Below are 144,179 nucleotides of genomic sequence, written 5' to 3'. Positions count from 1 at the left end.
TAATAAAAGTTTTGTTGGTGTTGTTTAGTCACTAAGTTGTGTTCAAATCTTTGTGGTCCTGCGGACTATAGTACACCAGGCTCCTCTGTCCTTTACTATCTCCTGGGGTTGCTTAAATTCGTGTTCATTGAGTCAGTGATGCTATCTAACCACTTCATCTTCTGCCATCCCCTTCCCCTCCTGCCCTCAATCTTTCCCAACATCAGGGTCTTTTCCAATGAGTCGGCTCTTCTCAAAAGAGGTGGCCAAAGTATTGGAGCTTCAACGTCAGCATCAGTCCTTCCAATGAATATTCAGCATTGATTTCCTTAATGCAATATATATTATTGGCTTTGCATGCTGTCATAACCTTATAAATATCTCATCTCTGCTGCTGCTGCTGCTAAGTCTCTTCAGTCGTGTCCAACTCTGTGCAACCCCACAGATGGCTGCCCACCAGGCTCCTCTGTCCACAGAATTCTCTAGGCAAGAATACTGGAGTGGGTTGCCATTTCCTTCTCCTATTTCATCCCTATGTGCTCCCAATTGAGTAACTATTTAAATCTAGATTATGAAATGACATGTCTGATGCTTTGCAACCCCACGGACAGTAGTCCACCAGGCTCCTCTGTCCATGGGATTCTCCAGGCAAGAATATTAGAATGGGTAACCATTCCCTGCTCCAAGGAATCTTCCCAACCCAGGGATCAAACCCAGATCTTCTGCATTGCAGGCAGATTCTTTACTGTCTCAGCCACCAGGGGAACCTCAGATTAAGAAATGAATTAGGGGTGCAAATTGAGTGATTCAGATCAATAGTAACACAGAGGAATCAGTTATATATGAAACACACATCCAGGAGACAGAAAAGTATAATCCCCCAATTTTTTAGTTACAGATGTAAATGGCAACAATTTGTTGCCTCTTGAAATTACTCACAATGCTTTGCTTAGTTGTCTTGTACACATCCTCATTTTTAATGGGCAAAGTTTGCAGCAATTACACACTGTGATAATGTAGGGTTTGAGCCGTGAATAGCCTTTTAAGGGGTTGTATGACTGCACAGCTAATGACTTCAGTATTTTGATTGCAGTGTACTTCACATGCACATGTTCAGTTTTTCTCTGGAATTTAAAAGAACTCTGAGTTTAAGCAATTACATCCCTCATAAAGGAATTTTAAATGCTTTTTGGGGGGTAAATCTGTGAATGCAAATTGGCTTGCTACTCAGCAACAAAGATTTAATACTTAATGAAATAACAGATGGAGGGCAATCATTTCAAAGGAGAAGGTCATGACTAACAGCATAAAGATACTTGATGCATGGATCTGAGCCTTTGATACTGCCATGATGAGCACCAATCACCCTGGAATCTTCATAAAATATATTTCCTGTTCAGGTTCTGTGTTGTGTTATAAAGCTAATGGGAACTGCACAAGTAAACAGAACTTATACAGGAGTAAAACACTTTTAAAATCATGCCTCAGAGACACAGTAAAATATAGAGCAAGGATGTATGTAACATTAGAGGAGTAAGATTTTCTTATATGAATAAAGGTCAAAGTTTGAGTTCTTCTCTGGTGGCTCGGACGGTAAAGACTCTGCCTGCAACTCAGGAGACCAGGGTTCGATCCCTGGGAAAATCCCCTGGAGAAGGGCATGGCAACCCCCTCCAGTATTCTTGCCTGGAGAATCCCATGGACAAAGGAGCCTGGTGGGCTACAGTCCATGGGGTCACAGAGTTGGACACGACTGAGCAACTGGCACTTCACTTTGCGTGCTAGAGTCACTGTTCTCAGGTAAGGACTTCCTGGCCCCAACATGAGATGGTAGTCCTTGTTATAAGACAGAGAGGAATATGTGCGAAGGACAACAGTTTTGCTCACTGCCTCTGAGAATCAATACTGTATGCTCACTGAGCTGCCTCTTGGAGAGCTAAGCAGAAGCAGGAGGGTTGGGAATTGCGCTGTCATTTCTCAGCATCCTGAGTGCAGTGCTACAGGAGCTCTGCTGTGGTTCCAGCCAGGGCTCTTGAATGCATGTAAGTGCAGCAAGTGTATAACTTCACTAGATGTCCTTTCTGTATCCAAGTAACTGCAAAAGGGATGGATCAGACAATCATGTATCCTGCTGAACTGCAGAAGCTAAGTCTCACCCTAAAGGCAGTAAACTAATTTAAAAGATGTAGGACCTTAAAAGTTAGAATCAGATATTAAAATTACAGAACACCAGGGGCTCAAGAGAAATCTGGGAATCCTTACCCAAGCTCCAAAGCAACACATTTATTGTCATGAAAGGTCTGTGTTCTATTGGAGATGGAAGAGAAATTATTCTTTAAGCACCCTGGCTGATTTTATCAATTATTTTCTTGAAGTCATAGAATGAAAAGTTGGTACCATTTTGATTTAAGAGCAAAGCTGGATATAATTTCTTGCATTCAATATGTCAAAAAAGTTACTCAAAATTAAACTGGTAGCCAGTCGACTCAGTTTGAAGAGGAATGTATTGTCAAGGAAGCTCAGGACCAGGGACATAGAAAACAAGATATTTTAACCATTATGGCCCTGTTTGAGCCCAAGTGTTTGACCTAACACAAAGTACAATACAAAGAAGATAATTGACAAAAGTCTAAATATTGCCATTCAAGTCTCTGTCAAAGGCAACTAATTAGAAATATTTTATTGAAAGGGACCTTTCAGGTTACTCAGCTCCTGAAATTCTTAGGACTTATTCTTCATCTTAGTATGTACAGACACTAGTGAACTTCCTTTCGATATTCTGCTTTTCCCATCTATTGCTCTGTACCCAGTATTATGTTCCAGAGTGGATCTTTTGTTCCTTTCATTGAGCAGCTTGATGTTAAAAATTTCTTGAGCTTCCCTGGTGGCTTAGATGGTAAAGATCTGCCTGCCAAGCAGGAGACCCAGGTTCGATCCCTGGGTTGGGAAGATCCCCTGGAGAAGGCAATGACAACCCACTCCTGCATTCTTGCCTGGAGAATTCCATGGACAGAGAAGCCTGGGCAGGCTATACTCCATGGGGTGGCAAAGAGGTTGGACATGACTAAGCGACTAACACACATACATATAAAGACTTAGGCTAAAAAGTTAATTATCCTTTGAAGATTTAAAATAGTTTAGAATCTTATAGAAGACCTTTCATTTCAGTAACAGTGACTAAAGCTGAGGAAAGTCTTGCCTACCAAGTGTTGTTCAAATGTTTTCCATTTTGTCAATTCATAATGTCGGCCTGTGTTTATTCATAGGGCTATTTGCTCTATTCATAGGGCTACTTCAATGAGCAAATATCAAAATGATTCTTTACAAGTAATTGAGGAAGTAAATATCTATTTTTCCTTTTTTTAAAATATTTAATGAATGAGCATACATATAGTGACAATAATTCCCAAAAGCATTCAGGCAAGTCTCTTTGCAGCTGGATTCTGTCTATGTATTCCAGTGTTAATAACCCTGGGTCAGCTTGGATCTTTCCCAGGGTTCACTGTTTTTAGAATTCCATGAGTTCCTTTTCTAAATCTCATGCTGAGTGATCAATGGTTGAGTGTTCTGTGTATTCTTTCAGCATCTTGCTGGCTCTTTTTTATGCAGGATACGATATTTAATGAGAGATCAATATTCTCAAGGTACATTTTCTTTCACTTCCATCATTTTGGAGTCTGGGTGTCTACCAAATCACTAATATCATCATTACTACCACCTTCATCATACTCAACCAACAAGAATCTCCTGGGAACCCATTTCACGCTCAGCACTGTGAAAATTGCTTTCAAACACATACACAAATAAAAACGGAAAAATGCTATTATATTCTTGGGAGGAGAGTGATTGACAAGACAAAGAACATTAGAGTGTAAAGCAAATTGGGTGTTGTAGAGTCAGGGAATTTTTGAATTTTTAATCTGCCTCCAATAGGCTGGTTACTCAAACTCTCCAATTATTACTTATTGCTCAGCACTAAAGAATTAAATTGTGTAATGTATTTAGCACGCAGAATGGTTCTTAAGATATTTCATACACATACTATGGTCAGACAATAATTAATACTGATGCAAATATATAATGTAAAGATCACTGGATGGGGGAGAGGAAAACATGGCTCCTATATCTGAATCTAGCACTTATAAGCGTTCTGACTGTGATCATGGGCCAGTCACCCAGCTTCTCACATTCCCAATATTACATCTATAAAATTAGAAGGGTGAACGGTTTGTTGACTACTGGTGTTCCTTCCAGTTCTATTCGTTCATGACTCTATGCATATTCCATGCAGCTAAATGATAATCTCATGGGCATTAAAGACTTTCAGGTGGCTGTGTGTGTGTGTGATAATCTCTTTTGAGTTTCTATTCTAAGCTGTGAATTTAACTTCAAAATAATGCACATATGGGGCTTTTCAGGGGACTCAGTGATAAAGAATCTACCTGCCAATGCAGGAGACTCAGGAGATGGGACCCAATCCCTTTCCTGGGTCAGGAAGATCCCCTGAAGGAGGAAATGGGAACCCACTCACTCCAGTATTCTTGCCTGGAAAATTCCATGGACAGAGGAGGCTGGCAGGCTATAGTCCATGGGTCACAAAGAGTCAGACGCACTGAGTGACTGAGCGCGCGTGCACACACACACACACACACACTGCACATATGAACACCCGCACAGGTGTGGCATTCAATTTCTTACAGTCTGCCTCTCTGGTAAAGATTTCTTGGTCCATCTACAACCATGGATCCCCAGGGAGACATCCTGTTTCTGTGTGTTAAGCGTCCAGAGGTGATGGCTCTTTGGGAATCTGCAAGTTGTTGTGTTGTTGTTTAGTCACTACGTCATGTCCAACTCTTTGTGACCCCATAGTTGCAGAACACCAGACCTCCCTGTCTTTCACTATCTCCTGGAGTTTGCCCAAATTCATGTCCATTGAATCGGTGACGCCCTCCAACCATCCTCTGTGGCCGAAAGGAGAAGCGAGAACCTGCATATGTCTTTTCAAAATCGGTGCTGAGGCAGCTGCTCCGTCCCGGGGCAGTCCTGGCTCCCCTCGCTCTGCTTGCTTTGTTTCAGAACAGAGACACAAAGCGCTTTATCTTTTTTCTCCTTCATATGGCTCCGACGCACTCCAACGCATACCTGTCCACCACTGCATTCCACAGCTGAAATAGGACAAGTAACTCCTTCACTTCTCCCTTCCTGATGTCCCGGAAGGCCTAATCTCTTTCCTGTATTTTGATGTGATTAATAACAGTTGAAAAAGCAGGAGATGCAAACGACTGCAGAGTGAAACTGTAAAGCCTCAGTTGTTAATTTCTTGACAGTGATTTATGTTGCGCCCAACAAGAGGGTCACTGAAAGTCTGGATTCACTGTGTTTCTACTGAGGATGGGGCTCACCAGACCTTCAATATTCATTTCCTTCCCTGACTTTCTCTGGATTATGCTAACTTTTCCATCACTTAGTTACAAAGGACAGACAAGAAAGTCTTTGATTAAAAAGATTTAGTGTGTGAAAGATGTGTGTGTGTGTGTGTGTGTGTGTTTTAATTAATAGTTATTTTGGAGGGGCAATGAAAAAAATGTTTTTTAGTTTTCATTTTTGAAAATGTTTCTAGGATATATATTCTGGACTGATAGAACATTAATTTCCTTTTTATTATCTGTTTAATTAGTTGTTTATTTACTACTACTACGATAATGAGCATATATTAATACTTACGGAGCTCTAGGGTAAGCATTTTATTCATATTGTCTCATTTAATTTTCATAACATTCCTGTAGGTCACTACTATTATCTCACTTTGTAGTCTTGTTAAAGGAGATGCAGAAAACTTAGATAATGGGAAAGGATCATAAAGTAGCAAGAGATGAATTTGATATGGAATCCATCCCTGTCTCCTCAAATGCCCTGCTCTTAATCAGCAGAGACAGTCAGGAGCAGCCAAGAGAGCAGGACAGAGCACAGCAGGGCAGTTGTTTGCATAAACTTGAACTCCATGTGCCCTTTTCTTTCTTTCTTTATTTTTTGAGCTGCAAATTAACTTCATTCAGAAAATAAAATGTTGAAAATGACATTTTAACTGCCTCCTCCATTTAGGATTTTTCTAATAAGTAATCTTTCCCCTCTAAATCAAGCAAAAATTAAATACCTTTTGGCACAAACAAAACATAGATCATCATAAAGTGAGCATTAAAATAACCTAAATTCAATGAAAAGAAATGACCATTAGTGTATCCAGTCTTCATTTGTGTTTATTTTTACAACACCCCTTTTGGCTTATGTTTGAGGTTGGGTTTTTTCTTGTTGTTTTCATGATCAAATTTGACAAGAACATTTTGCTTAGACTGACCGATTATTGAGTGTAGGGATGTTTGCTGATCAAACAATTCGCATTAGACTATAGTCTATATGACAGGAAATCAAAAATGCTCTGTAGAGATTCGTCTGATGCGATGTTACTGGTGATCTTCTCCACCAGCTTATCTAAGAATCAGTGTGTCCTTTAGATAGAAACAATTTCTTATAAACAAATATGTAAACTGAATAGCTTCAAAAAAGAAAATATAATGCATCTATATGAAATAAATAGATTCAGTGGACTAATAAGCTTCTCATCAGAGATGCTTCTAGGAATCGTTAACATTCTTCTTTTCCTTAGAATGCTAGCCTCATTAGACATTAATATGAAAATATGAGGCAGATACTGATGCCAGCAATAATCAAGCTGGTATGGCTTTCAGTTAAACATCCATGACCAGCTTCATTAAACATATTTCATTGTACTCTCAGGTTTTTAAATATGTCTCCGAGCACATCTCATAATTTTTAAAGCTATTGCAAGCTAATTTGCTTCATAGAAAGCATAATTTCCATGCATATTAAGAGTGATGCTGCATTTTCAGTAACTTAATGTGTATTGATCAAGGGCTTCCTTACAATGAGAATCTCGCAGTTTCCAGCTCAGTTTCCCATATTCTACAAGGATGATAATTTGAAGTCAACTTTTCAAACATTCACTTTACATGAAAGTCTCTTAATGGCATAAATAGATTAGAAATCTTTATAAGAGATTTATAAGAAGAGTTGTTGAAATTAGTGGGGGAAACTAAAAAAAAAAAACAAACAACCCTTTCTCCCTCAATGTACCCATTAAGAAAAGAGTGATTATATGAAATACGATAATAAAATGTAAGATGTTCAAAAAGCCCTTAAGAAAAATCCCATGTGTTCTAGAAAGATGAGAGAGAGAAAACATTCTTACTGAAGTTATATTTGGATCCAATCACACCATTCAGATTCGACTGAGTGAATTTGCATATTTATGGAGAGTCTACAGAAAAATCAGAACATGTATTTTGAATTAGACATTTTACCTTCTGATCCATTTCATTCACAGTCCTTAAAAGTGCATACCTTTAGAGAAGGCAGGAGCAGAAAGGTGAGAGTCCTGTTCAGCAAAAGGATGGTGATCCTATCAGAACCATTGCTAACCTACCCCTTCTTGGTTACTGTGAGCTAGGCGCTTTGAGCAATTGTGTTGTTTATCTTCTCTTCCTAAATCCACAGGAGGTTCTAGAAAACAAAACAACTAAAGTCTTTAGAGTCACAAAGGCTTTATGGAAGATCAGATATAGTCAATTTCAATTGTGACTTAAGCAATTTCAAATGAATCCTCTTCTCCCACAACCAGTATTGTTTGTTTGCTCAATGAATATGATTATCATCTGTCTCATAGTCAGTAACACTGAATTCACTGCCTGAGCCTTGGAGCCATAACCCGGCAAGTGTGTGGAAAAGTAATCTGAGGAAAGAATAAGATTATATGACTCTAGCTTCAGGATCGTGGTAGGTAAACAGAATTAGATGCTTTCATTTATCTAGCACCTACATTTTATACCAAAATAGCTCTCTGAGTTTTGTAATAAAATATAAACATGTGAGCCACCCTTGTATCATTCCACGGCAAAACAGACATGCAAAGAAAGAAACAAAAGCCGAAGTTACTTTGAAATATAAAAAAGCATTTTTATGCCTTGTTTAGGACAAGATGGAGACTACTTTATCAGTTTAGGCTATGGAATGAGAGCTGCTTAGAAAATTATTCCTCCATTTCAATGGACCATTTCAATGGTTTCCATTTCAATGGTTTCTAAATCAATGATTTCTCTTTTTTTTTCTGCATTTTGACAAAGGCAATTTCTATAAAACAAACTCTTTTAAAAACAACATACAGCAGCATTTTAATTATAATTAGCTATTTCACTTTACTAAAAAATTAAGTCAATTTAACTGTTTACCAAAAAGTTTGTATGTTTAATTTCAGTCATTTAAATATAATTTAAAAAGGAGGTAAGCAAGAACATTGAAATAGCCCTACATGGGAAGAAATTAATGGGAATTTTAACTCCAACAAGTCCCCAAGAAATCAGTTTTCACCGTGTTATTTTTTGACCTATATAGTAGTTATTAGATCTTTGTTTTTCTATTGTAATATGTACAGGTTTCCAAAGTAGTCTTCCACACTGAATAGTAGAATTACCCATATCTGGGTAAATGTGATTCATTATTTACCATGGATTTTTACAGAGTAACAGATTTTATTCCTAGATATCGCTGAGGACTCTGCTGATAAGTTCTGAGCTCATTTATTAAAAATATGGCAGAAAACTGGCAGGTAAATTCTTAAAATTGTTATGGCAATGCCTGTCCTCGGTCTCTCCGGGTTCATATTTTGCAAATAAAGCCAACACCAAGAGTGAGAGGCATGTGGCTTTCCAATTGCTGGGCTTAGCCTTTGTGAAGAAGAAGGCTGATTTACATTATCTGGGCAGTCCTTTCTTATTTTCTCCACAATAAACTCCTGAAAAGTGGGACAGGTATTTTGTAACACCATCCAACCAAGTCTGAATGACTGACTGACTTCCTTCCGTGTATTTACTGCCGGAGCGGTGCTTTCAGAGTCCTCTCTGCCCCGCTCTGTATGAGGATAGGAAGCCCGGTTCTAGTCACTGTCCTGGGTGACTATGAGCAGAACAGTTTCCATGTGCTTTAGTTTTTCATTAGTAGAAGCGGTAAGGAAGCTATCTCTAAGTCACTAGCTCATTTTGAGATTTTTAACTAGACAGTTTTGAAAATCAGAAACTTCTCTTTTATCTTGGGCTTTCCAGGAGGCTCAGTGGTAAAGAATCTGCTTGCCAATGCAGGATACCCAGGTTCAATCCCTGGGTCAGGAAGGTTCCCCTGGAGTAGGAAATGGCAATCCCCTCCAGTATTCTTGCCTGGGAAATCCCATGGACAGAGGAGCCTGGCGGGCTACAGTCCATGGGGTCGCAAGAGTTGGGTACAAATTAGCAACTAAACAACAACAGCAACTATTTTATCTTCTTCACAACTTTGTGTTGACTTGAATAGGATAAAGAAAACCATGAAGGACTGATGTTAAAGAGGGCTTCAGTGGCCATCTCCTTTGCTTTGATTTGTTGGTTGTTATTAAGGGAAGCAATAGCATTCAGGGTTTGTAGTCACCAATGGATTAAAATCAGTTCCTTGATTCCTCCTTCACTATCTCCAAGAGTCACTGCCCAGATTAGAGTCTGATGTAAAAATTAGTCACTGTATAGCATTCAAAGGCTAATATGGATGTTAGAAGCCATAAATATACAAAGCACTGATAGAGGAATACATATACACACACACACACACACACACACACAACATTCTGTATTTCCATTATACATTTAAGTTAATCAATTGATAGCAGTTGAAAGACATGCAAAAAGAAGGATATAGGCCTGGGGTAAAAATGTATATCCTTTTACAATAACCTTCCAAATTCAAGATGAACCTCTTATGTAATTATTTACATATTTCAGCAATCAAACTGAACAAAAGTCTTGGTAATTTCTAAACTTCATTTTGCCAGTCTAAACTCTCCCTATGAATATTGGGTCTAAATTCTAAAGGTGAAGTACAGGAAGAGAGAAGCAGAAAGACATTGTCTGTACTAGCAGACCAAGCGGAGGATATAAAATGGAGGTGACTCTAAAGGCAGGAGTGAGAGCAAGACGGATGTGTTTGGATCCTTTCACTGTTAAGAGAGCAAAAGCAATGAGAAAGAGGAAAAGGCAGTAGAGACAAGAGGGCGAGAAGTAATGAATCTTAGTAAATTATCAAAAGTGCTAAAGGCAAAGTAAAGCTATGACTCATAAGAACCTATTATTTAAGTATTTTCTTCTACTTGAAAGTGAATTTTCCCACAGGGTCAATTTATTAGATATTTTGTCTTAGTTTTGAATCCAGTCATTTAGTTATTCTAATTATGTTAGTCATCTAATTATGATGACTAATAATGATCATCTAATTATGATGCTCGTAATGCAGTTATTCTAATCATGATTCTGCTTATGTCTTTCCCTACTTCTCCAAAGAGAGGTGGACCATAAAGAAAGCTGAGTGCCAAAGAATTGATGTTTTCAAATTGTGGTGCTGGAAAAGACTCTTGAGAGTCCCTTGGACTGCAAGGAGATCCAACCAGTCAATCCTAAAGGAAATCAATCTTGAATATTTATTGGAAGGACTGATGCTAAAGCTGAAGTTCCAATACTTTGGTCACCTGATTCGAAGAGCTGACTCACTGGAAAAGTCCCCGATGGTGGGAAAGATTGAGGGCAGGAGAGGAGGGTGGCAAAGGATGAGATGTTTAGATAGTGTCACTGCCCCAGTGGCCATGAATTTGAGCAAACTCTACGAGCTAGTGAAGGACAGGGAAGCCTGGCATGCTGCAGTCCATAGGATCACAAAGAGTCAGACACAACTGAACAACAACAACTTTTCCAATAAATATTCAGAGATTAAGATATTACATTCTTAACCAAATGTTGTTAGTTATTTCCTCAATTAATCTAAGTACAAATTTAGAACATATATAATGGTGTCAATTTGACATTATATAAAAACAAAGATGTAGCAGACTCAGTAGGTACAAGAATAAATGTTTGAGCAAGTGATTTGATAAATAAAGAACATTTACATGATGTCAGTAAATACAGCAAAAACAAACAGTAAGAATCTTTAGATTAACTGTTCACCATTTACTGTGACTTTGTATAAACATCTTATTAAAGAATTATGGAATAAAATACCAGCATTTATCACCTGTCTGTGATTTGCTAGTCTCACTCAGGGTTTGGCAAATAGCCGCTGGCTAAATCTATCCTACTGTCTGTTTTTATAAATAAAGTTTTATTGGTATATAGCCATGCTTATTTGCTTACTCATTGTTTGTGGATCCTTGTATGCTAATGCAGCAGAATTCAGTGGTTGAGACTACTTTCACAGCCTGCAGAGCCTAAAGGATTTAGAGATAAGATGTTCTGTGTTTGGTTCCAGAGCACCGCAATAAAGCAAATACAGCAATAAAGCGAGTTGCACAAATTTTGTGGTTTCCAAGAGCATGTAAAAGTTATGTTTATACTGTACTGTAGTCTATAAAGTGTGCAATAGCGTTATGTCTAAAAAACCAATATTCATGTCTTATGTCTAAAAAATACATTTTTTTGCTAAAAAAATGTTAACATCATCGGAGCCTTCAGTGAGTCACAGCAGTAACACCAAAAGATCACTAATCACAGATCACCAGAACCACTATAACAATGACAAAAGTTTGACATATTGTGAGAATTACCAAAATGTGCCCCAGGGGTATGATGCGAGCAAATACAGTTGGAGAAATAAGAGCCGACAGACCTGCTTGATCATAGCGTTGCCACAAGCTGCAAATTGAAAACATGGGAAGTCTGAGAAGTACAGTAAAGTGAATATAATAAAACGAGGTATGCCTGCACTCCCTGTCCCTTTACAGAAAAGGTTTGTTGACCTCTGACAGCTTCTGACATGGGAGTGGCCTCTTTGTCTTGGTTGCTGCTCTGACTAATCCAGGCCAAAAAATATCCCAAGGGGTTTGGTGGTGGCATTTTAACCACATAACAACAACATTTATTGACAACTTTCGTGCATGCCTGCTAAGCCTCTTTAGTTGTGTCCAACTCTTTGGAGACACTGTGGACTGTAGCCTGCCAAGCTCCTCCATCCATGGGATTTTTCAGGCAAGAATACTGGACCGAGTTGCCATGCCCTCCTCCAGGGGATCTTCCTGACCCAGAAATCAAACCCTCATCTCTTGTGGCTCCTGCATTGCAGGTGATTCTCTACCACTGAGCCACCGAGGAAGCACTTGTTGACAGCTTAGTGTGAGCCAATGTGGTCTAACATAAATAATAACACCTAAATCTTGTAATAATGAGACTATTATTACTACAATAACTATTGTAGAGATGAGGCAACTGGAAAGAATTTGTGGCTGAACTCTGATTTCATCAGTGTGTTGAAGCCAGGAATGAACCCTAAGCAATTTAATGCTTACCTGCCTCCTGAGAAATCTGTATGCAGGTCAGGAAGCAACAGTTAGAACTGGACATGGAACAACAGACTGGTTCCAAATCAGGAAAGGAGTACATCAAGGCTGTATATTGTCACCCTGCTTATTTAATTTGTATGCAGAGTACATCATGAGAAATGCTGGGCTGGATGAAGCACAAGCTGGAATCAAGATTGCCAGGACAAATATCAATAACCTCAGATATGCAGATGACACCACCTTTATGGCAAAGAAGAACTAAAGGGTCTCTGGACAAAAGTGAAAGAGCAGAGTGAAAAAGTTGGCTTAAAACTCGACATTCAGAACACTAAGATCATGGCATCTGGTCCCATCACTTAATGGCAAACATGGGAAACAATGAAAACTGTGAGAGGTTTTATTTTGGGGGGCTCCAAAATCACTGCAGATGGTGAGTGCAGCCATGAAATTAAAAGATACTTGCTCCTGGGAAGAAAAGCTATGACCAACCTAGACAGCATGTTAAAAAGCAGAGATATTACCTTACCAACAAAGGTCCATCTAGTCAAAGCTATGGTTTTTTCCAGTGGTCATGTATGGATGTGAGAGTTGGACTATAAAGAAAGCTGAGTGCCAAAGAATTGATGCTTTTGACCTGTGGTGTTGGAGAAGACTCTTGAGAGTCCCTTGGACTGCAAGGAGATCCAACCAGTCAATCCTAAAGGAAATCAGTCCTGAATACTCATTGGAAGGACTGATGCTGAAGCTGAAACTCCAATAGTTTGGCCACCTGATGCAAAGAACTGACTCACTGGAAAAGACCCTGATACTGGGAAAGATTGATGGCGGGAGGAGAAGGGGACGACAGAGGATGAGATGGTTCGATGGCATCACTGATGCAATGGACATGAGTTTGGGTAAACTCTGGGAGTTGGTGATGGACAGGGAGCCTGGCGTGCTGCAGTCTACGAGGAGGCAAAGAGTCGGACATGACTGAGCAACTAGTACAGCCACTATGGAGAACAGTGTGGAGATTCCTTAAAAAACTGGAACTAGAACTGCCATATGACCCAGCAATCCCACTCCTGTGCGTACACACCAAGGAAGCCAGAATTGAAAGAGACATGTGTACCCCAATGTTCATGGCAGCACTGTTTATAATAGCCAGGACATGGAAGCAACCTAGATGTCCATCAGCAGACGAATGGATAAGAAAGCTGTGGTACATATACACAATGAACTGAACTGAATTTAATGCTGAACTTTTAGAAAGATAATAGAGATGTTTGAGTAAAAAATCTATTTTGTATCCTCATGTTTTTCTTACTTTGCATCTCATGACCCTTGGAGCTGGGACTAGGCAGCAGAGACGACATAGGCAAGAGTGTTTGTGTGAAAGGATTACATGGGGTGGACTTTAGGCTGCTGTGACAGATGACTTAGAGCAGTGTGAAGCTCATCCCTTCACTTCTAACAGCTCAAGAGGAGTCGTGTAGACTGTTGGATGGCTCTTTTGCACACTGCCCTTCAGAGAATCGGAATTACTTTCATCCGTGGCTTTGCCATGTCCTGGGGACCGATGTGTCTGCATGGCAGAAGCTGAGTGACAGGTAAGCCTCTGATTCAGTGCACAGGCTGTGAAGGGTGTGCGGGAGCATGCAGCTGCTGTCCCAGAGCTCAAACCTACAAGTGGGGACTTCCACTCACAGTCACTCTCTGTCTACCTGCCTGCAAAGAAGATCGGAATACTTAAGTTCCAGGTGTGCAGTCAGGTGACCAGCCACTCTCCTATTTCTGTGGGAGAGAGATGGATTTGGAGTTGTCTAATGGCAATTTTCATAAGAGCAAAAGAGTAGAAATGTTATCCTTTTAAGGTGTTTCAGCAGCATAACTGGTCCATCTAACTGTTGGTTCAGTTGTTCTTGAGTGAGGGGCACAAAAAGCAAATGGACTCTTGAGTTTTCATTGAAAGAGGATCAGAGTGTGGAGATCTTTCCCAGAGCCGTCTCCCTAAGAACATTCTTGAATTAGTCATCATCTGTTCTATTATGATTTTCAAAGCTCTATCATTCTAATCTTTTTTCCATCTATGATATCATTTTTTTCAAAATACTTAATAGTGTTAGACCATAGTGATGTGAAGTATACAATATGCATTTTAGCAAGTTCGAATCAATATATTTATAGTCCTCATATCTGTTTACTAAAATTATATTAAGTGCTATTTATAGTTTATATTTTTGAGTGTGTGTGTTCTCAATCGTATCCGTCTCTTTGAGACCCCCTGGACTGTAGCCCACCAGGCTCCTCTGTCTCTGGGATTTGCCTGAGAAGAATACTGGAATGGGTTGTCATTTCCTTCTCCAGGGGATCTTCCTGACTCAGGGATCAAACCTGCATCTTGAGTCTCTTGCATTGGCAGGTGGATTCTTAACCACTACTAGCTTCACCTGATGTGTCAGGAATTTTTAAGATAGTGAATGGTGACTTTTCTTCATATATTTGATCTAATTTTTATTGTACTATATTTTAATTCTTACTGTGCATTTGTGAAATGGATTATTAGAACTCTTAAGCAGTTGGGAGCTGGAGAAGTGTGAAAAAGTTTCTCAGAGATCAAAACAGAAATGAGGTGAGTCATGAAGGCAAAATAAAACTAGCAACTAAATATATTTGCAATATAAACAAACACACATACATTTTCTAAGGGAAGTTAAAAAGCTCTATAGTAATGAATATCACAGAGTACAAGTGACTTTGCATCTGAATTTCATTTTCCTCTGATTAAAGTATCATTTTCCTTTGCCTAAATAAGCTTAAGCTGAAACTGTCTATGTGAAGTCATCTAACTATAGATCTCTCCTCCAAAGCAGTTGAAGTTGCTTATCTTGGTTTTCCCGTCATTTTGTGTGTGAGCACGCTCAGTCGCATCTGACTTTTTGTGACCCCATGGACTGTAGCCCACCAGGCTCCTCTGTCCATGGGATTTTCCAGGCAAGAGTACTGGAGTGGGTTGCCATCTCCTTCTCCAGGGGATCTTCCCGATATTGCATGTCTCCAATTAACCTCTGCAGACTCTTGGAGAAGTCAGTGAAAATTAATGTGTGTGAGCTGGTACTCTTTCTTTTCCTCCTTTGATGTATTAATATATAGATACTCACAATGTAGCATCTCTTAGACATTTTTTTTTTTAATTGGGGTAACTCTGATGGTAAAAATCTGCCTGGAATGCAGAAGACCCAGGTTCAGTCCCTGGGTCAGGAAGATGCCCTGAAGAAGGAAATGGCAACCGCTCCAGTATTCTTGCCTGGAGAATCCCACGGACAGAGGAGCCTGGTGGGCTATAGTCCACAGGGTCCCAAGAGTCAGACACAACTTAGCAACTAAACCACAACTACTATAGCAGCTTTACAATGTTGTACAACAAAGTAAACTAGCTATATATGTATGTATACACACACACACATTTCCTCTTTTTCATCCCTCCTCCCACCCCGTGTCATCCCTCTACTGAGCTGAGCTCTCTGTGCTGTACAGCAGGTTTCCACCTGCCATCCATTTTACTCATAGTAGTACGTATACATCAATCCCAATCTCCAAACATATGCTGCCCCCTTGCACCCCATCCGCATGCCCACACCTCCGTTCTCTAAGTCTGATCCCTTTGACTTTGGAAAGCAAGACTTCTGTTGGGAAAGCCCTGAGGCATGCCTCCCTGCAAAGCAACCTCTGCTTTTGTTTGTTTCCTTGTTTTCTGACAGTGGAAACCGCGTGCAGTGTTTCAGGTTTCTGTGATGTCTGGAAACTATTCCTGGGCCAGGATCAGACACGACAAAGTTCTGCAACAGAGAAAGAGGCTCACAGGTACACATGAAAGGACCAGCTTGCCCAGGATGTGAGGAGCACTGGGGTGGAGACGAGAGAGAGTTAAACTCCCCCGCCCAGGATTCCTCACTGCTCAAGTGGGAAAGAGCAGGGTACAGAAGTCATGGAACTGTCTTAAGGATTCAGTGAAATGATCCATGAGAAGGGCTTTGTGTTTGGCTCAGAATAAGCAATGTATCCATTCATCATTGCTTTATAGAATTAGGTTGCTTCTTCCTGCTCCAGGTCTTAGCCCTTGAAGTCAGTCCTAACTTGTATTTGTGTAAAGCAGCAACAATCATGCTTGGTCTTCCCTGGTGGCTCAAACGGTAAAAGAATCCCTCTGCAATGCAGGAGACCTGGGTTCGATTCCTGAGTCAGGAAGATCCCCTGGAGAAGGGAATGGCAACCTGCTCCAGTATGCTTGCCTGGAGAATTCCAAGGACAGAGGAGCCTGGCAGGCTATGGACCATGGGATCACAAAGAGTTGGACACAACAGAGCTACTAACACTTTCACTTCTTCCCACAATCGTGCTTACTTTATAGGTTACTTCTAAGACTTAAATATTATTGCTATAACGTATTTCACCCTTGATAGGTTACAGATATTTTTATTCCCACCAGTCTCCACTGTTTTAATATTTTATTTCTAGATTTTTGTTTTAAGTGTGTTTGATTTCTGAAAAAAGAAAGCATAATTTTCTGGTTTTGCATTTCTGACTTCTGGTTATTATTATTGTTAGTATGCTTTCTCATCACCTGCTAGAATTTCTTCAGGCCATTGGAATCTTCCGAAAGCACCTCCTAAAGGTCTCACTTCCTAAATACCATCATGTGGGGCATTAGGATTTCGATATAGGAATCTGGGGCATTCAGACATTCAGACCATAGCAAAATCCTTACTCTGCTGTTGGAAATATAAAGTCTTAGTTGCACTAATATACTAAAAAAACACCTGAATCGATGCTTTTCTAAATGTTTACATGTTATATAAGTTTTGACACCTGCTTCCTTCACATTTGTAGTTTTGTCATTTTAAAAATATTTTATTTATTTATTTATTTTTGGCTGTGCTGGGTCCTAGCTACTTTGCGCAGGCTTTCTCTAGCTGCAGGGAGCAGGGACCACTCTCAAATAGTGGTGTGCAGGCGTCTCGCTGTGGTGACCTTTCTAGTGGGCAATGGGCTCCAGGCATGGGCTTCAGTAACTGTGGCCTTGGTTGCTCCACAGCATGTGGAATCTTCCTAGACCAGGGCCGTGTCCCCTGCATTGGCAGGTGGATTCCTACCCACTGTGTCACCAGGGAAGTCCATTTCATCACTTTTAAAGTGTACACTTAATATCTGAACCTCTTTTTATATTGCTTTGTTTTTTTTTAAGGAAAATAGCAAAGAACCATCTGAATAAAACTAATAATAAACTGTTCCTGAAAGTCAAGTGGAGAAAAATGTGAGCTGTGTAGGTCTCAAGAAGAGTTGGAACTTTTAAAAGTATCTATTTATTTATTTTATTTTGGGCCAAGGGAAGCAATAATGGTAACAGAGAATCCACATGGTTGATGATAAAACACATAAATAGGAAGTGGAGCCATCCTATTGGATCAAACCCTTGCTATATCCACCACATATGCTTTTTTGGGTTTTTGTTTATTCAGCCATTAAATAATGGTTGCATTATTATTGCTCTCAAAAATTCTTGTGCAAATTAAATAAATTAATATAAACAAGGTACTTAGAGTAGTGCATAGTAAGCACTCAGCAATGTTAACATATTATCCATCATACTGAAAATAAAATACAAAATTAGATAATGATATTTGGAAAATTAGAAAACTGAAAACTATGATCTGAAATGAATACTTGAAGTGACAGAAATAAGCCAGTGATATTGTTGGAATCATTTTGCTTTTTTAACACTTAACAGTGATTTTATGTCTTTCATTCCTTGCTTGGACAAGAAAATCAGTCTTCAGCTTAGTAGTTTCCTTCTCTCCTTAAATAAATATATTTGATGAAATTAAGTGATAAAAAAACAAGTGAAATTCCACCTGAGTCTGGTGTTAAACTTATTTCTCTAAACAAAAAAAAAATCCCAGAGAAATTCATCAGCGTAATAACTTTCTCGCTACATAAATATTGAAACTTTCTGCTCTGTTTAAGATATAATTATTTTCAGGAAGTAAAAACTCTACTTTGTTTTAACACACAGCATTTTGGTAGTGTTATTTTATCTCCGGAACACATAAGTGCGCTGTCCAATTCTCCAGAATGAAAAAGAGAAATACATACTGTGAGTATAAATATTGGTATAAAAGGTCACACTGATAGACCATGTATTTAGTAATGAAAACAAGTGAGTTGTAACAACCTCTAGTCTTGGAAGTGTGAGCACTAATGGAAAATGCAGTGGAATTGGAGAAAAGGAGGTCACTCACTAGAGCAAAGGACAAAGGTCAGCAGGAGACAACAGGAGGGATTTTCAAAGACGCATACAATTCTGTCAACTGGTTTTCTTTCATTATGTACTCATTTTGGATAAACAAAATATTTATTCTGAGAGGACATGAAAAACAAAAGAATGTGAATGAATATATCATGTCCATTGGGCTTCCGTGGTGGCTCAGCGGTTAAGAGTCCGCCTGCCAGTGCAGGAAACAAGGGCTCAATCCCTGTGTGAAGAAGATGCTCCCTGGAGGAAGAAATGACAAGCCACTCCAGCATTCTTGGCTGGAAAATTCCATGGACAGAGGAGTCAAGCGGGCTGCAGTCCATGCGGTCACAGAGTCAGACATGACTTAGCGACTAAAACAACAACAACAAATTGTGCCCATTATATAAAACATTTTATAATTCACCAAAGCAACAGTTGTTCATTCTTTCTGGAAGTATTGAAAACATATTAAACTATTCAAAAAAATCATTTTTCTTTAGTTTAAGTTCTGTTTTTTATTTAGAAAATACTGACTTGAGAGTGAAAGACTTAACATGATAAACCACATCATTTGAATGCAACTCCAGTTTATTACTACAGAGTGTGAAAAAATGACAAAGCTTAATGCTAAAATATAGCTACTCCAGTGAAATAAAAGAAAAATGTATTTTATATATATGAAAAAAATATTTACTTAATAAAATCCTGGAGTGGAGTAAGTGTGAAAACAGTAAGATAGGCCATTGAAGAGAATAAGTTTTGAATACAGAAAGTATACTCAGTATAGAAACATTCAGCATATATATATAGATTTTCTTGAAAGTAATGACTAGACAAAAAATGTTTCTCCACATTTCTTAAGTTCTTTTCATGTCCTTTCTATTCCATCGTTTTCATGTTTTAGATATACAAGTCACTTTGCATTGCTTTAAATGAGAGAAATAGAAAGGAAATAATAAAAACATAATCTCAGTAAGTATCACTGAAACATATTTTAGCACTTTTGTTACAATCCTAAAAGAATCTCTGTCTCATTCGAAGCATTCACAACAATTACTCACTAATTTAATGTTAAATGAATTTAGTAGCTATGCTTTCAGACCAGTGCAACTTTACACATATTATGTCCAGATTATATTTTCTTTTTAAACTGCACAAAAGAGTTCTTTAAAATAAATAATGAAATATTATTTTAAAGATAGATGGTACAAATAACAACTTTCAAATTCAAATTCACTTTCAAATTTACTATTTGTAAATTCAAATAGTAAAGAATATTGAGCATTCTTTGGCATTGCCTTTCTTTGGGATTGGAATGAAAACTGACCTTTTCCAGTCCTGTGGCCACAGCTGAGTTTTCCAAATTTGCTGGCATATTGAGTGCAGCACTTTCACAGCATCATCTTTTAGGATGTGAAATAGCTCAATTGGAATCTCATCACCTCAAAGAATATATTATCTCATTAATATCAACTAAAATTTCATTTCTTTAAGCATTTAACACTTTATTAGATTTTAAAATTGTCAAGAATATATTTGCTGCATGATAAAGTACTTCACAACCTAGCAGTTTAAAAACTCATTTTACTTTACTCATGCTTTTGTGTACTAGTATTTGTGTACAAGCTATTTGTGTACTAGGTATCTGGGCAGTTCTATCTGGCTGACTCATACAGCTGTGGTCGGAGGTCATCCTGGACAGCAGCGATCTGAAGGTTTGGCTTGTCTAGATGTTCCAGAATGGCTCATTCCAGTGCAGGCAGTTGGTGTTGGGTGGGCTATTGACCAGATTACCTGCATATAGCTTGTCCGACATGGCAGTGGGGGGACATACTGTCCTTCAATTGTCTTTGAAAGTCTAATCTGCCATCTTAAGTTCCTATTGTGTGTATATGTGTTTAGTCACCCAGTCGTGTCTGACTCTGCAACTCCACAGATAAAGTCTACGAGGCTCCTCTCTCCATGGGACTTTTCAGGCAAGAACAATGAAGTGGGTTGCCATTTCCTCCTCCAGAAGTTCCTATTGGTATGTATTTAATATTATCACATTAAAATTTCGAAGGTATTAACAATGAAAGATAAAGACATGATCTTCACCTTTCTTAGATTTGAGGACTCCAAGTACCCTGCTTTGTTTCAGTCTCTTGACTGCTACAGTGATTAGCCAGTTCACTTTTAACATGACCGTGATTCTGTCCCACATATCTAATAACGTGGACTACTATTGTATCTTTCTGTCCCTGCCTGAAGCTTGAACTTAACAGGAAAACACATGCAAATGTCAACATAAATGTAGACGATTAGTTTTCCTGTAAAACAATGGCTTAGTTATTAATATTGCAAAGGACAGAAAGGATTTATATTTAATTCAGATAAATGAGTTCTTCTAGAGGAGTTTTGGGATAAGAGTGAATGGGGCAAATGTTATTTAGTCTCTTCTGTAATCTATATTGTTCTTATTTAAAAAGACTACAAAGTATATATGACAAAATGTCAACCATCGGAAATTCTAGGCTGTGAGAACACATTTTAGTTCAGTTACTCTGTTTGCTTGCATGTATTTTCAAAACTTCTCAATATAATATGGGAGTACTTGCATTATAATAGTAATAACTGTGTGCAATATTTTTTCTTTAACACATATAATTTCACTTTTTAAATACCAGGCATAATTTAAAATCTATCTTATTTTCATTTTGTTTTATAAATAAATATGTAGTTTGTTTTAAAGTAATATCTCCACATATTAGAAATATAACTGCCAAAATTAAAATAATAGGTACTATATTTAAAATTTAATTCTGTAAAACTATGATGCATATATTTCATAGGCCATTTCTATCAAAATCACTGCAAGTAGGATGATATTATTTTTCCACTTTTATCATTTCAACCTTAGCAGTCATGGCTCCTTGAGTCTGAGTACATTCCTTCCCTCTAATCTGCAAGACTTCCAGAATCAGAAGAGAGTCAGACTAATGACAGTGATGAGACTCGTGCCTGGAAAGCACTGATAATGCTCTATGTGCATTAATGACATCCGTGTAACTGAACACCATGCGACTTAAATGAATCTTGGAACCATACAACTGTAGCAAGCAATTTCCCATTTTTCTGCCCTGTGGAATGGTACTTCTTAGTGGTGTTTACCTCCTAGGAGCTTCTGAAATCAATATGCATGGAAAAGCAGATTATTTTTAATAGGGTCACTTTATTTAGTTTAAGAGCTAAAGTGTTATCCTAACTGAATACTGATTTGTTCTCAAATGTATAAATACAAATAACTTCCTCTAGAGGGGTCATTTTGATCAATATGGAGTCTGCCATGGGCTCTTCTTGTAGAGGTAATAGAATAATGCTGAAAAGTGCTGTGAGCCAAGAATTTTAACTGAGTTAATGCTGGCTAGTTCTCCAGAACCTGGAGGAAAACAGAAAATGACCTAGAAAGACACAGAAAGTGGAGCTTAATTCCACAAATGGTTGTAGTTTATTAAATAGTTTGTAGCTCTACTTAGGATATGTCCAAAAATATTTTAGCTTTTAAACATGAATGTGCTCAGTCATGTCTGACTCTTTGTGACCCCCTGGACTGTAACCCACCAGGCTCCTCTCTCCATGAAATTTTCCAGTCAAGAATATGGGAATGGTTGTCATCTCAGGGGATCTTCCCAACCCCGGGATAAAAGCTGCGTCACTTGCATCTCCTGCATTGGCAGGCAGATTCCTTACCATTGAGTCGCTAATTCAGATCAGTTCAGTCACTCAGTCATGTCCGACTCTTTGCAAACTCAAGGACTGCAGCACCCATGGCTTCACTGTCCATCACCAACTCCCAGAGCTTGCTCAAATTCATGTTCATCAAGTCGATGATGCCATCCAACCATCTCATCCTCTGTTGTCCCCTTCTCCTACTGCCTTCAATCTTTCCCAGTATCAGGGTCTTTTCCAATGAGTCAGTTCTTCGCATCAGGTGGCCAAATGATTGCAGCTTCAGCTTCAGCATCAGTCCTTCCAATGAATATTCAGGACTGATTTCCTTTAGGATGGACTGGTTGGATCTCCTTGCAGTCCAAGGGACTCTCAAGAGTCTTCTCCAACACCACAGTTCAAAAGCATCAATTCTTCCACACTCAGCTTTCTTTATAGTCCAACTCTCACATCTATACATGACTACTGGAAAAACCATAGCTTTGACTAGATGGACCTTTGTTGGCAATGTAACGTCTCTACTTTTTAATATGCTGTCTAGGTTGGTCATAGCTTTTCTTCCAAGGAGCAAGTATCTTTTAATTTCATGGCTGCAGTCACCATCTGCAGTGATTTTGGAGCCACTAGGAGAAGGCAATGGCATCCCACTCCAGTACTCTTGCCTGGAAAATCCCAGGGACGGCGGAGCCTGGTGGGCTGCCGTCTATGGGGTCGCACAGATCCGGACACGACTGAAGCGACGCAGCAGCAGCAGCAGCAGCAGCAGCAGCATAAGGGAAGCCTTTAAATATGAATGCTAAACCATTTTTTGATGTAAAAGAGACATCTATCACTTCTTATAGTCCATTGTCCCATACAAAGTTATCTGCTGCAAAGGTGGCCCAGTTAAGTCTGAGATTTTACTGTTTAGGGAAGAAGAGAAAACTAATGCTGGTAGGAAACTACCTAGGGTGAGCCAAGTAAAAGAAATGGCATGAAAAAAGGCACTAAGATAGAAAGAAGTTTGTTGGAACACGTTCATGAGTGAAAAGAATCGTGATTAACAGCGTCTGTAAATAAGCACACACATAATCCTCTACCAAAATTTATGCACCCTATCCTATATGGGTGCAATAATTTTCCCAAAGTGCCTTGTTTTGACGAGTCAATTTTGCTACATGGCTAATAAAATGTGTGCACTAAACATATACATTGAGTTTACTGCTGCCATCAAATAAAACCCAGAGCAAATTTAATTGGATATATTTCTAATGACATGCATAATTGTCTTTCTGCTACACTCTAATTAACATCAATATAAATGAAATGCCATTTCCAAATAATACTAATTACAGTCATTTAGGTGAAAGAGCCAATCACACATTTAATCCTCTGATGTCTCCAACAGCCATTTTCACTGAGAACCTCTCCTTCTCCTCCATATCCCTGTGAGGTAAAGCAGACATTGGCACCAACAACGGGGTTTTACTTTTGAGAGGCAGATTAATGTAACGTTTTACTCTGAGCTTCTGTATGCTCATTTCATATAACCGTTGTCTCCAGAAGCTGTTATATCTCTAAAGGTTCATTATATCTTCCTGTCCTCTTATCAGAGTGAAGAGTGAAGTCGTAGTGGAGAAAGGGGGCAGATTTACAAAGAGGGAATAAATGGGTTCTCGGGTGGCGCTAGTGGTAAAGAATCCCCTGCCAATGCAGGAGACACAAGAGACATGGGTTCAATCTCTGGGTCGGGAAGAGCTTCTGGAGGAAGCATGGCAACCCACTCCAGTATTCTTGCCTGGAGAATCCCATGGACAGAGGAGCCTCGCGGGCTGTGGTCCATAGGGTTGCAAGGAGTCACACGCGACTGAAGTGACTCAGCACAGCACCCATGCAATAAATGGACAGAACTCAGTCCTCACATCCTGCTCTCTTACTTTTCACCCTCCTTCATTCTTGGTCCTTAGAGGATGTCTGCTTCAGGCACAGGACGATAACCGGACCCTTTCTTAAAGCTGTCTGCACCACTTGTACCTGGATTGAAATGTCAAATAATTGACTATGTGTGTGGGATCTTCCCAACCCAGGGATCGAACCCAGGTCTCCCACATTGCAGGCAGATTCTTTACCAGCTGAGCCACAAGGGAAGCCCAAGAATACTGAAGTGGGTAGCCAATCCCTTCTCCAGAGGATCTTTCTGACCCAGGAATTGAACTGGGGTCTCCTGCATCATAGGTGGATTCCTTACCAACAGAGCTATCAGGGAAGCCCATATCACTCCCTAATTAGAGATAAAATCCATAATCTGCAAATTTCTCAGAAAGTTAATAAATTATAAAATAAGCTTAATTTACTATGTAATTTGACAAAATCAGATGCCTTCTTGCCAAGGGGAGAGCATTAGGAAGCCATAAATCACTGTAATTGAAGGTTGGGAGATTTTGCCTTTGAGGAATAAAGGGAGCAAAAAGAGACCTAAATTAAATTACTTATCTTACAGTGGTTACTAAACTCATTAAAAAGTTTCTGTTTGTCATTATATGGATACAGGTGCCTGGTTGTGCAGACACAAAATCTTTTTTTAAATTAATTTATTTTTTATTGAAGGATTATTGCTTTACAGAATTTTGCTGTTTTGTGTCAAACCTCAACATGAATCAGCCATAGGTATACTTGTATCCCCTCCCTTTTGAGCCTCCCTCCCATCTCCCTCCCCATCCCACCCCTCTAGGTTGATACAGAGCCCCTGTTAAAATCATTTTTAAATTATTTCTTGGCCATATAAAATTTTAAATACTGTGTTTGAAATATTCTGTATTGGCTCCAAATCTTTGAAATTCTGATTGTATTGTATCAAGTTGATTTAATTAACAACCAATACATACCAGGCACTATGTGTTTCTGTGTTTTTTCACGTATCTCTTTTATGGTTTTACTCATGACTACAATGGCTATATTTCAGTTGTCTAGGTAGTCATAACTGGTGATTCCATGTTATTACTGTGTTTGCACTTGCCATCTTGAACAACTTTCTATTGTCCCTGGAAATAATAATTACTTTGTTTTTGTGTGTTGCTTCCTGTGTCCTTTTAGCATTTCTTTCATCCAAACACCTGACAGTGTTGAAAGACTCTAACTTGAGAAAACCAAATTCTCCATCACTTTGGTTGCGGAATTCCCCTCTTCCTCTTGCTCTAGACGTGGGGCACTATTGTCATCCTGGAGTCTCCTTTCTCTTTCAGCTAGAGAGGCCCTTGCTAGGTGGGATCCCTTTGGTCCTGAATCTCACATCTTTCTTTTTCTTAGATAATGAGCTTTTGAATAAAAACATCCTTCTCTGTTAGGATGAAAATGGCTACATGTGAAATAATTTTACTGGAAAAATTTATGTTTGAAATTGCCATTATTCTATCCTTCCTCCAACACATGAAAACATACTTCATTTCATAAATGGGGTGGAGATTTTACAGTGCTAAGGATAATTTCCCAATGTGCCCACTTGCTCCCCAAGGTTCCAGAAAACATGTCAATATGTTCTATGTGATGTATAGTCCCTCAGTCACATCCAACCCTTTGTGACACAATGGACTATAGCTTGCCAGGCTCTTCTGGCTCTGGAATTCTCCAGGCAAGAATACTGGAGTGGGTAGCCATTCCCTTCTTCAGGGGATCTTCCTGACCCAGGGATCAAACCTGGGTCTCCCGCATTGCAGGTGAGTTCTTTACCATCTAAGCCACCAGGGTTCTATGTGATGGAAACACCTATATAAATTAAGACTAGAAGTTCCAAACACCTTATGTTTTATGTGTAGTTAGGTTATATTATGATATAAGTTGATAAATCATGGTAGAAAATTCTTTGGAATCTCAATGATATGTCCCAACTCCTTATTTTTTTTTTTAAAAAAGGGAGCATTAAAATGTAATATTTAGGGTAAAAACAATATATATCAATGTAGAACATAGTTACAAAATCCAATATTTAATGTACAACTCAGGATAAGGACTTATTTATGAGTTTAACAGGTAAGACATACATTCTAAGCTAACTTGGACTGAATTGCACTCAGCTTTTGAAGAATATTTACCATTGAAGTTAGAAATTGTTTGAAAAATGAAAGTACTAAATATATGTAGAATTTTAAACTTGCTGGAACTGACATCCCCAAAGTCTGCCAAGATCTTCAGATTTCTAAATCCTAAAGAAGCTAAATATATGCAGTTGCATCTTATGAATACAAATGTAAAATGCCTCTTGCTAATAAATCACTATTCATTAATGTGGTGGATATAGCACCTATTCATAACTCTGATGTGAGAGATCCAACCTCAGGCATCTTTCTCTTTTCAATATTTTTACTTTTTATGTCTATCCTCATTTTTAGAATATCTCATACAGTTTATTTACATATTTATTGTTGTTTAGTAGCTAAATCATGTCCAATTTTTTAATGACCCCATGGACTGTAGCCTGCCAGTCTCCTCTGTCTACGGGATTTCCCAGGCAAGAATACTAGAATGGGTTGCCATTTCCTTCTCCAGGCGATCTTCCCGACCCAAGGATCAAACCTACGCCTCCTGCATTGGCAGGGGGATTCTTTACCACTCAGCCACCAGGGAAGTCCTTATGTATCTATACATACCCTATATATTCATGTAACAAAGAGGAAAATCATTCTATTCCAGTATGAGGCACTGGTGTCTGGCATGATATCTAGGCCAGAGTAGTTACTTAGGAAAATGTAGCTGACAGACTCTGTCCATGAGATTCTATGCTTCAGGAACACAAATAAGTAGAATCATCAGCTCTCTGAAATTTCTTAGTTATTGTGTAAGAGGAGCTGTTTGATGTTTCCTGCTAGGATGTGTACGTCATCAGCATTTCTTCATGTTTTCCAAGACACTGTCTGCTTCTCCAAGAGCAAGATTTATTAAATTTCTGGTCACATTGGGGAACTCAGGGAACACAGTCAGCTCCCATGTAAACCTTCAGCCTCTGAAGGGTATAAGAGGCTCTCAGATGGGACTGGAGTTTTCCTGAGACGTATATTTCATGCATATATCAAAGGTTAACAAACAGAGGTGAATCGTGTTCTTTGTGAGTACAAGAGAAATTCAAAATTCGCTTGAATTTTTCTGACTGTCCTGTTTGCCAGAGCTTTCATTCTTCTGCTATGTTGAACCTTTCACCTTTATTGGAGCCTGTGTGAGTGCACAGGAATAATTGTTGCAGCTAGAGTAGTTGGCAGGATTATTGAAACAACTCCAGATTTAATTTAAAGATGGCCAAGGCTTTGTTTGAGAGGAAGTGAAAAAAGAAAAAGGAGAATGAATCATCTCTAATGCCAGGTTGGCCCCTGAGTCATCCCTGATTTGAAGTTGCCCAACCATTATGGTCAATTAGGGAAATGGAAAGTAGAAATAATAAATTCAGTATTGGGAAAAATAGCAAAATGCATAAACAAGCTACAAACCAAGGGCAAATCACTGATTAGACGGGCTCCTTGGCTGCTTTTAACTGTATTAGTGAAAGTCAGAATGGAGCCAGTTATCCAAACTAGAATATGTCTAGTTGAGGCTAAATTATGATTCTGGTTCTGAATTAAAATATTGTGATGGGAGACTGCAAAAGTATGAGGGTGTGATAAATGTGACTGATTCCACCCCTCATTATACTGAATCCTACAGAGATTAGAGATTCTGAACAGGTGACTCCTGAGACGAGGGTTATTTTGTCAAGAATTGACTCATTTTGTGGACAGATACAAACAGCTCCCAGAAGACTCCTCTTACAAGGGATTGTTCACATTATTAAGTGGGGCAAATCTCACGAGCTCTGCTCACAGCCTCAAGGAGGGGGAAGTTCCAGTTAACACAGGATTCTCAGTAGGAAACTACATTCATCACTGTGTGTGATGGATGAATCCTTCAATCTTATCCCTAATTTTTTAATCTGTATTCAAGAAGGAGTTAGAATAAAGCATAGGAAGAAGGAAAACTCCTTTACTCTTCCAAAATACATAAATATGCTCAGAACATAAGCAATATTAGCCAGTTTGGATTGGTTATATTAGTTCAGTTCAGTTTAGTCGCTCAGTCGTGTCCGACTCTTTGTGACCCCATGAACCGCAGCACGCCAGGCCTTCCTGTCCATCACCAACTCCCAGAGTCCACCCAAACCCATGTCCATCAAGTTGATGATGCCATCCAGCCATCTCATCCTCTGTCGTCCCCTTCTCCTCCTGCCCTCATTCTTTCCCAGCATCAGGGTCTTTTCCAGTGGGTCAGCTCTTCGCATCAGGTGGCCAAAGTATTGGAGTTTCAGCTTCAGCATCAGTCCTTCCAATGATTCTCAAATGGGGCTGACTTTTCTCCCCAGAGATATATGGCAAGATCCGCAGAGTGATATTAAACATTTTTTGAGTTGTTAAAAAAAAGTGACATTCCATGCAAAATTTCCATTCAAAACAGATCTTAATGACCCAGATAACCATGACGATGTGGTCACTTACTTAAAGCCAGCCATCCTGGGGTGTGAAGTCAAGTGGGTCTTAGGAAGCATCACTATGAACAAAGCTAGTGGAGGTGACCGAATTCCAGCTGAGCTATTTCAAATCCTAAAAGATGATGATGTTAAAGTGCTGCACTGAATATGGCAGCAAATTTGGAAAACTCACCAGTGGCCACAGGACTGGAAAAGGTCAGGTTTCATTCCAATTCCAAGGGAAGGCAATTCCAAGCAATGTTCAAACTATGGTACAATTGTGTTAATTTCACATGCTAGTAAGGTAATGCTCAAAATCCTTTAATCTAGGTTTCAATATGAACCGAGAATTTCCAAATGTACCAGCTGGATTTAGAAAAGTCAGAGGAACCAGAGATCAAACTGCCAAAATCTGTTGGATCATAGAAAAAGCAGAGGAATTCCAAAAAACAATTTATTTACTTCTGCTTCATTGACTATGCTAAAGCCTTTGACTTTGCAGATCACAACAAATTGCAGAAAATTCTAAAAGAGATGGGAATAACAGAACCCCTTACCTGTCCCCTGAGAAACCTGTATGCAGGACAAAAAGCAACAGTTAGAATCTGACAAGGAAGAATGACTGGTTCCAAATTGAGAAAGGAGTACATACGTCAAAGCTGTATATTTTCACCGTGCTAATTTAATTGATATGCAGTGTGTTAGTCACTCAGTTGTTTCCGACTCTTAGAGACCCCATGGACTGTAGCCCAGCAGACTCCTCTATCCATGGAATTTTCCAAGCAAGAATACTGGAATGGGTTGCCATACATGCAGAGTACATCATGCAAAATGCCGGCTGGAAGACCCATGAGCTGCAATCGAGGTTGTCAGGAGAAATATCAACAATATCATCAGAAATGCAGATGATACCACTCTAATGGCAGAAAGTGAAGAACTAAAGAGCCTCTTGATGAGGATGAAAGAGGAGAGTGAAAAAACTGGTTTAAAGCATTCAAAAAACTAAGATCATGGCATCCGGTCCCATCACTTCATGGCAAGTAGATGGGGGGAAAAGTGGAAAGCCTGAACACTTTATTTTCTTGGGCTCCAAAATTACTGCAGGTGGTGACTGTAACCATGTCATTAAAAGATGCTTGCTCCTTGGGAGAAAAGCTATGACAAATCTAGACACTGCATTAAAAAGCAAAGACATCACTTTGCTGACAAAGTGATAGTCAAAGCTATGGTTTTTCCAATAGTCATGTACAGATGTGAGAGTTGGACCATAAAGAAGGCTGAGCATGGAAGAAGTGATGCCTTTAAATTGTGGTGTTGGAGAAGACTCTTGAGCGTCCCTTGGACAGCAAGGAGATCAAACCAGTCAATCCTAAAGGAGAGCAACCCTGAACGTTCATTGGAAAGACTGATGTTGAAGCTGAAACTCCAATTCTTTGGCTATCTGATGTGAAGAGCAAACTCATAGGAAAGAAGTTATGCTGAGAAAGATTGAAGGCAGGAGAAGAAGGGGACGACAGAGGATGAGAGAGTTAGATAACATCACTGATTCAGTGGACATGAGTTAGGGCAAACTCTGCCAGAGAGTGAAGGACAGATAAGCCTGAAGTACTACCGTTCACAGAGTTGCAAAGAATCCGACCTGACTTAGCGACTGAACAACGACAACCATTTTGAGTAATGGGGTGGCTAAGATTTCTCTTAGTATGAGAAATACTAGCAGCATTTCCACCAGTATTACTACCAATACTACCCAGTATGACACCCGGGTAAGGACCCCAGGCCATTTACTTTCTTGTGAAATATGGCATAGGTGTGTAGAGAATCTTCATTGACATTACTGGACATCAGAGCACAATCTCATTCCCTAAATCTATGATGGAGTTTGAAGAGAAATGTGATGAAATTTGAGGGTTATGATGATTTGACTTTAGAAGTCTTGAAAGAGAAAATATGCCCCAAAGTCAGACTTGTTAAAAGAAAAATATGCATGATTTTTTGAATACGTTACCCCAAGTTCTCATTGAAAGCATGTGATATCTGATTGGGTGTCTTTTCCCTCATACTGGGCTTCCTGTGAAGCTCAGTCGGTAAAGCATCGGCCTGCAATGTGGGAAACCTGGGTTTAATTCTTGGGTCGGGAAGATCCCCTGGAGAAGGAAATGGCAACCCACTCCAGTATTCCTGCCTGGAGAATCCCATGGACAGAGGAGCCTGGCGGGCTATAGTTCGTGGGATCACAAGAGTCGGACATGACTTAGCACTATCTTTCTTTCTTTCCCTCATACTAGTCATTGGAAAAAGCATTGTCCTCCAATTCTGCTGCTCATATTCCTTTTAAAATAGTCTTTATTGAATTTGTTACAACATTGCTTCTGCTTTATCTTTGGTGTTTTAGCCACCTGGCCTGTGGGATATTAGCTCTCTGATCAGGAATAGAACCCCCACCTTCTGCATTTGAAGGCGAAGTCCTAACCAAGGAACCACCAGGGAAGCCCCTGCTCACATGCTTTTACTTGAATATTTCTGATGGACTCCTTTACAATGACCAAGAAGCATTCGGTTAGGCAATTTGAAGCAATACCGGTTACCTAGGATGGGATGGCGAGGTTAAGGGCTTTTCTGCTCTTATTCAAGGTGCATTACCGCAGGTATGTGCATGCGAAATCACTTCAGTTGTGTCCGACTCTTTGTGACCCCATGGACTGTAGCCCGCCAGGCTCCTCTGTCCATGGGATTCTCTAGCAAGAATACTCGAGTGAGTTGCCATTCCCTCCTCCAGGGGATTTTCTCCACCCAGGGATTGAACCCACTTCTCCTGCGGTTCCTGCATTGAAGGTGAATTCATTACCGCTGAGCCACAGAGGAAGCCCCTACAGCAGGTATACTTGATTGTTTTACTTACCAGTCCAATATAGCCTATGAAAACAGCCGACAGATCTTGGAGCGTAACAACAGACTATAGATGACTAAACAACAGTGATGTTTCCAAAGAGGTCAACTATATCAGAAATGGTATAACAATCAAGATTTGTCACAAATTGAAGAATGTTGGCATGCTGTGGAGATCCATTTGGCTAATACTGTCTTTTGACTCCTACTTCTGAAGAAAGTCAAAGAAAATCTGCATTTGTGTGATATGGCCAAGAATATTCGTTTTACTGTGCCCCCCGCAGAGATATTTGTCTTCTTTGGCTTACTGTCATAACTTGGTAAAATGGAAGTACCAGGATTATTTTCATGATATAATAACAATGTGGGTGTTAAGTCACTCAATCATGTCCAACTCTTTGCAACCCCGTGGACTGTAGGCCACCAGGTTCCTCTGTCCATGGGATTTCCCAGGCAGGAATATTGGAGTAGCTTGACATTTCCTTCCCCGGGGGATCTTCCTGGCTCAGGGATCGAACTCCAGTCTCCCACATTGCAGGCAGATTCTTTACCATTTTGAGCTACCAGGGCAGACATAATAATGGTATCTCAACATAAAATCAAGTTGATTTACAAACGTGGAAAAGCGTATGACTACCTGGGGATGGTTGATTCACTTTGCTAAAATACAAGGTATGACACAGATGGTGAAATTCACAGGAAGAACCCAGGCATGAACCACTATTGGGAATATTTCTCAAACAAAAATAAATTGTTTCTGCCAGCAAGAAAATGTTAAAACGAGGTACAGACATGATTGGGTTGCAATATTTTTTTTTAATTCTTTATTGAATTTGTTATAATATTGCTTCTGTTTATGTTTTTCATTTTTTGGGCATGGGGCATGTGGGATCTCAGCTACCCAACGAGGGATAGAACTTGTACCCCCTGCATTGGGAGGCGAAGTCCTAACCACTGGACCGCCAGGGAAGACCCAGGTTCCTTTATTTCTGAAGAATGTTATCCCAAATTAGGGCTTCTACTACCTCTATTCAAGCAATTACATAAAGAATGTTGAATCTGAATGGAGTTAATGGGCCTCTATTATAGGTTGAATTGTGCCCCTTCATTCCTCAAAAAAAGGTCTATTGTAATGAAGTGCTAACCCGCAGGGACCTCACCCGGAAATGGAATCATTGCAGATGTTATTAATTAAGATGTGGTCATACTGAAGTTAGCCAAGCCCCAATCTAATATGACTGGTGTCCTTATAAGACGGTCATGTGAAAACAGAGACAAAGAAGAGAAAAAAACTGGTGACAACAGAGGCAGAGAAAGGATTTTGCATCTGCAAGTCAAGGAGTGCCGGTCATTGCTGGGAAACCAGCAGAAGCCAGGAAGAGGAGAGCAAGGTTTCAGAGAAGGGGTGGTCCTGAGGGCACCTTGGTTTTAGCATTCTAGCTTCCAGAACTATGTGACGATCCATTTATGCCATTTTAAGCCATCCACTCTGGCATTTTGTTGCAGAAACTATGGCAGTAGTACAAGTTCTGAATGGCAGCAGCTCCATACCGGAGCTCCATTGCTCAGCTGACCTCGTTGGTTTCTCACAACGACAAGTGTAGATGGTGTTATTAGAAGTGTCAATGATCTTCACCTCACCTTTTCAATTGGAAAAACAAAAATAAATTTCCTTGATGGGTAGAATTAATAATAGTGTTCTTGAAGTATCTGAGGACATAAAATATAGAAACAATATATTTTTTTTTATATATAGGAATGGGGTTTCCCAGTGATGCAGTGGTAAGCCATCCACCTGCCAATGCAGGAGATGCAAGAGACAAAGTTTGGATCCCTGGGTCAGGAAGCTCACATGGAGGAGGAAATGGCAACCCACTCCAGTATTCTCGCCTGAAGAATTCCATAGACAGAGGAGCCTGGCAGGCTACAGTCCACGGGGTCGCAAAGAGTCATGACTTAGCCTGTGCGTGCGCACGCGCGCACACACACACACACACACAGACACACACACACAGGAATACTAAAGCATTGACCTATAACAATTATGTTTTAGTAGGCATTGGATTGGCCATATGGTCTGAAAAATGAACTCTGAATGGTTAAAGGATAAAAGACATGTTTGTAGAAAATGCTATGGTGTGGAAATTGTTATGAACATAGAGGAAAAATTTAAGTGGGGCATGGCACCCCACTCCAGTACTCTTGCCTGGAAAATCCCATGGATGGAGGAGCCTGGTAAGCTGCAGTCCATGGGGTCGCTGAGAGTCGGACACGACTGAGCAACTCCACTTTCACTTTTCACTTTAATGCTTTGGAGAAGGAAATGGCAACCCACTCCAGTATTCTTGCCTGGAGAATCCCAGGGACGGCGGAGCCTGGTGGGCTGCTGTCTGTGGGGTCGCACAGAGTCGGACGTGACTGAAGCGACTTAGCAGCAACAGCGGCATAGGGAGGAAATTCTCCTTCTGAATATGGAAAGGTCTGGTTGCAACAAGTAGTATCCTCATCAGCTCTTTGAGATCAGCATTCCGGGGACGTAAAATGAGCACTAACAGAAAAAGGGAAGCAACATACACTGACAGAAAAAGATCCTTTCTTACTGTGTCCCTCAAAAACTAGAAAATTGACTAAAACTGTTATGCTTCTCGACAGGAATGTCAGACACTAAAATCCATCATGAGTCATTCCATAAAAATCTGGACTCGTCCATAGTGTGGACAAGTGGATGACATAGGTCTGTTACCCACAGCTCTGAGTGCATACCCATGAGTTTTCACTGGAATCAAGACTCATTCTGGACCCAATTTGCATCCCCAGAGACAGAAGCAGATGTCTCTAAATCTACTACATGATTAACTCAGAAAATATTTTATTTTGGAATCCCTGTTTAACTATCATCAGCTAAGAAATCTATTTTCCTGCAGGTGCAGGATAACATTGGCGAAAAAACATCATATATAAGGAATCACATATCTTATTGTGTACCAAGTAGTGGACTGTTTAAAAGTTGGAAAGAGTTACTAAAATATGTACTTACAATAAGTGTCTAAAGGGCTGACTGAATGACTGCAGGGATGCATGTTGAAACAGTAAGCGTAGAGGTAAAGGGATGTTGTGGTTGCATCTACTATTGAAGTATTGTGGGGGAAGTAGTGAAGCAAGGGTACGGGTTATTGTGGAACTTACATAAATTTCTCTACTTCTACAAATATTTCATTTTCTCTGACTGATTTTATAGTTGTTCAGGGACCTGGTTGCATTAATAAGTTCCAGAGAAGGGACTGGTGTTTAATATTATACAATGGCAATACCTTTAAAAATAACTGCCCAAATTCTTCATACAAGTCTGAAGCAGTTGTTTTTATTCCTCAACTCTCTATTGATGGTAACAGTTACAGCTTCTTTCCTACCTCTTGGAGGAGGTCATGATCTAAACATTTAATAATCTAAACCTGCTCCTTATGACTGGGAAGGGACCGGGAAGGAAGCATTGGCAAGGACCACACTGATGACAGTTACACCAGTTGCACCCCTTGGTTGAAACAGAGGCTTTAGGTAAATCTCTGTGATAGGTGGAAAAATGGGAAGTGACCACAAAAAAGAAGGAGAAGACATAGTTGATGCTAAAGAAAAAAAAAATTAGTTTGGTATCCCCTGAAAAGTCAAGAGCTATGTCATCAGGTGCCTAGGGAATAAACTTGTTTATCGACTAAAATCTCCTATATTTGAAGCAGAAGGCTCAGGACATGGGTTCCAGTGAAATTAAGAGTCAAATCTGCATTTATCTATGTGATGCACTTTGATGGAGCTAACGATGCCTGTGAATGAAAGTGTAGAGAAATCCTTTACAGAGGAAACACAGAAACTGTTGCCTCCAGAATGATTAAAAAACACTCTACTAAACAACAAAACCACTAACAAATATGCACCAACTAATTCAATAGATAATTTGTACGGAATATGTCAGGAGGACAAGATGAAGTAGCTTCAGATATAAAATATTGACTCGAGTTACTGAATCGACAGGTAATGACCAAGAATATGGACCAGTTTTCCTTGAAAATGTTTACTGGGTGAACAGTAACATTACCTAAATGTGTTGTATGTATTCCTCCCAACAATCTGGAAAAATAGGTATGTTTAATCCTATTTTAGAAGGAAGAGGATTGATAAGTCCATAGATCTAATAGCTTGTCAAAAATCACATAGCTAGCCAGTGAAAGAAGCATAATCAGAAGTCACATTTACCAAAATGAAAAGTGTGTGTCGGCACATGTGTGTGTGAGCACATGTGTGTGTGAGCTCTGTGTTATTCAAATGTTTAAATAGATAAGATAACTCTGAAACAAATGATATTTTTCCTTAATTTACTGACTCTAGTTATTATTTTCATCCATTTTAAACATTTATTTATCAGGATTAATGCAGTTTCTTAACCTCTAGATATACTGGATATGAATAGTCACTTGTTAGCAAACAAAATTTAGCACTAAAGCTGATTTTCTTATTTTTTCCTTCCCTGATGGTTGTAGTTTTACTATTTCTTCAGAATCTCCTAGAGATGTAGAAGCATCTGCTGTGCTTTTGGACTAACTTCAGTATCCTTGTAAAGAGCACTTAATTAATTAAAGTGTTTATAGGCAAATATTGACATGAACCTGGGAGAGCAAGATATGGAATGAATGAATAGAAATTCTGTCCCTCAAAACAGTGGTAGCGTGGCTTGAAAAACTAAAGCTTTCATATGAACTGGAAGACAATATTTATCATCTCCTATTAGGAGCTAGGAAATATTTTGGGTTCTTAGGGCACAACAAAAGCAGACAACAGTAACAACAAACAAAAACAACAGCAAAGCAGACAGCAAAAGATCTCCAACCGCCACCAACCTTCCATTCTGCTGAGTACAACAATGAAGTGGCATTTTGTGGATCTGACTGAGGATCGTAAGAATCCCAGAGAAGAGGACTGAACCCCGTCCATAAATGGATAAGTTGAATCGTTGTTAAAGTCTTCAAAGAGATAGGAGACATATCTTGATCTTAAATGTGAAAGTAGTAGGTACAAAAGTGTGAAAGGAAAAGAAGAGGGAAAGGAACTTTGCATTTATCTTACACCCTTGGCCAAGCACACATATTTTGGAAGAGTAGCCTCATCTGTTGCTTTATGAACCTTGGATATTTTTCTATTTCCTGTGAGATTAAATGCATTTCCTAATATCACACAACTTTTAAACCAATGTCTCGGTGTGGGGAGAATGTGGGCAGTGACTGCTTGCATATTCTGAGAGGAAAAATACATACATTCACACACACACACACACACACATACACACAGTTTTTACAGTTTCAGAGGACTCATGAATTGCCCAAATATCGCTGTGAATAATCAGATTAGGAATTTGTGTTTTGTGTAGAAGGGCTAATAGATCACACTTTTAAAGAGTCCTACAAGGATGTGGAGAACAATGTTTCTCTGAAAATGTGTAATCTCTGATCAGTTCAGTTCAGTTGCTCAGTCGTGTCTGATTCTTTGTGACCCCATGGACTGCAGCACGCCAGGTTTCCCTGTCCATCACAAACTCCCGGAGCTTGCTCAAACTCATGTCCATCGAGTCAGTGATGCCATCCAACAATCTCATCCTCTGTCGTCCCCTTCTCCTCCCACCTTCAATCTTTCCCAGCATCAGGGAATGAGTCAGTTCTTCACATCAGGTGGCCATAGCATTGGAGTTTCAACTTCAACGTCAGTGCTTCCAATGAATATTCAGGACTGATTTACTTTAGGATGGACTGGTTTGATCTCCTTGCAGGCCAAAGGACTCTCACAAGTCTTCTCCAACACCACAGTTCAAAAGCAATATTCTCCAGTGCTCAGCTTTCTTCAGAGTCCAACTTTCACATCCATACATGACTACAGGAAAAACCATAGCTTTGACTAGATGGACCTTTGTTGGCAAAGTAATGTCTCTGCTTTTTAACACGCTGTCTAGGTTGGTCATAGCTTTTCTTCCGAGGAGCAAGCATCTTTTAATTTCGTGACTACACCATCTGCAGTGATTTTGGAACCCAAATCTCTGATACCACCTGTTTAATTAATTAAGATGAATTTGCTAACTGGCCATCTGGTAAGTAAAATTAGTTGCCTATCTGTGTCTACCTCACCCACGAAGAATAATGTGACCTGTTGTTTGTATATGTGACTGTTTACAACCTATATACAGTATACAGCTTTAGACAATTTTATGAATGAGAATTTGTTTTCAAAATCTTGATCTTTTAAAAAATTAATAGCCCATATAGTTTTGAGTGGTTTCCTGTTATTCATATTCAATTCATAAAAGGTCACTTTTTTAGATCATGAATCAACTGAAATTCATCTTTTAGCCTATGGTAAATGCAGGCTATTGGGAAATGCATCTGTTCCTTGCCATGTTTTTTTGTAACTAAACAGTTACAGCTGTGTAGTGGCTCATGCTTCAGCAATTTTTTAGAATGATACAGTTGTCTGGGACCAAATCACTGTGCTATAAATAACTAGGCAGGAAGGCAATATGCTATAGAGTTCTGAGTGCAAAAACAGGATACAATTTAGTCCATCAGTAAGAAAAAGAATCCCATTCCACCTCTACTAGGAAACTGAGTAGAAATACTGGTGAAGTGTCCCAAGGGGAAAAAGACGGGCACCTGTCCGTGGTGGACACTGCTGCTTGCCAGATAATATCTGCTCTCTTCTGCGTTGCTAGTAATAGGACTCCAGTTTTATTGGGGAATCAATGAACCAGATAAACACAGAATCACTGTATGATTCAGCAATTCCACTCCTGGGTATATACCCAGAAGAACTGAAAACATATTCAAACAGATACTTGTACATGAAATGCTAATAGCCACACTATTTGCAGTAGCCAAATGGTAGAAACACTCCACGTATACATCACCAGATGAGTGGATAAACTAAAGGCAGTACACACATACAATTTAGTATTATTTATCCATGAAAGAGTGAAATCCTGATATATAGATGAACTTCCGAAACATTATGCTGAGTGAGAGAAGCCATAAAGAAAGCCTATTTACTGTATGATTTTACTTATATGAAATATCCAGGAGAGGTAAGTCTGTAGATACAGAAAGCAGATTAGTAGTTTACGGGTACTAGTTGGGGAAGGAGGGTCAGGAGGAAACTAGGTAATAGATAAGATGATGAAAATATTCTGGAACTCCATGGAGATCCATAGTTTTAGCACCTCATTGAGAATGCACTAAATGCCATTGACTTGTACAATTTGAAATGTTTATCTTATGCTGTGTGAACTTAATCTCAATTAAAAAAAAAAACACTCTGGAAAATAAAGTTTGTCCCAAGGGTTAGGGTGAAAAAAAACAAAAAAAGAATGATTCAACCAAAATACCGCATTTTCAGTTTTCTTGTGACTATGTACGACCACATGATTAAGTTCTAGACATTAAAATGTCAGTAGAAATGTTATGAGGGATTTCCCAGAAATACTTGGTTACACAGGCATTTTTCAAGTATCATAGTTTATATAATTATATAACACTTTAGAAATATGTGGGTTTTTTCTCTCTTATATCTTACATTTAAACCTACCGAAGGCATCTTCAAGATCAGATCAAGTTGTCTTTGCCAGAGGCATTTTTTTATACCAGCTATCTCAGTTTCTCAAAATCCTATGCCCCTTCTTTCTAAATTGTTTAAAATAGTGAACTCGTTAAATCCATTTGTGATGTTGTCATCAGATAATTTGTCAAACTTCCAGCCCCACTCACAAAATAACTTACTTTGTGGTATATGTTTGGGATCTCTCTACCACTGTCTTTTACTACATTGTGTGCAAGTATGATCTACAAAAGACTGATACAGTGATTTACCTGGGAATAAACTCTAACTGTAAATTTTGATCCTGTCTTTTTATCTTTTCTACCATGTAACTTCCATATGCATCCTAACTGTTTTTTTAATTTCTTCTTTTGTCTGTACTTGTGTGTTCTGTTGTAAATCGTAGCAATCTACACATAACATATTTAACATTTTAACGATTTGTAAATGTACAATTCTATGGCTTTAAACACATTCAAAGTCTTATGCAACTATTCCCACTATCCGTCTCCAGAACCTTTTCATATTTCCCAGCTGAGACTCTGCAGCCATTAAATACTAACTTCCTATTCCCTGCTCCTTCCAGTCTGCAGTAATCACCATTTTCTTTTCTTCTCTATGACTTTGGCTGATCCAAGAACCACACAGAAGAAGAATAGTACAGGATTTATCCTTTTGTGAATGGCTTATTTCAGTAACAGTATCAAGGTTCATCCACATTGTAGCATTTGTCACAATTTCCTTCTTTTTAAGGCTGAGTAATTCCATTATGTGTATATATCACATTTTGGGTATCTATTTATCAGTTGATGTACAGTTGGGCTGCTTCCACCATTTGGCTATTGTGAATAATGCAGCTGTGAATGTGGATTTACAAATATCTCTTTTAGTTTCTGCATGCTTGCTTAGTCACTCAGTTGTGTTTGACTCTGCAACCCCATGGACTATAGCCTGTCAGGCTTCTCTGTCCATGGGATTCTCCAGGGAAGAATACTGGAGTGGGTTGCCATGCCCTTCTCCACTCTTGGCCTACTTTCAGTTATTTCGGGTATAAACCAGGGAGTGAAATTGCTGGATCCTATGGAAATTCTATGTTTTAGGTTTTTGAGTAGTTGCATACCATTCTAAATTGGTTTCGATTGTGGTCTAATGAATGACTTCATGTTACATATTAAATCTGCTTTATTATTAAAAATAATGCAAGTGAAAGAATAATATAAAACTTGTAATGGTTGGTAAAATTAGACTTGTAGGTGGATATTTTTGAGGAAAATGAAAAAATATATTTTACATACATTCTACACAGTATTAAACTTTGTTTGAAGTTGGGGACACAGGAACCTGCACTTGCAATCGATTTGTGTTTGGTATTTTTTAATGTATATCATCCTATGTTACATACTTTCTTCTCTTTTGTTGTTCTTTGTTATATACAGCTTTTACTAAAGCTAGTTTTAACAGTGCTTTCAGGAACTGGCAGATAACTAGCCAGCAGAAACATAAACACTGTTTGTGCCCTTGAATATGTGGATCTCATTAAATAAGTATGAAATATATTTTATTTCAAGAACACTGAATTGCTTTGCTTATTGAGATATATCAACACAAATTGGCTTTGCCATTTGATTGCTTTGAAAAAGTACCTATTTAGCATCATAGAACTTTGTAATAAACATTGCTTGAGGTACTGTGCAAGTCTTCTATTTCATTATAAAGGACAAAATTGCTTCTTTATAGCAGCCTCGGATTAACTTTATTTTTCTATGCAAAGTTTTTTTCATTGAAAGTTAAATTAGTTTTATTCTAGAAAAGTCACAGGCTGAGCTGTGCAAGGAGTGTAAGAGGGAAAACAATCACTCTTTGATGACTTTCAATTGCTTCTATGATTATTGAATTTGCATTTCAAATTCTTCACATTTTGAATTCTCCATAAATTTGTCAATTCTGCCTTTCAACAAATTTCAATTCTACTGGGATTTTCTAATTTATTTGTTTAGAAAGTTTCAAGCTATCGTCTCTTTAAGTCTTTACACTTGCTGGTGTATCTATTCAATACTTGTTTCTTTTAATTATTGGTGTATTTTTCTTCTTTCTTAATATATGTGTTGCAGATTTGTTGGGTATTTTTCCTTTAGTCTAAGTTGATTTATTATAATTTTTATTACTTTTTTCTCATTTGAAATTATTTTTGATTTTATACTAATTATGTCTTTCATACTCTCCATAAAGTTCCTTTTATTATATTTTATAGAATTATGTATCTGTCATCTTAAATTATAAAAATAAAACACCCATGTGTTAGTTTTTATTACGGTTCACAATACCCCATTTTTCTTCCTACTGATGATTGTATCACTCTGCCACCTATAGTCAGGGCTGGTCATGTGGTTTCTGTTGACCAATGAAATTGAGATGTGATACATGTCACTTCTAGGGAGTAGATTTAGGAGACTTCCCCTGCACTCTTTTTCCTCTGCCTTCAGTACCAGAACTATGCCACATGGTGTAACCCCAAGGTAGAGACATAGGTTATGTGGGGAAAAGGCCGAGCCAAACAATGACACACATTGTACACTGAGAGGGGAATTGTTGCTGCTTCACTTACTAAGAGATCAAAGTGCCAACATCTGCGGGATCATCGAAAAAGCAAGAGAGTTCCAGAAAAACATCTATTTCTGCTTTATTGACTATGCCAAAGCCTTTGACTGTGTTGATCACAATAAACTGTGGAAAATCTTGAAAGAGATGGGAATACCAGACCACCTGATCTGCCTCTCGAGATACCTGTATGCAGGTCAGAGAGCAACAGTTAGAGCTGGACATGGAACAACAGACTGGTTCCAAATAGGAAAAGGAGTACGTCAGGCTGTATATTGTCACCCTGCTTATTTAATTTATATGCAGAGTACATCATGAGAAATGCTGGGCTGGAAGAAGCACAAGCTGGAATCAAGATTGCCGGGAGAAATATCAATAACCTCAGATATGCAGATGACACCACCCTTATGGCAGAAAGTGAAGAAGAACTAAAGAGCCTCTTGATGAAAGTGAAAGAGGAGAGTGGAAAAGTTGGCTTAAAGCTCAACATTCAGAAAACTAAGATCATGGCATCTGGTCCCATCACTTCATGGGAAGTAGATGGGGAAACAGTGGAAACAGTGTCAGACTTTATTTTTGGGGGCTCCAAAATCACTGCTGATGGTGATTGCAGCCATCAATTTAAAAGACGCTTATTCTTTGGAAGGAAGGTTATGACCAAGCTAGACAGCATATTGAAAAGCAGAGACATTACTTTGCCAACAAAGGTCCGTCTAGTCAAGGCTATGGTTTTTCCAGTAGTCATGGATGGATATGAGAGTTGGACGGTGAAGAAAGCTGAGCCCCAAAGAATTGATGCTTTTGTACTGTGGTGTTGGAGAAGACTCTTGAGAGTCCCTTGGACTGCAAGGAGATCCAACCAGTCCATCCTAAAGGAGATCAGTCCTGGTTGTTCATTGGAAGAACTGATGCTGAAGCTGAAACTCCAATACTTTGGCCACCTCATGCAAAGAGCTGACTCATTGGAAAAGAACCTAATGCTGGGAGGGATTGGGGGCAGCAGGAGAAGGCGACGACAGAGGATGAGATGGTTGGATGGCATCACTGACACGATGGACATGGGTTTGGGTAAACCCCGGGAGTTGGTGATAGACAGGGAGGCCTGGCGAGCTGTGATTCATGGGGTCGCAAAGAGTCAGACATGACTGAGCTACTGAACTGAACTGAACTTACTAAGGTGCGATGTTGTTTGATACAGCAAAATCAGCTAGTCTCTTGACTGAAGTATCTTACATCATTAAGGGGCTAAGGAAAAAAGTCATTCATGTTATTTGAAAAATACATCAATAGAAATAAGAATATTCCACTTTAAAACTCCAGGATCTCAGTCTGTAACCCCAGGCTATCCCCTCAGTTTCAGAAAAACATCAGACAAATTCAAATACATTGACATCTCACAGAACAGCTAACTGCTGCTGCTGCTGCTAAGTCGCTTCAGTCGTGTCCGACTCTGTGCGACCCCATAGACGGCAGCCTACCAGGCTCCCCCATCCCTGGGATTCTCCAGGCAAGAACACTGGAGTGGGTTGCCATTTCCTTCTCCAATGCATGAAAGTGAAAAGTGAAAGTGAAATCGCTCAGTCATGTCCGACTCTTAGCGACCCCGTGGACTGCAGCCTACCCGGCTCCTCTGACCATGGGATTTTCCAGGCAAGAGTACTGGAGTGGGGTGCCATTGCCTTCTCGGTACAGCTAACTAATACTCCTCAAAACTGTCAGTCATCAAAAACAAAAACAGTCTGAGGTAATGTCACAGGCAACAGGAACATCAGGTGTCATAAAAACTAAATGTAGTCTGGTAACTTGGATGGCATCCTAGGCAGAAAAAAAAAGCAGTAAATAAAAACTAAGGAACTATAAATAAATTGCTAACAATAACCAATAATATACTTTTTAAATAACAAAAGTAAGTCTGGGGTAAAATCAAAGAAATATTCAAATGCTGATCCAATAACTGCTTTATCTTTCTGCCAACTGGGTACCTTCAATAACATTTTCTAAGAAAGGAAATTTACCCCTGTCTTGAATAGCACCTGGCATATAAGCCAAGTACTAAGTCATTTCAATCGTGTCCAACTCTTTGCAACCCCATGGACTGTAGCCCACCAGGCTCTTTTGTCCATGAGATTCTCCAGACAAGAATACTGGAATGGGTTTCCATGCCCTCCTCCAGGGGATCTTCCTGACCCAGGGATCGAACCCACATCTTTTGTGTCTCCTGCACTGGCAGGCAGGTTCTTTACCACCGAGCCACCTGGCACATAGTAATCTCTTGATAGATTCATGTGAAATTTTAAGGATGAAATACACCAGACATTATAGAAGGCTGACATAAAGCCCTCCTGAAACTGGACTTTCCCTTTAAAAATAACAAGATTCAACAACAGAGTCAGAGTAAGAATGGGAAGGATTACTGCAAGTTATTTGTTCATGATCAATCCAACTTAAGGCTTATTTCATAGTGATACCTCAATAGATAAACTAGAGCTACTTCTTATATACTCGTGCTTACTGGATACAATGACCACATTGCTTGTCCTTGACAAGAATTTCTCTATTTTCTATTTTATTTTCACTCCATATATTTTCAAAGCAATGTCTATGCTTCATATCACTCTTAACAACCTACCCATTGAGGATAATGCTTATGACATTTATCTGGAGTATAGTATATAATTATAGGGTGAGCTATTCTTGAGATATTTGTAAACAATTGGATTATTGATATTTATTTGTTTTTCTATGCCATGCTGTATATAAAAATGAGTAAATGAAATATGCTATCTACACTAAATGGAATTCTCAAAAGAATTGACATTGAAAATATTGTGCTATTAATATGAGATAAACATGAGATAAAATGCAAAATAGTCTAATGTTTAATTCATTGTGACTCTAATTTTCTGTAAACAGAAGATCAAGTATAGAATGACCTTTATCTGTTTTCTAGTCAGGAGATATAATACTAGTACCTCCGGATTTACAGTATTCATTTTAGCATGTTGAGGGGTACCTTCAGTTCAGTTCAGTTCACTCACTCAGTTGTGTCCGACTCTTTGCGACCCCATGGGTTGCAGCATGCCAGGCTTCCCTGTCCATCACCAGCTCCCGGAGCTTGGGCAAATTCATGTTCATTGAGGCAGTGATGCCATCCAACTATCTCATCCTCTGTTGTCCCCTTCTCCTCCTGCCTTCACTCTTTCCCATCAACAAGGTCTTTTCCAATGAGTCAGTTCTTTGCATCAGGTGGCCAAAATGTTGGAGTTTCAGCTTCAGCATCAGTCCTTCCAATGAATATTCAGGACTGATTTCCTTTAGGGTGGACTGGTTGGATCTCCTTGCAGTCCAAGGGACTCTCAAGAGTCTTCTCCAACACCACAGTTTAAAAGCATCAGTCCTTTGGCACTCAGCTTTCTTTATAGTCCAACTTTCACATCCATACATGAATACTGGAAAAACCATAGCTTTGACTAGATGGACCTTTGTTGGCAAAGTAATGTCTCTGCGTTTTAACATGCTGTCTAGATTGGTCATAGTCTTTCTTCCAAGGAGCAAGTGTCTTTTAATTTCATGGCTACAGTCAGCATCTGCAATGATTTTGTAGCCCCCCAAAATAAAGTCTGCCACTGTTTTCCCATCTATTTGCCATGAAGTGATGGGACCAGGTGCCATGATCTTAGTTTTGTGAATGTTGAGTTGTAAGCCAGCTTTTTCACTCTCTTCTTTCGCTTTCATCAAGAGGCTCTTTAGTTGCTTCTTCGCTTTAGGAATACATTATTGAATCTTTTAGGAAGCGAGTTTCATATTCCAATATGTTTTCACTGCATATTTTTAAGCTGTACTTGGGAGTGATAGAATTCATAATTGTCACATATAGAAACTTTATTCTCTCTTTATTCTTTTCCCTAATTTCGGGTGGCCGATGCTGGTAATCATGTGATATGTATTATACAAAATGACATTCAGTAAGGACTTCCCTAGTGATACAATGGATAAGAATTGGCCTGGCAATGTAGGAACATGGGTTCGACTCCTGGTCAGGACAGATTCCACATACCGTGGAGCGACTAGTGAGCCCATGTACCACAGCTACTGAGCCCAGGCTCGCAACTACTCAGCCACATGCCCTAGAGCCTGTGCTCCGTGCAAGACAATGAAAAGCCTTCGCGCGGTGAAGAAGAGTAGCCTCCCGCTCACCACAACTAGAGAAGGCCTGCCTGCAGCAAGAAAGACCCAGCACAGCCCCAAATAAATAAACACATGCATAAAATTATTTATAAAAATATATTCAGTAATTTTTTAAAGATTACTTTTACTGTAAGCAATTGCCACTAAGTATTTGAAATATACATTGATATGTAGATTTGCAGCTCAACACACCTACAGTTGGAGCTACTGTTCATGTCTGGCTTTCTACACAATTGTTAGTATCACATAAAGAATCACGTAAACATCCAGAGCAGCAGAGTTTGCTACCCTCAAGTAAGTCTATTAAACTTTCCTTCCAGGCAAAGATCACTTTTCTTAGGATCCAAGACAGCTAAAGAGTTTACATTTTGGAGTAAGACAGGTCTGGTTCCAAATTCTCTCCCTGGTATTTTACCTTATACTTGTTACTTAATCTCTATAGATACTGCCCATCCTAGGGCCTCCAAATAATGATGGTAAGACTTTTACTCCAAAGTGTCCTTTCCATGGAGTAGTGATAAAGATAGTAACATAGGCAAAGCATTTAGCAGAGTCATTGCCTCTTCCAAACCCTCACAAGTCATAGCTTCATGATCATTAGTATCAACGTCTTCGAAAAAAGGGCTTCCCTGGTGGCTCAGACAGTAAAGAATCTGCCTACAATGCAGGAGACTGGGGTTTGATTCCTAGGTCAGGAAGATCCCCTGAAGAAGGGATGGCAACCACTCCAGTATTCTTGCCTGGAAAATCCCCATGGACAGAGGAGCCTGGTGGGCTATAGCCCATGGGGTCACAAAGAGTCAGACACGACTGAGTGACTCACACATACATACACATCCTTCGAATAAAAACACCCAAGTGATTCAAGAACTGGCATGTGAAAGTGCCCACGAGCACACCTTCTTTTACAAAAGAGGCTTCTGAATTCATTTTGCAGACAGCTAGACTGGCTGTAGGTGCATTCCAAGGAAGGAATGTCCTAGAAAGCCTGATCCAAACACTAGGGGCTCCCCATGGGCTAATAGTTGTCCTGAGAAAGGGGGTCTTGAAGGCCCTGCCGGCTCAACCAAGTTCCACAGCTGGCTGTGAGCAGCATGCATTGTGCTCAAGATATAATCACCTTTTATGAGAGCTGAAGCTAGTAGAAATACTGAAGCCAGTACAAACATGCATGTTGTTTTTTAATTAAATTTTTCATTATGGATTAATAACAACAGCAAAAATAAAATCTCACTTTTACTCACAAAATACAAAAGACTGACAAAATAGTGTGTATATACCAAAATATTAAAAATGATATTATCTTTGTTGTTTTTATACAAAGGGTGGATAATGCTCCAACTTCAAATTATTCCTTTGGTCAACTTCAGATTAAACACTAGCAAAATGAAAAAAAAGATAAATAGAAAATTGGACTTTTCTAAAAACCCGTTGGAAAGTTGCTCTGTTTGCAGCTGGACCAAAGTGTCTAATTATACAGCATTCATTAAGCATGTTTTTCTTAAGCTCTCAAGCTACATTGATTCTTTCTGTGGTTGTCTTTTTTGTTTTTTTCAGATTCAAAGGGAATCTTTTTTTTCATTTTTTGAAAAAGACTTTATTTCTCAGAGCAGTTTTAGATTGACAGAAAAATTAAGTCCACAGTGCAAAGACGCTAAAAACATCCCCTCTCCCTTCATAGTTATTATTTAGCAACTTGCAGTGGTGTGGGGCATGTGTAACAATCGATGAACAAGCCCTCATACAATATTTTTAATTAAAGTCCATAGTTTACATTAAGATTCACTCTTCATGTTGTATACTCCATGGGTTTTGACAACTTTGTGTCTTATAGTATCATACAGAATGGTTTCACTGCCTTAAAATCTCCTACACTTATCTCTGCCCCCACCAAACACGTGACAATCACTGATCTTTTTACTGTCTATAATTTTGCCTTTTCCAAAATGCTTTATAATTGGAATTACACAGTAATTTTTACACAGCCTTTTTACATTGGCTTCTTTCATAAGAATATATATTCCAGGTTCCTCCTTGTCTTTGTGTGGTTTAATGTGTCATTTGCAAATACTGTATTTGCCAATCCAATTGACAAATTTTTAGTAAGGCTAACACAAAAAAGATGCAAATAACTAAAATCAGAAATAAAAGTGGGAACATTACTTCCAACTTTCAGAAATAAAAAAAAAGTATTAGAGTATTATGAACAATTATGCTCTAACAACCAGACAGAGTAAATCACACGGACAAATTCTTGAAAATAGCCTAATCTGACTCAAGAAGATAAAAAAAAAAAAATCTAAATAGACTTGTACAAGTTAAAGACATTGAATCAATAATACAAAAACTTTCAAGGAAGAAAAGTCCCTAACAAAATGGCTTCAGTGGTGACTTCTACCAAATATTTAAAGAATTAACATCAATCCTTCTCAAACTCATCCAAAAATACTTCCTAACTCTTTCTGTGAGGCCAGCACTATCCTGAAACCAAAACCCAATAGAGATATCACAAGGAAAGAGAATTAAAGACCAATATCTTTTATGAACATTAATGTAAAAATCTTCAATAAAACACAGCAAAACTGAATCCAACAAAATTTTGGTAGAATTACAGACCATAATCGAAAGAGATTTATCTCAGGAATGCAAGTGATTAAATGCAAGAAAAATCAATCAATATAATACACTATATTAACAGAGCAAAGGGGAAAAAAAAATATTATCTCAATTGACACAGAAAAAGCATTTGACAAAATCCAACACCATTTCATGATACCAAAAAAAGTCAGAAAACTAGTAATAAAAGAATTTCTTCAACATGATAAGGCCATTGACGAAAAGTCTCAGCTATCATCACACTGGCTGGTGAAAGACTGAAGGCTTTCCCTCTAAGACCAGTAAAAAGACAAGGGTGCTTGCTTTCATCTCTGCTATTTAACATTGTACTGTAATTTCTAGTCAGCATTTAAATGAGAAAAATAAACAAACAAGCAAAGGACATTTAGGTTTGAAAGGAAGAAATAAAACTACCTATTAGTAAATAACATAATTCTACACTTTAGAATGCCACAAAATCCACAAGAAAGTTACTCCAAAGTTCCTCAGAAAGCTAAACATAGAATTACCATATGGTCCAGAAATTCTATTCCTAGGTGTATATATCCAAAAGAATTGGAAATGGAAACTCAAACAATGTTTGTCACAATATTATTCACAATAGCCAAAAAGTGGGAACATCCCAAATGTCTATCAACAGATGAATGGATAAAATACAATGTGGTTGCTTTGGGGTTTAATTTTTTTTTCGCTCCATAGCTCCAGTGTGAATTCCTAACCTCCAGTATCAGAAAATGTGTTCTTATTTAAAAATAGGATTGTTGCAGAAGTAATTAGTTAAGATGAGATCTTATTGGAGTAGGTCAGGCCCTTAATCCAGTATGAATGGTGTCCTTATACAAATGAGAAATTTGGAGATAGACATGCAGAGAGGAAAAGACCCTGATGCTGGGAAAGATTGAAGGCAAAAGGAGAAGAGGGCAGCAGAGGATGAGATGGTTGGATGGCATCACCGACTCAACGGACATGAATTTGAGCAAACTCCGGGAGATAGTGAAGGACAGGGAAGCCTGGTGTGCTGCAGTCCATGCGGTCACAAAGAGTCAGACACAACTTAGCGACTGAACAACAGCAATACAGAGTGGGGGGGGCACTATAAAAAAAGGCAAAAGGAGACGATGACCATCTGTGAGTCAAGGAGAGAAGGCTGGAGTGGATCTTTCCTCATAGTCTTTAGAAGGAACCAACCTGCTGACTGTTTATTAGGACTCCCAGACCCCAGACATTTTATACAACAAATTTCTATTGTTTAAGCCACCCAGTTTGTTGCCTTGTGTTGTAGCAGCCTGGAAAACTAACACAATGGTATATACATGCAGTGAAATATTATCCAACCATAAAAAAGTGATGAAATTCTCATGCAGGCTACAATGCATGGACCACAAAAGGATCAGGCTAGGTGAAATAAGCTAGACACAAAAGGACAAACATTGTATGATTCCACTTACATTAAAATATTAATATTTAGAATGTGGAGGCACACACAGAGAGAACATAGACTAAATGTTACCAGGGGCTAGGGTGCAGGGAAATGAACAAAACGGCCTTAGAGTCTCTGTCTGGGGAGATGAAACAGTTTGGAAATAATTATGGTGCTTGCGCTCAATGTCACTGAATTATATATTTAATAATGGCTCAAATTCAAGTTTTATATTATATGTATTTTACTGCAAATATGTGATTATAAGAAAAAAGAAGTATCATGGATTAGAAAGCTTTAGAGTCTATATTCCAAATGGAAGAGTTTAAGAAAATTTTGGAATATTTGGATTTATGTACAAAAGGACCCTTTCTTGTTGCATAAAAGTGCAGCTTTGGATTGTTTTGACTGAAGTGCTGGGCACAGACTGATGAAAGCAGAGGGTGGGGGTGACGAGTTAGTAGAGGGAACCAGGTCACCAAGGACCAATATTCAATTGTAAGTAGCCATAAAACTTTGCTAAACCTTAATGTAGCAGTTTGTGTGAATGGGATAGTCACTCAATATCTGTGTATAATCACTCGAGTTTCCTTTTGCAGTTCCCTTCATTATCCCCATATATTTTGCCCTACATAAAAAAAAAAAGAGCTAAATTTTAAAAAATATGTAGTTGGGAAAGATTGACATAATCATAATACATTATAACCAAATGATAGATGTCAAGCACTGTTCTTTTTTAATGCAATGTCAACTCAAGTTCATATTAGCAATTTAATTTTTCTGTCAATCTCGAGAAAAGGCAATGTTCTGTTAATTATGAGAGAGAAATCTGAGGCTGTGAGTAGGTTGTGTATGCAGACCAAGATGAGGTAGAAGTAGGATTAAGACCAAGTCTATCAGACTCTGACATTCATGGTTATTTCATGGTATTCTGCTGTGGCTTCCTGTTTAAGTAACGGGGGAGGGATAGATCTGTGTTCAAAGTGTGTGATAGGATGGAAGAACAGGTATCCTCCTTAATCTTTGGGGAATCGCTCAACTACTAACATTTACTGTTGTTGCTTTAGGAAAAAAGTCAATCACCTTATGTGTGTTAAGTCGCTTCAGTAGTGTCTGACTCTTTGTGACTCTATGGACTGTACCCCACCAGGCTTCTCTGTCCATGGGATTCTCCAGGCAAGAATACTGGAGTGGGATGTCGTGCCCTCCTCCAGGGCATCTTCCCAACCCAGGAATCCAACCCGCATTGCTTATGTCTCCTGCATTGGTGGGTGGGTTCTTTACCACTGGAGCCACCTAGGAAGCCCAGATCACCTTTTTATTTATTTTTTTACTTTACAATATTGTACTGGTTTTGCCATACATTGACATGAATCCGCCATGGGTGTACATGTGTTCCCCTTCCAGAAACCCCCTCCCACCTCCCTCCCCATCCCATCCCTGTGGATCATCTCAGTGCACCAGCCCCGAGTACCCTGTATCATGCATCGAAACTGGACTGGCGATTTGTTTCACATATGATAATTTACATGCTTCAGTGCCATTCTCCCATATCATCCCGCCTTCACCCTCTCCCATAGAGTCCAAAAGACTGTTCTATACATCTGTGTCTCTTTTGCTGTCTCGCATACAGGGTTATCTTTACCAACTTACTAAATTCCATATATATGTGTTAGTATACTGTATTGTTGTTTTTCTTTCTGGCTTACATCACTCTGTATAATAAGATCCAGTTTCACCCACCTCATTAGAACTGATTCGAATGTATTCTTTTTAATGGCTGAGTAATATTCCATTGTGTATATGTACCATGCTCCCTTATCCATTCATCTGCTGATGGACATCTAGATTGCTTCCATGTCCTGGCTATTATAAGCAGTGCTGCGATGAACACTGGGGTACACGTGTCTCTTTCAATTATGGTTTCCTTGGTGTGTATGCCCAGCAATGGGATTGCTGGCTCATATGGCAGTTCTATTTCCAGTTTTTTAAGGAATCTCCACATTGTTCTCCATAGTGGCTGTACTAGTTTTCATTCCCACCAACAGTGTAATAGGGTTCCCTTTTCTCCACACCCTCTCCAGCATTTATTGCTTGTAGTCTTTTGGATAGCAGCCATTCTGACTGGCATGAAATGGTACCTCACTGTGGTTTTGATTAGCATTTCTCTGATAATGAGTGATGTTGAGCATCTTTTCATGTGTTTGTTAGCCATCTGTATGTCTTCTTTGGAGAAATGTCTGTTTAGTTCTTTGGCCCACTTTTTGACTGGGTCATTTATTTTTCTGGAATTGAGCTGCAGGAGTTGCTTGTATATTTTTGAGATTAATTCTTTTTCCATTCCTTCATTTGCTATTATTTTCTCCCATTCTGAAGGCTGTCTTTTCACCTTGCTTATAGTTTCCTTTGTTGTGCAGAAGCTTTTAATTTTAATTAGGTCCCATTTTTTATTTTTGCTTTTATTTCCAATATTTTGGGAGGTGAGTCATAGAGGATCCTGCTGTTTATGTTGGAGAGTGTTTTGCCTATGCTTTCCTTTAGGAGTTTTATAGTTTCTGGTCTTACATTTAGATCTTTAATCCATTTTGAGTTTATTTTTGTGTATGGTGTTAGAAATTGTCCTAGTTTCATTCTTTTACAAGTGGTTGACTAGTTTTCCCAGCACCACTTGCTAAAGAGATTGTCTTTTCTCCATTGGATATTCTTGCCTCCTTCGTCAAAGGTAAGGTGTCCATAGGTGCGTGGATTTATCTCTGGGCTTTCTATTTTGTTTTGTTCCACTGATCTATAGTGCCAGTTGATCTTTGTGCCAGTACCATACTGTCTTGATGACTGTGGCTTTGTAGTAGAGACTGAAGTCAGGTAGGCTGATTCCTCCAGTTCCATTCTTCTTTCTCAAGATTGCTTTGGCTATTTGAGGTTTTTTGTATTTCCATACAAATTGTGAAATTATTTGTTCTAGTTCTCTGAAAAATACCATTGGTAGCTTGATAGGGATTGAATCTATAGATTGCTTTGGGGAGTATACTCATTTTCACTATATTGATTCTTCTGATCCATGAAAATAGTATATTTCTCCATCTATTTGTGTCCTCTTTGATTTCTTTCTCCAGTGTTTTATAGTTTTCTATATATAGTTCTTTTTTTTTTCTTTAGGTAGATACATTCCTAAGTATTTTATTCTTTTCATTGAGATGGTGAATGGAATTGTTTCCTTAATTTCTCTTTCTGTTTTCTCATTGTTAGTGTATAGGAATGCAAGGGATTTCTGTGTGTTGATTTTATATCCTGCAACTTTACTATATTCATTGATTAGCTCTAGTAATTTTCTGGTGGAGTCTTTAAGGTTTTCTATGTAGAGGATCATGTTATCTGCAAACAGTGAGAGTTTTACTTCTTTTCTAATCTGGATTCTTTTATTTCTTTTTCTGCTCTGATTGCTGTGGCTCAAACTTCCAAACCTATGTTGAATAGTAGTGGTGAGAGTAGGCACCCTTGTCTTCTTCCTGAGTTGAGGGGAAATGCTTTCAATTTTTCACCATTGAGGATAATGTTTGCTGTGGGTTTGTCATATATAGCTTTTATTATGTTGAGGTATGTTTCTTCTATTCCTGCTTTTTGGAGGGTTTTTTTTTTTTTATCATAAATGGATGTTGAATTTTGTCAAAGGCTTTCCTGCATCTATTGAAATAATCATATGGTTTTTATTTTTCAGTTTGTTAATGTGGTGTATTACATTGATTGATTTGCGAATATTGAAGAATCCTTGCTTCCCTGGGATAAAGCCCACTTCGTCCTGATGTATGATCTTTTTAATATGTTGTTGGATTCTGTTTGCTAGGATTTTGTTAAGGATTTTTGCATCTATGTTCATCAGTGATATTGGCCTGTAGTTTTCTTTTTTGTGGCATCTTTGTCAGGTTTTGGTATTAGGGTGATGGTGGCCTCATAGAATGAGTTTGGAAGTTTACCTTCCTCTGCAATTTTCTGGAAGAGTTTGAGTAGGATAGGTGTTAGCTCTTCTCTACATTTTTGGTAGAATTCAGCTGTGAAGCCGTCTGGTCCTGGGCTTTTTTTTGCTGGAAGATTTCTGATTACAGTTTCAATTTCCGTGCTTGTGATGGGTCTGTTGAGATTTTCTATTTCTTCCTGGTTCAGTTTTGCAAAGTTGTACTTTTCTAAGAATTTATCCATTTCTTCCAAGTTGTCCATTTTATTTGCATATAGTTGCTGATAATAGTCTTATAATGATTGTCAAGAATATCCTAAGGCCCAAGGGGTGTAAACCATTTCCTTCTGAGTAAAGCAAAAACAATACCAGTTTTTTTTTTTTTTAAGACTGAAGCCAAGTTACTTAATCAACACTCAAGTTAAGTAAAATAAGGAAAGATAAACATACTTAAATTCTAGCAACTTAATTTCAATCTATAGTGTCATGGAAAGACTGGAAAATCAGAAAATTCCACCTTGAAAAGTCAGGTGGGGCCAAAAAAAAGAGACAAATTCAGGCAGTAAGAGCAAAGGTGAAATGAAGAGGCATGAATATCTGTGTTCATGTAACAGTTTTGAGGGGAAGAAGGTAACAATGTCTGACATATGATTGACTCTTGACATCTGAGTGACTTCCTACTCTTCCCTCCTTCCTTCTTTCCCTCTCTATAATGCCAGGAAAATACAAAACTAAGTCAATCTTTCATAAATCACAAAATAAAACAAGGAACATCCTGTAAGGAGCATCTGGTATTCTGGTGTAGAGCTGTCAAGTGCCTTTTGAATATTCACCCAGCAGCATATCTGCAATTTAAATATCTTGTTACAGTTAATAAGAGTTGTCAAAGAAGCCCATTAACATGCCTCAGGGATTAATTTTGGGCTTTACCGACTTCATGTGTGTGAATAAGACAAACCTGTAACATGAGTCACACAATCTCAAAAGGCTATCCTTATCACTTTCTCACAGTTAGCGTCTGAACAATCAAACATTATGTCTCAGGCTGTATTTTAATAAAATTGTTTGTGCGCAATATTAATATACAACTTTTGGTCTAAAATTGTTTCTTAAAAAATCAGTGGCTTGAATTTTAAAAAAGAAAAATCACCAGCATGAAACTGCCAAAAAATTTATTCAAGTCCACACTATTGAAGATGTTATGAAAAAGTTAGTTCTACATTTACATATTTGAATATTAATGTGTTCATATGTCCATAATAGACTTTTCTCTTTAAAGGTAAAGATAGTATATAGATAACAATGAGTTAGAATAAGTCACTAATAGGTTAACTTAGAAAAAAAATGAGAATTGCATGATTTACACAAGTTCTGCCTCTGATTCCTACTCTAGAGAAAATCTTTAGTTCAAATTCTACGTCTTATAAAACTCTGTCCATACTAACCAAACTAAAAAAAAAATAGTGATTTCTAAATATGAGCATCTGAAATCCACCCCCCGCACAAACAGAGAAGAGTAGGTGGAAGAGAGGTAACATACACAGAGAGTATGGAGACTATATTTTTCCTCACCATTTTCAGTAAGCCTCAAAATAAGACTCAAACTGCCTTCTACATTATCACTTTTGCTATTTCCTTTCCTACATTGTTGTCATTGAACATGGGATTGTTTCTTTGACAGTTTGAACTTTGACTGCATGTATGCCTGTCCAAATTCTCTGCCTTGAGGAAAAATTGACATGTCTTAAAAATAAAAACTAATGATATTCTTGTAAGTTTCTTTCAGCTCTTATTGTCATGTTTTCTGTTTCGTATTCCATAGTCGCACCATTATTGCATATAAGATATGTTCCATGAGGGTAAATGATTTTGATAATTAAGCATAATTTTCACAGAATACATCATTCTAATTGCTTGAAAACTTATTAGCACCCCAATATGATTTTTTACACCTTTATATAGTTTGTCATTGATTTTAAATTATCTAAATTGTACAAATTAAAAAGAATATTGTCTTGCTCTACATGTAATAATTTCCCCTGTGAATTTTTTACATTTGAGAAGGAATTAATATAAATGATTAGGTACTCTATTAGAGGTAGTTTTTAAACTGTTTGCTTAAAATAAGACATAAATCACAGCAGGATCCTCCATGACCCACCTCCTAGAATATTGGAAATAAAAGCAAAAATAAACAAATGGGACCTAATTAAAATTAAAAGCTTTTGCACAACAAAGGAAACTATAAGCAAGGTGAAAAGACAGCCTTCAGAATGGGAGAAAATAATAGCAAATGAAGCAACAGACAAACAATTAATATCAAAAATATACAAGCAACTCCTGCGGCTGAATTCCAGAAAAATAAATGACCCAATCAAAAAATGGGCCAAAGAACTAAACAGACATTTCTCCAAAGAAGACATACAGATGGCTAACAAACACATGAAAAGATGCTCAACATCACTCATTATTAGAGAAATGCAAATCAAAACCACAATGAGGTACCATTTCACACCAGTCAGAATGGCTGCTATCCAAAATAACTGTTAATTTAATTGAATCAATGTATCTCATCAAAATGCAAGTCTATATTCTTTGAAAATGACAAAAAGATACACAGAATTATATGCAGCATTCTTAGCACACAATTTATCAATAAGTGTTAGTTTAGTGATCTGGTTTTAAATCTCTAATATATTTTATCCAAGTGCATTCTTACTACAATATTTTTGACATGAAATAAGAGAGCATATCCATTTAACTTTGGGATTCACCTGTATCTGCCTATGATGGCTGAGGGCTGCTCCCCGACACTCTAACTTACGAACTTTGACTTAGAGGCAGTCATGAATAGACTGTTGTTGACAGAGGTCAGGGGTCAGTCTATGGCCACTGGTGAGTTGTCTCACTGAGCACAGACAGCAGCTTCTGTGCACTGCAATTATAAAGCACAAAAGGGATATAATTTTTAAAATAGCTACTGTAGTTCACTGAGTATGACAAAGAGTTGCTTAAACACATGCGACCACTTTATGGTGTTCTAATGGTTTTGAAGGTAAAATGTCCTCTCTTACCTGAAGAATAAAAATGCTAAATATTATATACCTTTATGTCCTCTGCCTATGTGTAAATATGTGGGTATACATATAATTGTTTTTGAATATCATTTTATGTAATAACTGAAGGATATATACATAAGATTGAAGTACATCTGTTGCTTTGCATTCTTGAACCTCTTTTTCTGATGACAAAAGTACTTTTTTTCATTTGGTAATGACCCCTTCCCCCTTCTCAGTCTATGTAATTTGATTTCCAATCCTACTAATTCATGTGTTTATGAATAATAATAATTGCGTATATATATATTATAATATATATGGGCTTCCCAAGTGGTTCAGTGGTAAAGAATCTGCCTGCCAATGCAGAAGACACAGGAGATTTGGGTTCAATCCCTGGGTCGGAAGATCCTCTGGAGAAGGAAATGGTAATCCACTCCAGTATTCTTGCCTGGAGAATCCCATGGACAGAGGAGCCTGGCAGGCTACAGTCTACGGGGTCATAAAGAGTCAGACACTACTTAGCGACTAAACAACAACAATATATACTATACACATATATGTGTGTGTTTGTGTATTTAAATGTATGCATTGTGAAAAGATCCCCCCACATCGAGTTAACACATTCACCCCTCAATTTTTTTTCTTTTTTTTTTGGTGAGAACCTTTAAGTTCTGTTCTCTTAACAAATTTCAAATACAGTACCCAATACAGTGTTACCAACTACAGTCACCGTGTTTTACATTAGATTCGCAGACCTTATTCACCTTACAGGGAAGTTCAATACCTTTAATCAACTATGTCCTATTTCCCAATTCCCAGCCAGCCCTTGGGAACCGTTTTTCTGTTTGGTTTCTATGGTTCTATGATGTTGATTTTTTTCTTTGTTTTTGTTTAGATTCCACATATAAGTGACGTCATGCAGTATTTGTCCTCCTCTGTCTTACTTCTCTCGCTTGGCATAATACCCTCAAGTTCCATCCATGTTGTCACAAATGGCAGGATTCCCTTCTTTCTCAAGGCTGAATATATGTACAGTTGACCCTTGAACAACATGGGTTTGAACTGCAGAAGTCCACTTACTTACAGATTTTTCAATATTCAGTTGGCTCCCCTTCTCTGCAAGTCACATATCTGAATGTTAATGATATTCAATTGGTTGGCTCCACAGATGAAGAACCTGTGGATCCAGAGGACCAACAATAGGATTTGAGCATGTGTAGATTTTTGTATCAAAGATGGGGCCTGGACCAACCCTTCTTGGATTCTGAGGGATGACTGCATGGATATATATCACATCTTTTTTATTAATTCATCACTTGATAGACACAAGTTGTTCACATATTTTCTGACCATAAATAGTGCTTTAATGAACATGGATATGCACATATCTCTTTGATAGCCTATCTCTTCCTTTGGCTGTATACTAAAGAGTAGGATTACTGGGTCAAATGGTAGTTTTAGTTTTATTTTCTTTTTGAAGAAAATAATCTATTTTTACTATCATTTTGGCAAGAACCTCCATATGGTTGGGCTTCCCTGGTGGCTCAGCTGGTAAAGAATCCCCCTGCAATGCTGGAGACCTGGGTTCAATCCCTGCATTGGGACGATCCCCTGGAGAAGGGAAAGGCTACCACTCCAGTATTCTGGCCTGCAGAATTCCAGGGACTGCACAATCCATAGGGTTGCAAAGAGGTGGACAGGACTGAGCGACTTTCACTTTCACTTTCCATACTGCTGCCCATAGCACTGCACCAATTTAACAACAATGTTTAAGACTAAAATGTCATGTGCTAGGCACATGCTAAGCCATTTATTCCATTCTATTTCAATGGCCATATGATCTATGCCAGTCCACTTAGAATCAACTCCAGAAAGGTAGCTGGAGTTATATAGAAAGAGGCTTGCTTTGTGTTCTAGGATTCTTAACCATAAAATTATATAAAACTGCAGTTTCTGGTAACAACTCTGAGGGAGAATTGTCAAAAAGCAAAGCTGATCCAGGAAAATCAGACACAAATAGTGAAAGAGACTGTCTTTAGGCTAAGCCTTAATTCTCTGACCTGATCCCAACGTTACATGAACCAAAATTACATTTCTTAAAATTAATTTGAATTAATTTTGTATCAGTTAATACCTGAGAAGACTCTTGATTGAGTTTGTTTTGTATTTTTTTCAATTAATCTGATTTAAAAATTCAAAAGAAAGTTTTGCATAATAGCCAAATCATTCACAGATTGACTGATGTTTAGTTTATACCAGTTGTCTTAGTTCTGTATGAAAACTGTGGAGAAAACACAATATGTATTTGGAATTAACTGCCATGAAGAAATAATAATTCAAATCTTCCTCTTCTTGTGTTTTTACTATTTTTTCAGAATCAAACTCACTATTTCTCTACATAGTCATTTTAGGTAGTCTATCTAAATAGGCATCAAGAAGCTGTTAAAGTAAAATTTTATCCTAAAATAGAAAAAGAAAACATATTTTTAATAATTACTATGAATTAAAATGCAACTGTTAATCACTTGAAAACATCATGGAATTAGCACATCATGGAATTATAGCAATGACTATGCTATGCTAAGTCGCTTCAGTCGTGTCTGACTGTGCGACCCCATAGACGGCAGCTCACCAGGCTCTGCCGTCCCTAGGATTCTCCAGGCAAGAATACTGAAGTGGGTTGCCATTTCTTTCTCCAGTGCATGAAAGGGAAAAGTGAAAGTGAAGTCGCTCAGTCGTGTCCGACTCTTAGCGACCCCATGGACTGTAGCCTACCAGGCTCCTCTGTCCATGGGATTTTCCAGGCAAGAGTACTGGAGTGGGGTGCCATTGCCTTCCATTGAAATGCAAATATTTTGTTTTATTAAAATTTTCCATCAGAATCAGATTCAAAAAATAAATTAAACCAGAGAGTTTCGTAAAATCAAACAATCTCCTTGGGAATGAAGATTTGAAATAATGGGGAAAAAATGCCAACCAATATATCCTGGAATAATATGATATAGGATTCATGTAAAAAAATCATTGATTAAATAGCCCTTCGTTTCTATGAGCAGGAAGCAGAGGAAAACCAAAAAGAAACTTGATAAATATAAAAAACTTAGGAAATAATGTGTTAGAATTTCTCATGTGAGGTCATAAACTGAAATGCAATTTTCACTGTTCAGATTAATGTATTTAATTTACAGGAGAATTAGGAAGAACCCATTTCCTTTCAGCTGAAATAAGATTGTAGAACTACAGTGTTCTACAATCAGTGTTAGAATCAAACATTATGTATTTTAACTGTGCATTGCTACATACTTGTTCCTTACAGTGTTTGAGGGAACTTTACAAAAATAATCATATGCTTAAAATCGGAAATATCTGTCAGAGTGATATTAAAACACGTTCTACCTAAAAACCTTCGTTTCTAGCTCCACTTCACTACAACAGTCCCCAGAGCGCACACGGCATCAGCCATTGAGCTGTATCTCTGCACTGTGGTTACTCGGCCATTCGCGTGCATGTTTTTCTTTTTGATACAGTTAATTCATGTATATGGGGTCCTATGAAATGGAAGCTGCCCCAATGGTCCAGTCCATGTCACAAATCTGCACCTAAGTCATCCTGTCAAAGAGACATACACCAGTCACAACTCAATAGCCTTATTCACTCACTTTACCCTGGAAATAGGACCTGCTACCTTACCAGAGGGGCTTCCAAGTGGCTCAGAGGTAAAGAATCCTCCTGCCAATACAGGAGACAGAGGTTCAGTTACAGGATGGGGAAGATTCCCTGGAGGAGGAAATGGCAAGCCACTCCAGTATTCTTGCCTAGAGAATCCCATGGACAGAGAAGCCTGGCCGGCTACAGGCCACGGGGTCTCAAACAGTTTGAAACGACTTAGGGACTGAGCATGGGTTCCCCCTACGAAAAAATCCCAGACTGTCCAGCCAATCATGCCCGGTTTCCCCTGAATCATCTTCTTGTTGTTTAGTCACCCAGTCATGTCTAACCCCAGGAACTGCAGCCTGCCAGGCTCCTCTGTCCACCGGATTGCCCAGACAAGAATACTGGAGCGGATTGCCATTCTTCCCTTCTGAATTCATTTCACAATTAATGCAGTTATAAATATTCCTTATAAGTCTTCAGGTGAGCATATCCTAAAGGAAATCACTCCTGAATTTTCATTGGAAGGACTGATGCTGAAGCTGAAACTCCAATACTTTGGCCACCTGATGCAAAAAACTGACTCATTGGAAAAGACCCTGATGCTGGGAAAGATTGAAGGCAGGAGGAGAAGGGGACAATAGAGGATTGAAATGTTGTTGCTGAACCACAAAAAGACTCTGGGATTCTTGGCCTCTGGAGGAGAATTCAATCCGGGGCCAGAGACGAGGCTTGATCGCTCAGAGCTTTGGTGTAATAAAGTTTTATTAAAGTATAAAGGAGATAGAGAAAGCTTCTGACATAGGCATCAGAAGGGGGCAGAAAGAGTACCCCCTTGCTAGTGTTAGCAATGGAGTTATACACTCTCCAATTAGTTATTACAGTGAATCAAAAGAATGTCTGGAGGTTGTAAAGACCTCACTAGACCTACTCCCATAATTTACATTTTAAGATAACAGGATTAGCCAGAAGGTTTTTTCCAGAGACTGTCCTCAAGCAGGCTACATTATTGTTATATAATCCTAAGGAATGTAGAGGGGAAAAAATGTTTGTCCTTTCTTCCTCCTTGAGAATTTCAGACCCCTCTCTCCTTGGGGATCCCTAGACTTCTTATCCACATGCCTAGGAAATGGCTCTCTCAGGATGAGATGGTTGGATGGCATCACCGACTCAAAGGACATGAGTTTGAGTAAACTCTGGGAGTTGGTGATGGACAGGGAGGCCTGGAGTGCTGCAGTCCACGGGGTCCACGGGGTTGCAAAGAGTTGGACACCACCGAGTGACTGAACTGAATTGATTCATTCATTTATTTGGGGTATATACAACAGTAGTAGAATTGCAGGGTCATACAGCTGAATTCCTTTTTGCTTTTGCTAAAAACATGTTTACAAGCTTTTCTTGAGATTTGAGCACACTTCGTGCACAGCTAAGATCCTCCCCCATCTGTCTTGAGAATTTATGCAATTTTAATATTTATTGTTATTTAGTCACTAAGTTGGGTCTTACTCCTTTGCGACCCCATAGACTGTAGCCTGTCAAGCTTCTCTGTCCCTGGGATTTTCCAAAGAAGAATACTTGAGTGGGTTGCCTTTTTCTTCTCCAGGGGATCTTCCTGACCCAGGGATCAAACCCAAGCCTCTTGTATGGCAGGCAGATTTTTTACCACTAGGCCACCAGAGAAGCCCAATTTTAACATTTACCTTAGTACTATATGAAGCTCTGGCCAATGGTGGGTTTGATGAATACCATGGGATTTTTCAGGCAAGAATACTGGAGCGGGTTGCCACTTCCTCCTCCAAAGTTTGATGTGTGTTGAAATAGAGGTGTATCCTTGGAGTCAACTGTCTGGCATAGAGAGTTTCGTCTGACAAATTTTCATGCCAAGTAGAAGGTATTTCTTGATCATAAAATGGCAACAGCCCAGAAGAGAATAAAATCACTGGATTTTATCTATCTTGCCCCAACTAAAAATAAACCATAATCTCTCCGTGCCTGCTACTTTAAAAAAAAAAAATTTTTTTTAATTTACAACAGTTTTATAAAAGATATCACAAATATTTCCCATATGTTTCACACTCATTTCTATTATTAACATCTTTACATTATATGGTCATTTTTTACAATTAAAGAACTGACTTAGACACATTATCATCTGAGAAAATATTATAGCATTTAATTAAATTGTGTGTGTGTGTGTGTGTGTGTGTATGTGATGTTATCTCCATATAGTTGTGGGCAGTGTAGAAATGTAGACGCTCATTAATAAGTAAGTAGAGGGTTTGAATCTAATTAGAAAACAAAAACTAAACATTAATATAAATGAATGAAGATAGTGAATGAATACATAGACCACAGAAAAAACTAAAGAATCACAGAAATGTAGAAATGGTACTATAGTATTTACAAGAATGTCCAAGATGTTTTGGACATTTGGATGGAATATTTAATTTGTTTCATAGGTTTTGAAGTTTCAGGTGCATGTTTGAATAGACTGTCTAGATCACAGCCAGTCACACAATAAAACATTTTGAGATGCTTGTCTGAACACTTGACATGTGTCTGACACAGTTGAGGAACTGAATGTCTAACTAATTTTAATTGTTCAAATTTTGAATTTAAATAACTGCATGTAGTTGATCACTGCAATATTGAATAGCACAGCAAGAAATATCCCAAGTGATATTTGTTTTCACTTCTTTTTTTTGCTGTATGGCATAAGAATATTGCTATTTATATGTATGAGAAATAGACCTATCATTGGTTTCTTAAAGAATATTTTTATATTATATTTTATTTTTTTGGCTGTACTGTGCAGCATGCTGGATCTTAATTCCCTGATTAGGGATTGAACCCATATCCCCTCCAGCGGAAGTGTGGAGTCTTAACCACTGGACTGCCAGGGAAGTCCCTCTAACATTGTTTTCATTGAGCACAATTTTTAGCATCACTTCTGCCTCCTTATGAATGTTAGTCATGTTTGGAATAATAATATTGATATATTTTTGCTTTTCAGAAATTTCCAAATTGATAATTGATTATTCAGCTACTTCTTGATGTATATGAAACACGTATTATCTAGTAAATGTGTAGAATTCATATTATTCATTTGAAGATTTTATGTTTACTCAAACTCATCCAAGTTAACTGATTTTACCTTTTCTTATCTTTCATAGTGTGTTTTATTTTGTTTTGCTCTATTGTTTATATAACTCACTGTCATCAAAGGCATATGTGTTTTGTTTACCATTCTATTCTCAGCATAGGCATGGTGCCTCACATGCAATTTAATGGCAAATATTTATTGGCTGAAAGAATTAATTATTGAATAATTAAGCTGCTTTAAAATTTTCTTTAGAGTAGAATATAATTAAACCAATAAATTTTTGAATAAGAGTCTGAGGAATATGTAAACACTTTGCAAATATTGAAATGCAACAATGGGTAATATTTTAGTGGAGATTTGTTTCTCTCTTAATAAATCTTCCAAATACTATGGCTTATCTTTTAGTAGATTGTTTAAAATAAAAGTATGATTACCTCAAGACTTAAAAGGCAATCAAATTTATGTATCATGTTTGCTCATTTTCTAAGGAGTAGTTTCTGCATATGCTAATTGAATGGATACAATTTGAATCACCTGCTGTAAAATGAATCCATTTAGCGACATTCTTCAAGTAATAGGACTAATCTCACTTGCAATTTCTCTTCTGTTAGAGCAGTAATGAATGCATGTGGTGTTCTAAACAGTTTGTTTTCATATGGTTGGTGAAGCTTAGCTGGCTGCAGAGTATGTGGGGAGGGAATGGTTAGGGCGTCATTATTGCCATGCTGTTGCTTCCTAACTAAACAGAGATCAGGATCATAACAAAGTTGATTTTTGGAGGTGGCCTAAGAAATACTCTTGTAATGCCCTGTATGATTTCGTGGATTGTATCATGGAAAACGAAACAAAACCCTGCTTGAGTTAAAAGGCAAACTAAGCTAACAATAAACAGCACATTGGATTTTGTTTGAGCTTCCTATGTGGTAACTGCAAGCTTGTAAAGTAACTTTATATCTTACTGCCTTAAAATATGCAGAAACTCAAAACAACATATCAAATAATTGAAAAAAGATCTAATTTGACTTTCAGATTGTGGGAAGATTAATGCTTCATGCTTCAAATATGTGCTTAGTTGCTTCAGTCATGTCCAACTCTTTGCAACCCCATGGATGGTAGCCCACCAGGCTCCTCGGTCCATGGAATTTCTTAGGCAAGAATACTGGAATGGGTTGCCATGCCTTCCTCCAGGGGATCTTCCTATCCCAGGGATCCAACCCACCCACATCTCCTGCATTGCAGGCAGGTTTTTTACTGCTGAGCCACCAGGGAAGCCCATACACCATTTATCACTAGATAATTTACTGAACTGAACATAACGTATCATTTTCTAAATTTCCTGTAAATTGTTCTGTTCTTGAATCAATCTCTCTCTCCCCAATCATATTTGTATACATACCAAATATTACATAATATTTGTATGTAATATACACATATGCATGCATCAAATATTGTATAATATTTAATATATTTGATATATCTTCCCTTTTAATACCATAAAAACAATTCTGTAGTTAAATCTCTTTGTCTGCTTTGTACTGCATCTATTCTTGCACAGCTGAACATGGTAAACAAACAAAACAAAAAAAACATGCAGCCATGCTGACCTACCAGAGTTTGGGGGAGGGAGTTAATAAGGAGAGTACAGTCTCTTTGAGTGAGGAGCAGAGCTTACATATACATAATTCATGAAAACTTGTCCTAGTAAATTGGGTTTCCCTATCACCAGATAGATAAATTGGAATGCCCTAGTTAGGGAAACTAAAAAAAATAACAGCTTTCAGACTTTGTGAATGTCATGACATTCTGATTACTGAATGCTTCAAACTGAGCAAAAATAAACATACCATTGCTAGTACATAATCAAAACCCATCGTGGGAAGTAATTGCTCAAAATCCATTTGGAGGTGCTCAGTGGTTCTCAGTTCCTCACCTTTATAGAGTAGTCAGAATTATATTGCTTAAAAAGAAGGTATGTGAAGGCAACATCCATTACTAGATCAGAAAAGCTTCTCTACCAGTGTTTCCTCAATATTACAGCCAGCTTGTCCCAGTATAATGTCACACACAGGATTTTTTAAATCACCCATCTAAAGTTATCTGGTGCTACAAAGGAGACCATATGACTTTCCTAGGTTTTATAAAACTTCAAGATTCTTAAACTGTTTAGAACAAAATAACGTAGTGCTATCTTATGATGACAAAGTATGTACATCTAATACATACATAGATTATCATATAAATAATGTGGGATGGATAATCCCCTGTGGTTGTTAATGTTTCTATATTTTCCATTAAGCGACGCAACTCTGACTCTAAGTAGATTATATCAAGTCAAGAATGTAAGCTTTTATCTGTAGAGAAACCACCATGATATCATGCAGAGATGGAGTCAAAATTCTTAACAGATAAATGAAATAGTAGAAGACACAAAAAGAGAAGCAGAAAACTGATGAAACAAAAGGAAAAGAAATTGTAAAATTGTGACTCTAGCTATATTGATAATTACCTTGAATATCAAATTAAACACTCCAATTAAGTCATGTCATAATGAATTTAAAAAGTAAGATCGAGTATGTGCTGGCATAAGAGACGCGCTTTAAACATAAACACACAATAAAAAAGTAAATAGCCAGCATGAAAGAGTGGTATTTTCAAGATAATGAAAGAGAACATTATAAACAAATTTATGCTATCAGTTGTCAGATAAAATGGACGTCCTAGATTGAATGGGCATTCACTGATATTGAATAATATCTCTTTTGAAAGCGATATCTTTTTTTCTTACTCTTTTGTGTATATACCCTGCACTGGAATTGCTGGGTAATATGGTAATACTATGTCTAACACTGAATAACTGTCAAACTCTTTTCTACACAGACTGCGTCATTTTACATCTCTACCACCAATATATGACAATTACAATTGCTCTACAACTTCACCAATATTTTTTTCCATTGAAAAATAATTTGGACAATAATAGATTTGTAGTGACTTCTCTGTATGTTTGATTTTTATTTCTCTAACCAACTAGTGAGAAGTTGGACTCAGTGTCCTAAGAAGCAGTGCCTGGAACAAAACTAATAACATCCAAAAAGATGACTTAGCCATCCAGAGCTCTAGCCAGTATTAATAGGACTGCCCAATTCTAACGCATTTTTGCATTCCTTGAATATCCACTTTTAATTATATATTTTTTCCCAAAACTATAAATCCTCAAATTTGCAATTGTAAATCTGAAACATCAGCATAGAAGGGCTTCCCTGGTGGCCCAGACAGTAAAACATCTCCTTGCAATGCAGGAGACCTGGGTTCGATCCCTGGGTCAGGAAGATCCCCTGGAGAAGGGAATGGCTATCCACTCGAGCATTCCTGCCTAGAGAATTCCATGGACAGAGAAGCCTGGCGGGTACAGTCCATGGGGTTGCAAAGAGTAGGACATGACTGAGCGACTAACACTTTCAGGCATAAGAAAAGGAATTACCTTATGGCACAAAGAAGAGAACTGCAGTAATCACACTATAATCAGTTGACAAACGTCCGCCCCAAATTCCTATCCACTAGGACCCTCTGAATGTGACCTTATTAAGAAATAGGGTCTTTGCCAATACAATTAAGATAAGACTTTCTAGTTTAAATCAGCCGGGATTGAAATGCTAGTCACTCAGTTGTGTCTGACTCTTTGTGACCCCATGGACTGTAGCTCACCAGACTCCTCTATCCATGGATTTCTCCAGGCAAGAATACCGGAGTGGAGTGCCATTCCCTTCTCAAGATAAGGCTCTCTAGTTTAAATCAGCCTGGATTAGGATGGATCTTAAATTTCATGACTGGTGTCCTTGTAAGAGAAGACACAGAGATACAGAGAGAAGGCTGTGTGAAGAAGGAGGCAGAGCCTGGAGCTACGCTGCTCTAAGCCTAGAAATGCCGGGAGCCACCATCAGCTGAAAGAGGCAAGAAAAACCTCTCCCCTAGAGATTCGGAGAGACTGTCACCCTGCTTGACACCTTTGAACATCCAGCCTCCAGAATTGTGAGAGAATACATCTCTGTTGCGTTAGGCCACCCAGTTTGTGGTAATTTGTTGCAGCTAATCTAGAAAACAAATACATCCACTATCCCAAGATAGCTAGGCCAACTCTCTGAAGTACTTCCGCACATTTTTTTTGTATAAATACATTTATGCATTCATATGTATTATGATAAATATATATACTGTTATATTTATATAGTTATATATATATATGGCCTGGAGAAGGAAATGGCAGCCCACTCCAGTACTCTTGCCTGGAAAATCCCATGGACGGAGGAGCCTGGTAGGCTACAGTCCATGGGGTCGCAAAGAGTCGGACACGACTGAGAGACTTTACTTCACAAAAATATGACAGAGAAAAAGAGAGAGTAACAGATAAAAAGAGACAGGGTCAGTAAAGGCACATCTAACTTTTAAAAATAATTTCACTCTGATATGGTTTACTGAAACAGTGAAATACTGTGCTCAGTCGCTTCAGTCATGTCCGACTCTTTGCAATCCCATGTGCTATAGACCATCTGTCGCCTCTGTCCATGGGAGTTTTCAAGCAAGAATACACGAGTGGGTTGCCATTTCCTTCTCCATGCAGTGAAATATTACTCAGCCATAAGAAATGAAATCTTGTCATTTGCAACAACATGGATGAATCTAGAGGGTATTTATTAATTGTTGTTTATTCACTCAGTCATGTCTGATTCTTTACAACCCCATGGATTATAGCCTATCAGGCTCCTCTTTCCATGAGATTCTCCAGGCAAGAATACTGGGGTGGGTTGCCATGTCCTTCTCCAGGGAATCTTCCTGATCCAGGGATCAAACCCACATCTCCTATATTGCAGGTAGATTCTTTTACACTGAGCTACTGGGGAATGCTCCCTCGAGGGTATTATGTTAAGTGAAATAAGTCAGACAGAAAAAGACAAATTACTTCAGGATCTCACTTTTATGCAGAATCTAAACACCAAAAAAAAAAAAAAAAAAAAAAAAACCCACAAAGCAAAACATAACAAAAGAAGACTCATGGATATGGGAACAAATGGGCAGTTGCCAGAAAGGAGGAAGGTGCAAAGTGGGCAAAATAAGTGAAGAAGATTAAAGATACAACCCTCCAGTTACAAAATAAATAAGCTACAGGGATGTAAAATACAGTATAAGGAATTTGGTCAATAATATTTTAATAACTTTATATGGGGACAGATGGTTACCAGACCTACCTGTGTGATCATTTTATAATGTATGCATGTGTCAAATCACTAGGCAGTACACCTGAAACTAATATAATACTGTGTATCAACTATATTTCAATTTTCAAATAAATTCATAGTATTTTCAATAATTTAATTAAGCTGACAGAAAAGATGTGTGAAACTAAGGTGCAACTTTGATGCAAACACATGCTACACAGAATAGGTATCACAGAATAGAAAGAAATGAACAGAGAAAACATAATAGCACAAAGGAGTACTAGCAAGAAATAAAACAAAACAATGGGTTTAAGTCCTTCCAAGGAGTGAAATGGAAAGATGATGTGGATATTTAGTATACTCAGTATAATGTTGACATACTTGCAAATTGACCCCTGCTACTTCCAAAATGTTTAGACATTTCAAAAGCCATGGTGGATAGTGGAAAAGTTCCACTTTTTATTTCTATGTAAACTATTGTCTTATTTTTGAATTGTTTGGGTTTATCTGATATTTCCTTTCAAAAGCATTCAGAGTGGAACTGTTGTTACCTTTGAAAATAAGGAAAACACTTTTGTATAAGTGTGGCGTGGTGAGGCTGTGAATTACCACAAAATGCTTTCTCAAGTCTTGAAATTGACACTCTGCAAATCCCCTGGGCACAGAATCACCCCTATTGCTCAGGTATATGGGGAAGAGTGGCTAGCTGGAGTGGGTAGAGAATCTGCATTTGTTAATATGACAGAGAAATGAGAATGGGGAAGGAACAACTAGCATTCATTTAATTTTACTACAAGTTTGAGAGCATTTACTCTGAATTAAATTGCACTTCCACAGAATTCACCTTACACATTCCAACCTGGTTAAGAGTGAATATACTAGTAATAAATCTCTCTAAAATACACACTGTGCAACTCTGTTGCTGATTTATTCTAGAATGTGAAATATCTCCCCTCTGCATCCCTCTCTCTAAATGTGTGTGTATTTTATATATATATATATATATTAGTTTATATATAAATATATGTATATATAACATATATATATGTTAGTTTCTCAAATAGGTATATAAGTATCTAAATAGCCCTATAATATTAGAAGCCACCTTGTAAATATACCTCTTTTTTTTTAATTAGTTTATTTTCTATTTTTTTTAACTTTACAACAAAACAATATACCTCTTTTTGATTCCTATAGAAAGTCAGTAGGAATTTTTCAATTTGATAAAAAATAAAGCATATTTCTTTAAATGAAATAATTTTAGCAACTTCTAACATTATTTAAGAACATATTTTCAACTTTATTCACTTGAAATAATTTTTGACAAAGACTTTACAAAAACACAGTGACTAATATTTTGTAAGTAGATGTGTTTAGCTTTATTGGTGAGATTTAAAAAAAATAGAAGAACGAAAAAATCCAGTGGAGGCTCTGAGAGATGATAAAATAACGCCAGAGAACTACAAGTCACCTAAAATCCCACCAGCCCGTGACTGGGAAATGCGTGTATTACAAGGCTGAAAGGAAAGGATTTAAACTCTGTCACGTGGCATCAATCAGGGGCAGCAGTCATTGCTCAGTTTAATAACCTCTTCTATCCATGCTGATGAGAACACAAAGAAATTCATGACCTGTGTGGTTTCAAGAGTCATTTCTCTTCTCTGATAGCAATTACATGGACTTGAGTTCTTTGACTCTAGGAGGTTACAAAGAAGTTCAATATTTGTGAACAATAAGTGGTCTCTTTCCAATCTATACAAGAAAAGGAGATACCAACCGTCACATACAATTTTGGAAAATCACCAGGTTTGTTGAATTCTTTAAAAATATAAACAGGAAAAACGTATTCATGTAGCTTGTGTGTGTGTGTGTGTGCTCAGCCGTGTCTGACTCTTTGTGACCACATGGACTGTAGCCCACCAGGTTCCTCTGTCCGTGGAATTTTCCAGGCAAGAATACTGGACTGGATTTGCCACTCCAGTGTATCTTCCCGACCCAGGGATTGAACTCACATCTCTTGCATTTCCAGGAAGATTCTTTACCACTGGTGCCATCTAGGAAGCCCTCATGTAGCTAGGTTATGTAATGTATTCTTATATATAATTAAAGTCATTAATATTTGAACAGAACATTTTCGTTTGCACTATATTCACAGTTTAGTGTCTTATTATTGTAACATCACAGTGACATAAATCTGAATACCTTATTATAAAGTTAGTAAAACATTTTGAAGTATAGTAAAACTTTTTTTGACACTCAAACACATCTTTTTGCTATATACTAAACTTGAAAATACAAATCTTTTTAAACATGCTCATGAAACATTGCAAGCATAAGTATTGTCAAATACTATCTGATTATGACATTATCTACATTTGCTAAGGTTAATTAGAAACAGAACAACATACATAACTTTGATAATAATGAATTTCAGAAGTCAAATATTTTAACATTTGGCAACTGTGAAGTAGAGATCTGCACAGGAAGATGTTTGCAGAGGTAAAACAGTGAGAAAACAAATGGTGGAAAAATGCACATATTCCTGCCCTAAGTGTTGATAAGTAGATCTCTTCCTCATCCTCTTAAGTGTCAACATAATAGACATTAAAGTACATGACACCACGAGGAATACCTGATTTGATTGTACCCTGATACATATCAATACTACACCCAATCGTGCTGCCATATTGAGTTTGTTTTTTTCTTTTTTCTTTTCCTTCACTTTTTAAAATGTACCAAGCTTTTACAATGGTGTTAGATTAAGGCTAAAATTCTTGGTGGGTAATTTTGATCTCTGAATGAGATCTGACGAGCACCACTGAAGATGGTGTCTTAGTCTCCACGGGATACAATAGTAAAACGTAACAGACCATGGGGCTTATAAACAGCAGAAATATATTGCTCACAGATCTGGAATCTGGAAAGTCCAAGATCAAGGTGTCAGCATGGCTAGATTCTGGCGAAGCCCCTTTTCTAGGTTGCAGACTTTGGACTTCAGCTCCTTGCAGTGTCCTCACAAGGTGGAAAGCAGGGTCTTTTACAAAAGCAGTAATCCCACCATGAGGGCTTCTCAGGTATTCAGTGGTCAAGAATCTACCTGCCAACGCAGGAGACGGGGGTTCAATCGCTGGGTGGGGAAGATACCGTGGAGAAGGAAATGGCAACCCACTCGTGTCTGGGAAATCCATGGACAGAGGAGCCTGGCAGGCTACAGTCCACGGGGTCACAAAGAGTCAGAAACGACTTAGCAACTGAACATCAAATCCCGCCATGAGGGCTGTGCCCTCAATGCCTAATCTCTTCCCAAAGGCCCTGCCCACTAATGTCATCACCTTGCACATTATGTTTTCAACACATGAGGGACACAAACATTCAGACCATAACAGATGGTGTCTGTATCCAGCACTTTTGAACATACTTTATTTGAGCTGAGAGGAAATCACCATCAGCGATTTTGTGTTTTGTAGTTAAATTAAACCTGTGGCTTATGTGAACTTTGATAATCAGTTATTAAATCATTAAGTTCATGGGCCAATTAAATAATGAAGAACCTCACCCCATACTCATCCTCATCCAGTGAAATGTTCTCTTTTAAAAATCGTTTAGCATCTTCGGAAATTTTTCATATTTATAACAACTTTTCAACAGTGACATATAATGTCTTTTTCTGTACGAAAGGGCTTCCCTGGTGGCACAGTGGCAAAGAATCTGTCTGTACTGCAGGGGATGCTGGGGATGTGACTTCAATCCCTGTGTCAGAAAGATCCCCTGGAAGAGGAAATGGCAACCCACTCTGGTGTTTTTGCCCAAGAAATCCCATGGACAGAGGAGTCTGGTGGGCTACAATCCATGGGGTCACAAAGACCCAGACCACAACTGAGCAGGCACACTATACTACTCTGTAAGAAAAGCAAATGTTCATTCAGCTTGGTCTCATTTGCCAGTATTCCACATCATATCACAAATGTCTTAGAAGCCATCTAAAGAGGGAATAGTTGCTTTATATTCCATTTATAAACCTTCAAACAGTTGCTTATGCTGATATGAAGCACATAAATGTTGACAAATGCAGGTTTATAAGATATCTCGATTTCAAAAGGAAATTTTTAAAAATTATTTTCATTCAATTAACAAAAGCAATTTAAATTTTCTTTGTGGATTTAAATTTTCTTTGTGGGATAAAACATTAGTTTTATACTGAATGCTGACATATTTTTTCCCTGGAACCCAAGAGACAATTGTGAATTACAAATAAGCAATAAGACTATTAGCTATGAAAATAAGTTTAGATTGCATTGATTAAATGTATTATTTTCAGTGAACATTGGTGCATACATTACAAGGAAAAAGCAAACAACCAAATAAAAACTTTAATGAAGTTCCATTACATGCGTGTAGTATGTGTAGTAGTTAAAAAATACATTGATATGCTATGTTTGGTATTACTGGTAAATGAAAAGTAAGCTATAATATGAAATATAGTTGAATCAGTAGCATGGAGATAATATATATATATTGGTAAAATATGTGTAAAGATGTGAACATTGATGGATTCCATCATTATAATTTTGAAATTAATATTATTAGTGGGATACTTTGTGTTGCTGGATTCAAATGTTAGGTAGAAATATCATAGTGCTGGCATCCCAGGTGGTTCAAGCGGTAAAGAATCTGCCATCAATATAGGAGATGCAGGAGACTCGGGTTCGATCCCTGGGTTGGGAAGATCCCCTGGAGGAGGACATGGCAACCCCCTCCAGTACTCTTGCCTGGGAAATCCCATGGACCGAGGAGCCTGGTGGGCTATAGTCCATGGGGTTGCAGAGCCAGATACGACTTAGCAACTGAACACACACACACACATCATGGTACTAGTTCACCAACAGTAAATATATATTTATTCTATTAAAATTGTTGCTATATTCATTAAAATTTGGTATGATTATTTAAGAAAATTTGTTTTTTTTCTTAACTAATACCCTAACTTTTCTTTGTGTTGGCATAATCTAAGAAATAAATTGGGGCTTATATACTTCTGATGTAGATGTAGATAGAGACACTTTTCCTTCTGGTCTTAAACAATGTCTATTTAACATGTTAAATCATTTTCATTAAGGTTATGAGGTAGTGATTTTTTCAGTCTTTCCTTATTTTCCGTAATACTAAAAATATATATATATATATATTTTTCAGTTTAAGAAACACTAGACTCCAGAGCTCACCACAGAACTATCTGCAAATTAATTTGATTTCCCCAGCTTGCTACAAAAGGAATGAATGCAGCCCCAGGGAGGAAAATGTGGGAATATATTTAGTTTTGTATAAACAAATAATCTTATCTAGAGAAAACATGGGAACTGTGGTCAGTGGTGGAAAACTGGAATGGTCAAGAATGCAATGGCTATTTTAATACTAAAAGAGTGTTCAGTTCAGTTCAGCTGCTCAGTCGTGTCTGACTCTTTGCGACCCCATGGACTGCAGCACGCCAGGCATCCCTGTCCATCACCAACTCCTGGAGCTTACTCAACCTCATGTCCATAGAGTCGGTGATGCCACCCAACCATCTCATCCCCTGTCATCCCCTTCTCCTCCCACCTTCAATCTTTCCCAGCATCAGGGTCTTTTCCAATGAGTCAGTTCTTCACATCAGGTGGCCAAAATATTGGAGTTTCAGCTTCAGGATTAGTCCTTCCAATGAATATTCAGGACTGATTTCCTTTAGGACTGACTGCTTTGATCTCCTTGCAGTCCAAGGGACTCTCAAGAGTCTTCTCCAACACCACAGTTCAAAAGCATCAATTCTTTGGCACTCAGCTTTCTTTATAGTCCAACTTTCACATCCATACATGACTACTGGGAAAACCATAGCTTTGACTAGATGGACTTTTGTTGGCAAAGTAATGTCTCTCCTTTTTAATATGCTGTCTAGGTTGGTCATAACTTTTCTTCCAAAGAGCACGTGTGTTTTAATTTCATGGCTGCAGTCACCTTCTGCGTGATTTTGGAGGGCCCAAAAATAAAGTCTCTCACTGTTTCCCCATCTACTTGCCATGAAGTGATGGGACCAGATGCCATGATCTTAGTTTTCTGAATGTTAAGTTTTAAGCCAACTTTTTCACTCTCCTCTTTCACTTTCCTCAAGAGGCTCTTTAGTTCTTCTTCACTTTCTGCCATAAGGGTGGTGTCATCTGCATATCTGAGGTTATTGATATTTCTCCCGGCAATCTTGATTCCAGCTTGTGCTTCATCCAGCCCAGCATTTCGCACAATGCACTCTGCATACAAGTTAAATAAGCAGGGTGACAATATATAGCCTTGACGTACTCCTTTCCCAATTTGGAACCAGTCTGTTGTTCCATGTCCAGTTCTGTTATTTCTTGACCTGCTCACAGATTTCTAACAGAGTGTAGACAAGTACTAATTTGCAATTCAATTTCAATTAATTGTTGCCTCAAATATTTCCAGAAAATGAATATGGAAGTTTTTCCCTCAACCTAATTCCCTTCCTTATTTGTATACCCAGAAACTAATTGATTATTTTTAGTAAATATGATTAGATTTTAAATCCAAGTACCTCTGTCTTAGTGAAACTTGTTTCACAAATATGTCTCCTATGTGGACTCATTTATTATAATTTAGTCTGCTTTTTATAATGTTGACATAATTATAAAGGTGATTTACTCTTTACTCTTATTAAAATTTTTATTTTCACAACAGCTGAGAATAATCAAAGAATTAATGTTATTGAGCAAGCTAGAATGTCCAAGTATGAAAAAACAAAGTATCAAAATATTGATGATTCAGTAGAAACCAATTCATCTGCATCAAAATAAAGCACCAGCTTTATCAAGACCATATAGTTTTCCTAAATAACAAAGTATTTTTAAATTTTATTTACATATTGCAGAAAATTCTCTCTTACATATCGTGGGAAGCATTATAAAGAGAAAATGTTTTCATATAGATCTGTAGGTAATATCATAAAAGAGCTCACAAATAGCAAATATACCTTCAAAATAAATGAACGTCATAAACAAGTCTAAGATTCCCTTATTTGTATAACAATATGCTGGATTGTTTCTTTCTAACTTCCTGCTACTCTCTTCAAAAACAAAAAAGAAAAAATCTCACTGTATTCCAATTCCACACCTCTTCTGCACCTGTATCTATAGTTGGCTGGAGAAAAATAAAATCCAGAAACATGAATATCATGTTGGTCCTATTTGCCAAACTGGCAGGGATACCGTATTACAATTCCTAATTACATTTGCTTTCCAGTTTTCCTAAATGGCTGTTTCCCATAGTCTTCTTTCTCCTCGGTTTTCCCACAGCTTTCACACACTCAAGTAAGTGATAGCCTTGCTTCTCACTTGACTAAGAAAATTTCAGTTATCATATGAAAACTCTTACAACCTTCCAAATCCACAGTTCTTCTGCATCCCTGTTCATATAATGTCTTCCCTCGTGTTAGAGTGAGAAGGAACGTTCTTCTTTAAAAAAAATAATACACAAGAATGAAGAATAACAAATTATCAATATTATTTCATGTAAAAGGCTTCAGCTATTGAGAACACCAAAACACGTTTCTAAATTCCACACAGCTAAGCAGTTCTTTTCAATCCATTTGTGTATTCAGGACCTTCCTCTACAAGAAACGCGTGCTACTTAAGCACTAAATATTGCCCCATATTGTCCTCTTAAAGGCATGACTCCATCTATTTTCCCCTGTCACTTGAATCCTCATTTATCTCCCTTCTGGGTCATCCTCATTATCATTTAAATACAGTCTTGTTTCTTTCATGTAAAAAGGAGATTTCTCTTAACAGCAACATTCACTCCAGATTCATTATTTTTTTACCTAGACTTCCCTTGACTCTATGTAATATGTCTCCCAGTCTCTAATAAACCACACATGCAGCCTACAAACTGAAAGGTCCTTGATGACCGAGCAATGGCGAACTCTGAAAACAAGCTCGTTATTCCTCTTCCATAACCCTCAGCATTACTGAGCAGTCAACCACTCCCTTCTCCTAACAATGCCTTTGCTCGACCATGTTTTCTAGGCTCCCTCTTATTTCACCACTGCCCATCCTCTTTCTCCTTTGCTGTTCCTCTACTTTATCTTAATTTACTAATTTTAGAGATTTCCAGGCTTAGCCTTTGGTCTCTTCTCTTCTCTGTCACCATGTACGCCCTTGAGGATCTCATCTAGAAATTAAGCTTCACAGATTTTCTGAAGCTTGTAGGTCGATGCTGCTAACTCCGGTCTCCTAGTCAGCTGATAGGTGACCTCTCCACCAGTCCATCTAATGAGCACCCTAGTCTTGTGAGTGCACGCACACTCAGTTGTTTCAGACTCTTTGTGACCCCAAGGGCTGTAGCCTGCCGAGCTCCTCTGTCCACGGAATTTCTCAGGCAAAAATATTGGAGCAGGTTGCCACTTCCTCTTCCAGGGGGATCTTTCTGACCCAGGGGGTTGAACTCACCTCTCCTATATTTGCAGGTAGATTCTTTACCACTGCGCCACCTGAGAAGTGAGGCAAATTTCTGGTCTTTCTGCTCTGACCATATATAGTTGTATACTTTCCATTGCTCCTAAGGCAAAGCAAAATGAAGTCATTTTTAGCTTTTCTAACTTGCAGCCAAAAGCAGAATGAAGTCGTGCTTAGCTTCTCTCTTTTGATCAATAAATCCTCTTGGCTCAACTTTCAGCATATTTAGAATCTGACCACTTTGAAACCACTGGACCGGCAGGTCCACGCCTGCAGCATCTTCTTAGCCCAGCTGCCAGCACGATCTTATTAAAATGAAAGACAGATGATGTCAGTCCTTGCCTCTAAGCCATCTGTGGCTTCCTTTCCCACTCAGGGGCTTCAGTAGTGTCCGACCCTCTGCGGCCCCATGGACCATGGCCCACCAGGCTCCTCTGTCCATGGGATTCTCCAGGCAAGAATACTGGAGTAGGTTGCCATGCCCTTCTACAGGGGAACTTCCCGACTCCAGAGATCAAAACTGCGTCTCTGGTGTCTCCTGGATTTCAGGCCAGAAATCCAGGCTTTACCCCCGAGCCACCAGAGAAGCCCTATACCTTTCAGAGTAAAAGCAAAATCACCTCCTCGGCTTGCTCTCCTATCACTCCCCAGTCCACTGTCTAGGGCATAACAGGCACGTTCTTTCCTCCAAGCTTTTGCACACGTCAGGCTGTCTGTCTGGAAAAGTCAATCACCAGATCTCCAAATGGTTTGCTCACTCATCTCACTCCAGTCCTTGTTCAAACGCTACCTGCCCACTAAAATCAACAACAATTACTCTCTTTAAAAATGAATACCACCACCATCCCAAGAGTCCCTATCCCTTTTCCCCCTCCTTAGATCTAGAATACTACAGGGCTTCCCAGGTGATGTTAGTGGTAAACAACCTGCCTACCAATTGCAGGAGACACAAGATACTCTGGTTCAATCCCTGGATCAGGAAGATCCCCTGGAGGAGGGCATGGCAACTAAGACACATTTCTTGCCTGAGACTCCTATGGACAGAGGAGCCTGACCATAGGGTTGAAAAGAGTTGGACACTACTGAAGAGACTTAGACCGCATGCACAGGGTATCACAAGATTGCCTTGTTATGTTTACTTTCTTTCTGCCGTAGAATGCAAACTTCATAAAAGGAAGATTTTTGACTGTTCTGGTCCCTGTTATAGTCCCAGAATTTATCAAAAGAATAATTGTTGGTATAGGATAGGTGATTAACAAATGCTTCTTGATATAAATGATTTATAAGCAAATGACAGTTAGCCAAATATGATATTTTCCCCACTATACGAAGAAATGATATTAAATTCTTTGGGGGGCAGTAAAAATAGTCACCATAAGAATTTGGTGAGTAAATTAGAATTTTATAACTTCATCAAGGAAAAATAAATTTTCAATTTTTGCAAAATATAACAAAAGTATGTATATATGCCTAAAGATGTTTAATTATCTTTACATAAATATGCAATTCTACTAGCTATAACTCTGAAGCATAGAAATTCATGAAACACATTTATAACACTATGAACAGAAAATGATTAATCCCCTTTTCATTGATTTCTATGACATTTTCAAATTTTTGCATTGCATCATTTGTATTTAGAGAAATATTAAAAAATATTATATTTGGAAGTCAAGTGCTTATAATGGCTATTTTATCAGTCCAAATGGTTCTTCCCTGGTGGTTCAGTAGTAAAGAATCCCCTTTAAGAACCAATGCAGGAGATATGGGTTCGACTCTTAGGTCGGGAAGATCCCCTGGAGAAGGAAACGGCAACCCACTCCAGTATTCTTGCCTGGAGAATCCCATGGATGGAGGAGTCTGGAAACCACAGTCCATGGAGTCGCCAAGAGTCGGATACGGCTTAGGGACCGAACAACAAAAGTTAGTGTACATATTAAACCAAGTACAAAAGCTGTCCCAAGAAGTGCGTTTATTTATTTTTCAAAAAAAGCATGTGAGTTCATTACTTTCTATTCTGTATGCTTGGGCAGAGAGGGGAGGAAAGGAGAGACAAGAGGAGGAGAAGGAGTAGGGAGGAGAGGGGGAGATGACAGGCAGAAACTCAGTGGATACATCTCTAAATAACACACCCTCCTATCTCATTTTTCTTTTTCTTGGTTTCTGGCTTGGCCTTAAGACAGCCCATAATTTTAATTCTAATTTTTGGTAGGTTGAATATATTTATAGCTAAATTAATGTAATGTGGAAATATGGGTACTGAGAGCTCCCAAAGGAATACTAATTAATTTTGCTATAAAGTAATGTTTTAGATTTATTTTTCTATTTGCATGGAATTTAAATCACATTCTCCCTTGTGAGTACAAAATAGCCTACCTGCAATTCTAGCTCACGTGAATCAGTGATTACAACTGATAACACTGTATTTCATGTTTCAGAGCAAATCTGATGATAAGTTTATAAAATTAAAGCCAATGACACCTCTGACTTCACAAGAGATATTATGTCCCTGTTAGACCCTTTCTATAATCAATGGATTTAAAATTTTAGTTTATCTTAAGTTGAGCTACTAGTAAAGAAACTGATTATAATTATGCTGGTATACTAAGAGATCACTGGATTGCATATGAGATAAGAGGTATTCTCTTCTTTACATGGCTTGGATATTATCTATAAAGACACAGAAATTACATGGACTAAGACACATTTTATTCTCCAAAAAAATGTGCTTAACTGCCACAGAAGACTGATCTACAGAAAATAAAATACAGGTATAAGAGAAAAATCATTGAATGTGTATTTCTGATCATATTTTGATGTAAAAATGTTTGGAAAGTAATAATATCATTTTATTGTTGATGTTTAAAGAAAATGATCATACCCAGAATATAAAGCAGTAAAAAAGCAGAAATTGTAGGGTCATATAGAAAAATAAATGCTATTATAAAAACATAATTTTCTTTTAAGTTTTAATGGAAAATATTGTGTTAAACTCTATGATGCGCATACTATCTAATTTGTTTCAGAAGGCAAAGTTTCCATATTAACATGGCAGTGAATTTTGTATCTTCAGTGAACTTTGCTAAAATATTTGCTGGACTTTTGGGATGGATAGCTGAGAGAAATTACAATGTCTGCTTCTGTATTTGCTAGAACTGAGTATCTATTAGCAAAGCAAGTTGCCAACATGCGTTCCGTATTCTTATGGAAATCAACAGTTTAAAGTGATTGTCTATGTCTTTATGTGTGCAAGTGTGCTACTGTTTTCAAAAATATTCATGCTCACATTCTCTATTTTCCTAAAAACAAAAAAAAGGAAGCAATGTATGAACAACCAGTTAACACTGTGGTATATTTTAAAGATAGCTGTGCCAGCACAAAAGCTTAATTTACGTGTAATGATAAATATCTCACATTTCTATTTCTAAAATAAGGAAATTACTAATTCAATATTGATAACATTGGAAGTTGCCTAGACTGAAACATATTGTGTGTTACAAAATATTCTGACAATCAGGAGATATAACACACACAACTATACTGTGTCTACACCTATAGATAATTCACTCTCTCTTCTCCCCCTCTTCCCTACCTCCTCTTTTTCCTCATTTTCTCTTTCTCATCCATCTATCATGCATTCCTACGTCTGTCTATCTATCAGTTTATATCCATTCATCTATGCATCTTTTGATAAGTCAAAGTAACTTCTTCTCATGTTGGCAATTGTTATTAAAGAACATGTCATTAAACATGTTAGCAGGTTATCAAACATATTAACATGTTAAAATGTTATTAAATAAACAAGAAAGCCTCCTGTACCAGGACAGGTACTTATTGAAGAGAGAAAAACATTACTAAGCTTTCAACCCAAGGACATAGATGAAATTTTGTCATTTCATAGAAATAAGGGACATTTTTCCACTTTTAAGAAATGAAGAAGTGTTGACACATGACAAGCAGTGCAGTATATATTTTACCAACTGCCAACACACAAAATAGATGAAATCAATCTTTGAATGATACATTTGATGTTCTCCTTCCTTTTTCAATCTGTCGAGAAAGGAGCTGTGGACAACTTTCCTACTGGGAATCTTCAGGACTATTGTCTGGAAAATACAGCTTTCAACAAGTTAGGATAATTTTTGCTTCACCTTTGACTTTGTTAGAGAATATACTTTTATTTAGAAAATTGTGGTAGAAACTTCTTCCAGCAATAACATGAATGGTTTTCAAAGTGATCACTAAATCTGGACAAACACAGTTGTTGGTTTTTTTTTTTTTTTTTTTTTTAAAAAAAAACAACGTTATTTTATTTCTAATCATTGCTGCTGCTGCTGCTGCTGCTGCTGCTGCTGCTAAGTCGCTTCAGTCGTGTCCGACTCTGTGCCACCCCATAGACGGCAGCCCACCAGGCTCCGCCGTCCCTGAGATTCTCCAGGCAAGAATACTGGAGTGGGTTGCCATTTCCTTCTCCAGTGCGTGAAAGTGACAAGTGAAAAGTGAAAGTGAAGTCGCTCAGTCATGGCCGACTCTTAGCGACCCCATGGACTGCAGCCTACCAGGCTCCTCCGCCCATGGGATTTTCCAGACAAGAGTACTGGAGTGGGGTCCCATTGCCTTCTCCGTTCTAACCATTATGAAAGTTTAAAAGAGTAAATGTTCTTCTATAATCCACTTTTAGATGGTTTTCACAAAAATAAATGCTCATTTTACTTAAAATTACATCGAGCAGTTATTGAAATGAATTATGTCACGAGATACAAGGACTGTAGTTTGTAACCAGTTATTGATCTTATTCCTAATTCAGTGCCTAATAGACACTAAATGCTCGTAAGTCACTTGAATGGACAGGTGATCAAGTGCAAATATTAGTGAGATATGCATACCTGTGTAGTGACTTCAGTCGTGTCCAACTCTTTGTGACCTCCCAGACTGTAGCCCACCAGTCTCCTCTGTCCATGGGATTCTCCAGGCAAGAATACTGGAGTGGGTTGCCATGCCTTCCCTCAGGGAATCTTCCTGACCCAGGGGATTGAACCCACGTCCCCTGCATCTTTGCATTGCACACAGATTCTTTACCTGTGAGCCATCCGGGAAGCCCATGTAAGATATATGTGTCAGTCACTCAGCCGTGTCCAAATCTTTGTGACACTATAGACTATAGCCCACCAGGATCCTCCAACCATGGGACTTCCCAGGCAAGAATACTGGAGTGGGTTGCCATTTCCTTCTCCAGGGGATCTTCCCAACCCAGGGATCAAACCCAGGTCTCCCGCATTGCAGGTAGACTCTTTACCAATATGACGCTATTCAAATAATAACCAACATGGATTTATTGAAACTATGAACTAGGCAATGGATGTTCACTTTCAAAATGAATCAATGTACATTTATTTCCATTAAACAGAGAACTTTGTAAGTGCATTTAAAATTCTATTTAAGTTCTCAAAATTTGGTGTGCATTAAGCATCTGTCAGAAACACCTTTATTATAAAAATCAAGATAGCCAAAGTTGAAAAATCGTTATGATTTTGCATGGAAATCAAGGATATTACTGAATTCTAGTATTTCAGAAGCCCTTCTCCCCTACCTAGTCAATGAGAGGTACCCTGAATCCATCATCTTCCTTACCTTTGGGGTGACACCTCCTAACGCATTCCTCTAGGTATTACTACATGATTCTGAATTTAGGAGAGGATTTAAATTAAAGTGTGGATTCTCAAAATGTCTTGAATTAAAAGAACCCTAAAGTAAGTCTATTTTCTTACTTTTTGAAATAATTCAGATTATATTTAGGGCTAGGTTATAACTTGAGAGATTAATGTCATTAGTGGTAGGTGGCTCAAGTGGTAAAGAATCTAGCTGCCAGTGCAGGAGTTGCAGGTTCAGTCCCTGGGTTGCCAAGATCTCCTGGAGGAAGAAATGGTAACCCCTTCCAGTATTCTTGCCTGAAAAATTACATGGATAGAGGAGACTGGCAGGCTACCATCCATAAGGTCGCACAGAGTCAGACACGACTGAGCGACTACACACACACACACACACACACACACACACACACACACACATTGGTACTCTTACAAATATGCCTCCTGTCTCCACTAGGCATGGTGCTGTTATTTGCATTAAACTTAATTTATAAAGACCGAGTCATGCTTTGTGCTCGAGACTGAAAATGAATCACTCCAGGCTAATCCTTGACTCTGCTCAGGAAACCTTGTTAAATGAGAATCAGTGCCACCCAGAGAATAAAAAAAATTTTGTGATGTGTTCCCAGAGTGAGAATATTTTCCGTTCCTGACTTGTAAAATAAATGCAAAAGCAGACCATGCATTTGAACGTCTTGGGGTGATGAAAAAGTGAGGGAGAATGAGGGGAAGAAATCTAATTGTTTCTGACAAGCAGAGACCAAAATAAAATTCATAGTCGGCTTACCTGTGCTCACCAGAAACAGGAAAAAGTGTTGTAGCAGTTTGTGTACCCTGTTCCTAAGCTGTCAATCACAGCCTCCAGATACCAATTAGAGGATGCCAGGTGAGAATGACCCACCTGGGTCTCCTTGAAAACCCTGGGTGGGATGCATTTTTAGTGTAAATGGAGAGTACTATGAATGTGTTTTCAAATGACTCATAAAAAGAAAACTAGTGTTCTTTCTGGTTAGGTTTCGAACATCATTTTAGATATTTCTTCTGACTGAGCAGAGAATTAGAAACTTGAAATCATTTTCAAACAAACATTCCACCTGCTGGCATAGAACTATTAAATTCATTGGGCCAATACATTTCAAATGAAAAGTTTATAGTATAAGAATAAAGTGAAATGATTTTTACAGTTCTTTTCAGGCATCGGAATTGCAATCTCTACAGGGAGATAAAAAGGAAATGGAAAACAGTAAACAAACTATACACTAATTTAAACTGAAATGAAAATGTGCTTGCTCATATCCACCTCCTGGCATTTAAATTATTAGTAACAGACTTAGAAAAGGGAAGATGTGTATTAAAAACAGAAAAGGCAATGTATTGATGTTTACATACAGTGGCTAGAAGTAGATGCTGTCTTTATTCATTGAACGTAAAATTAACAAGCTCTGAAGAATCCCATGGACAGAGGAGCCTGGCAGGCTACAGTCCATGGGGTCACAAGAGTCGGACACGACTTAGTGACTAAACCACCACCACCACTAGGAGCTTCTCTGTGGCTCAGATGATAAAGAATCTGCCTGCAATATAGGAGACCCAGGTTAGATCCCTGGGTTAGGAAGACTCCCTAGAGAAGGGAATGGCTACCCATTCCAGTATTCTTGCCTGGAGAATTCCATGGACAGAGGAGCCTGGTGGGCTACAGTATATGGGGTTGCAAAGAGTTGGACAAAACTGATTGATTAACACTTACACTTTATTTCTGTATAATATTAAATTTACAAATAGTATTATAGTTTTGGGAATGTAGTTAAGAGCTATGGCATAAAACTCCTCTTGTTAAAGGTTTTAAAGGTAAAATTCAAGTTATTGGCAAATGTACTTTAGTGATGGTGATGGTATTATGGATGATGTATGCATATGCCAAATTCACCAGGATGTGTATATTAAATGTGTGTGTTGGGGTGGTAACATGTGACTTCGTAGTTGTGACCAATTTATATTTTTGAGTACCAATTATGACTCTGTTTGATGTTCATTGGGAATGTAAACTGTTACTTCTTTGCCTTTTTTTTAATTTATTTTGAAGACTGGGATCATGGTGCATGGAAATATTCATGAGAGTAAAGCAGTTCCTCTAATACAGCTAATTCGGAATTTTTGACACTGAACGTTGAAACCCACTGTCACCTGAGCGTGGCAGAGTGCTCATGCTTCAGCAACTCTCCACGGAGTTTCTTTGATAATTGTCTTTAGAACATTTGCCAGGAGAAAGCGAAGACATCTTCCCTCTGGCTATGTTCCACGAGGGTAAATTTACAGAGCCACAGACTGGCATATTTCTGTGCCACAGTTTTCTCTACAAATGGGCATCACACTGACAGTGAAAATTAGAGCTATCCATAGTCAGGCAGTGTCCCTTCAGTATGAAGCTTTTAAAATGTTTGATCTGTGAAGTAGATCGATTGTAAGCACACCATGGGGTTTCTTTTTTTCTTATTAAGTTTCATTAATGAGATAGAAACATGAATTCAGGGACTTGGATTACCCTTAGCAGGGTTGGAATAGCTACAAGTTTCATTTGGTTTTGTTATTGATCATGGCTTGCATTAGCATTCCACCTAGGGAATAATGCCACTTTAACCTGTTTACTGAGTGAGAGCTGACATGGAAATATTTATAAGATTGATTATTGATCTCATTTCTTGTTTTCATGAATTCTCGTCTCTTTAATTGAAAACAAATACATTTAAGGAGTCCTTTGCAATGTTTTGTCATACATATCTAAATTCTTAATGTGTTAGGAGGGCAATAAAATATTCCTGAAATGTGAAGCTTATTCCTTATAACAGTGCTAACAAGATTTCATAAATATCCAGTCCAGATATTATATTATTTTATGATTTTTGAGACAAAATGGCTGTTGATATTGAGGCTTTTAATCATACACAATTTTGATTAGAAGAGGAGAATATAATAAAAATCAGAAGTGTTCTCAGAAACATTCCTTGTTTGTTCTCTCTCAGTGAAATGATGAGCTAATTATGAAAGGTTTTATACTGAATTACTAGATCAACTCCAGCGAAATCTGAGACCATGTCACATTCTTATTCTTTCTTCAACTTTACTTTGGTATAATTAATATACAAAAAATTACACGCACATTTAATATACACATCCTGGTGAATTTGGCATATGCATACATCATCCATAATACCATCACCATCACTAAAGTACTAAACATGCATATCTATACCCATCACCTCTAAAATTTTTCTTGCATCCCTTTGTAGTTTTTTTGCTTCTTTTGTTAAGAACACACAACACGAGATCATTTCCTTAATATATCTTAAATTGCACAGCAATTTTAAAAGTAGAACAAATTTTAAGAGTACTGTTACCTATAGGTACTATGTTACACAGGACAGTTTTTGAAATAGTGGACATGCTTTGTATTTTAATTCATTTGTCATATATACATAGACATTGCCAAACTTAAACTGAACACTTAAAATGAGTTAATAAATTGTGCGTAAATTAAAATGATAACTTTTAAGAAGTAAATTTGTAACATTTTTACACAAAGATCACACATTTAAAAACCTACATAATGTATTATTCTGAAATAAAATGCAAATATTCATTAAAAAAGCATTTTTGCCAATTTCAATAACTACAAAGCCTGTTGAGCCTTATCTAGGATGACATAAATAATTATCACAACAAATGACAGACATACATACACACGCACGCACACACTCACAAATATATATGTGCTGCCCATTAGAGTAGGAGAATTTCACCTAATGAGGTTTGGAGTCACATACAATTTACAGACTAGCAAGAATTATGGAGTATGTGTTTATCTGTTTAGGGCTCGTTCCATAAATTACGTGAAAGTTAAGTTGATTTTTTCACTTTATTTATTATGTGACATCTCAAGATGTGTAGTTGAAACCTTGAAAAAAATTTATAAGTGCGGTAAGTAGGCTCACATTTCTGGCATTACCTGTCTGAAACCCAGACTTCCACTAAAAGAATCACACAGGATTTATCTAATACAGATACAAACTGTAATAGTAGTTTTCAAGTTATTTTCCTCATGTGACAGTTTTTGAAAAAGCAAATTCTTGCTCACATTTCACCTACCAATACAGTTAAGCATGCGGTCCTGTGCTCAAGCACCTTATTTGTACCCGACTCTTTGCAACCTTATGGACTGTAGCCCACCAGGCTCCTCTGACCATGGGATTCTCCAGGCAAGAATCCTGGAGTGGGTTGCCATGACCTCCTCTAGGGGATTTTTCTGACTCAGGGATCTAACCCTGGTCTCTTATGTCTCCTGCACTGAATTGGCAGGTGGGTTCTTTACCACTAATGCTACCTGGGAAGGCCTGAATGCCTGCTACTCTAGTTGAATTTCAGTGGAAACTTTCAGTGAAACTTCAGTGAACACCTGACGTTTTTGTCTTTTTCTCCATTCTTGAAGGAGTTGGCCCCCTGGACTATGGTTCACAGCTTGAGTGCTTCTTACCTAAACCAGTCCCCACAGGAAATGTTATTTCCACCTTTGGATTTATGAAATCAATTGAAGGATTAGTTGTGGATGATTTAGCTCAGACAATAAAATGAAAAATATATACAGCCTTTTCATTTAGGTAATTTTGCATGTGACAGTCCATTATTGGCAATCTATGGTGTTTGAATAATTTCCAATTTTTATTTCATAGGAATTACGAAGCAAAAAGTCCCCAGTTAGCTGCAAATAAGGCCATTGCCACTGGTCTGTCTTGTTATGGATTTATCTTTTTCTTCTCTCTTCCATGATTTGTGAAATTTTGAGGAGGGATTGCCACCTTGTTTTATTTCTTATAGATTGGATCAGTCACTATTTTTCACCCCAGGACATTCTCAGTTCTTTTTAACTGGGTCATTATTTTTCCAAGATTCTTAGCTAAATGCTTGCTGTCTATCACTGAAAATTAGGAGATCTTTACAGCATGATTTGCCTAGGCCTGCGACGTTCTGACTCAGAGCACTCTCCAGGTATGAAGCCCAGCTGCCCCTGCATTCTGTTAGCACTGCGGGACTGCAGAGAGTTTTTGACTCATTTTTTCTTAAGAAGAGAATTCTTCACATTGAGCTTGTCCTTGAAAAGGACGTCTCTCACCCAGCAGAGTCATGGGTATCACAACACTGTCTGCACAACAGTAAACATCCCCTGGAGTACTATTTCACATTGGCTGTCATATTTTAAAGTTGTGTTATATGTCTATTTTTGTAATTAATTTTTATTAGAGTTGATTTATAATGTTGTGCTAGTTTCTGCTATACAACAAAGTCAATCAGTTATGCATACGTGTGTGTGTGTGTGTGTGTGTGTGTGTGTGTGTCAGTCGTGTCCAACTCTGTGACCCCATGGACTGTAGCCTGCCAGGCTCCTCTGTCCATGGAATTCTTCAGGAACTGGAGTGGGTAGCCATTCCCTTCTCCAGGCAATCTTTCCGACCCAGGAATCAAACTTGGGTCTCCTGCATTGCAGGCAGATTCTTTATGGTCTAAGCCACCAGGGATATACATATATGTATATCGCCAATTCAATGAAAGTTTAGGCAGAACCTAAACTTGTGTGTCAGTTTCTAGAAACAGAATATTTGCAAAAGTATTCTTCTATGACTTGTCTGGAAATAATTTTTGAATTATTAGTGTTTTATTTAAAAGCATTTCAACCCCACTTAGGAGGCTCAATTTCATGTTTTAGTAAACTTGTCAACTTTAGTAAGCTGGTAATGAGGATGCTGGTATCCTAAAACACCTAAGGTACTCAAATAAGCTTGAGACATGAGATTAATAAAACAAACTAAAGCACACAATGGAAATACTCTTGCTGCTTGTTTTACTGTTCTTTTATGAAGCCAAAGTGTATGTATACCATATGATGTGTGTTTCCTCATAAATGAAATTGGTTACCTTGGGAAGGTATTGAAAGAGCATAGTAGAAAGGTCCTGGCATCAGACTGAAAGACCTTTTAAAACCTGTGTCATTACTTGTAAATTATTCGAATTTTCTTAGTTAAAATTTCCTTGATTGCAGACCTCCCTGGTAGTCCAGTGGTTGAGTCTCCATGCTTCCACTGCAGATGGCATGGGGTTGATCCCCGGTCAGGGAAGTTCTGCATGTTGAGCAGTGCAGCCAAAAAAAAAAGAAAAAAAAAATCCCTGATTGTAAAATGAGAGAATAAAATTCCCTACCTCATGTTGTTGTTTGGAAGGTCAATGAACATAATATCTCATAAGTTCTTACCTCTGAGGTTTGAATATGGCCAAGTTCAGCAACTGGATTATTATGCTGGACAAGCTTACTAAACAATAAGTCATTTATACAGAAGACTGGGAGTCTTTCAGATATCTTTAGTCAATCTTCCTTTTAAAAAACAAACCACAGAATTTAGAGCAGAATCAATCTTTTCGTCTGTCATTGATGATTCCTTTGCATACAAATCCCATGCTGTTGTCTGCCTTATTTGTATGGGCTCAAATAAGACAGCGTTGGGCCAAGTATGCCTCAGTAAACCCCCAAATGGGAGACTCTATTCTCTTCACTGTTGTATGGGGTCATGTCAGTGTTTGAAAATCAACTGGCCAACACAAAGCATATGTTCTCATATCTTAAAGATCTGGGCTGATAGAACAGAGAGTTGACATGTCTGACACTGGCTGGTGCTCCTCTAAATGAAGATGAAGAGATACTATCAAAAATGTTATTTTGTTGGAACCTAAGTCTTCAGATGTATGGAGCATTCTTAAACTAAAGTTGAACAGTATATCCTGAAGTACATAAAACAATTTTATAACTGTACCTACAAATAATATTGGACTTCCCTGGTGGCTCAGATGGTAAAGAATCTGTGTGCAATGCCGGCAATGCCCTGGGTTTGATCCACAGGTCAGGAAGATCCCCTGGCAAAGGGAATGGAAACCCACTTCAGTATTCTTGCCTGGAGAATCCTATGGACAGAGGAGCCTGCTACATTCCATGAGGTCACTATTTTCTACATGAAAGGGAAAAATCTGCTTTCAGAGTTAAGTAGAAAAGAAAATGAAAAAGTGAATCCAAATTCATAGATTTTTGCCTCTGGAATATATCACCTAGTTTTATGATCTACTTTCATTTCCTTTAATTCCACACATATTTACACCCTAAATTGAACTTGAATATTAAAAATATTAAATATATTTAATGAAATATATAATATGAAAATGTATAAAATGCTAATATCAAAATGATTGCAATGAAGTTAATTATAATCTGAAATGTGATATACTAAATATTATACTATAAGTTGCATGAAACATAATATATGAAAATATTCCACTGTAAGTTACATGACAACAAACTACATAATTCACTGCTAAAATAACTCAATAGTTTCAAGTAATATTTAGTATGTAATTATTTCAATCAATTATTTCATTGACTAGTAAGTATAACACACTATTTTAAATCTGATTACAAGAGGAAATAAAATTTTAGTGACTATTACACTTTAATGTCAATTACACTTTGGCTTTATATTCTCAAGGATAAATTATTTATCAGGATATAAAAATGTGTTAGAAGGAACTACTATAATGTTATTTTTAATAAAAATTATATTTAATATTTCTGTTGAAAAAGAAGTGAATCACTAGTTCTGCTTTTAATCTCATAGATTCAGAATCTCAAAAAGGAACATTTTTATGTATACTGAGGAACAACACTGAATCATGATTAACATTCTCTCTTGGTCCCAGCACTGTAAATGCCACTGCTTTCTATAAGAGTAACTTCTAGTCCTTTGAGACAGAGAGCAGAATCATATCTTGTAGGAAGTAAAAATGTTCCCTTTCCTTGCTCTAGGGAAACTGTGTGTGTTTGTAAGTGCATATCCATGTGCACAATGACGTGAATTAGAACTGACCCAATCGATAAACCTCAAACTATTTCTTTTCATTGAAAACTTTTGAGTAAAAGAAAAAAAGAAAAATGAATAGCTTCTACTGTTCTGAGAAAATGTAAGGTAAGCTTGAAAGAGGATGTAGGTCCCCAGACAAGCTTGAGACATGAGATTATTAAAACAAATGAGCACACAATGAAAAAACTCTTCGGCTTGATTTACTGTTCTTTTATGAAGCCAAATTACATGTTACCACGTAAAATTAAAGTGTGTGTGTGTGTGTTTGTTTTCTCATAGATAAAATTGGTTACCTTGGAAAGACAATGGAAGAGCAGACTAGAAAGGTGACGACATTAGACTGAGGGAGCATTTGAAACCTGTGTCACCAAAAAAAAAAAAAGAAAAGAAAAATTCCAGTGAACCATTATGTAAGTGAAATATCTAAAGTAGGATCGAAAGGTTAGCTCTTCAGGAAACTGTTGATACTATCTCTCCCCTTCCATATTATGAAAGACACCCTCCACAGACCCAGACCCCTGAACTCATAGGTTTTCTTTTTCTAAAATATTCCCGGTTTCCCACTCTTGATGCATTATGGTAGGTTATTTTTAAAAGGATTCTCATTTGTTCACCTACTATATTTAGAGAGAAAAAAAAAAACTTCCTTCTTTGGACTTTTACATTTACCTTCATAATGTTAATATTCTTTTTTTCCCCCAAGCTTGCACACATAGTCTGTTTTTGAATAAATAACCATCATTCAGGGAGAAACCATACATGATTCTATATTCTTTGAAGAATCAGTTAAGAGATATTTGATAAATCATTTAAAATATATATTAAAAGAACTACCCTAGAAAGATATATTTGGGAGTCATTATCTTAATTGAAATCATTAATATGGTTGAATTTCCATTGGGGAGTAGTATAAGAGAGTTTGTAGAAAAATAAAAAAGGGGACATAAGATGGAACCTTGAAGGGTATCATTAGAGAGAGGAAATAGGAGCTTGTGAAGAAAACAACAAAGAGATTATAGATAATGTGGGCAGGAATCCCTTAGAAGAAATGGAGTAGCCATCATAGTCAACAAAAGAGTCTGAAATGCAGTACTTGGATGCAATCTCAAAAACAACAGAATGATCTCTGCTCGTTTCCAAGGCAAACCATTCAATATCACGGTAATCCAAGCCTATGCCCCTACTAGTAACGCTGAAGAGTCTGAAGTTAAACAATTCTATGAAGACCTACAAGACCTTTTAGAACTAACACACAAAAAGGTTGTCCTTTTCATTATAGGGGACTGAAATGCAAAAGTAGGAAGTCAAGAAATAACCTGGAGTAACAGTCAAATTTGGCCTTGGAGTACAGAATGAAGCAGGGCAAAGGCTAATAGAGTTTTTCCAAGAGAACATACAGGTCATAGCAGACACCCTCTTCCAACAACACAAGAGAAGACTCCACACATGGACATCACTAGATGGTCAACACCGAAATCAGATTGATTATATTGTTTGAATCCAAAGATGGAGAAGCTCTATACAGTCAGCAAAAACAAGACCAGGAGCTGACTGTGGCTCAGATCATGAACTCCTTATTGCCAAATTCAGACTTAAATTGAAGAAAGTAGAAAAAATCACTAGACCATTCAGGTATGACCTAAATAAAATCCCTTATGATTACACAGTGGAAGTGACAAATAGATTTAAGGGACTAGAACTGATAGACAGAGTGCCTGATGAACTATGGACAGAGGTTCATGACATTGTACAGGAAACAGGGATCAAGACCATCCCAATAAAAAGAAATGCATAAAAGCAAAATGGCTGTCTGAAGAGGTCTTACAAACAGCTGTGAAAAGAAGAGAAGAGAAAAACAAAGGAGAAAAGGAAAGATACACCCATTTGAATGCAGAGTTCCAAAGAATAGCAAGGAGAGATAAGAAAGCCTTCCTTAGAGATCAATGCAAAGAAATTGAGGAAAAAAATAGAATAGGAAAGACTAGAGATTTCTTCAAGAAAATTAGAGGTACCAAGGGAATATTTCATGAAAAGATGGGCTCAATAAAGACAGAAATGGTATGGACCTAACAGAAGCAGAAGATATTAAGAAGAGCTGGTAAGAATACACAGAAAAACTATACAAAAAAGATCTTCACGACCCAGATAATCACGATGGTGTGATCACTCACCTAGAGTCAGACATCCTGGAATGTGAAGTCAAGTGGGCCTTAGGAAGTATCTCTACGAACAAAGCTAGTGGAGGTGATGGAATTCCAGTTGAGCTATTTCAAATCCTGAAAGATGATGCTGTGAAAGTGCTGCACTCAATATGCCAGCAAATCTGGAAAACTCAGCAGTGGCCACAGGACTGGAAAAGGTCAGTTTTCATTCCAATCTCAAAGAAAGGCAATGCCAAAGCATGCTCAGACTACAACACAATTGCACTCATCTCACATCCTAGCAAAGTAATGCTCAAAATTTTCCAAGCCAGGCTTTAGCAATATGTGCACTGTGAACTTCCAGATGTTCAAGCTGGTTTTAGAAAAGGCAGAGGAACCAGAGATCAAATTGCCAACATCCACTGGATCATCGAAAAAGCAAGAGAGTTCCAGAAAAACATCTATTTCTGCTTTATTGACTATGCCAAAGCCTTTGACTGTGTGGATCACAATAAACTGTGGAAAATTCTGTAAGAGATGGGAATACCAGACCATCTTACCTGCTTCTTGAGAAACCTGTATGCAGGTCAGGAAGCAACAGTTAGAACTGGACATGGAACAACAGACTGGTTCCAAATAGGAAAAGGAGTACGTCAAGGCTGTATATTGCTTATTTAACTTATATGCAGAGCATATCATGAGAAACACTGGGCTGGATGAACCACAAGCTGGAATCAAGATTGCTGGGAGAAATATCAATAACCTCAGATATGCAGATGACACCACCCTTATGGCAGAAAGTGAAGAAGAACTAAAGAGCCTCTTGATGAAAGTGAAAGAGGAGAGTGAAAAAGTTGGCTTAAAGCTCAACATTCAGAAAACTAAGATCATGGCATCCAGTCTCACCACTTCATGGCGAATAGATGGCGAAACAGTGGAAACAGTGGCTGACTTTATTTTGGGGGGCTCCAAAAATCACTGCAGATGGTGATTGCAGCCATGAAATTTAAATGTGCTTACTCCTTGGAAGGAAAGTTATGACCAACCTAGATAGCGTATTAAAAGGGAAAGACATTACTTTGCCAACAAAGGTCCATCTAGTCAAGGCTATGGTTTTTCCAGTAGTCATGTATGGATGTGAGAGTTGGACTATAAAGAAAGCTGAGAGCAGGAGAATTGATGCTTTTGAACTGTGGTGTTGGAGAAGACTCTTGAGAGTCCCTTGGACTTTAAAGAGATCCAACCAGTATATCCTAAAGGAGATCAGTCTTGGGTGTTCATTGGAAGGACTGATGTTGAAGCTGCAACTCCAATATTTTGGCCACCTGATGCGAAGAGCTGACTCATTGGAAAATACCCTGATGTTGGGAAAGATTTAAGCCAGGAGGAGAAGGGAATGACAGAGGATGAGATGGTTAGATGGCATCATCGACTCAATGAACATGAGTTTGGGTAAACCCTGGGAGTTGATGATGGACAGGGAGGCCTGGCGTACTGTGGTTCATTGGATCACAAAGAGTCGGACATAACTGAGTGACTGAACTGAACTGAACTGAATAATGCTAACTGGAGAAGGAAATGGCAATCCATTCCAGTATTCTTGCCTGGGAAATCCCATAGACAGAGGAGGTCAACTGGCTATAGTCCATGGGGTCACAAAGAGTCGGACACAACTAAGGACGCACGCGTAATAATCCTGACAGACATAAATGCTTCCAGTGAACTGGCAGAGAAGTGATTGCAGCCGGTGGAGAGGCAAGAGTCTTAGACCACTTCAGCCTAGACTTGAAGTGTTTTATTTTTGTCTGTTCAAAGAACAGTATTCTAAGAAGTCAAGACCATTTCCAGAAGAGAATCATCATGATTTGAATGATTCCAAATTCTTATATGAAAAAGAACATAGAAGAAATTAGATAGTTTGGTGAAAGAATAAAACACTAGAAGTGATGAATAGTTATATAAAAGTATTTTCAAGACTTTTATACATAAGAAGAATTGTATATGCTTCCACAGGAAATCAGCAGAACCATTATTTTGACAGACTGGGAGGGTCAAAGTGTGAAACCACACAAGTGCTATAGGCTGGCCTTTAGAGTGTAAATCTTAAAGAAATATGAACTTTAAGAATAAATGGTTATTTATAATAAAAGTTAATAATATAGAGATTTTCAGCAATACATATTGAGAAAGTAATGTTTATACATTAAAAGTATACCTAAAATAAAGAGGTATTTGTTTTATTTACACCTATAAATAAATTTCCTATTTGTCCCAAATTATTTATGAACTGTGCAGTTAAAATTCAGTAAAGCAACCTATATCTTTCAAAATCTGTTTCAGTGGTTGGAGTTAAAGTGCAATAGCTTTTTAAGGTCTGGTGTTTTTCTTAAGAAAACATGGACGGGAAGAAAATGTAGAACAACACTGTCTGAAACTGACATTTGTCCTTAAACACAAATGACTCACTAAAATAAATATAATGCATAATTCATGCCTGGTACAATAATCATATTAATGACATATCTGAAGTCAAAAGATTATAAATGTATTACACAGGTGTTAACTTGTAAATTGCTGCCAGATTTATGGATTTAGCAGATAGAATACAATCTTATTAAATGTGTTAATGATGTTTAAGTGGATATGGAAAACAGAAAAAGTCATTACGAAACATTAAGCTTTGCTAACACGGATTTTCTTCAGGATAAGGAAATAATCTCATGCTATTTTCGGTAGGCAACAATATATTCTTTCAAAAGTGAAAGCAAGGAAAATACATTTTCTGAATTGCAATCTTCTCATATTGTTCTGGCTTTTAGATATAAAAAAGAAGTGGCCTGGTTTATGTGATGTACATATAAGACAAAATAATAACAATTATAACTAGAAACATTCATGAACCTTTATAGGTATGGAATAGTGTACATACATTCTATTTAACTGTTCAAATATATGTATTGCAAATGAAATTATCCAAAGCAAATTTCAAATTTGATCAAGTCAGTCTATAATATTATGGAGTTGTTAAAAAAAAAAGAAATTACTTTCAGGTAGTTTATGTAGGTAAAGGTCATATTTATTTTATTTAAATTATTTCTAAATATAGAATTTTATACACTGTGAGTGAATTATTTTATAAGTAATCCAGAAAAGTTTACAGATAAGAATATTCAAATAAGAGAGTATAATAAAAAGGAAGGTAAATGAGAAGCATTAAATATTAATACCCACATACACATACACATCAAAGACCGCATCAGAAATAAAAACTGCAGAGTGACTTCTGAAAACACATCTGACTTTTAGGAAGCTAGTCTTGTTTGCTCATTGCTTAAAAATAGGTTCACTTCTATGGAATATTCATTTCACTTCTGGATAATAGTCTAAATCCTCTTTCTCAAGGCACTAACTGAAATATTTGGATTTTCCATAAATCTCCAATACAGAGATTTAAGGAGAGAATATTTTTCCAAAAAATTCTATTCTTAAATCACTATATTGCTGATGTTTATATACATAGTGAAGATTCTTGAAGTGGTCTGCCTGATTCTATTATAAAAGTAAATGATTGGTCCATAGGTTTAAGAGATAGGTCCAGAAAATGTTGTGAGTTTTTATGGAAGAGTAAGATAACAAGACAATTTCATTAGTTAAACTTTGGTGGCAATTTATCAAAGCCACTCAATATCAAAAACATAATTTGTAAAAGTGTTTCACAATATCTTTAAAAAATTATCTGAGAATTATTGCTCTACCTTCATTTTTCTGTATCTCAACTCTAGGAATGCAAAATAATTTACATTTGTGGAGTATTATTTTTTCCAGATGGAACAAATAGATATGTTAATTCTTTCATGACTAACATGGTATGATCTGTAATGTTTTTATTTAATTACCAGAGACATTATTTAAATACTATATTAAATTATGGCCTGATTACTTTTGTCTATATGTCACTCATACCATTGATTTATCACTAAAGAAATTATCCACCTTCCAGAAATCTGCATGGCCTAGAATCTTTTATATGTATCCATATGTATATTAAATTAGTACCAAATTTCTTGCCTCTAGAAATTTGCATCCCAATAAGAATTTGCCATCAACACATGTTTATATGACAAATAGCATGTGATAAACAATGCTCGCATAAATGACTAATATGCTTAAAGGGTCTTCCCTGGTAACTCAGTAGGTAAAGAATCTGCCTGCAATGCGGAAGACCCGAGTTGGATCCCTGGGTTGAGAAGATGCCCTGGAGGAGGGCATGGCAACCAACTCCAGTATTCTTGCCTGGAGAATCCCCATAAACAGAGGAACCTGGCGGGCTACAGTCCATGGGGTAGCAAAGAGTCGGACGCGATTGAAGCGACAAAGCACCGCACAGAACAATATGCTTAAAAACAATTTAAAGTGGAGTGATAAATTATTTTATATGTTAAGCCTATATATGTCCTAGTATTTTTAACCAAATGTTGTACTGTTTCCATATTTGGCAGCGACATGTTAACACATGGTTGGTACTCAAATTATATGTAGAATAAATGAATGTGTAAAAAAGCAAATACTTTTAACAAAGCTGGGCATGTATTTTCCTTGCAAAAATCCAGATAAAATCACACTCATCATTCAAGTCTGAGCTCCACAGAAAATATAAACTGGCAACTTTAAACCAGGAAGTAGTAAGAAATGATATTCCAAAACATCTGCATTTTTAATACGTTTGTTTAATTTGGGCATTAACATTCATTTTATTTATCCTGGCATATGAAAGCCCAATAGGTGCCCATGCCTCATTGCTTTAACATATGCTGTTTCAGTTGCTGAAAAGAATATGAGATGACAGATTTGGGGGAGAAATACAATTTCTATCAAGCTGTAATAAAATCATTAACATGAAAGATCATGTCCAGATAAAGTACTCTGAACCTCTGTTATCAGGATGAGAAGAGCTCATTTTAAAAATGATTTCAAGTCTTGTTGATTGAACTTATAGCAACTCTTTTTTGTTTGTTTTTGTTGAGAGATCATTTTTTCACATTTTGGAAAGTTAAATTTTTTGTATGTTTGTTGGTTTCTGCCAAATATCAACATGAATCAGCCATAGGTAAACATATCAGAAGCTCTTAGATTTTATGGTAAAGAAAAATTTGAATCAGACCGCTATAACATAGCAAATGTTTTACTTTTCCCTAGCTAAATAATCCAGGGGGGGGGGGCCTCTTATAGAGCAAATGTCAAAATTACTTTAAAATAATACAGAAGAAAGCCTGGGTTTTTAAACAATAATAGTTTTATATTAAATTATGATTCTTGACCTTAGAAAAGAAAACTTACTGCAATCTGTGATGCAATCTTAACATCAAAACCCTGACAAAACTGTACTTTCAGTCAGATCAACTCTCCTGATTTAAAACAAAAACAAAAAAGGCTAGACATGCTGAACAAAATAATTTTGTTGTTGTTTAGTTGCTAAGTTGTGTCCGACTCTTTGCAATCCCATGGACTGTAGCCCACCAGGCTCCTCTGTCCATGGGATTCTTCAAGCAAGAATACTGGAGTGGGTTGCCATTTCCTTCCCTAAGGGGATCTTCCCAAACCAAGGATTGAACCTGGGTCTTCTGCATTGGCAGGTTCTTCACCACTGAGGGAACAAAATAATATGGAGAAAGAATTATGAAGCAACACTGAGGTAGGCAGTCAGTGATGATATGAGGGGGAAAAGCAGAGTATAAGGGAGGACCAGATACTTAAAAAGTTTGATGCTGCTTTCCACACTGAGGGATCTGGTTTATCTGAAAACTAGAGGGAAGGCTGAAAAAAAGTTGAATAAAGGTTTCAACAACCTCTTGTGTCCATACTGACAAAAGTGAGAATCCAAGCCCCATAAAGACAGAATCCTCTGAATCATGTCAGAATTCAAGTTGGGATCCTTGAAAGACCGCATGTTAACAACAGGGATGAATGAATGCAAAATAGAACATCCTCACAAAGAATTTATCTCCGAAGTAAAGTATATTCTACATATGCATGCAGCTAATGGTATAGCCTTAAAATATGTGAGGATGAAATATGACAGAACTAAAGGATGAGATAGGCAAAACCATAATCACTTTGGAACACTACACAGATATTTTACAAACCAATAAAAGAATGAGCCAAAATGTATCATTCGTGGATACCAGAAATTTGTCATTATAGCAAATTTCAGTGAATCAAATTTGTACATGCTGCATTATCTAATAACATAATAAAAATGCGAATGCCACTTTAGCCATGCTAAGAAAATATAAAACTTTCAATTCATATGGTAAAGAGTAGTGTTAGTTGCTCAGTTGAGTCTGACTCTTTGTGACCCCATGGACTGTAGCCTACCAGGCTCCTCTGTCCATGGGATTCTCCAGGCAAGAATACTGGAGTGGGTTGCCAGTCCTTTCTCCAGTGGATCTTCCTGATTCAAGGATTGAACCCTGGTCTCCTGCACTGGAGGCAGATTCTTTACTATCTGAGCAATCAGGGAAGCCCATAGTAAAGAGGAAGAAAGGTTACAAATCAATGACTAACCAATAGTCTTGAGGAGACAGAAAAGGAAGCTCAACTTAAACTGAATGATACATAAATTTTATAAAAAGCAGCATCTGACTGAGGAGCAACAAAGCCAAATTATGATACTTTGACAAGATTTGGAAAAATAAGAGTCAAAACTAAGCCTGAACAATAAATTAATGAAGGAAGGTAAAAATTATAAACATCGTGAATGAAAAAAATGTCCACAAGCAGTAATCCTAGAGACAGTAAAAAGATAAAAAGAGGACCATCTGACAAATTGATAGCAATAAATTTGAAAAGTTTGATGAAGTAGAAAAATTTCTTGAAAACTATAATACCCAGTTTGACTCAAAAATACGATTATGACATATCTCAAAGAAAGTGAGTCCATATTTCATAAGCTTTCCCACAATGAAAATCCAAGGTTCAAAGAATTTCTCAAGAAATTCTTCCAAACACCAAAAGAAGACATTCTATGAGTATCTCACAAACACTTCCAGAAAGCAAAAATAAAGGTTCAATGTCCAGTTAGTTTTGTCAGGCCAGTGTAGCATTGATAGCACAACCACAGACATTACGAGAAAGGAAAACTGAAAGTCAAATCTACCATAAATATATATTTAAAACTTATGAACAAAATACTCACGAGCATTCCAGTAATAGAAGTTGGTTTAACATATGAAAATTAATCAATATTATTCCCCACACTAACTGAATGAAAGTCATAAGATACTCTGAATAGATGCACAGAAGCATCTGATCAAGTTCAAAGTCCATCAGCCTAGAGAAAATGCTGAACAAACTATGGATGGAAGGAATCTGTAGCATCTGATAAAGCATATATCAAAAACATCTACAGAAAACTTCATATTTATTTATAAAACTTTTCCCCTGGGACTTAGAATGAGAAAAGAAAATGTCTCTTGTCATCACTTGTATTAAAAATTGAAGGTTCTAACTAGCTCCATTAGAAAAAAGAAAAAAATGAGCATTGGAAAGTAAGAAATTAAAACATCATTTTTTAACAGGATATATGACTGCATAAATTTAAAATACAAATTAATTTATAGATAAATTAGAATTAGGGAGATAAGACAAATTACTGGGTACAAGGACAATAGGGAAAAATTGTGCTTTTTTCAAAAAAACCCATTTACACCCATTAATTCAATTATGAAATGTTATAAATTCTACTTACTAAAAGTCAGAGACAGTATTAATCACACCTCTCTATTTGACCTTTCAAGCCACTACTCCAGTCTGGCACTTTTAATCTTCTGATCTCATTCTATTTTTCTAAGATTTTATTTTTTAGAGCAGCTATGGTTGCACAGGAGAAAAAAGAGGAATGTACAAAGGTTTTCCACTCTCCCCTGCCTCACCCATTATCAGCATCCCCCATCAGAGTGACACATTTGTTAAAACTGATGAACCTACATCAACACATCATAATCATTCAAAGCCCATAGTTACCTTAGGGTTTACTCTTGGTGCTGTTTTTTCCATGAGTTTAGACAGATATTTAACAACAGGTATCCACCACGACACTGTCATACAGACTAGAATGGGTTCATTGCCCTAAAGATTCTCTGTGGTCCACCTAATCATCCCTTCTTGCCATCCTCTGAGAACCACTGAACTTTTCTTATGTTTATGTGTCCATAGTTATGCCTTTTGAAAATGCTATAAAGCTGGAATTCTACCACACATAGCCTTTTCAGATCAGTTTCTTTCACCAGATTCCGAATATTTTAAACAAGATTTCCTTCAACTTATTTTCTGTTGCATTCAGAGTAAATTTTCAGAGGGTAATTTTTTTATGGAATTATACTCCCAAGTTTGGTGGTAGTTTGTGCCAGAAAAATATTCCACTAACGACAAATAGGGGAAAAAAAAAAAAGCTGTTACCAAAATCTGGTCTTTAAAAGACATCAGATGGTTGCAAAAGCAAAAAAGAGCAGATGGACTAAAATTTCAGAGTGAAAACAGGCATCAAAACTAAGACAACCATAATCAGAGGTGTTGTTATTTTCTTCTTTTTCTTCATTTACTAATTCTGGTTGCTTTGATTGAGGAGAGGGGTTTTGCAGGAATAAAGAGAAATAGCCTTAGGAGTTTCAGACGATGGAAATAACATACCAACAACTTGAAGGACTCAAACACATAGATCATTTTTCTGATGAGATGTTTGCTGAAAGCTAACATTGTGAGGAGGGGGACGAGCTAGGACAAAGATAACTAACCCTACTAGAGAAAACCCAAACCCAAGCTCACCATCCCGAGTTTGAAAGTTCATAAGAGACAAGGGACTGTGAACAAAAGTCAGCTATGGAGGGGAGGTGGGGTGGGGGTGAATTAGATGTCCAGGAGCTTTTAGAATATGGAATTTTTGCCAGGAGATTAAAAAATAGATAAATATGATCCAAAAAGTTAAAGAAAATGTTAATTTACAAAAGTAATTTTAAAAGCAAATTATAGAATATGTAGGTAAACATGTGAAGTCTCTTCTTTTGGAAAGTTTTTCTAAGGTGTTCTGTTGTATTAACCTGAAAACTTCTGTCTCCAAACTCAGAAACAACTAATCATCAAAAGAAGTTATTTCCTGGGGGTGGGGAAGAGTGATAGAGGAAATGTGAAGCACATTTGGCAAAGAAAATTTCACTTTTTAAAAATGAGTTCTTAAAATGTATATGAAAATGATAAACAAGTTCCCCAATATAAGGCAAAGTGTTAAGAGTGGGCAAAATATAAGAACTGCTTAATATGGCTAATTAAAAAACCTGAAAATTTCTTTACTCACATTAATTAACGAATATTGCAATTTTTAAAAACTGAAATGCAGTTGTTTAGCCTATACACTGTGAAGGATTTAAGATGACTTTGTGTTTTTAAACAGATGTAACAGAAATAGTTAATTCACTTTCTCATCATGTGAGAATTAATACTGTCGGGATATACAATCCAGCACTCTTGAAACGTAAATATAAAATGGAGCAAATTTTCTATCTTCAAGCAAATTTTACTTGAAGATGTCTATCAGCTAAGAATATTTAATCAAATGGGGTGAGGCTCTTTTCTCTCATATCACCAGCACGCTGGGCATTGTCAGTGGGTGGTGTCAATGTACCAGATGCAATATCAGGCGTCTTCTTTCTCTTGGCATTTTCCATGTGTTTCAAGTTGGCTGACACAGCATTCCACAACAAGAGAGGAAGGAAAGAAAGCATTCTTTTTCATTTATGACCATTTCTGCTTTCTCCCCTTTCTCCCTTTTCTTCTTGCTTAAATCTCTCACTGTGAGCATATTCATAGTTCTTTTCTATGTTTCTCCATGCTAATTTTAAAACACATGTAAAAACATAAGGATGATCATTTTCATTGTTTTACAAAAATAGATCGCATCATTACAATGTAGGACACCATGATACCCACGGGAATTTCTGCAACTTTAGAGATGAAATTTACTTTAATAGCTTACTATACATTTAAAATAATCAATCTTCTTCTCAGTGCATGGATATCATATTTGTTTCCAATTTTTGCCCCTGCCAATACACTCCAATATATTGGCATTTTTATTTTATGGTGAAAGGTGAAATTACTGATTCAAATGGTAAGAGTATGTTTATTAATATTGTTTTTGATAATAACACTGTCTCACATTTTCACCCATAATGAATAATAGAAATTTCCTTGAAAAACTACAAACTTAATCGTACTTATTTTTGTCGATCCAATGGCCAAAAAGGGATGGTACTGTTTCTTAAGTTTGTAATCACTGAATATTAATTATGATGATCACTTTCCACATATTTTGTTGCTATTTCTTTGACATTCTGGAATCTGTTCTTTATAATATTCACACACTTTTTACTGTGTTTTCTGGAGCTTTTTGTATATGAAAATATTAACCATCAAATATTTTTGCTTAAGTCAGCTATTTTTCTATTGACTTTTTGTTGCTATTTTTTAATATGAAATAATTTAATACAATCTTAATTAAGGAGGTCTTCCCAACCCTTAATTTTAGTTTTGGTTCCTTAAATTTAGGTCTTTGTTTTTATGGTATGTGTGAGTGCTAAGTCACTTCAGTTGTGTCCAACTCTTTGTGACCCTATGGAGTGTAGCCCGCCAGGCTACGACTCCCATGGGATACTCCAGGCAAGAATATTGAAGTGGGTTGCCATGCCCTTCTCTAAAGGATCTTCCTGACCCAGGGATCAAACCTGTTTCTCTTAAGTCTCCTGCATTGGCAGGCAGGTTCTTTACCACCAGCACTACCTAGGAAGGTTTCTGTGGTATAGAATTGTTATTTAAAACATGAATATAAATTTATATGGTATCAGATAAATATGGGTACACAGTTGACCCTTGAACAACATGGGTGTGAACTATGCAGGTCCACTTACATGTGGATTTTTTTTCAGGACACACGACAGTACTACACCACCTGCAGTTGGTTGAATTCATGGGTACAGATCTGAAGATACGGAGGGCTGACTGTAGAGTTGTATGTAGATTTTTGACTGTGCAGGAGTTCAGTGCCCCTAACCTGCCTTGCTCAAGGGTCAACTGTACATGCTCATTTTCTCCACCAGGTGTGACCTACTTGGGGGCAGGAACAATTCCAAGCTAAGGACTAAAGAGACATTTTTAAATGAATGACTAAGCACTTTATATCTCTCCAGGTCATGGAGCAAAATACATATAATGCCACAGAGTACATTCAGATTGAAGAATTGCTCTCTGCAGTCAAAATGCCAGGGGATTCTGCATATTTGTGGGATATTGGTAGCTCAGTTCAGTTCAGTTGCTCAGTTGTGTCTGACTCTTTGTGACTGCACGGACCGCAGGATGCCAGGCCTCCCTGTCCATCACCAACTCCCAGAGTTGATTCAAACCCATGTCCGTTGAGTTGGTGATGCCATCCAACCATCTCATCCTCTGTCATCCCCTTCTCCTCCCACCTTCAATCTTTCCCAGCATCAGGGTCTTTTCCAATGAGTCAGCTCTTCGCATCAGGTGGCCAAAGTATTGGAGTTTCACCTTCAGTATCAGTCCTTCCAATGACTATTCAGGACTGATTTCCCTTAGGATGCACTGATTAGATCTCTTTGCAGTCCGAGGGATTCTCAAGAGTCTTCTCCAACACCACAGTTCAAAAGCATCAATTTTTCGGCACTGAGCTTTCTTTATAATCCAACTCTCACATCCATATATGACTACTGGAAAAGCCATAGTCTTGACTAGATGGACCTTTGTTGACAAAGTAATGTCTCTGCTTTTTAATATGCTGTCTAGGTTGGCCATAGCTTTTCTTCCAAAGAGCAAGTGTCTTTTAATTTCATGGCTGCAGTCACCATCTGCAGTAATTTTGGAGCCCCCCAAAATAAAGTCAGCCACTGTTTCCACTCTTTCCCCATATATTTGCCATGAAGTGATGGGACCGGATGCCATGATCTTAGTTTTCCGAATGTTAAGTTTTAAGCCAACTTTTTCACCCTCCTCTTTCACTTTCATCAAGAGGGGAAAGCACAAAATGCAGTTTATTCCCCTAAGCCTGTTTACCTTGACAACTCTCACAGCAGAAATATCCTATTTTTGTAGCTCAATTCTTATGTGTCTGTTCTTTACCACTCTGCTAACATCTGGAGGCCAAAGCATTACCTTCTATATTTGGCACAGGAAGGTTCTAGAAGGTCAAGAGGAAGTCTGTCTTCCCTCCCCATCACTGAGGACTTTAAATTTGGACTGCTCCTTTCATACAAAGGAGATCAAGACTCAGAAACCAGTGAGATTTGAGGAGTAGTTATCAATAAGACAGCAGAAAACAATGAACAAGAGTTTGGTCTCTTAGTTCTGCTGGATTCAGTCAGTTAATTACCAAGAACTGAAACATCCTATTGAGAAAAAGAGCTGGCATTTCTGTTTGTGATCCAACAGCCCAGGTATACCGTGGTGAAACCATACCAGTCCTATTTAATCCTGTCAAGGCAGGGTCCTGGCAAGAGTATAAAGCAATTATTTGGATTTATTTTCACTTCAGATGAAGTGAAACTGTTGCCTTTTTTTTTTTTTTTTAGTTTGAATAAATTGTTTAAAAAATAAAGACACTTTCTTTCTATGAAATCCTTCAAAGTGTGGAATCTTTAGATCAAGTTTACACTTTAAAAATACATACATTCTCTGGGAAGTGGTGTAAATATTGCACCATTGTTTTTAAAATACATTCACATCTCTTCATTTTCTACTCCTTGTTCTCACTAACATCTTATTTTTACTTTAGGTTATCCAACTTCGTGCAAATACGCAGAAGCTACATATTGATAATTTCCATCTACTTGAGTATAAGAATCCATAAAAATGAGTATATTTTCTTTCATGCATTATTATACTAACAGCTCTTTTTTGAAGTAAAAAGTAAAAAACAGCCTTCTTTGTTTATAACATGGTTACATGGTCTTACAATCATCGATGGTGTTCTTTACGTTCATTCTTTTCTTGTACAGTGAATTAAAATAATTTCTATTGAATTCACATTTCTAACCACACTCGCTATTTAAAGGTGAAAATGTCTTTAATTTCTGGGAAGAACCTTTGGTAACCTGATATCCCACACAATTATAATACATAACATGAATATGTGTGTATCTGTCTCTCCATGTGTAGTATCTGGGGCCTGAGAGCTAAGCCCTGGCTATTTTGTCTTTATGGTAATCACTAGGATTTACATTTGAAAGTTTATAAGATAATTGGGAAGTATGTTGTAGGTATATTTTTTATTATTTTGGATTAAAACTTGCACATGTGGCAATATAATCAGATTGATTGTATTCTTTGCAGCCAAAGATGGAGAAGCTCTATACAGTCGGCAAAAACAAGACCAGGAGCTCAGATCATGAACTCCTTATTGCCAAATTCAGACTTAAATTGAAGAAAGTAGAGAAAACCACTAGACCATTCAGGTATGACCTAAATCAAATCCCTTATGATTATACAGTGGAAGTGACAAATAGATTTAAGGGACTAGATCTGATAGACAGAGTGCCTGATGAACTATGGATAGAGGTTCGTGACATTGTATAGGAAACAGGGATCAAGACCATCCCAATAAAAAGAAATGCAAAAAAGCAAAATGGCTGTCTGAAGAGGTTTTACAAACAGCTGAGAAAAGAAGAGAAGCAAAAAGCAAAGGAGAAAAGGAAAGATATACCCATTTGAATGCAGAGTTCCAAAGAATAGCAAGAGGAGATAAGAAAGTCTTCCTCAGTGATCAGTGCAAATAAATAGAGGAAAATAGTAGAATGGGAAAGACTAGAGATCTCTGCAAGATAATTAGAGATCCCAAGGGAATATTTCATGCAAAAATGGGCTCAATAAAGGACAGAAACGGTATGGACCTAACAGAAGCAGAAGATATTAAGAAGAGCTGGCAAGAATGCACAGAAGAACTGTACAAAAAAGATCTTCATGACCCAGATAATCACGATAATGTGATCACTCACCTAGAGCCAGACATCCTGGAATGTGAAGTCAAATGGGGCTTAGGAAGCATTACTACGAACAAAGCTAGTGGAGGTGATGGAATTCTAGTTGAGCTATTTCAAATCCTGAAAGATGATGCTGTGAAAGTGCTGCACTCAATATGTCAGCAAATTTGGAAAACTCAGCAGTGGCCACAGGACTGGAAAAGGTCAGTTTTCATTCCAATCCCAAAGAAAGGCAATGCCTAAGAATGTTCAAACTACAACACAATTGCATTCATCCCACAGGCTAGTAAAGTAATGCTTACAATTCTCCAAGCCAGGCTTCAGCAATACGTGAACCGTGAACTTCCAGATGTTCAAGCTGGTTTTAGAAAAGGCAGAGGAACCAGAGATCAAATTGCCAACATCCTCTGGATCATCGAAAAAGCAAGGGAGTTCCAAAAAAACATCTATTTCTGCTTTATTGACTATGCCAAAGCCTTTGACTGTGTGGATCACAATAACTGTGGAAAATTCTGAAAGAGATGGGAATACCAGACCACCTGACCTGCCTCTTCAGAAATCTGTATGCAGGTCAGGAAGCAACAGTTAGAACTGGACATGGAACAACAGACTGGTTCTAAATAGGAAAAAGAGTACATCAAGGCTGTATATTGTCACCCTGCTTATTTAACTTATATGCAGAGTACATCATGAGAAACGCTGGGCTGGAAGAAACACAAGCTGGAATCAAGATTGCCGGGAGAAATATCAATAATCTCAGATGTGCAGATGACATCACCCTTATGGCAGAAAGCGAAGAACTAAAGAGCCTCTTGATGAAAGTAAAAGAGGAGAGTGAAAAAGTTGGCTTAAAGCTCAACATTCAGAAAACTAAAATCATGGCATCTGGTCCCATCACTTCATGGCAGATAGATGGGGAAACTGTGGAAACAGTGGCTGACTTTATTTTTTGGGCTTCAAAGTCACTGCAGATAGTGATTGTAGCCATGAAATTAAAAGACGCTTACTCCTTGGAAGGAAAGTTACGACCAACCTAGATAGCATATTAAAAAGCAGAGACATTACTTTTTCAACAAAGGTCTGTCTAGTCAAGGCTATGGTTTTTCCAGTAGTCATGTAAGTATTTGAAAGTTGGACTATAAAGAAAGCTGAGCGCCAAAGAATTGATGCTTTTGAACTGTGGTGTTGGAGAAGACTCTCGAGAGTCCCTTGAACTGCTAAGAGATTCAACCAGTCCATCCTAAAGGAGATTAGTCCTGAGTGTTCATTGGAAGGACTGATGTTGAAGCTGAAACTCCAATACTTTGGCCACCTCGTGTGAAGAGTTGACTCATTGGAAAAGACCCTGAGCTGGCAAAGATTGAAGGTGGGAGAAGAAGGGGATGACAGAGGATGAGATGGTTGGATGGCATCCCCAACTCAGTGGACATGAATTTGCATAAACTCTGGGAGTTGGTAATGGACAGGGAGGCCTGGGGTGCTGTGGTACATGGGGTTGCAAAGAGTCAGACACGACTGAGTGACTGAACTGATGTGGCAACTGCATTGTCATGCATCCCATTTGAGCACACACCCAAGCACTGTGTAAAAACAAACAAAAATAAGAAAGCAAAAAGCAGATCATGGAGCAAGGTGCTAAATATTCCCATAAGTCACATTGTTGTGAACATATGCACATTTACTGTATGATATCGATGTACTTCTAATGAACTAAATCTCGCCTAAACACTTTTACTGTACTTACTCTGCTAAACCATGGTTATGATATTTCCAGAGGTTCTGTGCGGTAAAGTTGGCCCAGTAAATATTGAATCATTTGGCAGTAGCAAATATTGTGTTTATGGAAATACTGCAGAGTGCTGCTTTTTTAAAACAAAACTGTTAAGTTAATTCTTAGGGAACAAAGGCAGAAAAAATATAGCCATAATCATTTCTCTTGGTGATTCTGTTCCCTTAGCATTGAATATTTTTTCCGCTTCCCAAAAGTGCCTAATACCTAGATAATTGAGGAAATTAGTATTGATACAAAAGTTTGTTTATTAATGATGTTAGAGTGATAGTACTGATTTGTTTTATAGCAGCCTAGTAATGTACACATTACATCACTTTAAACTTCATGAGTTTATGGATAAATTAGAGAACTAAAATGAGAAAAAGCTGAAAATGGCCAAAAAATGAAAGTCAATCATTCTATTATCTATAATGCATATAGATTGCTTCTATTGAATGTAACATATAAATTTTGATATCAGTTTCTAGGACTGATAGAAATTATTCGTCATGGTTGTGGTGGCTGGAAGTGCAAGATCGTGCTGCTGGCAGGGTTGGGCTCCCTTGAGGCTTCTGTCCTTGCCGTGCAGATGTTCCTCTCCTTGCTGTGTCCTCACACGGCCTTTTCTCTGTGTGCTTCCATCTCTGGTGTTCCTTCTCCTTCTTATCAGAACACAAGGCCTACTAGATGAGGGCCCTCCCCTGATGACCTCACTTAGCTATAACTATTTCCTTAAAGGTCTGTCTCCTAACACAGTCACATGAAGTGGGGAAGGGGGCTGGACTTCAACATATGAATTCTGGAGGGGACCCGAGTCAACCCATAGAGTTACTAATGGAGCTATTCTTCAAGTGTGTAGCAGGGAAAAAAAAAAAAAGAAGAAAGAAAAAACAATCTTTATTTGATTTACGCTATGTAGCAAAAAGAAATCTGCCTTTTACTAACCAATTAATAAAGCCCACTATGGGGGCTTCCCCGGTATTTCAGTGGCTAAAATGACACCTCCCAACGCAGGGGGCCCAGGTTGAATCCCTGGTCAGGTAACTAGGTCCCACGTGTTGCAATTAAGAGTTTATATGCTGAACTAAGAATTGATGCAGTCAAATAATTAAATAATACTAAAAATAAAAATAAATAAATCCCACTATGATTCATAGAGATGTTTAAGTGATGTTCTGTCCTTGAATTTCTTTTTTCATTCTCTACATCAATGAATCTAGTTTGCAAAGATATGTCATTGTTCTCTAAGTAAAAGAGATTATATTTTTAAAATTTAAAGTAAAATAATAATTATTTTTTAGGTGGTCTCTTACAGTAGAATATCAGTAGTAAGCTTCTATTGTGTGTGTATAAATGAATGCTTTACTTTCTTCAAGGTTTTTTCCCCCTGATTCCTGGAGGCAGAAAATATTACTTCACAATAGTACTGGCTTATTGTTTTCACATTAACCTCAGAGGGAAAAAACAAAACAGCAGCATTTTTAAAGTAGAATAAACTATAAGATCTTTTAAATGAATGATCCAATTTAATATTCTGATTTTCTGTGGAAAAGTATTTTCTTGAGTACAACTCTGTAGAAATATTGGGAGTATTCCTATCAAATGTAGCATCAAATGTCCTATTTCTCTCTTTGATTCCTAGCAGGACCAAACTTTTCTAAGATCAGAGAGCTCTAGAATTTAACTAGAAATCTAAACACTTTGCACATGAAAGGTATCCAATTTGGGTGATGAGTTAATGCGTAAATGTAACTTGAGATCATCAAATATATAGGCATATTTAGTATCCTATATGACTCTTTAATCTCATTTTTGAATATGCTCTTGTATCTTATTTAGCATAAATTTTTTGCCCTGTAATTTTATAATATTTCTGCCTCAAAGGAAGGACATGGACAGAGAACTAAAATTTGAAGCTGTGTTGGACCCCACAAATCATCCAGCAATATATTTGGTTACTGTTGTTTCTATTCAGGATGGACAAAGCTTTGTTTTTCTGGAGAGTTGTCATGGTGTTGGTGGGAAGATACCTGCGTGATTTTAAATTACGGAGTTCAGTTCAATTCAGTTCAGTCGCTCAATCGAATCTGCCTCTTTGCGACCCTATGGACTGTAGCACACCAGGCTTCCCTGTCCATCACCATTTCCCTGAGCTTGCTCAAACTCATGTCCATCGAGTCGGCTTTTACTGAGTTAGGGAATCACTGTAACAGGGACTCAGATCTTACTGGTGCCATTTTTGAATAGCTCTCCAAAGGTGGATTTTTTATTTAGAATGTCTACCAACCTTATCATCTATTAATGTTATAAAAATTAAATATAATCAAATAATTAAATGACAGTTAAATGGGAAACATTTAAAAACCCTTGAACTTCCATGTCCTAAGCCACTGTCATTATATTCAACTATGTTAAGGTCAATTTCATTTAAGATCTACACATTATCATCTGATAAGTTATTAAGAGAATGCCCCCATGCACTGAGAAATTTTACTCTGATTCTTAGATTCTATTTTGAGCTAATATGACTAAATACCATGAGATAAATACCACGGTATCACTAACAAATCTGTTTATTTGTTATTCATTAACAAATTGCATTTACTAAAGACTTACATAAACTGACATAGGGTATTGGATTTCCAGAAATAACAGAGAGAAACTCTTCTTCACTGAACATCATTGAAAAGGACCTTATCAGGTACAATAAAACTCCAAAGTGTTGATTCGTAGATTCATATTTCTCAAATAAAAAGAAATATATATATATATAACTTTCCCTTGACTACTGGATATTCCTTTCATCTAGAGATTTCAAGCTGATGGTTCTTAGGAATATTCCAGAAGCTATGATTTTAGATGTCATTAAAACACTACCAGCAAAATTTGCCCCTTAGAGAAAGAGAACTGTATTAGGACTTTTCTTGATGCAGTAAACAGTTTATTCTCTTCAAAGCCACTCCAGCCTGCTTCATAAGAACTATTTATCTCCACTCAAACATTTTTCTCTCCTTAAGAGACTTACTTCAGTTGAGATAAATTATGCTTGAGTTTCCAATGGATTTTGTGCCCCTTTGAGTCCCTACTTTAGGTGGAAACACAACTAGCTCCAAAGACAAACTGATCAGCTGCTCTTGAACATTCATAAAAGCCTTGGATTCCTCGGAGCTAGCCAAAGGGGAATTTGAGTTATAGCAATATTTCTTGCTTGAATTATATAAATACTGTAAGTCAAGTGGAACAGCTCATGAGCAGGATAAACAAAACAATAACAAGACCTAGTTCTCTTAAAAAAACCAAGTTGGAATCTGGAGCATTTTTGGTGCATGAATGAGATAATCTAAGCTCTTAGCTTTGGAGTCTATTGCAAAATTAATAACTATTTTGTTTTGCTAATCACTGTGTTAGAATTGACTGGTTTATCTTCTCCAAGATTTTAAATTGTCTTTCACAAACATTGCCCCATAGATGATTCAATAACTCATTTTGGAAAAACAAATAAATAAATACAGAAAGAAGAATGAGGGATTTGCTCTTATCCAACTATAAGAAGAATTTTCTGGAAAATATCCTGGTCAAAAAAATCTTTAAAAATGTTATAATGGATTGATGGTCTCTGGCCTAACTTTATGTGCTCTTGGCCTGAAAGGGTAATGGAGAATATGAAGGAAGGACTTTCAGCCAGGAACTGCCTCATACTTGGAAGTAGACCTTGGCATTCGTTCTCCCGTTGAACATAAACAATTTCATAGAATATGAGCATCAGACAAGGCATGATGGAACAAAACAAAGATGAGACCACTTTCATAGTCATGTTTGAGCACATGAAGTAGCAAGTTTTCTCAAACATTCCCAGCTCCTGGTACAGTTCATGAGTACACAGTGGCTTTTTTTTCATTATTGTAGCTTTCATCTCTTTTTCTGTTTCCAACCACTAATATAAAAGTATTAAGAATCTGGTTATAAAATTAATGACAATTCCTGACAGCACAACACCCACACCCTTGAACACTCACTAGGATCACCTATAATAAATCCTGTAGAATGTTTTTCTAACACTTACTGGCCCAGACCCCCACAGTCCCTCTAGCATCCTGTCCCCTTCATTGCAAGGAGAACACTTAGAGTGACATTACTCTCCAGAAAGTTCATAAGAGTGAGTCGCTCAAGTTTTAAAACATTCTCAGGAGAAAAGTGAAAAGTGAAAGTCGCTCAGCCATGTCCTACTCTTTGTGATCCCATGGACTAAACAGTCCATAGAATTTTCCAGGCCAGAATACTGGAGTGTGTAACCTTTCCCTTCTCCAGGGGATCTTCCCAACCCAAGGATCGAACCCCAGTCTCCTGCATTGCGGGCACATTCTTTACCAGCTGAGCCACAAGGGAAGCCCAAGAATACTGGAGTGAGTAGCTTATCCCCTCTCCAGTGGATCTTCCTGACCCAGGAATCTAACCAGGGTCTCCCACATTGCAGGCAGATTCTTTACTAACTGAGCTATCAGGGAAATCGTCTCAGGAGACAATAAACATAATAAGATCACAGAATCACCCTGCCAGCTGTGATGGTGTTGTCTTATCCAAATCTTTTTGCCGAAAGAGAAATACTATGTATAAAATATTGTGCTTAAGGGGCTTCCCTGGTGGTTCAGTTGGTAAAGAATCCACTTGCAAAAAAAAAAAAATAGAATCCGCCTGCAATGCAGGAGACTGGGGTTCAATCTCTGGGTCAGGAAGATCCTCTGGAGAAGGAAATTGCAACCCACTCCAGTTTTATTGCCTGGGAAATCCCAAGGACAGAGGAACCTGATGGACTACAGTCCATGGGGTTGCATAAGAGTCAGACACAACTTAGCAACTGTATTAAGCATGATTTGTAAATTACTCAAAAATTATATTAACAGTGTGAAATGTTTTATATATAAAATTATTTCAAAGAAATTCAGGAGAAAATCACACAACTCAGAGAAGCTCTGAGGTGTGAGGTTACACATCGAGTAAATAATAGAGAACTCTTTGAACAGATCTTCTGACTGCTTATCTGCTCATTTCACAGTCTGTGCTCCTGGGTGGCATGTGAGAGGAAATTCATATTCCTTTTTCAAAGGACATCATATTTAAAGATCTAAGGAACAATCTCCATCCAAACACTGCTCACTTCTTTGTTCTATGCTGACTTGCTCTGTAAAAAGTACAGAAGAAAGAGATTACAGAGGTAAGGTGATATACACAGTATACAGTGAATAAAGTTAAAGATTAAATATGTTACAATTGGAAAAATACTTCTTCAGGTACTTAAAATAGTATGGTGAAAGATAACTTAAAAAAAATTACAATGATCTAACTATAGAATAAAGGCACTGGATTGGGATGTTTATAGGGAAATAGTTCAATTTAACATAATCACAGTCACTGTAACCACTCTTTAAAGCAGAAAGGGCTGTCGTAGAAAATAATCTACTGTCCCTGTTTGAGATGAGTTGGTAGATATTCAGGAGGAATATGGGAGAGATAAACTCACTGACCGAAGGAGTATTGGAGTAATTCATGTTTTCATAACTGTGTGTTTGTGAGTTTAGGGTTTGCATAATAAGATGGAGGACACGCATCACTAAAGCATATGACATTACTACTAAAAATGAGATGTTCAGTTCAGTTCAATTCAGTCACTCAGTCGTGTCCAACTCTTTGCAACCCCATGAACTGCAGCATGCCAGGTCTCCCTGTCCATCACCAATTCCCGGAGTTTACCCAAACCCATGTCCATTGAGTCGGTGATGCCATCCAAACATCTCATCCTCTGTCATCCCCTTCTCCTCTCGCCTTCAATCTTTGACAGCATCAGGGTCTTTTCCAATGTGTCAGCTCTTCGCATGAGGTGGCCAAAGTACTGGAGTTTCAGCTTCAACATCAGTCCCTCCAATGAACACCCAGGACTGATCTCCTTTAGGGTACGCTGGTAGGATCTCCTTGCAGTCCAAGGGACTCTCAAGAGTCTTCTCCAACACCACAGTTTGAAAGCATCAATTCTTTGGTGCTCAGCTTTCTTTATAGTCCAACTCTCACATCCATACATGACCACTGGAAAAACTATAGCCTTGACTAGACGGATCTTTGTTGGCAAAGTAATGCCTCTGCTTTCTAATATGCTGTCTAGGTTGGTCATAACTTTCCTTCCAAGGAGTAAGAGTCTTTTAATTTCATGGCTGCAATCACCATCTGCAGTGATACTGGAGCCCAGATAACGTCAGCCATTGTTTCCACTGTTTCCCCATCTATTTCCCATGAAGTGATGGGACCAGATGCCATGATGTTAGTTGTCTGAATGTTGAGCTTTAAGCCAACGTTTTCACTCTCCTCTTTCACTTTCATCAAGAGGCTCTTTAGTTCTTCTTCACTTTCTGCCATAAGGGTGGTGTCATCTGCATATCTGAAGTTATTGATATTTCTCCCAGCAATCTTGATTCCAGCTTGTGCTTAATCCAGCCCAGCATTTCTCATGATGTACTCTGCATATAAGTTAAATAAGCAGGGTGACAATATACAGCCTTGATGTACTCGTTTCCCAATTTGGAACCAGTCTGTTGTTCCATGTCCAGTTCTAACTGTTGCTTCCTGACCTGCATACAGATTTCTGAAGAGGCAGGTCAGGTGGTCTGGTATTCCCATCTCTTTCAGAATTTTCCACAGTTTACTGTGATCCACACAGTCAAAGGCTTTGTCATAGTCAATAAAGCAGAAATAGATGTTTTTCTGGATCTCTCTTGCTTTTTTGATGATCCAGCAGATGTTGGCAATTTGATCTCTGATTTCTCTGCCTTTTCTAATACCACTTCAGTCTTCTTGCCTTGAGAACCCCAAGAACAGTATGAAAAGGTAAAAATATATGACACTGAAAGATGAACTCTCCATGTCGGTAGATGCCTACTGTGCTACTGGAGATCAGTGGAAAAATAACTCCAGAAAGAATGAAGAGATGGAGCCAAAACAAAAACAACACCCAGTTGTGGATGTGACTGGTGATAGAAGCAAGGTTCTATGCTGTAAAGAGCAATATTGCATAGGAACCTGGAATGTTAGGTCCATGAATCAAGGCAAATTGAAAGTGGTCAAACAGGAGATGACAAGAGTGAACATCGACATTCTAAGAATCAGCAAACTAAGATGGACTGGAATGGGTGAATTTAACTCCGATGTATCATTATATCTACTACTGTGGGCAGGAATCCCTCAGTAGAAATGCAGTAGCCATCATAATCAACAAGAGTCCGAAATGCAGGACTTGGATGCAATCTCAAAAATGACAGAATGATCTCTGTTTGTTTCCAAGGCAAACCATTCAATATCACAGTAATCCAAGTCTATGCCCCGACCAGTAACACTGAAGAAGCTGAAGTTGAACAGTTCTATGAAGACCTACAAGACCTTTTAGAACTAACTCCCCCCAAAAAAGATGTCCTTTTCATTATAGGGGACTGGAATGCAAAAGTAGGCAGTCAAGAAACACCTGGCGTAACAGGCAAATTTGGCCTTGGAGTACAGAATGAAGCAGGGCAAAGGCTAATAGAATTCTGCCGAGAGAACATACTGGTCATAGCAGACACTCTCTTCCAACAACACAAGAGAAGACCCTACACATGGACAACACAATATGGTCGACACTGAAATCAGATTGATTATATTATTTGCAGCCAAAGATGGAGAAGATCTATACAGTCAGCAAAAACAAGACTGGGAGCAGACTGTGGCTCAGATCATGAACTGCTTATTGCCAAATTCAGACATAAATTGAAGAAAGTAGGGAAAACCACTAGAGCATTCATTTATGACCTAAATCAAATCCATTATGACTATACAGTGGAAGTGAGAAATAGATTTAAGGGACTAGATGTGATAGACAGAGTGCCTGATGAACTATGGATGGAGGTTTGTGACATTGTACAGGAGACAGAAATCAAGACCATCCCAAAGAAAAAGAAATACAAAAGAGCAAAATAGCTGTCTGAGGAGGCCTTACAAATAGCTGTGAAAAGAAGGGAAGCGAAAAGCAAAGGAGAAAAGGAAAGATATATCCATTTGAATGCAGAGTTCCAAAGAATAACAAAGAGAGATAAGAAAGTCTTCCTCAGCGATCAGTGCAAAGAAATAGAGGAAAATAGAGAAAGTCTTTTTTCTGAGCTTGTCTAATTTTTCTTCTTGAACATCTTGCCAGTCATTTCAGTTGTATTTGCCATGTGTAACTCTGGCCATTTTCTTTCTTAACATGACTGTCTCACAGTGAGTATCTTGTAACATATTTAACCCATGTTCATTTAAGCATATAGTGTTTATCAATTTATTTTAACAGAAGTTTGCTAAGTTTATAAAGTGCTGGACGTCTATTTTGTTTTCTAAAAATACATATATTTTTTTCTACATTTAATAAATTAAGTAGAGCATATGATGATTTAGAATTCTCATTTAGGTACTGGGTTCTGTAAGATTTTTGTTAATAACATATGAACACAGGATTTCTATTCTACTCCCATGATATTAATAACAGTCACTTCTGATGATGTCTAAGTTGGGATCATCAATGTGCCTAAGATGGACCGCATATTTTTGGTAAGGCATTCTGAGACATTTTGACTGAGTACTATTGTTGATGACACACGTTAATGTGTGACTTTTCCCCATCGAGCAAGTTGAAGGCTGCATCAGAAAATAATATTTCTCTCAACATCCACACTCATGCAGCCACCGTCTATGGAGAGATTTAAACCACATATTTCTACTTGATTGTTAATATGTTGGACAAACTTGCTTGGTTTTCAGACATCAATATATTACGGTTTACTAGCTTCCTTTTGTCTATAAATTCTATGAGGACATAGTTAAAATTGGTCAGAAATAATTTTCCTCCCTGATAGAACTGTTGGTTGTAACCAAAAATCAGGTCTTCGTTAAGCATATAAATAGATGTATTTGAGCAGACTATTTTTCCACTTAATGAATATAGTGTACAAGGGAAAGAATTTCTTGTTCCAACAGCTGAGTAGGATTTCAGAGAAGTTAAAAAGCTTTTGGTGAAAGTGCTTTGCAAAATGATTTATGCATGTTTTGTTATAATCAACAGCAATACTATCTTCTCAGCATCTTTTTTGATTAATCTTTTAGATGCTACCATATTTGCTTCCGATTTCAGGATATAATTTTCTCCATTCTTTAAATTGCTAAAATAATATGGAAAGTGGGGGGCTTCCCTGGTGGCTTAGACTGTAAAGATTCTGTCTACCAATGCAGGAGGCCTGAGTTTGATCCCTGGGTTGGGAAGATTCCTAGAGAAGGGAATTCTCACTCTGGTATTCTTGCCTAGAGAAGTCCATGGACAGAGGAGTCTGGCAGGCTACAGTGCATGAGGTCACAAAGAGCTGTACACAACTGAACAACAAACAAAATTAAAACTCTTTTGGTGAAAGTGCTTTGCAAAATGATTTTTGCATGTTTATGTTATAACCAACAGCAATGCTATCTTCTTAGCATCACCTCTGATTAATCTTTTAGATGTTACATAATATGCTTCATATTTCAGGATATAATTTTCTCCATTCTTTAAACTGCTAAAACAACGCAGATAGCTAGTAGCATTTGACAATGTGAATTATCTCTACAAACTATTTGTCTGATTCTGTTGATTCAAATACTGTAAGAATACTAAAGTGATAACCTAGAATTTTCTCATCTATTTTAGTTTGACCTTTCCATCTTCCAATGCAATCAAAACAGTATTTTCATAGAGTAGGCTTTTTCTAGACAACTCAAAACCTGGCTTCTCATATTAACTTAGTGGACAGCAAAATATAGCCTTAATTTGTCATCTAATTGTTTACAGTTGCTTAAAAAACTGATGTTGGACTGACTATACCAATAATTGCTTTCCCACATACCTTGGCCTTTCTTCTGGTAATAAGATGTATTTCTATTTTTATTTTTCCTTTTTCTATTGCTCTCAGTGTGTCCGACTCTTTGCGACCCCATGGACTGTAGCCTGCCAGGCTCCTCTGTCCATGGAATTTTCCAGGCAAGAATATTGGAATGGACAGCCATTCCCTTCTCCAGGGGATCTTCCTGACCCAGGGATTGAACTTATTTATTGCATTTTACATATGCACAATTCAGACACAGAATACAACAAATTTGATTTTTTCTCTTTTGCCAGTAAAAATTTAAGGGAATATCAGTGTTACAGCAACAACTACCACTCTTTAATGCTCAAACAATATATTCAAGTGACTCTGTTACCATAATTTACTGCTTGTGTGTATTTCAAAGAAACCCTATTACTGTTCAATACTGGCAGTTTTACTGTGCTTTGTTAAAAAAATTTAAGGGTCTAAAGTAGAAAGGGACAGACTACAGATGCGGTGTCTTTGCCAAGCCGTCTAAGGAAGCACACTGTTTATTTGGTTCAGTCCACACAGTCCATCATTGCTACTGGACCAATAAGTCCAATCATAGTTTTAAAGTATTTATGCTCCAGTATCAGGCAGCAGTTACTATACACCATGCACTGTTTCCATCTATGACCAATGACATTAGCCAGGGGAAAAGCCTTTTTCAGGAGTATAAAAAATGGCTTTACATGAAACTGATGTATTATACTGGAGACAGATCTAATAGACCAAGAAGACATGACAAATGGTGCCCAGGGACCTAGCTGATCCCATTCGTTTTTAGTGAATTCTTGATTCTCATATGCATACTTTGGACTCCTGAAACAATGAAATTTTTAAAAGGAAATAGAACAGAGTCATAATCAAATCTTATGAAGTTCTTCATGCAAGTGGAACTCAGCGTGCTTACAGAGAGGGTTAACTCAGCAATTTGGACTTTCAGTGGGATATTCGTATCTTTGTTGTCCATTGGCTGTGATTGTTGTTGTTTATTTGATTTTACCTCTTTAAGAGAAAATGAGAGGGCTTCCCTGGTGATCCAGTGGTTAAGAATCTACCTTGCAATGCAGGGGACATAGGTTCGATCCCTGGTGAGGGAACTAAGATGCCACAGGCTGCAGGGCATCTAAGCCCGAGCCTCTCAACTAGAGAGAGGCCCACGCCTGCCAGGGAAGAGTTCTACTACAAAAAGTCCTGACACAGCCAGAAAAATTAAATTTTTAAAAAGCTGTAAAAAAGAGAGGGAGGGAAAAAATGAGAATGTGGTTGGACAGTCCCTGGCTATGTTTGAACTCTTAACTGTGTAATACACTAGTCCAGGTATGAAATTTAATGAAAATTAATTCTCCCACCATATCCTCACAATGTGGACATCATTGTCATCAACAAAAATAGAGCAATTATTTCAGAGAGGCAGTGACTTTTCGTATTAATATTGTATTCACTGCTCAACTAATGTGGGGAACAAAAAAGTGAAGACTGGATTTGAATTCCTAAACATTCATCAGTCATAAACTTTGAACATAGTCAGGAATGTTTTTACTAGGCAAACTAAAATCAGTCTCTCAGTTTGATGCACAATATGAATGAAAATCAACCATGGACAACCCAGAACTGAGGTTTTGAAATATAGGCCTTTTAAGAAATCAATTAATTGTTTGCATGCTACAGGCCAGGGGGGTCACAAAGAGTTGAACATAATTGAGTGACTGAACACGCATGCACACATTCCCTTTTCTATGTATGCACTCACAGTAGCTTATCGATTGCTTTGAGGAGATTGTGCTGGGATCATATGGGTCCTCCCCGACCCTCAAAGCAGGTCTATCACTCAGAGTAACTGTGTTTGAGCCATACTTTCCCCAAGTTCCCAAACTCTTGTCCTCATCACCCTTTATAGTTAACAATTGAGAGTCATCTCTCAAACAAGTTAATTGAAACAACTGAGGCTGAAAATACGCTATTTATTGCACCAAGTGAAGTTTGTTCAGGCATTCATTTCCTTTAGGTGACTCTATCAGTTCAGCTCAGTTGCTCAGTCATGACTGACTCTCTTCGACCCCATGGACTACAGCACGCCAGGCCTCCCTGTCCATCACCAACTCCCAGAGTTTACTCAAACTCATGTCCATTGAGTCGGCGATGCCATCCAACCATCTCATCCTCTGTCATCCCCTTCTCCTCCTGCCTTCAATCTTTCCCAGCATCAGGTTCTTTTCAAATAAGTCAGTTCTTCACATCAGATGGCCAAAGTATTGGACTTTCAGCTTCAGCATCAATCCTTCCAATGAACACCCAGGACTGATTTCCTTTAGGATGGACTGGTTGGATTGCCTTGCAGTGCAAGGGACTCTCCAGAGTCTCTCCAACACCACAGTTCAAAAGCATCAATTATTTGGCCCTCAGTTTTCTCTGTACTCCAACTCTCACATCCATACATGACTACTGGAAAAACCATAGCTTTGACTGCATGGATCTTTCTTGACAAACTAATATCTCTGCTTTTTAATATGTTGTCTAGGTTGATCATAGCTTTCCTTCCAAGGAGCAAGCGTTTTTTAATTTCATGGCTGCAGTCACCATCTGCAGTGATTTTGGAGCCCCCCAAAAATAAATTCTCTCACTGTTTCCACTGTTTCCCCATCTATTTGCCATGAAGTGATGAGACCAAATGCCATGATCTTGGTTTTCTGAACGTTGAGTTATAAGCCAACTTTTTCACTCCCCTCTTTCTCTTTCATCAAGAGGTTCTTTAGTTCTTCTTTGCTTTCTGCCATAAGGGTGGTGTCATCTTCATCTCTGAGGTTATTGATAGTTCTCCCAGCAATCTAGATTCCAGCTTGTCCTTCTTCCTGCCTGGCATTTCTCATGATGTACTCTGCATAGAAGCTAAATAAGCAGGGTGATAATATACGGCCTTGACGTACTCCTTTCCCAATGTGCAACCACTCTGTTCCATGTCCAGTTCTAACTGTTGCTTCTTGACCTGCATACAGATTTCTCAGGAGGCAGGTCAGGTGGTCTGATATTCCCATCTCTTTAAGAATTTTCCACAGTCTGTTGTGACCCACACAGTCAAAGGCTTTGGCATAGTCAATAAATCAGAAGTAGATGTTTTTCTGGAACTCTCTTGCTTTTCCGATGATCCAGCAAATTTGGAAAACTCAGCAGTGGCCACAGGACTCGAAAAGGTCAGTTTTCATTCCTATCCCAAAGAATGGCAATGCCAAAGAATGTTCAAACTACTGCACAATTGCACTCATCTCACACGCTTGCAAAGTAAACCTCAAAATTCTCCAAGCCAGGCTTCAACAGTACGTGAACCGTGAAATTTCAGATGTCCAAGCTGGATTTAGAAAAGGCAGAGGAACCAGAGATCAAATTGCTAACATCCGTTGGATCATCACAAAAGCAAGAGGGTCCCAGAAAAACTTCTACTTTTGCTTTATTGATTTATTTGCACAGCATATATTAAAAACAGAATGTTAAATCTCTTAGTAACATTCAAGTATCTAACTTACATTCTCAGTATATGCTAAATGTTCTCTTATAGGTTAAAAAATAGTGCAATTTTTGACATATTTCTTGATCTTTGTTTTTAACGCTTCATTATATGCAATTATATGTCTTATCTAAGAAATATAAAAACTTTCTAATATGTATTGTACACCATAGCAATAAGAAAATTAATAAGCCATGAACTTTTCTAATCCAAATTTTCAAATGGCTTTGAAAATACTTCATTTTTTTAGAAAAAAATCACATTAAATTTAAATTTTTGGAGAAAATCTGATGCATAATTATTGCTCATAGTATATTTTTTATAATTTATTATTGCTGATGCTACTGTCCAGGGTGAGAACAAAATATGAAAGATAATTTTAATCTGTATTTTTATTAGAAATTAGAGCATTTAAGAAATTCAATTTATCAAGGAAGTGTCATGTATTTTAGGTTACTTCCATTTAATAAAATTTAAAGACTATGACTTATTGCCTTTGTAAGACATCAAAACTGATTTTAAATATGAAAGTTAATAACACTGCCTAGTTCTAAATCTTTTATAAGAAGTTGAATCTAATTTTAGTCCTTTGAGTAAATCTGTTTTAAAACTCACATCCTCTTGACAGATAATTTGTTTTTTCTCATTGATTTTTTTGGGGAATACATAAAGGTCAAAGCAACACTGATATACTTAAACATAAAACAAGGCACAGAAAATATAAAATGAATCATCAATATAGAACATAAGTATTTTTATTATTGATTAATGTTTACTTCAAGTTGGAATTCAGGAGACAAACTAATAGTTGCTTTCAAGTAATGAATAGTACTGCTCTCACCTCTTATCAGGAATAACTTGGCCCCTTCTAGGGCTTCCCAAGTGGCTCAGACAGTAAAGAGTCTGCCTGTATTGCAGCAGACCCAGGTTCAATCCCTGGGTCAGGAAGAATCCCTGGAGAAGGGAATGGCAACCCACTCCCATATTCTTGCCTGAAGAATTCCATGGACAGAAGAGTGTGGCAGGCTATAGTCCATGGGGTCCCAAAGAGTGGGACATAACTGAATGACTGTCACTTTGTAGGTAACATGAAACATTATTTCCTAATGTTTAATCTCTCTTAGTGGATTGGATTAAATTATTAGGTTCTCATTTTCAGTGAAATCAATGGCTATATGAAGCAACAAATTATCAAGTAGCTAGAAAAACCAAAAAGCAAGAGTAAAAAGGCAAGAATAAAGAGAGAGATTAAAAGATAATAGAAAAAAAGGTACTTAGAAAAATATCTTGCTTGTAACTCCTTCTTGGGTATTTTAATATGCTGCCCACAGAGTCAGCCATTTAGAGGTGGGAATTCGTTATTTTTGTCCTTTCCATCCTCTGTGAAAACGTTAGTTTTTCAGATAACAGCATTAACGTTTTTTCCTCTTTTCAACTTTGGTTCCAGGCTCTTATTTTATGTCACATTTATTGCTGCAAATACATTTACTCTAATGCCTCCTGACAGCCTGGATCGCAGCACTCTGCTGGCCTGGTGAGTTCGGCAGCTGGAATGGGAATTGACCAGCAAGCCAGCCTCTGTGTCTAACCCAGGACAAGAGTCTACCCCTGGGCTGGTCCAGCCTCTTCCCAAGTCGGTCCTGCATTTAAACCCAGAGAAGGAGGTAGATCACAGATGAGAACAGAAATATGAAAGAGGACAAAAGGAAAAAGACAGAACTTGCGTAAGAATGAAACTATGAGTTTAAGAAAGGCAAAGGGCAGATTCTTTTTTTTTTAAATGTGAGATTTCTCCCCCTCCCCCACAAAACATCAACAACAACAACAAAACCTACAAACCTAGCCTCTGATTTGGGTCTGCAACTCATTTCATTTACTAATATTAAGAAGATGATGGTTATTTATCCATAATCATGAGCGTCTAAGGAACAGTTTACCACCTTGGTCTCCAGAAATCTGCAAAACCTGTGAGTGCCCTTCTGAGCAAACATTCTATGGCTGAAATTAAATGGTTTCATTTTTCGCTCTTAATCTGAATTTTAGAAAGCCATTTCTTTAAAATTTTAAGAATCTTATATTTTAAAGAATGTTCATATTGCCAGTTGGATAGCATTACTGAGTATGTCATAAAAGATATAATTGTCAGCATTATTTTACTGATGATGTTAAATCTGTAAAAAACATAAAAGATCTTCAACATGTGGCAGATTTAAGAGGGATTAGCATTTTAGAATGGCTGAGAAGACAACAGAAATGAAGTACCAGTTTCCAAGTTTTCTGGAAATAGAGCGTTCCCACGAAACCTTTTATAAGGCGAAATGGCATGAAAGTGAAGAAGCAATCACCTTAGGATGCAGCTTGCTAACAGAGGCAGGAAGTAAATCTAAATAAAGCACAGACGCTCACACACAGCTCACAGCTCTGGCAGCTTGATGCAGAGATGCTGCTGTAGTTCCTGGGGAAGGAGACTGGTGGGTCCTCTCGTTGCTCTGGTGGGGTACTCCTTCTATAACCCCTGCTAGAAGACAAATATTGCATGCTGATTTTGCTTTTTGCCTTTTTTTCATAAAAGTGACAATTCTCTTTGAATTTCTTCCAGGTATCGAGCATAGGTATTAATGTAGGTCTTTTGTAAAAGTAAAGTGATACAAAGCAAACTTTCAAAAAGCAGGGGATGCCTGTAATTCAAAAACTACTGATGAAACGTAGTCAGCAGAAAGCCACTGACTGCATGCTAATGTAAATACCTATTAAAGCAACTTGCTATACCGATGAGATGTCATAACACAAGCAACAAAATTCGGCCAACTGTTCTCACGTGGGAATATTCTATAAAGCCAGCCAATTCTTGTTTGAAATGCTATTATCTCTGACACCTGGTCACCTAGAAAGTGTTAGTTGCTCAGTCGTTGTCCAATTCTTTGTGACCCCATGGACTGCTGCACACCAGGCTTCCCTGTCTTTCACCATCTCCCAGAGTTTGTTCAAATTCATATCCATTAAGTTGGTGAGGCCACAACCATCTCATCCTCTGTTGTCCCCTTCTCCTCCCATCCTCAATCTTGTCCAGCATCACGGTCTTTTCCAATGTGTCAGTTCTTGCATTAGGTGGCTCAAGTATTGGTGCTTCAGCTTCAACAGCAGTCTTTCCAATGAATATTCAGGGTTGATTTCCTTTTAGGATTGACTGGTTTGATCTTCTTCCTGTCCAAGGGACTCTCAAGAGTCTTCTCCAGCACCACAGTTCAGAAGCATCAAGATGTCATAATACAAACAACAAAAATTGGTCTACTGTTCTCGTGTGGGAATATTTTATAAAGCCAGCCAACTCTTGCTTAAAATGCTATTATCTCTGTATGAAATCTAATTAACATGTGTGTCTATGGCTATGTTTATATTGAGAAAAGAATCTTTTAAGTTTAATTTTCAGTATGATACCTTTTCCAATTTAGGGTGTAATAGTTATTTATACTGAGGAGCATCAAAGTTGAGGATTCTATCTCATCATGTTAGCAGCAGAAGGTGAACAAGAGTCAGTAATCCTAGTGTGTCACATGGTATGGGCTTCCCCGGAGGCTCAGATGGTAAAGAATCTGCTTGCCATGCAGGAGGCCCAGGTTTGCTCCCTGGGTCAGGAAGATCCCCTGGAAACTGATAACACATGTAAACTGATTTTAACCTTCAAGAGCACTTGTAATGAATTAGATGAAAGAGAACTATTTCATTTAAAATGCTAAACTTCATAAATTAAAAAGTGCAGCAATTCAAATAATTTGGGAAAATTTTGCAAATGATGGAACTACAGATACATTTGATGACTAGATAACACATCCAGTGGCTAAGTCCATCTTACCACTCTTGACCTGATGTGAAGAGCCAACTCATTGGCAAAGACCCTGACACTGGGAAAGATTGAAGGCAAGAGGAAAAGGGGGAGATGGAAGATGAGACAGTGGATGGCAACATCAACTCGATTGGCATGAGTTTCAGCAAACTCCAGGAGATAGTGGAGGACAGGGAAGCCTGGCATGCTGCGGTCCACGGGGTCTCAAAGAGTCGGACACAACTTAGCAACTGATCAACAACAAACAACTTTGCTTGATGTAAGAGCTGCATTTGGTACCAACTTTGGGGAATCTCATGGAGTTGTTCACTGCCATGATCTTCTAGCTGGCACAGACTGCCTTAGGTCATTTTGGAGAATCTCACGAAACAGGAGATCACCAGCAGTGGTGCCGGCTGGTAGCATAGGCAGTGTACCCACAAGGCCTGTGCGAGGTGAGCTGGGCAGCTAACACATGATGATTACTTACACTGACTTTCTAGTGGGCCCATGTAGCCACAGCTCTGTATTGGTTTTTGTGGTCATATGTTTTTCTTTAAATTTGCTTTTTCCTTTCTCTATTGATTGCAGCTCCTCTTTAAACACAGTTTCTAAATCACTTAATGTGATAGATCCCCCCTGCTGTTGTATCTCCAGGAATTTAGAATTTGCAGTTAAAGTAGCTACCAAAAAAAAAAAATCTAGTTAAAATTCCAAACCAGTGATGCATTCATTGCTCAGATAGGTTCCATAAGCTGCCAATCTCTTCTTGTCATCCGGACATATCTTAAGGTATTCACAATAGTGTCTTATCTTTCTCTGGTACCTGAATGTCTTCACTTCTGTTCATGTCCACTTGGTGTCTGCAAGGGAATTTGGATTTTCAGAGATAATCAGATTCGAAGCATGCCTTCATTTGGATTTCTTTTCCTGAATCTCTTCTCTCAAATTTAGAATTTTAGGATATTATCCTTGTATATTGGCCCCTTTAAGTGGAATATTCTCCCTGTGAATAATGAACTGAAAAGTTCTATACATGCACACATTGTTTTTGAGATTGGTACATTATACTTGAATGATTTAAAGGTGTATATCTAGACTTATTTTCTTTTTAAAATGTATAGGCACAATAATTTTGCATAGTTAAGTAAAAATGGATAAATGCAGTAAACTTTTAAAATTCTAAGTTTAGAAATGTCATCACAATTTTATCGATCTGAGACACTTTGTGAGTGAACATCTGAGTGAGGGAGAGATGAGAAGAGATGGGCCATTAGGGTTTGGGGCTTTAAGAATTTTTATCTAACAGCAACAAAAAAACCCTTTCATTATTGATTTTGAGAGCCAAAAATGTGAGTAGAAATGCAACTGAGCAGCTGCAAACAGACAGATGGGGTCTGGGGAAAAGCAAAGCTGCCAATCATTTGAGGAGAAAACGATGACAGAATCTAGCCTATATGTTTTAGCACAAAGGTGAGAGACAAGCTCTGTGATATGTGTTAGGTAATGTTTCCTAGACACTAAAAGTGACATAGACAACACAGGATGAACTGAGACATTTTTGTTTCCTCTACTGTCAGAATCAGTGTAGAAATAAGAAAACGATGCGAGGAGAAATTGCAAAAAATAGAAAGATCTTGAAATGCTTAAGATATTGTCAAGATTGCATTAGAACACTAAGCAGGTTCTGGTCCACACCGAAGAAAGTGATGCTGAAAGTCACCTGGGGAGGAGAGCTTTGAGCTTCTGGGTGCACCCTGAATTGTGCATTCAGTGTTTGCTACCGTGAAATATGGCTTCTCTGTGTCACTGTGTAAGTTAATGGGGAATGAATGTAATGGGAAAGCAATTTGTACAAAGATAGAGTGTCAGACCCCTTTGACTGAGCGGCTTATGTCACTGTACAATAGCTGCAAAAAAGTTAGCCTGATCAAATAGTAATCAGATAAGAAGTCACCCTGGTAATGCCCTGATAATAAAGGTGTATTGAAAGTGAATACATGTACAATGAATTCTTTTTTGCTTCTAATATTTTTTTTTAATAAATTTATTTATTTTAGTTGGGGGCTAATTACTTTACAATCTTGTAATAGTTTTTGCCATACATTGACATGAATCAGCCATGGGTTTACATGTGTTCCCCCTCCTGGACCCCCCTCCCACCTCTCTCCCCATCCCATCCCTCTGGGTCATCCCATTGCCCCAGCCCTGAGCATTTGTCTCATGCATCGAACATGGAATGGTGTTCTGTTTCACATATGATAATATACATGTTTCAATGCTATTCTCCCAGAACGTCCCACCCTCACCTTCTCCCTCAGAGTCCATAAAATTGTTCTATGCATCTGTGTCTCTTATTCTGTCTCGCATATAGGGTTATCGTTCTTCAAAATCTTGAAAAGTGAAAACACACAGAAAATGGTGTATATATACATGTGTATGTGTGCTCAGTCGCTCAGTCATGTCGGACTCTATGACCCTCTGGACTGTAGCCCGCCAGGCTCCTCTGTCCATGGGATTCTCCAGGCAAGAATACTGGAGTGGGTTGCCATGTTCTCCTCCAAGGGATCTTCCCAACTCAGGGATCAAATACATGTCCTGTGTCCTTGCATCGACAGGTAAATTCTTTACCACTGAGTCACCTGGGAAGTCACATATAATATAGGTATACACATACACACATGTATATGTATATACACATATATTGATACATATATGCATTTTAATACTTATATATTTCATATAATATATATATATTAATAAAAATGTCAAGCTTACTTGCTCCTTGATTTTGTAAAAGAAAATCTATGTTTGTATCAGGAGGACTTAAGGAGTTAAGATGCTACAATGTAGGTCTCTGGCGCTAGGAAGAGAAACTGAATATAAAATGAAACTGAATATAAATCAGGCAATTATTGAGATCTGGAACAAAGAAATTTACATAAAAGCCTAGCAAACCAACCATCCCTCATCACAGAGAGAATGGAGGAAAGAACTATTGAAGACAAGATTTCGTTCTGGTCCCCCTTAGCACAGTCACAATTTACCACATGGTAACAGTAAGCTAAAAAACAGATAAACTAGTCAGAGGAAAAAGGTTATTTCCATATTATCCACTTTAGTGCAGGAAGACAACAAGGATAGGCGTGCATGTTACCAGGTAGGAAAGACATACTTAGGGGATTAAGATAGATGAACTAAGAATGCAAAAGCAGAAACAGTCAGGGGGTGAATGACATTTTCACTACAGCAAGTTATATCAGAATTGTTTATGAGATCAGATATGCTTTTCCCTGAAAGAGTGGATAGGACTATCTCAGAGTATCACGAATGGTTTCCTGAACACCAATATTAGTTATAGTTTCTGTATGAAACATATATGATTTCAAAGTTTCCAATAGCATTATGTAATGATTGATAATCATACAGTGTTTTAGAATACTAAATCTAAACGGCATATACCATGTGAGACCAATAATCAGAAGAAGGTCATCATGGAAGCAAGATCAAAAGGTGTTTAGTTCCAACTGCCATTTTGGATGGAGAGAGGAAGAAAAAGAAAAAGAGGCTGCCATCTTTCCACCAGGTATTGCAGTGAGACAGATACACTTTGCGTGTCCCACTAACAGGGCCACGCACTCTGCCCCCACGAATTTCTGCCTTATCTGTAGGAGATGCACCACTCTCTGAAGTGCCATGAATCCGCCTGCAACAGATCTTAAAATATGCGCACTGCTTTGCAGTTATGTGAGTTTGGAAAAGAATTAATTACACTCAATTTTCCCTCCATACGCATTCTCCAAAATGTAAAGATTTATTAGTGTAATAAATACCATACACTATATAATAAGAACACATATTTGATTTTAGGATGTACCTCGTGTTTATTTTTAGGAGGAAAACACTCCTTTCTTTCTGTTATTAAAAGACTCTTTAAACAGACTTTTGGTCACAGTGGGGGAGGGAGAGGGTGGGATGACTTGAGAGAGTAGTACTGAAACACATATATTACCATATGTAAAATAGATAGCCAGTGGGAATTTGCTGTATGATGCAGTGAACCCAAAGCTGGTGCTTTGTGACAACCTAGAGGGGTGGGATGGACAGGGAGGTAGGAGGGAGGTTTAGAACGGAAGGGACACGTGCATGCTTGCTGTTGATGTACAGCAGAAACCATTACACTATTGTAAAGTAATTATCCTCCAATTAAAAATAATATTGAAAAAAAGTCTCTTTAAAGATCATTCATTATAAATTCTCATAGAATACAAAAATCTTCTCAAGCCAAAGCAGGAGGTATGCTATCATATCCAAAAACACAAAACAAAAAACCTTACTTTTCAAAAACTACATATTTTTATCCCCCAAAATTCTTATTAAAATGCATTTAATTGTTTCAAGATAAAATTTACCTCTCTGAGAAGTACAAACTCTGATCAAAGCTCAGTTTTTGCAGATATTTCAACTGAATCTGTTACTTTTACTGCAATCTAGCTTTTAAATTTTATTTATTTTTAAAATTCAGACCTTTCATTTAAAAAAATATTATTTATTTATCTACTTGTTTTTGGCCTCACCTTGAGGCATGTTAGATTAGTCTTCCCCCATCCAGGGATCAAACTGAAGCCCCCTGTATGGGAAGGTGAAATCTTAATCCCTGAACCACCAGGGAAGTCCCTGAAATAGAGCTTTTTAATAGTAGTTGGTTAAGTCTAACGCAATTCACGTCCTTCAAAGTTTAAGAAGACTTTGCTCATACACTGTCACTTAGCTTTCCACGTTATTCTCAGTCTTCTTAGTCTGTATTCATATTAAAGTCATGCCGTTCATTCCTTGTTTATTTCATTAAACAATCCTTCACTTCTCCTACCTTGAACATGTCTGATTGATTTGAGTGATATTGTCTTATTGAAAGTTAAATTATGTTAGACCAACATAAGTAAGATAAACACTGAAAGAGATTATCATTTGAGAAAAAGTTAAACAGATGATTTTCTACTGGGGTGAGACAATAGATTACTAATTCAGAAAAATATAAGCTATTAAAAACATCTTAAGACTGAGAAATAATAGCTGCCTAACTTTTCTGTAAGAAATTGTTAATATTAGTAGGAGAAATTTGGTGTAATTTTGGGCCTCTGGTTTGGTTCCTTTATAAAACCTGGAAATATGCTGAAGGTGCCAAGAAATGCATTTTTAACTATGATTTATTGCTTTATTAGTGCTGGCAAGGCTTGGGGGCAGGAGGAGAACGGGACGACAGAGGATGAGATGGTTGGATGGCATCACCGACTCGATGGACATGGGTTTGGGTAGACTCCGGGAGTTGGTGATGGACAGGGAGGCCTGGCATGCAGCGATTCATGGGGTCGCAAAGAGTCGGACACGACTGAGCGGCTGAATTGAACTGAACTGAACTGAGTGTAGTTTTAAATTTTAAACTATGCTTTAGATGGCTGCTACTTTTATAAGTTTCTCAATATCACACATAAATGTTCCTTTTGAGGGATTCTGCATAGGTATTGTCATAAACATCATCAGTATTACTTGGCAAAGCCTGGAAATAAGTACAAATAACAGCAGATATATGAATCTCTATTTTCCCAGGGTTCTGTACCAAGGCGTGCTTGGTTAGTGCTGAGATGGATAAATCACAGGACTCCATTTTAACAGGGTAACTCCTGCCTCTGTGTCAGCAACATTTTAGGCATCAGGGTGACATTTTAGGTTAGAGAAAAGTAGGCAGAACATTGAACACAACTTTATCTTCATTACTAACTATAAGTAATGAAAACCTTACAGAGAGCAGGAATCTATGTTGCCATGGAAATTGAGTTCAGGCACATCCCTCTCACCAGAAGGAAATGAATGCCAAGCCCCTGTGAAGGCACGCTGGGAAAGACTGACCGATTGAGCCAATCAGCTTGTCCTCTGTCTCAGAGAGAGCTACCAGAAGCGGGCCTCGAGTGCTCCTGCTGGTGTCTACACAGAACTCATAGGCCCACCAGAAATGGGTAGTTGAATTAATCTCAATACTCCCGAAGTCTCATGATACCATTCTTTTTTTTTTTACTGGAGTAGTTACTTTACAAAGTTGTATTATTTTCTGCTGTACAGCAAAGTGAATCAGCCATATGTAAACATATAGCTCCACTTTCATGAATTTCTTTCTCATCTGTGTCATCAACGAGCAGAGTCGAGTTCTCCATCCTATACAATAGGTTCCATTTAGTTATCTATTTTATCCATGTCTGTGTATCTTTTTTGCTCAGTCGTGTCTGACTCTTTATCACCCCATGGACTGTGTAGTCCACCAGGCTCCTCTGTCCCTGGAATTTTCCAGGCAAGAACACTGGAGTGGGTAGCCGTTCTCTTTTCCAAGGGATCTTTCCGACCCAGGGATCGAACCTGGATCTTCTGCATCGCCGGCAGATTCTTTTTTTTTTTTTAATAAATTTATTTATTTTAGTTGGGGGCTAATTACTTTACAATATTGTAATAGTTTTTGCCATACATTGACATGAATCAGCCATGGGTTTACATGTGTTCCCCTTCCTGGACCCCCCACCCCCCTCCCTCCCCATCCCATCCCTCTGGGTCATCCCATTGCCCTGGTCCTGAGCATTTGTCTCATGCATCGAACATGGAATGGTGTTCTGTTTCACATATGATAATATACATGTTTCAATGCTATTCTCCCAGACCGTCCCACCCTCACCTTCTCCCTCAGAGTCCATAAAGTTGTTCTATGCATCTGTGTCTCTTATTCTGTCTCGCATATAGGGTTATCGTTACCATCTTTCAAATTCCATATATATGCATTAGTATACTGTATTGGTGTTTTTCTTTCTGGCTTACTTCACTCTGTATAATGGGCTCCAGTTTCATCCATCTCAGTAGAACCGATTCTTTAGTGTATGTATATCAGTCCCAGGTGGCGCTAGTGGTAAAGAACCTGCCTGCCAATGCAAGAGACATAAGAGACGTGGATTCAATCCCGGGTCGGGAAGAGCCCCCGGAGAAGAGCATGGCAACTCACTCCAGTGTTCTTGCCTGGAGAATCCCACGGACAGAGGAGCCTGGCGGGCTACGGTCCATAGGATCACAAAGAGTCAGACATGACTGAAGCAAGTTAGCACGCACAATGTATATACATCAGTCCCAATCTAAGCAACAAGAAGAATGCTAACAACAAAAAAGAAAAAATCTATGAACTTTGTCTTCGGCTAAACCAGAGGCGAGAGAACACTGCACCTTTATATTTGAGAATTTACATCTTTATATTTGCTAAATCAACTGAGAGCAGCTACTGGAACATCACAGGGGATTGCAAAGTATGCAGAGGACCTAGCAGTGCTGGGGTCAGGAATCAGCCGCTCAATTTAATGGCGGAAGGAGCCCTTCTCTGCCTTGAAAAGGACTGACTGAAACAGCTCAAGCTCTGTACCAACGCACAGAAAAACCGTACAAATGTCCTGAGAGTTCCCTCGATAATAAATCTCAGAAGAAAGGAAAAGGAAGTGGAAGAAAATTCCTTTAAAGGTGAGTCTTTTCCTGGTAGCAGCATTCACTGACAGAACTCAGTTTGTGGTTTTAATATTTTAAATATTTTCACGCCACTGTCTTCTTGCTTGTGTGGTTTGTAGAGAGAAGTCCTATGTAGTTCTTATCCTTGTTTTCTCTATAGACGATGCTTTGGATTTCTTTTGCTTGCCTTCTTTCAAGATGGTCTTTTTCTCTAAGTTTTTTGCAGTCTGAGTATAATGTGCCTGGGGTTTCCCTCGTGGCTCGAATGGTAAAGAATCTGCCTGCAGTATGGGAGACCTGGGTTTGATCCCTGGTTCAGGAAGATCTCCTGGAGAAGGCAATGGCTACCCACTCCAGTATTCTTGCCTGGAGAATTCCAAGGACAGAGGAGCCTGCCGGACCACAGTCCATGGGGTTGCAAAGAGTTGGATATAACTGAGCAACTAATTCTACTCCTTTATAATATGCCTAGGCATAGATTGCTTAGTATTAAGCCTGCTTGGTATTCTTAGAGATATCTGGAAATGAAGCTTTATGTGTGTCATTATTTTGTAAACCTCTAGTCATTATTACTGCAAATATTTCTTTTACTTCAGTCTCTCCTCTCCTTAGGGTGTTCTAATTATCTGTATAGTAAACCTTTTGAAATTCTAATAAGGTTCTTGGATATTATGTGCTGTCTTTTTTTTTTTAATGTGTTTTTTTGTTTGCATTTTAGTTTAGGAAGATTATTGAGATATATTCAAGCTCACTGGCTCATTTTTTAAATTGTGGTAAAATGTACAAAACTTAATCTTTATCATTTTAACCATTTGTGAGTATATAATTCCATGGCAGGGAATACATTTACAAGGTTGTATAAATTTTTCATCATACCCAGTATAAACTCTGTACCAGCCCCTGTTGACCTTCATTCTACTTTTTGTCCCTGCCCATTTGCCAACTCTTGGCATCTCATATAAATGGAATCATATGATATTTGTTCTTCAGTATCTGGCTTATTTCATTAAGCATAAATGTTTTTAAGGCCCATCCATGTTATAATGGCACCCCACTCCAGTACTCTTGCCTGGAAAATCCCATGGACGGAGGAGCCTGGTAGGCTGCAGTCCATGGGGTCGCTAAGAATCGGACACGACTGAGCGACTTCCCTTTCACTTTTCACTTTCATACATTGGAGAAGGAAATGGCAACCCAATCCAGTATTCTTGCCTGGAGAACCCCAGGGACAGGAGAGCCTGGTGGACTGCCGTCTATGGGGTTGCACAGAGTCGGACACAACTGAAGCAACTTAGCAGCAGCAGCATGTTATAATACATATTGAAATTTTATTCTCTTTATGGCGGAATAATTTCCATTGCATGTGTATACCACATTTTGCTCATAAGTTTATTTACTATTTCACCCTTGGCTGGGCATCCCTAGTGGCTCAGATGGTAAAGAAACTGCCTGCAGCGCAGGAGACGCAGGTTCTATCCTGGGCTGGGAAGCTTGCCTGGAAAAGGAAATGGCTACTCACTCCATTATTCTTGCCTGGAGAATTCAATGGACAGAGGAGCCTGGTGGGTTAACAGTCCATGGGGTCGCAAATTTCACCTTGGGTTGTTTCCATCTTTTGGCTACTGGGAGTCATGCTACTATCACATTGGTACACACGCTCGCTGATTCTTTTCTGCACTGTGTCCAGCCCACTGGTGAGCTCAAGGGAGGCAATTATTGACTCTGTTATAGTGTATTTCCCTTCCAGTATTTCATTTTGATTCTTAGATTTTCCACCTCCTACCTACATTAATATCTGTTCTTGCATATTGTCTATGTTATTTTTAAAGACCCTCCCAGCTAATAATTTTATTTTTAATTAATTACGTATTTGTCAGTTATTTAAATTTAATTTCATTGTACTTTAAATTCTCTACTGATCTACGGTCTGTCTAGCTCTGATGCTTTGTCTCTTCACATCATGTTTTCTCTATCTTCTTAATAGGCCCTGCGATTTTTTTGGCTGAAATCTGGATATGATGTATCAGATAATATAAACCAAAGTGAAAGATCTTTCTTGTGGGTTTTATGTTTATCCGACGAGGAGTTCGACTGTATTTCCTTTTTACTGTAGCTGTAGATCCCAAAGGATTCTGATTCCTCTGATGTTCCTGTTTTTTAACTCCCCTGCCATCTCTGAGTTTAAGAGAACCTAAGAACTCCTGTCTAATTAGAATCTGGGCCCTGCAGCTCTCTGAAATGTAATCCGCTTTTATAATTTCAGATTCCTATTCATGTGGTGGTAAGGCCTCAGGGACGGGATTGTATAATTTTAGGATTAAATCTCAGTTCTCAGTGGGCCTGTGCCCTTGGGCTGTGACCTTTACAGATTTTTTCTTTTTAAGCCCCTTTCACCTCTTAGGTGAGACACGTAGGCTAGAGGGGATAAACTTGTATAACACCCCAACTCCCACCCCATAGGAAGACTGCAGGTATAATACTCTTTCTCCTGGAGAGGCCTTTGTGATGGAGAATGTTCAGAGCATTTTTCAAAATGATTATTTTCCCCTCCTCCTGCCAAGAAGTGTGCATTTTTAAGCAATTTCAGAATTATGAGCATCATTCTTCATTTTACAAAAGAATTTTACAAAGACACAAAATAACAGAGGTTTACTATTTTTAATATTTTTGTTGGCAATCCATGCACCATTCTTTAGCAGTTGATCTTTTACAACAGACACTATAGAAAATGGGGCCGGTTATATTTTGAAGAGTTGTGCTTATTGACTATTATATTCAATTTATAATAGGGGATTTTTCAAAATTCTCATCAGGCACGAAGGTTAGAGTTAAATATTCTTTACCTGGGCTTCCCTGGTGATTAAGATAGTAAAGAATCTGCCCGCAGATAGTAAATTCAGATAGTAAAGAATCTGTCCCTGGGTCTGGAAGATCCCCTGGAGAAGTGAATGTTTATCCACTCCAGTATTCTTGCTTGGAGAATCCCATGGACAAAGGAACCTGGTGGGCTACATTCCATGGGGTCGCAAGAGGTCGGATATGATAGCCTGAGTGACTAACACACACCCCCCCACACACACATTCCTTGCCTAGGTCCAGATTTGAATTAAGCAAGATTCAAATATCTGGAAGAGGTCCTTTGCATTGTTTGTCATATCTTGCCACTCTCATAGCTTCTTTCTACAGCAAGTAGAAAATAACGTAATTCATTTTTTTTTTTTAGCATAGATCTTCCTGTACTATGGTTGATTTTTTAATGATGTAGAAAGTATCTAAATGAGAATAGTCCTCTGTCCACAAAACATCAGTGTTTTAAGTATGAATTTGTCTGTTGTTTCTTAATAGGCATGCATCTCAAAGGAATGAGTATTTTACATTGATTATGATATTTTTTTCTGAAAATATATTCTAAAGGAAAAAAATAGGAAAAAAATGACTTAATTTTTTCCTATATCACAACTGAGTCTCATTAAAAATGCTGCTCTTTGTTGGATAAAAAGGTTTAGAATAAGTCTGCTATTGTTTCACGTTAATCCCTGTGGCTCAATTGGTAAGAATCATGCATTTGAAAAGAATCACAGCAGGATCCTCCATGACCCACCTCCCAGAATATTGGAAATAAAAGCAAAAATAAACAAATGGGACCTAATTAAAATTAAAAGCTTTTGCACAACAAAGGAAACTATAAACAAGGTGAAAAGACAGCCTTCAGAATGGGAGAAAATAATAGCAAATGAAGCAACAGACAAACAATTAATCTCAAAAATATACAAGCAACTTCTGCAGCTGAATTCCCGAAAAATAAATGACCCAATCAAAAAATGGGCCAAAGAACTAAACAGACATTTCTCCAAAGAAGACATACAGATGGCTAACAAACACATGAAAAGATGCTCAACATCACTCATTATTAGAGAAATGCAAATCAAAACCACAATGAGGTATCATTTCACACCAGTCAGAATGGCTGCTATCCAAAAGTCTACAAGCAATAAATGCTGGAGAGGGTGTGGAGAAAAGGGAACCCTCTTACACTGTTGGTGGGAATGCAAACTAGTACAGCCACTATGGAGAACAGTGTGGAGATTCCTTAAAAAACTGGGAATAGAACTGCCATATGACCCAGCAATCCCACTGCTGGGCATATACACCGAGGAAACCAGAATTGAAAGAGACGCGTGTACCCCAATGTTCATCGCAGCACTGTTTACAATAGCCAGGACATGGAAGCAACCTAGATGTCCATCAGCAGATGAATGGATAAGGAAGCTGTGGTACATATACACAATGGAATATTACTCAGCCATTAAAAAAAATACATTTGAACCGGTTCTACTGAGATGGATGAAACTGGAGCCCATTATACAGAGTGAAGTAAGCCAGAAAGAAAAACAACAATACAGTATACTAATGCATATATATGGAATCTGAAAGATGGTAACGATAACCCTATATGCGGGACAGAATGAGAGACACAGATGCATGGAACAATTTTATGGACTCTGAGGGAGAAGGTGAGGGTGGGACGTTCTGGGAGAATGGCATTGAGACATGTGTATTGTCATATGTGAAACAGAGCACCATTCCATGTTCGATGCATGTGACAAGGGCTCGGGGCCGCGGCAGTGGGATGATCCAGAGGGATGGGAGGGGGAGGGAGGTGGGTGGGGGGTTCGGGAAGGGGAACACATGTAAACCCATGGCTGATTCTTGTCAATGTATGGCAAAAACTATTACAATATTGTAAAGTAATTAGCCCCCAAGTAAAATAAATAAATTTATAAAAAAAAAAAAAAAAGAAAAGAAGCAAGACTCTCCAGGGCTACGTGATAAAGTAAAAGTAAGTCTACAAACAATCAATGTTATAGCTCAGCATATCACAGCCCTGAATCTTTGTGGTTTCAATATAGATTCAAGAACAGTAACCAGTGCAAAATTATAGCATACTTATGAATTCTGGCAGGACAATATTAACGAAATATTCCATTAATTTGGCCCACATCTAACAAATTACATGAAGCATAAACCCAAGCATAAAACCCAAATCACTTTTTTGTTCAATTTTAAAGGGCCTGGTTTCTATGTTGCTTGTATAATTCAAACACAGGGTCATTTATTTTATCAAACTTGTAAAACTGAAAAGTTAACCTAGTTTCTATGCAGAACAAGAAAAAAAATCTCACTTACTAATGCAATTTAACAAAAGCATCAACTCTTTTTTCTATTGTATTAGCCCATTTGGGGAGTCACATTTCTGACCCTAAAAATGAGCTTACATATTTTGGAAGTAATGCCATATTACCATAACTTGGAATCATGTCAAGCCAAAAAAATCAAAGGTGGTAATGGAAGTAGGATCAGTGAAGGAGGTTCTATGAAAATAGACTTTAAACAGAAAAAAAAAAAAAAAAGAAGAATATATTTAAAGATGTTATTAATTTTGAAAAAAAAAAAATACAATAAGCTAGACAACTGATAATGAACAGCACTGAACACAAATACCAGAAAGTATCTCACTGCAAATATTCTATATGCTGTGACAATTGTTAAAATATAAACTGGGCACATTAACATTTTTAAGAGTTTATTTGAGCACAAATGGATTCCAATTGAGCAGTGCCAAACCAGAAATGATTATGAGGGTTCCACCCACAGGAGGCAGGGAAAAGTGTGGAAACAAAGAAATGTTATTGATAAAATGACTCAGTAGATAATAAGCATGTTGAATGGATTGAAGCTATTTGCCAAAGGTCCTTGGGATCTTTTAAGTGAATTTTATTTCAGGAGTCAAAGTGTATTGGTGGAATAATTTGAGGAAGAAAGATAATATGATTTAAGTGATACTAGTATTTCTTATTAGTGATACTAATATTCTTATCAGAAGGAAATGTTAACCCACACCAGTATGCTTGCCTGGGAAATCCCGTGGACAGAGGAGCCTGGTGGGCTACAGTCAATGGGATCACAAAGAGTCGGACATGACTTTAGCAACTAAACCTCCACTTCTAATATTTCTTATTAATATTATTTCCAAAGATACATTTACTATATTTTACTTCAGTTTAATAAGTTCTTCTGTGTCTGGAGTGTCTGGATGAAGAGCTGGGTGGAAAAAGAGAGAAGAAAAGCTGGATTCAGAGATAGAACCCAAAACATTTTAGTACATGATTAGTGCATAGTGGACATAGGGCTGGGAAGAGGGAAAGATGATTCATAGCCTATGAGACTTGGGAGTTAACAAAATTTTTAAAAAAATCATTAGAAAGGAGGGAGAAATGAGAAAGGAAGGCAAAAAATTGGTTCCATTTATGATCAAGAAAGGTCCAGCAGGCTGTGTAACACATGGGAATAGGGCAGGAAAGGGGTCAGGTCTAGAAATATAAATCAAAGTCAACCTGGTACCATTGATATTTTAAAGCATGTGAATGGATAACCAAGAAAAATAAGGGCACCATATTTCAACCCTCAGGAGCATTGTTTGTTATTGGTTAACAGGTACTGCACACGTGTAGAAAAACACAGGAGTGATTTCATTTGAGAAAACAATGTACTATTTCCAGGCTTTCAGTATGACAGGGATCAGAGTGACAAAATGGTGTGTTGAAAAGATGATGGATGGAGCAGGAGTGTCTTGAGAATGCCATTTACTCAAACATGCTCAAAGGCAAAGGAGAGTGTAGTGTTTGCAAGATAGTGTTTAATTATCTGAAACAGGAAAGTAGAATCTGTGAGGGAAAGTGTCTTCAATCAGTATAACACTTTTTAATAACTGCTATCTTATCTTGAGTAAACTACTTTAATAGAATAAATCACTCATGGAAGATTAATCCTTTCACAAGGCAGTGTTTAGGAACATCTTCTTATATGTTTTAGTGTCTTCTTTTATAACTTCCAAGTTTTTAGACAGACCTACTTCCAGTCATCTGTGAATAGAAAATAGGAATAGGTATCCATTGCTGCAATATTCTTGGAATGGGCAGCTATAGGAATTTATTATTTTTCTGGTTGGTTTGATACATAGAATTTTAATGATTGTGACATGCTGCATTTACCTGTGGTTCCATGGTTTGCTAAAGACAATGCAGAATTGCAGACTCCCTGATTCTCTGTTTAACATTTATCTTTCAGATCTGAATTATTTTGGTGTACTAAGAATCTGAGAATAAGCACAGGGCTGTTGGCAAGCATTCTCAGACTTGGAGTTTGCGCAAATGGATTCTTTACTGTCTATGTAAAAATTTGAATACATAAACTGTAGTTTTAAATTTACTTATTTTGAATAAATTAATGCAGTATTCAAAACCATGGTAGCTTGAATCTGAGAAATGAGCCTTAGGGAGTCATTGTATTACAAATCTAGACACTTATTATTACTTAACTAATACAAACCACGAAAGCTAATCAGCCATATGATAGGTTTGCATATTTTTAATTAAACTCTCAAATTAAAAGTAATGCATTCCACTTCCACACATCTTTATATTCCAATAGAGTTTGTTTGATAAACTTTGTCTTATAAAAATTCTCCAGTGATAGGTTTCCTTTACATGAATAATAATCATATTTAATACTTATTGAGGTCTTAGCAAGTTTCAGTTACCTTTTAATCCCTTTTATTGTTTAATTTAATTTTCAAAAAATATCTCAGAAGTTATTATTATCTATATTCTACATATTCAAAAGTATGCATAAATAGATTGAACATTTTGAGCAAGGTCATACATGTATTGTGAAAATGCATTTACACATATATGGATGTTATATTTTACAAGATACAGCTGGTTAAAGGGCTTCCCAGGTGAAGCTAGTGGTAAAGAACCTGCCTGCCAATTCAGAAGATGTAAGAGATGCGAGTTCGATCCCTAGTCAGAGAGATCCCCTGGAGGAGGGCATGGCAACCCACTCCAGTATTCTTGCCTGCAGGATCCCATGGATAGAGGAGCCTGGCGGGCTATAGTCTATAGGGTCACAAAAAGTCAGACAGGACTGAAGTGACTTGGTACACATGCACGCAGATGGTTAAAACTTCTGTGAGGCTTTTTTTCCAGATAAAAGAGTGTCACCAAATTTCCATTTATCAGCTATGATAATAAAAGATGACAGTTTTAATACAAATCCAGGAACCTTAAAAGAAGTTCCTAAAATTTATGTCACAATGATTGCTACCATTACAGGTAATTTAGCAAACAAAGGTCTTTGGCTGAGAGATCATACCCATATGGCCAACACTTAATAAAATGTTATCTATAAATTCCCTGAATTGCACTGCTATATTCTATTAAAAATCCTTAAGGAAGAGCTTTATAAGTACCTAAGACTACTTAGTCTCTTCCATTTATTAATTTGAGCCCCTGGTACCCAACTGATTCACGCAGAAATTGTTTATTCTTCCTGTCTATTTAGGAAATACAATAATTGCTTGCTGAGTGTCAGAATATGTACTAGTTACTGAAGATACAACAGTAATAATGCGTAATTTAATTAAACCCACTGACTATTGGGCTTCCTTGGTGACTCAGATGGTAAGGAGTTCGCCTGTAATGCTAGAGATCCAGGTTCAATTCCTGGGTCAGGAAGATCCCCTGGAAAAGGGAATGGCAACCCACTCCAGTATTCTTGCTGGAGAATTCCATGGATAGAGTAGGCTGGCGGGCTATAGTCCATGGGGTCACAACGTGTTGGACAAAACTTAGCAACTAACACACACACACACACCAAGTATTGAAAAATATAAGTGATAAACCTCTGTAATAATATATTAGCAAAGTTATGAAGTAACAAAGTTGTTATTGTTTAGTCACTCAGTCATGTCCGACTCTTTGTGACCCCATGGACTATAGCCCACCAGGCCCCTCTGTCCATGGAGTTTCCCAGGCAAGAATACTGGAATGGATTGCCATTTCCTTCTGCAGGGGATCTTCTTGACTCAGGGATAGAACTCATATCTCCTGCAAGTCTCCTGTGCTGTAGGCAAATTCTTTACTGCTGAGCTCCCTGGGAAATAAAAAGGAGGCACAACTAAACTCCTTTTGGAAGTGAGAGGGATCAAGGAAGTCTTTTCTGAAGTCCTGGAATGTCTATTGGTATGGTCGTGAAGGGATGGGGGTTGGCATGGACAGCATCTCCACAGAAAGATTATTTGTCAAAGTCTTTCAGAAATTTTTCTAACAAGTATGATATTTTACTACTATTTTTAAATTTCCTGTCCCAATATCAAATAAGATATATTTTATTGGCATTAAATTTCAAGAGCATGCTCAGTGGTGACTAAAACAGATGTGTGTATATGCTCAGTCACTCAATCATGTCTGCCTCTTTGCAACCCTGTGGCCTGTAGCCTGCCAGGCTCCTCTTGACCATAGAATTTTCCATTCACCCTTTTTAGTAATTCAGTACACCATTTAATGATTACTTATGATATAGCAGATAAACATCATTAGCACATTATGATATATCATAATATGGAATTCATATATCATGTCCTCTTAGCATCTGGGAATACAGAGATGAATTTATTTAGTCCCTATCCTAGGGGGAGAATGTGTGCATGTTTTGTCTGGATGGGATTTTCAGAGTTTGGAAAACACAGAGGAGACACACATTAATGATTTGAAGTAGTATGATACATATCATTACTAGAGAAGTAATTACAAAATGCTGTGCAGAAGAGATGAAGAAGGAAAAACACTGTACATGGCAATTAAGGAAAGAGTGGCAGAGCAGTACGCATTTTAATTGACTTTCAAAAAAGGGTCTACACATGTGCTCCAGGTGCCAGAAAGAGGTTAGCTGGAAATTTCTACTCATTATTTCAAATTCCCATACAATATACCATACATGTCCATAGCTCTACCACGATTTCTGCAAATTCCTGGAAATTTAGACTTGCAGAAACACTTATACCTCTAGACTTTCACTTCCATAGATTTTTTTTTTAACCTGATTTCATAGCACCAATCCTTTCATGTACCACTCAAAACAAACAAATTAACTAACTGAATAATTTAAAAAATATTTATGGCTATGTTCAGAGAGCATAATGGGATTTTTGATTTTTTTTTTAAATCCATTAACATGAGATATGTTTTGACGGGATTCCATTAGGATACAATCCCACTTAAATGTAAAGAAAGTCAATGAATCTGAATGAAATCTGCTTATGCTTTTCAATAAATCTTAGTCTTTCTAATCCACACTTGTAGGA

General features: G+C 37.8%; 1 long non-coding RNA gene across 2 annotated transcripts; it reads left to right on the top strand.

The window, feature by feature from the left end:
- Positions 1-25,971: 25,971 nt before the first annotated feature.
- Positions 25,972-125,397, top strand: LOC145534669 (uncharacterized). Of its 2 annotated transcripts, XR_014074860.1 has the most exons (6): positions 25,972-26,074; positions 36,267-37,861; positions 91,523-91,653; positions 106,777-106,898; positions 114,248-114,406; positions 124,073-125,397. It is a non-coding gene; the product is annotated as an uncharacterized LOC145534669 (long non-coding RNA). The 2 variants fall into 2 exon arrangements; XR_014074859.1 differs by lacking the exon at positions 25,972-26,074 and having other exon boundaries at positions 35,077-37,861.
- The last annotated feature ends 18,782 nt before the right edge of the window (positions 125,398-144,179 follow it).

The sequence above is a fragment of the Giraffa tippelskirchi genome, chromosome 14 (assembly GCF_054371585.1).
Source record: "Giraffa tippelskirchi isolate mGirTip1 chromosome 14, T2T-mGirTip1v1.2.pri, whole genome shotgun sequence".
Classification (NCBI taxonomy): domain Eukaryota; kingdom Metazoa; phylum Chordata; class Mammalia; order Artiodactyla; family Giraffidae; genus Giraffa; species Giraffa tippelskirchi.
The sequence above is the reverse complement of the archived record's forward strand: the minus strand, read 5'-3'. Positions and strand labels throughout refer to the sequence as shown.